The sequence below is a fragment of the Panthera tigris genome, chromosome A1 (genome assembly GCF_018350195.1).
Source record: "Panthera tigris isolate Pti1 chromosome A1, P.tigris_Pti1_mat1.1, whole genome shotgun sequence".
Classification (NCBI taxonomy): Eukaryota; Metazoa; Chordata; class Mammalia; order Carnivora; family Felidae; genus Panthera; species Panthera tigris.
This window is the reverse complement of record NC_056660.1, coordinates 237,410,738-237,517,080: the sequence shown is the minus strand read 5'-3', so window position 1 is coordinate 237,517,080 and position 106,343 is coordinate 237,410,738. Positions and strand designations below refer to the sequence as shown.

Below are 106,343 nucleotides of genomic sequence, written 5' to 3'. Positions count from 1 at the left end.
TCTGAGCCTGGGGGCTGCCACCCTCCAAGGGTCAGAAAGTTCCCCTGGGTCACAAGAAGTGGGAGGGCGACTCGGGACCAGCGCCCGCCTGCAAAGGTGCACCAGAAAACCCGAGTTGCTTTTTATGCTCAGTGCACATTGTCATGGGCAGCATCAGATAATCGGTCTTTTGTCGTCCCCCCCCCCCCCCGCCCCGGGGAGGGCACAGCACACCATCCTTTGATCCCAACGGTGCCGCACACCGCTGGAGCCCGATTGTGGACCCAGCGTCAGCCGGGGACCAGAGCTCAGAACCGTTGCACCTGAGGGCTGAGGTGGTCCTAGGGGGTGGAGGGGGTGGCTCAGCCCCCAGGTGGGGGGAGGGGGGAGGTCTGACCCACAGGAAGAGGGGGAGGTGTGTGAGGGCCAATTCTAAGGTCAGACGGGTGTCCCTGGCCCCAAACAGCCCCCTGCCTGCCATCTACCACGTCAAGGACCCTGGTGAAATGCCCTCTCCCGCGTCAGCGTGAGGGTAACAGTATCAGTCGCCCGAGGAAGGGCAGAGGGACAAGGTGACCTGAGCAAGTCTGGCACCAGACCCTCTCCCCAGGGGCACCGGCCAGCATACTGGCCACCCAGGGCAAGGGGCAGAGGGGGCCAGAAGGGGCAGTGAGGTACTGGGAGGACCCGGACGGTCAGTTTGACCCGGGGCCAGGTCCCTGCCCAGGGTGGCGGGACCTGGGCCCTGCTGGGCAGAATAGCTCCACGCAGGACGGTGCCCACTGGGAGTCTATGTTCCGGCCACACGGCCTCCAAGGCCCCAGTTCCTGTGGGGAAAACCGTGGCGGGGCCTCAGGGTCTCCCCGGGGCGGGGAGTGGACAACAGGCTCTCTCAGAGGCCACACCGCAGGCTGCCTGCCGCTGCTGGGGGGGTGGGGGTGGGGGGCTCTTTCCTCACTCGTGCTGTCCCAGGTCCCCCGGTCTCTACTGACCTCAACTGTCACAGCGATTTCCCTTTTCCCGCAGAACAGAGGGACAGTGCGGCCCCAGAAACAGTTAGCAGCTCTGGCCCCTACTAACCGATGAACAGCAACAGCAGAGTCACTGCTCACAGAGAAAACAAGACCGGGCTCCCGAGGGCTCCCTGGTTAGCAGGGAAACCGTGGGGGAGGGCCCTGCCTGGCCCACAGCAGGAGCCCAAACAATGGCTCCCAGGGCTAAGAGGCTGACGGGGAGGGAGCGGGACCTGAGAACCCGCGGCCACCAGAGTGACAAGTGTCATGGCGACCCCTGATGGAGACACACCCCAGCGCCCACCACGTGTCCTACCGCCAGGGGCTCGGGGGTCTCGGTCTCGGTCTCGAGAGAGGGCATCTGCAACCTGTGTGCACACGGAGTGCCCGCCACTCCCGAGGGCCGCCCGCTCAGGTCTCATCCTAACGTTAAAGGTCCCGAGTCAACAAAGGCCTGGCTGGGAAAGAATCTAAAATCTCCGCTCTCTGCTTGGAGCTGGTCCTCACCGTGAGCGCAGGCCAGGCTCTCCTGTAATATCCTCCCCGCTGGGGGCCCGACCGAGGCCCTTCTGCCCCGAAGCCCACGGACCCCCGTTGACCTGCAGGAAACCTCAGACCGGGCACCTGAGAAGCCACAGGTCGTTGGGACATCAGCCCAGAGGTGGAGGCCACGCAGTCCAGCAGGGCTGGGTGCCCCCAGGAGCGGCCTGAGGCTGGAGGGCAAGGCCTGTCCTCCCCCTCTGCCCCCTCCCCCACCCAGGGCTGTGGGCTGCCAGGAGGGGCCCTGTCCGGACACCCCAACACACCGACTGCCGAGCGGGGACCGCCCGGGGGCTCGCTAGCACTTCCCGATGCCGGCACAGCACCGCCCTCAAAACCCAAGGAAAGTCGCTGGTACGGGCTAGATGATTAAAGGCGAGGGAGTGCGGGGCCCACGGGGAAGAGGACACAAGCCTAGGGACTGACCAGAGGGCCGCGGGGTTCTAGAAACACAGCTCTGACCCAGGCCTCCCTGACCCTGGGCCGTCTTCACTCCGAGGAGGGGCCCAGCATTTCCTTGGCGCTCTCCAGGCGCCCCAACTCGGCCTCCACACTCCAACGTGACTTCCCTGGACGCTCCGCGCTCCGGAGGCAACGAGGTCAGAGGATGCCAGGAGCTATCACCCGTCAATCCCCGCTCCCCCCCCCCCACCCCGCCCCGACAATGGCCCCAGGGACGCACATCGCCCTCCAGGGAGCACGACAGGGCAGAAAGGCGGCATCGGGGCCACAGCCACGGTCCCCAGAGGAGCGCGCGGGGCACGCGCCACACCAGCTCGACCCCAGCGCTGACGCCGCCGCCACCGCGGCTGTCCCCAAGGCCGGCGCTCCGTCAGCGCTCCCGCAGCCCCGGCCGGCGCACAGACGAGGTGGCCGGGCGCCCTCGGTGGGCGTCCCCGCGGGCCGGCACCTACCGTAGCGGCTCGGCTCGCGGCAGTAGCGCAGGATGGGAAGCGCGTCAACCCTCGGCGACTCGGGGGCGGCTGCGGGGTCGAGGTCCGCGGCCCGGCGGGGGCTGGGGAGATGGTTGCCGCCGCCCTCGGGCCTGGGCCCCGCGTCCCCCGCCCTGCTCGCCGCGGGGGTCACCATGAATCGTTGGGACATGGTGGCCCGAGCGCCAGCACCAGCGTCCTGGTCCCCGGGCGCAGCCAAAGCTGAGGGACTCGAGCCCCGCCAGTGCGCCCGCGGGCGGGGCCCGGGTCCGCGGGGAGAGGGCGGGGGCGGGGCGGTGGGGGGGCGGGGCCCGGGTCCGCGCAGGGAGGGCGGGGGCGGGGTGGGGGGCGGGGCCCTGGTCCGCTCAAGGAGGGCGGGGGCGGGGTGGGGGGGCGGGCCCGGGTCCGCGCGGGGAGGGCGGGGGCGGGGTGGAGGGGCGGGCCCGGGTCCGCGCGGGGAGGGCGGGGGCGGGGCGGTGGGGGGGCGGGGCCCGGGTCCGCGGGGAGAGGGCGGGGGCGGGGCCGTGGGGGGGGCGGGGCCCAGGTCCGCGGGGAGAGGGCGGGGGCGGGGCGGTGGGGGGGCGGGGCCCGGGTCCGCGCGGGGAGGGCGGGGGCGGGGCCCGGGTCCGCGGGGAGAGGGCGGGGGCGGGGCCGTGGGGGGGCGGGGCCCGGGTCCGCGGGGAGAGGGCGGGGGCGGGGCGGTGGGGGGGGGCGGGGCCCGGGTCCGCGGGGAGAGGGCGGGGGCGGGGCGGTGGGGGGGCGGGGCCCGGGTCCGCAGGGAGAGGGCGGGGGCGGGGCGGTGGGGGGGGCGGGGCCCGGGTCCGCGCGGAGGGGGGGGGGCCGGGGTCGGGGCAGCGGTGGGGGTGGGGCGGGCTCTAGGGGTAGAGCCCCCCCCTCGGGGACCCGGGAGGCGGCCGGGGCGCGGGAGTAGGGGACCTGGCGGGCAGCGGAGAGGGGTGGCCGCAGGGACAGGGAGGAGCGGGGGCTTCAGGCACGGTCACCGGGGAAAGGGGCACATTGGCTTCGTGAGACACGGAAGTCTTGATCTCCAAGCCAATATGTCCCTTCAGAACAGCAGAGCCTTGGGGGTCTGTCTGCAAGGCCCTGGAGACACCCCTCGCCCAAACCCGGCCGCAGGGGTCAGCGCCAGGGCCTGGGAAACACAGGAGGTCTCCTTCTGGTCTGGGACGGTGACCACCCCCAGAAGCAGACGGGCCGTCGGGGACCGCTCACAATGAGGCCAGGGCCAGAGTTTCCTGGAGTGGGCGAGGGTGGAGGCATCCTGGACTGAGGGTCTCGGGGAGGGACCCCCTGGCCTGGCATGCCCCCATCCCCGCCCCCATCCCCCCGACTCTGACCCTTGGGGTGTTCAGCGCTTGGCTCGGGAGGTCGGTCTCGGTGGGGCAGCTGGCCTCAGCCGAGGACTCCTACCGGGATGGAGCGGAGCTGAGGAGGAGGAGGCGGAGGTGAGGCCTGGGAACAGTGGACAGGAAACGTGGGGAAAACTAGCCCGCGTGTGTCTGAGCGCCTGCAATGCGCCAACCAGCCACAGGTTAATTTTGTGTTAATACTGTTAATTTTGTATTAATACTGTGTTAATACTTCATCTTTCAGGAAAGCACTTTACAATTTTCAATGTCTCTTTTAAAATGTTTATTTATTTCTGAGAGAGCGCGCGCATGAGTTGGGGAGGGGCCAAGAGAGAAGGAGACAGAGGATCCCAAGCAGGGTCTGCACTGAAGACAGGCAGCCGGTCACCGGCTCAGACTCAGGGACCAATGAGATGGTGACCTGAGCCGAAGTTGGATGCTTAGCCAGCTGAGCCACTCAGGTGCCCCTATTCAACGTGTTTTGTACATTTATTTGTTCAACAAATATCCCTGCCACTTTGAAGCACACATTCTGAAAGGGAGGCAGAGATCAGAGCTGGAGATCAGAGATGGAGAAACAAAGGGTCTAGAAAGGTGATATTGTAAATGGGGCATCCAGATGATCTCTGAGCAGCGGCTTAAAGAAGGCCAGTGATCAGCTGCGTGTGATTTCTACTCATTTGCCTCATGGCCCATGGTAGCTGCTCCTGGTCCAGCCATCACATTTGTATTCCAGCAGCAGAGGGAGGAGACAGGAGAAGGGCAGTTAGCCCCCACTCAGAAGAACACAACTCAGAAGTCACACACAGTACCTGTGCTTGACCCAAGAGCCAGAACTTAGTCATATGGCCACATTTGCCCGTGAAGCAGGCTGGGAAATGTCCCTGCTGAGGTCTGGGGGGCTCTGTTAATGAGGAATAATGAAAGGTTAGGTATTAGGGGCACCGTGAGCACAGGAGGAAAGAAAGATCCAAGGTTTTGGATGTTGAGAACTCCTTTCGGCACCCACCCTCTCCTTACTTCCCCCACCACCACTCACGTGGCACAGAGGGGACGGCAGGGGCCTGAGTCCTCACCCTGGAAGGCACACCTGGGCACGCCTGGCCACCCCATCCCATTCCTGGACAACCTCCTTGGGCTCATGTGGGTGCTCTGGAGGCCGTCCAGGCGAGGGGAGGGGTCTCCACAGACCCCGGCTCTCCGGCACAGACGGGGACCGCAGCCCTGCCCCTCCCCCACCCGTTCTCAGCCAATATTTTCTAGGCCCTTTCCGCCCATTCTACTTTGGCCCAAGATGAACATTTGAGTTATTTGGGGGAAGTTTCACCCCAATACATTTATGCTTTGGTTGAAAAGGCACCCGACCTATACAAGTAACTTCGCTGCCCCAGGGCCCCCGAGAGCCAGGGCTGGTATGAGGCCCCGCCTGCCCGTTCCCCCAGCCCGACCCTGGGCCCCACGCTAACCATGAGCACAGACGGGGCCACACGTGGGGCCCAGGGGCCCAGCCACGAAGGCTGGTCGGGCCCAGGCCCAGCAGCCGCGTCCCCGACCCAGCTGAGCCGTGCAGTCCCGGGCCGTGGCTGACGGTCCACGCTGGGCAGGCCGGGCCTGTGCAGCGAGGGGTCTGGGCCACGTGCCACAAGCCACCACAGTGAGAAGGAGCCGCTCCAGGCCTTCCTCTGCACCTTTGTCGCAGGGGCCTGAGCGTGAGCCAAGTGGACAGCCTGATCTGATGCCCGTCCCCCCGCAGCTCAGGCGCCAACCCTTCCCGTCCACCCCCAGCCTGCATCATTTTGAACAGAACCTCAGCCATCAGAGAGCCTCCCCTGTAAATATTCCGCTGGTGAAAATGAACCGAAGCGGAGCCTGGAGACCGGGAGGCGAGGCGGGCAGCCAGCCAGGTCCCAGCATCGGCACAGTCGCTGGCCCGGCCGGGGGAAGGCGTCCACGACGTCTCCTCCAGGAAAGCGGCCGACGGGAGTCCGAGGACATCTGAGCTCCGCTTTTCTCCAGAAAACGGCTCCTCCCACCCACCCCCCCCACAAAATAAAGGTGCTCCCCCTTGTCGGTCAGACTCGCGTCCCATCTCGCTCCAGCTGGCAAGTCCTGAGCCGTAGTTTCCTGCTGTTCCTGGATAAACCCTTCCTCAAACATTCGAGTCCCATTAACCTACGGTGTCCCATTAACCTCCGGGTGCACAGTAGTCATCGGTCACTTCCGTACAGCACCCTGCGCTCGTCTCAAGGACAGTCCCTAATCCCGTCACCTATTTCCACCCCCACCTCCCCCCTGGTGACCAGCCTTCTCTGCAGTTGAAAGTCTGTTTTTGGCTTGTCTCTTTTCCCTTTGTTATTTGTTTGTTTCTTAAGTTCCACATATGAGTGAAATCATATGATATTTGTCTTTCTCTGACTTATCTCGCTCAGCATAATACCCTCCAGCTCCGTCCACGTCGTTGCAAATGGCAAGATTTCATTCCTTTTGATTGCCGAGTAATACCCTTGTATGTATGAAGCACATCTTCTCGATCCATTCATCCGTCGATGGACATTGGGCTCTTTCCATACTTTGGCTACTGTCGATGGTGCTGCTATAAACATTGGGGTCCACGTACCCCTTTGAAGCAGCATTTTTATGTCCTTTGGATAAGTTCCTAGTAGTGCAATTGCTGGGTCATGGGGTAGTTCTATTTTTAACTTTTTGAGGAACCTCCACGCTGTTCTCCAGAGCGGCTGCACCAGTTTGCATTCCCACCAGCAGCGCAGGAGGGCTCCCCTTTCTCCACATCCTCGCCAACATCTGTTGTTTCCTGTGTTAGTAGTGTTAGCCATTCTGACAGGGGTGAGCTGGTATCTCATTGTGGTTTTGATTTGTGTTTCCCTGATGATGAGGGATGTTGAGCATCTTTTCGTGTCTGTCAGCCATCTGGATGTCTTCTTTGGGGAAATGTCTGTTCATGTCTTCTGCCCATTTCGTCCTTTTTTTTTTTTTTTTTACATTTATTTATTTTTGAGACACAGAGAGACAGAGTGAGCAGGGGAGGGGCAGAGAGAGAGGGAGACACAGAATCCGAAGCAGCTCCGGGCCCCGAGCCTTCAGCACAGAGCCCGACGCAGGGCTCAAACCCGCCAACTTCGAGATCATGACCTGAGCCGAAGTCGGATGCTTAACCAACTGAGCCACCCAGGCCATGTTTCTGCCCATATTCTAACTGGATTATTTGGTTTTGGGGGTGTTGAGTTTGAGAAGTTCTTTATAGATTTTGGATACTAACCCTTTATCAGATACGGCATCTGCAAATGTCTTCTCCCGTTCCGTAGGCTGCCTTTGGTTTTGTTGATTGTTTCCTTTGCTGTGCAGAAGCTTTTTATCTTGATGAGGTCCCAGTCGTTCACGTTTGCTTTTGTTTCCCGCGTCCTCTGGAGACGTGTCACGTGTAAGAAGTTGTGCTGCCGAGGTCAGAGAGATTACTTCCTGTTTTCTCCTCTAGGATTTTCATGGTTTCCAGGCTCACATTTAGGTGTTTAATCTGTTTGGAGTTTATTTTTTGTGCATGGCGTGTGGAAGTCGTCCAGGCTCATTCTTCTGCGCGTCGCTGTCCAGTTTTCCCAGCACCTTTCTCGCAGAGAATGTCTTTTCCTCAGTGTATGCTCTCTCCCGCTTTGTCGAAGATTAACTGACCACGTGAGCACGGGTTTCCAAATAAACCCATTTTTGCTGGAAGAATAACTGACTTTTATTTTTCAGGCTCCAAGATTCGTGGCGCAAACCCTGCCCCCAACCCGTGAACCGTTATTCTCAAACAGCCAGCTGGAGGTCGAGCCTCCCGGGCTCGATGATGGAGGGCGACAAGATCCCACTTGGGATCCAGTCTCCGGGGAAAGCAGGGCACCACCTTTGTGTGAAAGGCACCGTCCTCTTGTGAGAGCAGGGAGTCCCCCTCATTCCTGCAGGGGGCGGGAGGGAAGGGACTTGGCGGCCACTCTGGGGAGTTCTCGGAGGCTGTGGGATCCGATGTCCCTCTGCTCCTTCGCTTTTTAAATGCTGCCTGGATTTTGGTTCCACTCCACCCCGGCCGCCCCCCACCCCCACCTTCGCGGCTCCTCTGAGCCCAGGAGCCAGGAGCTGCTCTCTTCCCACGGACCCTCGGACCCTGGGCCAGGCTCACAAAGGAGTGAACATTACATATGACAGATCCAAGTTAGTAACATACCCGTAGTGGCTCCTCAGTTGTAATAAATGTAGCCCATCAACACAGGATGTTCAAAACCAGGGAAGCTGGGCGTCAGGGGAGGCGGGGTATATGGGGGGACTGTTGTATTCTCCAGAATTTTTTTGTAATCCTAAAAGTGCTCCAAAAAAAAGGCTGAGATAAAAAAATGAAATGAATGAGAAAACATACTCTTTAAGACATTGAAGGGGCGCCTGGGTGGCGCAGTCGGTTAAGCGTCCGACTTCAGCTCAGGTCACGATCTCGTGGTCCGCGAGTTCGAGCCCCGCGTCGGGCTCTGGGCTGATGGCTTGGAGCCTGGAGCCTGTTTCCGATTCTGTGTCTCCCTCTCTCTCTGCCCCTCCCCCATTCATGCTCTGTCTCTCTCTGTCCCAAAAATAAATAAAAAACGTTGAAAAAAAAAATTAAAAAAAAAAAAAAAAGACATTGAAATGCGCCAGCCGGGTTATGACCTCCTGGAATATCCATATTTTTTCCCTCCATCCGTTTCTTGGGTTCTGTAGCAAACGTATGACCCGTTGATACCCAGGGGAGGCAGGGACTAGCGGGGACACAAGCCTCAGGGGCCGATGTCCGTGCTGGCCAGTCTCGGAAAAGGCCTTGCCAGCCGGGCCCTCCCAAGGCCCCGCCACGGGCGTCACGGGTGACCCCCACCCGCGTGGGCGGAGAAGTGTGCCCGGGGCCCCGCGCTCCTGTGGCTCTCACCCTGCCACCCCCGTAGGGCACCTGGCCTTCCTGGGCCCAGTCCTGGCTCCCACAGCGGTGCCCACCCACCCTCCCCGAGAGGCACAGGAAGGCTCCCGTGTGCTCTGGGCGGGCCTCCACAAACGGGCTCCTTTCGGGGTGCCCGGAACCGTGTGCTGAAGGGCTCTGGCCGGCGCACATGCTGGGTCCGAGGCGGCCAGCTCGGGCTAACTCCGCCGACATCGCCCACCCTCCTTCCCTCTGTGGCCCCAGGGGCTGGTTTCCATTCTCACCCTGTCACAGACTCACCGGGAGAGTTTGGTCGATGGTTCCGCAGACAGCGCCCCCTGCCCGCCTCTCCCAGGGTCGGGGGCTGCACTGCCCCTGTGGTGCTGGGCCGATGGTGCGTCAGGTGGGACTCGACCTCTTCTGTCACCGCAAGGAGAACACTCCTGGCTGGCCTCTGCCCTCGGAGGAGGAAGAACCCAGAACAGCCCCAGAGCCAGCCTGCAGATTGGGGCAGGCTGGGCAGCCACGGACTGGGCCCCGGCTGGCCAGGCCACGCAGGCCTGAGGGGGTAGTCACAGCGCTGGGCGGCAGCGGCTAAGTGACACCCCAGGAAAATCCTCGCGAAGGCTGGGTTTCCTCCCGTTTGGAAAGAGAATCGGGAGGGCGCCTTCCGCACAGGCCTGGTGCGGAGGTGAAGTGTCTCGGGTCACGGGAACTCATTGCACAGCACCGGTGACCACTGCTCCCGTCACCCACTCTATACGCGGCCGGGACCGGATGAGCCCACGGGCCACTGGCCGTGTCCCGACTCCGTGAGGAGTGCGGTGTGATGTCCTGGCTCGGAGCCTGTGTATGGGGTGGCTGTCACGCGTGCCCTGCTGCGGGAAAGTCCCGATTCCTGCTGCAGCCCGCGGTCACTCGCCATCGGGAGCTCGAGGGACAGATGCAGCGAGCGGGCACTGGGGCAAAGCTGGGGGCGAAGGGCGGGGTGGCCGGTGCTGGGCGTGTGCCGGGGAGGGTTCGCACTCAAGACCCAGGTGGCGGCAGGGGGGGTCTCACCAATAACCCGCCCTCTCCCCGCCCCCCCCCCACTGACTTTGAAGGATGCTTCCTGGCTGAAGGGTCCTCACTATACCAACAATGGGTCTCGTCAGCCATTTGGGGGAGACAGAGCCGAGCCCCATACACACGGGGTCCCCAGGACAACCGACGGGGAGTTGTATTTCTTTTGGTGTCACTTCCCCACTTTTTAACGCCCACCAAGAGGTCTCCTGTGTGCTTGTTTGATGGCTCCCGCCAACCCAGCACACCTTCTTGGACAGAAGCAGGGGAGCGTGGCCCTTGGTTCTCCCAGGAGACACTTCTGTGTTAGTTCCCGCTTTGCTTCTGCATCCGGGATGGCATACAGTGCCTCTAACTTTCCTAAATCAACATGGAATGATGGGTAGATGGATGGCGGATGGATGTGTGATGAAGGGGTATACGGATGGAGGCATGGATGGATGGCGAGCGGGCGGAAGGATGGAGAGATGATGGAGGGAGGGCGGGAGGGCCGACGGATGGATAGGGGAGGGGATAATAGAGGAGGATGGATGGTGGGTGAATGGCTGGCTGGCTGGCTGGCTGGCGGGAGGAATGGAGGGAGGATGAATGGTGGATGGAAGGATAATAGAAGCATGGACAAATGTCTGGAACTTCCTTATAGAAGAGCTGACATTCAGTGAATATTGATTCTCGTTAGGATTTTCTTCTGGAAAGTGTTGGAATGGCTATTGTCCGCCCTCCATCCTCAGGGCTATTTGGCTTAACTTTTGTGTCTCCCTTGAATTGTGTGCTAAGGTAGGTTAAACCCTCAAGGAGTTTAGACAAAGAGAGGGGGAAAAAGAAAGGCAAGGGACCAGGCACATGGGAGGCACATGTGGCAGGATTCTGCTGGGGAAGACGCCAGGACTGCCTCCAGAGATGGTGAGCTGTCTCTAAGGCTGGCTGGGACCATCTGATGGGAATGGATAGAAGCCGAAGCAAGGGGCTGGGGGAGGCCGCACAGGAGCACATGGGAGGGGCAGTTGAGCAGCAGGCAGTGGCCCCGTTGCCCTCCATCCCTGTGGCCATCCCTTCTGGTCATCCTACCCCGCTGGGGGAGCCTGGGTTTGTCCAGATGCCTGCCTCGCTGGATGGACTCCCGCAGGTGCTCGCAGTCTGAGCCTATCTCCGTAGCCCCAACCAGACCCGCCCTCTTGCTTTTGCCGGGTCTTGGTGTGGATGGATGGTAAACGTCTAGACAACGAGCCGTGGGGGTGGATGTGAGGGGCAAGGATGGCAGAAAGAGGACTTTCTTTCTGGGAATGATTTCTGTGGGGCTAGGTGACAATGTTCCGGTTAGAGTGGCAGTCTCCTCTTCCGGCCCAAGGCAGGGGTGTGGAAACCCCTGTGCCTGGGTATGTGGTCCATCTGCTTATACCCTGTGGCTAGCACAGTGGGTGGTAGCCCTGGGCTCTATTTGGGCTCATTCAGCAGCAGTGTCTGGTGCTGTGGGGGTCAAGCTGGGCAGGTCAGCCCAGGTTCTGAAATCAGTGTCGGGGGATCCCAGGATCAAGATGCTCAGACAGCCCCGTGATGGACACCTTGTACCTCTCCTGCCTGGAAGCCCCTGTCCCCACCCTGGCCATGTTGCTCCCAGGTCACTGGGTCGGCACTTGGCCGTGGGCCCCTCTCTATGGTGAGACCTGCCCCACTTGGACGTGTAAACACGGAAACTTGGGCCACCCGACCTGCTGCCTCGCTCAGCATAGTGACCTGATCCCCTTGGGCTCCTTTGGTCCCTCAGTCCCCTGGGAGGTCAGGTTTCCTGGGCTGCACATCTCAGCCTCTCAGACGAGGGGTGCCTGGGGTAACCTTGGCTCTGGGCCTTCCCAAGCTACTTCCCAAGGTTTGGGGCCCCTAGCGTGTCAGAGCCTGCGGCCCTCAAGCTTCAAGGGGCTGCAGACCCCAGTTGGATTTGCCTCCCATCCTAGGTGGCCTGGGTGCTGCCCATGGGTGGGCAGTCTGCATCTCAAAGGCTTCTCACACCACAGATCGTCTGCTCTTTGAGAATGACTAAGACAGGACACATTCAGTACGTGCAATCTACTTCTCATCACCCATCCATCCACCCATCCATTCATTCAACATCCATCCATCCACCCATCCACCCATCCACCCATCCATCCATCCATCTACGCATCCAGGCACCCATCCACCCATCATGATCCATCCACCCCTTGCCATCCATCTATTATCCATCTACCCCCCCTCCCATCTATCATCCAGCATCCAGTCATCCATCCATCCATCCATCCATCTACCCATCCATTATCCATCATCTATCCACCCATCACCCATCCATCCATCATACATCCGTCTGTCATGGTCCATCCATTATCCAACCATCCATCATCCAACTATCCATCCATGCATCCATTCATCTATCATCCTTCCATCCATCATCCATCCATCCATCCATCCATCCTTCCATTCATCCATGCATGCATCCATCATGGTACAGGGAATGAAGAAAATTAGATGCTACGCAGGGCTGGGGACACAAATGGGGCCCCTGTGGCAGTTCTCCTGAGGCAACTCTATCAGGAGGAAAGCAAGGGGAGTCAAGGGTATGTGTGAAGGGCCCAGAGAAGGACAAAGCCGTGGTGAGCAGTACAATGGGGAAGGAGCGTGGGGTCCACCTGCCCATCAGGACAAGATGAGGGGAGGTTCAGAGCAGTTAGGAAGAGACAGAAGTCGTCTGTGCTGAGGCCCCAGGCTACAGGCAGCTTGAAGCAGGGGAAAGATGGGAGACTGGTCCTGCTGTCAGCGGCCTGACCACGTTCTGCCTGTCACACTCCTGAGCTGAAGTGGCCTCTTCCTTCTGTCGTTGAGACATTTTCAACTTGTTCATCTGTCACGTGGGGTCCAGAGAGTGATAATGAAAACAAAGGGCGTGACCTCCTTGATCCAGTGCTTCCTTTTTCCTCCACTCAGGCTGCCCTCCACCTGGGTCGTTCCGTGGCTCCCTATTTCCGAGTCTAACTCCTGTGTGGCTGTCGGGGCTCCCGGGGCTCCTCCTCCCCGCTCTCCATACTCCATCCACCTCACCCTCCCCTCTGTGGATGCCGTGGACGCCAGCCCTGCCCGTGAGGTCCGTCGCCGGCCCCCTGGCTCGCCCCCAGAGATTATTCCTCCCCCAGGGTTGGCTCGTTCCCAGCCTCTCCACGCTCCTCCCTGCCCGGCCACCTCCTGTGGCTCCCGCACCCCCGGGGCGTCCATGTGTTCTGCCGTGTGGTCCAGCCTCCCGTCTCGGCCCAGATGTGCCGGGGACCCGTCCTGCACGGGCCGTCTCGGAGCTCCCCGGCCAGCGCTACGGCCACAGGAAAGGTCGTGCTGTCGACGCTTCCAGGCCTCCATGTGGCAGAAACGGCCAGGATCCAAGGACCCGCGTGCGCGAGACATTTCAGCCCCGGGCGAAGGGTCTTGCCGGTGCACGGGATCCAGAGCCGGGTGTCCCTTCAGCCGCTCTCGGCAGGTCTCAGGAGCCGCGGTGCAGGGTGTGGTCACGGCCCTCACCCTGGAGGCGGCACAAGGCTCAGTGTGTGTCCGGGGCCAGACATTGCCAGCACCAGCCGGCGCCCCGTGGGATCGCAGGCCTGTGAATGGAGTAAATCGGACCTGCCGATTATCTGGCAACGAGAAATCGGTCTCAGCTGTTATTGCTGAAGAGCGTTCTCCCGAATTCATGTGCCGAAGTCCTACCCCCAGCACAGGACAATGTGACTGTTGGGAGATGATGAGGTCTTTGGGCGGGCCTGCTCCGTACAGAAGGGGCCCTCGGGACCAGGAAAACCCAGGGAAGGGCCGGTCGGGGGGCGGGGGCTCGGGGCCCCTGCTGTGCCAGCCTGCTCCAGCAGGGTCTGGAGAGGACCAATTCCACATGCAGACTCTCCCCAGGGGCCTTCTCGAGAGTCGCTGCATTGAGGGGTCCGGCCTCCTGGGGGCTCTGTGGGGTCCTGGCCGCAGGGGCAGTCGGCCACCGTCATTCCTGGGGCCCCGTCACGCCTGGCCCCTGCCCAGCAGGGCTGCTCGCTGGGAGCTCACCCTTCCTCAGACACGCCCCTGCTCCCCGTCTCCACCTCTGCCCTTGTCCGACCCCCCAGCACCAGGCCTTCCCCTGATGGCCCTGCTTGCAGCCTGTGCTCCTCCGCCACCTGGCTCAGGGTCCCCTCTCCAGGCCTCAGCCCTGGTCCCCTGGTTCCCAGGGCACCAGTTGGCCTGGACTTGGCCCCACCAGCCCTGGGGGCGTGCCGGGCCCCGCTCCGGCTGACCTGGGGCTGCGGTGGTCCCCTGGCCTTACCATGTCCACGTTTGTTACGGATCCACACGCGTCCACGGCACCCTGCGGCCGTCCACGGTGTTCTGCCAGCCTGGCGGTCCCCTCCCGTCCTCCCGTCCCGAGGGCCTGGCGCCCTCAATGCTCTCAGACTTCACGGAGGCCTTGGACGCTCTCAGGAGCTCCGTTCACCTTCCATAAGATAGGATGTTCTGGAATGCGAGGGTCGCCCAGAAGGGGCAGTGATACCTGGGAGCAGAAGGCAGAATAGGGGGGTCAGACAGGCGCGGGAAGCCCAGTGCCCTTGTGCACGGCAGGCTGCGGCCGCCAGTGAGGCTTCGGGGAGGCGCTGCTCACCTGCGACGACACCAGCGAGGAGAGGAGCCTGGAGAAGTCGGCTGACACGTCTGCTCAGCTGTGTTCAAACAACGGCGACTTTAAAAACTGAGCTGCGGCGATGCGCCCGTGGTCCCGCGGATCTGCCTCCTGCTTCAACGGTGTTTGGACAGAACAGACCCAGGGACCCGTCTGCCGGCCTCCGACCACCCTCCAACCTGTTTTCCAGTCTCCACCTTCGAGCCGTCTTCCCGGCCACCCCCTGCAACACCCTGTTTTACCAGATTCGTCAGAACTACTCCCCTGAGGTGGAGACCGCGGTCAGCCGCCTGGTCCACGTGCACCTGTGGGCCCCCTGTCTCCCTCTCTCCGGGCCCTCTTCTGTCTCCACCACGACCACGTGGCTCCGGAGGGCGTTGGCATCTCTCGAAGACACAATATCAGCGCGACGGCCGTGCCCTCTTCCAGGATGTGTGGAAAACGTTCCCGGACGAGGGGGACAAACCCCGGGCGCCGGGGAAGCCGCCTGCTTCTGGAGAAGAGCCTGAACCAGGCCCATTGGGCTCTGCGTGCCCTGGTCCTGCCCACACAGCCCCCCGGCTCTGTGACTTCCTGGTGAGCCCTTCCTGGATGAGGAGGAGAACTGTCAAGGAGATGGGCGACCCCCTCACCTGCCCCTGCAGCCCGGCTGCCCCCAGGCTGGGCGAGGCCAGCATCCCTTTGAAGGGCTCACCCTCAAGCACGACTGGGAGCCTCCGAGCCCAGCAGCCTTTGAGGGGCCCCTGTGGTGTCCCCCTGGAGCCGCGACTGGTGCCTGAGCCTCTCCCTGTGGTCACTTGGCAGTTTTCCAAGCTCGCGGGAGCGGGCTCCAGAGCCGTGGACCAAAGGGAAACAATAAAGCTCTTGCAGCAGGAAAAAAAATGGATGATAACCATAAAGAAAAATACAGACTGAGCTGCAAAGCCTTCCGTGTCCAGATCCCTCTGCTGTGATAATCCCCAAGAGCCCTCCCGGTGGCACCCCTCCTCTGGCCCCCGGTCAGCCCGGTTGAGGACATCGCTTTACACGTCGCTCTGGCACTGGGTGACCCAGCTGGGGGCTCAGCGTCAGCCGCTGTGGAGGCGACAGGGTGTGAGGGGGCCTCGGGGAGCTGGCGGGAGGCTGTCCACCGACGGCAGGGCGTCCGGAGACCCCCCTCCCTCGGCTCCAAGTTCAGCTTCACTGGGCCTTCCCCGGGGTCTGCGCCGCTGAGGCGCCCCGACCCGGGCTTCACGCGGCGTAGGCACTGTGGAGGCCCAGGGCCCACGGGTGGTCTTCCAAGGAGGCAGAGGCCGGTCGTGGGCATCAATCAGGGGGGACCTGGGGCAGAGCTGGCTGGGCTGCGGGGCCCCCTGGCCGGTTGCCATAGACGACGGGCTGCAGGTCATGGGTCAGAGGGTCACTCCTCCTGAGGGTCAGTCTCTCACAGGTATATTACCAGGAAGGGCAACATCAGTGGGAAGTGTCCCCCCCCCCGGGACCCCCCCCTCCGCTGTCCCCACAGCAGGTGCTTGAAGCCCCTCTTCCCAGCCCGTTTCAGGGAGCTCTCTGACCCGTCTCGTGCCCACCTCCCTTCCCACGGCCCAGCGGCCCCTTTCTTGCCTCCAGAGGCCACCTGGGCCCCAGTTTGGGGAGGGAATGGCGGAGGCCGCCCTCAGACCCCCACGTGGACAAAGAAAGGCAACCCCTGGTCCAGGAAGCAGGGTCACTCCGAGACGGGGCTCCGCCTGACCTCAGCCTGCAGAACCCGGCGTGAGGGGCTCCCAACCAGCCTCCCCAGGGGCCAGGCCACGTTCTCACAGAATGTGACCCTTTCCCTCATCCTCAGCTACCGTCCTCGAGGCCGAGAAGCTCAAGGGCAGATCACACCTGATGGCCGTGCTCTTCCTGGTGCCCAGTGACGTCACCACCTTGCTCTGTGGTCTGTGAAGTTCGCATCTGTGCGCTGACCGGTAGCGTTCATAACGCCGGGACTTCTCAGTGCTGGTAGATGCGTGCAGCTTTCATCACTGGTCTGCAAACTTCAGTCCCGAGGGGAGTCATGGGGGCCGTGTGTGTGCACGTGCGTGTGTGCACCTGCAGGCGTGCGTGTGTGTGTGTTCACCTGCAGACGTGCGTGCACGCGCGTGCGTGTGACCTCGTTTTCTCTGAGTGTGTGCGCCCTCTGCTGGTTTATGCAGACAGCACATCAGCAAAGCTTCCTGGAGGACAGTGACCGTTCGGCCAGGAGAGGAAGTGCACGTAACCCCCTCTCCTGCTCCCCCCCAAGTGCCTTAGACTCGCCCAAGCTTGTCTCTCTCTCATCAGAGAAGCCCATAGGAGGGGCACAGGGCCAGTGCAGGGCTCCAGGTGTCAGGGACACAGGCTCCTCCGTCTCTCTGACTCACTGCTCCGGTGTCAGCAGCGGGGGCTTCATCCTTATGGCCCAAGACGGCTGCTGAGACTCCAGTCATCCCATGTGCCTTCCAGCCAGCAGAAAGGTGGAAGGGGACAGAGAGGGCCTCCCCTCCCTCTAGGAACGCTCCCGAGGGGTTGCACACCTGCCTTCCGTATACTCTTTCTTGCGGACACCCCTAGCCCCAGGGAAGATGGGATGTTGGCTCTCTATTCGAGGAGGAGGTCCCGCTCAAAGGGTCACTGGTTTCTGGAAAACTTCCCCCCTGAGCCGCCTTTCGTGCCCACCCCTGCCTGGGCCGCGGGGCCACGAGGACACCTCCCTGGGCTCCAGAACAAGCCCCTCTGCAGGGAGCTGTTTGCCAGGATCTGCGCAGTTATTCAGTGTCATCTCTGCTCCGGCCCCCCTGGATCCCGCTCAGCTCTGCGCGCCGGGCACGCACCTGCACGCCCCTTTCTCCCCTGTCTCCTGGGCCTCTGTCCAGAGGGGCTCTGGGGGGCTGCAGGGCTGAAGTGGGGGCTGGGACCCACCCGGCAGGTCTCCTCCATTTGCTTCCTTGCCCTGCTGGGCGCCCGTCCTGCACTGCTGGCCCAGTCCCTGGCACGGGTCCCCGTGCACCCCTGTGTGGACAGATCTGGGGGCGGGGCTGGAGCTGGGCAGCCCGTGAGCCTGTCCCAGACCAAGTCCACAAGAAGCTGTGTCAGTCACGCGTCGGCCGTTCCTGTGCTCATTCGTTCACCCGCCACCCCTCCATCCATCCATGCTCCCACCGCTTCATTCAGGCACCGGATCTGACTCAGGTGCTCTTGGGTCATCTCCGTCCTGGTGAGGAACACGGATGGGACCAGAATGGTTCCCCCCCTCCAGGAGTTGGCAGACAGGCGCGGGGCATGAGCAGCCATGATCCGGGACAAGGTCTTCAACGTCGTCGTGCCTCAGTTTCCTCACCTGGTAAGTGAGAACACCGGCAGCTCCCACCTCCAAGGGCATTGGTGCATGTAAAATGCACAGGGCCGGGGGGTGCACGGTGGGGCTCCACGGGGGCGGGGCACCGAATCCATGAGGACCTGTGTGGAGAGCTCAGAGGGACAGGAGGCCTCCGACAGCCGACTCAGCTCTCCTGGAAGGGGAAGCTGCAGTGGTGGCTTCTCTATCACTCATGCTGTGGCTGGCGGGGCAGGAGCAGAAGGAGGCTGGGAAGGAGGGAGGCTGGGAGAGAGGGAGGTTGGGACCAGGGGAGGCTGGGCTCTCACCGATGCCGTGCCTTCCCCTGGTTGCCCTGCTCGTCCCAACACGACACTCAGATCTGGAAGACTGTCACTGGGGTCCCATCCATGTCTGAGGTGGGGCTGGTGGCACTCTTACTCTCCAGCGTGTCCTTCTGAGTCTGTGAATGTCACCAGGCTGGCTCCCACGCTGCCGCCCGTCAAATGGAGACGCCAGCGTTTACTGTCTAAGCAGAGCGTGAAGTCAGGGACTAAGCACACAGCTTAGAGGGGGCTTTCAAAACACATGGTGGCCTTTAATGGTCCCTGTCACAGAGGAGTCACTTAAACTATCACCGGAGGAGGGGAGCAGGCCCAGAGGGGGGCCCTAGCTTCGCAGGTGGCAGCAGAAGCCCCCCGACCCCACGCCCTCCGTGCCCACCTGCACCCCTGTGGAAAGACGGAAGGCAGTCTGGGCAGCTGCATCGAGTTTCCCGATGGGAGAGAAGAAGCGGGCCTCTCCCCATCCCTCCCAGGGGTCTCCCCGGGGCAGAGATGTGCCATTCCTGGGGTCTGGTCACCCGGGTCACACACTCCTTGTTCTGGGTGTAGCTGGGTTGCGGTGGGGGGTTTCTGCTCCCACGGGGTCTCCTCTACTGCCTCCCCCTCCACGGGACCCCTTCCCCCTCCTTAGGGACCCCTCCCCCTCCCCCCTCCTCAGGGGGCTCTCCCCTTCCTCAGGGGCCCCTTCCCTTCCATGGGATCCTTTCCCCCTCCTTGGGGACCCCTCTTCCTCCTCAAGACCCCCTCCCCCTCCTCGGGACCCTTCCCCCTCCTCAGGGACCCCTCCCCCTCCACAGGACCCCCTCCCCCTCCTCGGGGACCTCTCCCCCTCCTCAGGGGTCCCTCCCCCCTCCTCAGGAGCCCCTCCCCCTCCTCAGGGGTCCCTCCCCCCCCCACGGGACCCTTTCCCTCTCCTCGGGGACCCCTCTTCCTCCTCAAGACCCCCTCTCCCTCCTTGGGACCCCTTCCCCCTCCTCAGGGGCCCCTCCCCCTCCCCTTCCTCTGGGACCCCTCCCCCCTCCACAGAACCCCCTCCCGCTCCTCGGGGACCTCTCCCCCTCCTCAGGGGCCCATCCCCCTCCTCAGGGACCCCTCTCCCTCCACGGGACCCCTTCCCCCTCCACGGGACCCCTCCCCGTCCTCAGGGGCCCCTCCCCCCTCCTCCTCGTCAATACCCCCTACCCCCTCCTCAGGACCCCCTTCCCTGAAGCCCCCTCGGCTGAGCATATCACCCCCTAGTGCACAGGGTCTGGGGAACCTGAAGGGACAGGGCCCCATCCCCTCCTCCAGCAGGAGGGGCTGCCCACAGAGGTGGTCTGGCTGCCTGCTGGAGTATTTCCTAGGACGGCGGTGGCTCAGAGCAGAGAATGTGCCGGGACCCTCCTTTCCCCATTACCGCTCAGCCGGTGGCTTTGCTGGAACCAAGGGCAGCCGACCCTCCCCTGGCGCCCTTGCACCACTGACCTTGACCCCTGGCGCCCTTGACCCCTGCACACTCCCCTGGCTTGCTGCAGGCCGGCGGGGATGGGGGGCGGGTGGGTCCCTGGATGGCCCCGCGGTGATGAGAAAAACAACTCCTTCTGAGCTGCTGCCCGGGCCCGTGACGAGTGGCCACCTGCTGGCATCCGGAGTGTGGACATTCGGACACGACCCGAGCTCGGGAACCCCCTCACCCGTTCTGTCTTGCTCTTCCCAGGGCAGCTTTTAAAGTAAGCACCGAGAGCTGAGCTCTCTCGAGTCAGTGACCTCGGCCAGCACCGCGTAAGCTCCAGGGGCTCGTACCCCGCCGTCCGTCTCCTGCGGGCTGTGAGCCCCCAAGTGTCCCCCGAGTCCCCGGGGCCTGGAGGGAGTACACCCGTCACTCTGTGGGGTGAGTGCCACCCGTCACCACCGCCAGGGGCCCCTCGTCCCCAGGGGCCTCGTGCCCCTCACTCTTCTGCAGTCCACACGCGGGCTCCGCACGCCCTCTGCGGGCCATCCAGTCTTGCGGGCAGAGCCCCGGATGGTCTGAGTCAGGCGTGCGGCTGTCCTGCCGAGCTTGCCAGGCAGGCCAGCCTCGGGCTCGGAGCTGTGCTGATGCGAAGGACACAGGCGGCCCCAAGCTGGCGTGGAGCCGACCCCTGCATGTGACCTGAGCTTTTAAAGTGAGTTTATTTTGAGACACAGAGGGCACGAGCGGGGGGCGGGGGCGGGGGGAGCAGAAGAGAGGGGCAGAGAGAGAGGATCTGTCAGCACAGAGCCTGACTCGGGGCTTGAACTCACAAGCTGAGATCATGACCTAAACCAAAACCAAGAGTCGGGCCCTTCACCGACAGAGCCCCCAGGCGCCCTGGGACGGGAGCTCGTAGACCCGCCCAGCCGGGACATCCCCTGCGGATCACTGAACCCGCACCCAGCACCCAGCACGGTGACCTGTCTCATGTAGACCCACATTCGTTATTTTTGCCTGCACCAGTCGCCAATTCTTTCTTTTTTTAATTTTTAACGTCTATTTTATTTTTGAGAGTGAGGGGCGGGAGGGGCAGAGAGAGGGAGACACAGAATCCGAAGCAGGGTCCAGGCTCCAAGCTGTCAGCACAGAGCCCGACGTGGGGCTCGAACTCACGGACCATGAGATCATGACCTGAGCCGAAGTTGGCCTCTCAACTGGCTGAGCCCCCCGGGCACCCCAATGGCGATTCTTTCCAAAGGACTTCCTTAAGCCTGTGGCTCTGGCCCTTATAAACTCTCTGCCGCAGGGCACTTTCCGTCTCCATCTCCCAAGACCCAAAAAAGCTGTTTCAGTGTTTTACAGTTTCTGCCGGGTTTTCGCTGAAGTTGAAGGTCTGTGGCGGGGTTAGGCCCTGCCCCGCGGCCAAGGTGACCCCGGAGGGATGGGCCTCGAGGGCTGATCCTAGACGGAGTCCCCGGATGGTGACAGGGGGAGGGGAGGACCTGGCTTCTCTCACGTGACGCGATGCCAGCAAGGAGCCTGTAGTTGTCCCTGGAGAGACACTTGGGCTCCTGAGCGTGGAGAGAGAACCAAGGGGCGCTTGGCTGAGAACATTAGGAAGGTGTGTCCCCGGATGCCCCTTGGACTTTAGGGTCTGCCCTGCTCCCCGCCATCACCGACTCTGCCTTTCCCAAACCGCCGCCCAAGCTACTCCTCTCCGTCCCTCTGACCTCTGACCTCTGACCTGTCTGAGTCGGGGTCCCTCCTCCTAAGACTCTGGCCAGGCTCTCTGCCCTATGTGACAACTTTCTCAGCTCCTTACCTGTTCGGAGAGCTGACTCAGGCATTGCCCACCCCACCCTCCGGCCTCCCAGCCAGTGACCTTGCCCTCTGAACCTTGGCCGCCACCAAAGACCACACCCCTGGCCTACCACTCCTCACGCCCACCCCCTGCTCCCGGGGTCCAGTCTGACCCCCAGCCCCAAGTCTGGCCCAGAGTCCAGGGCTGTGCTGCCAGCTGGCCTGCTCAGTGCCCTTGGCCTCTCCCCAGTCGGACCTTGGCCAGCCTGCCTCAGGGCCTGACATCCTGGGCGGGCTCGCCTCCGTCGTCAACCTTCCCCCATTGCCCTCACCTGTCCTCATGCTCTGGAACCTTCTCCCAAGCACCAACCTTAGACACAGCCCGGTGAAAGTGCGAGGGCCTTGGGTGACCCTCCTGTCCCCATCCTCCAAGCTTCCTGAATACCGCTCCAGGCCGGCCCCGCATCTCCCCCAGGGGTGCTCTCTGACCCTCTGTCTCAAAGGAGGGTCCCCAGGAGCTCTGGGAGCTCCTGCTTGATTTACTGCCCCCCTCCTCCGCCCAGCCCTTCAAGGTGCCCACACCTCCAGACCTGCCAGAAGCCTCCAGAAGGCCCATACCCCCAGACCTGCCAGAAGTCTCCAGAAGGCCCATACCCCCAGACCTGCCGGAAGCCTCCAGAAGCCCGGAGTGGCTCTTGACCCTCAGACCCACCCCCTCCGCCCCTCCGCAGCCGCTCCCCTGCCTCTCTCGGCCTCTCCCCTACAGCCTGAGGGGCAGGTGGGCTGAGGACCCAACACCTGCCTGTCGCCTGGCTTGTTCTGGTCTCCTCTCCCCTCGGTCAGGGCAACTCTCCTGAAGGAATTAACTTCTGTCTTCATGAGCTCCTGGGAAAGGTGCGGTTTAACGTGAGGAGGTGACGCTCCATTCGGGGCGCCCTCGCCATCTTACTCTTCACTCACCTTTTAAAGACCCACTCTGGCTTCTAGCCGCGGGCGTCGTGACCCGGTCACTGACCCCCAGCCACCTCCATTCTGCGTCCTCCAGCAGCTGTGGTGGAGTCGCAGGGCACACCTGCCACGCCTGCACTTGTGCTGGGTGGGGGGGTGAGGCTGGGGGGGAGGGTGGCTGCCTCTTCAGGAGGACGCCTGCTGCACCTGTGCTGGGGGGGGTGAGGCTGGGGGGAGGGTGGCTGCCTCTTCAGGAGGACGCCTGCTGCACCTGTGCTGGGGGGGGTGAGGCTGGGGGGGAGGGTGGCTGCCTCTTCAGGAGGACGCCTGCTGCACCTGTGCTGGGGGGGGTGAGGCTGGGGGGAGGGTGGCTGCCTCTTCAAGAGGACACCTGCTGCACCTGTGCTGGGGGGGGTGAGGCTGGGGGGAGGGTGGCTGCCTCTTCAGGAGGACGCCTGCTGCACCTGTGCTGGGGGGGGTGAGGCTGGGGGGAGGGTGGCTGCCTCTTCAGGAGGACGCCTGCACATGTGCTGGAGGGGTGAGGCTGGGGGGGAGGGTGGCTACCTCTTCAGGAGGACGCCTGCACATGTGCTGGGGGGGTGAGGCGGGGGGGGGAGGGTGGCTGCCTCTTCAGGAGGACGCCTGCACCTGTGCTGGAGGGGTGAGGCTGGGGGGGGGAGGGTGGCTGCCTCTTCAGGAGGACGCCTGCTGCACCTGTGCTGGGGGGGGGTGAGGCTGGGGGGGAGGGTGGCTGCCTCTTCAGGAGGACGCCTGCACCTGTGCTGGAGGGGTGAGGCTGGGGGGGAGAGTGGCTGCCTCTTCAGGAGGACGCCTGCTGCACCTGTGCTGGGGGGGGGTGAGGCTGGGGGGAGGGTGGCTGCCTCTTCAGGAGGACGCCTGCTGCACCTGTGCTGGGGGGGGGGGTGAGGCTGGGGGGAGGGTGGCTGCCTCTTCAGGAGGACGCCTGCTGCACCTGTGCTGGGGGGGGTGAGGCTGTGGGGGAGGGTGGCTGCCTCTTCAGGAGGACGCCTGCTGCACCTGTGCTGGGGGGGGGGGGTGAGGCTGTGGGGGAGGGTGGCTGCCTCTTCAGGAGGACACCTGCTGCACCTGTGCTGGGGGGGGGTGAGGCTGGGGGGAGGGTGGCTGCCTCTTCAGGAGGACACCTGCTGCACCTGTGCTGGGGGGGGGGTGAGGCTGGGGGGAAGGTGGCTGCCTCTTCAGGAGGACGCCTGCTGCACCTGTGCTGGGGGGGGTGAGGCTGGGGGGAGGGTGGCTGCCTCTTCAGGAGGACACCTGCTGCACCTGTGCTGGGGGGGGTGAGGCTGGGGGGAGGGTGGCTGCCTCTTCAGGAGGACGCCTGCTGCACCTGTGCTGGGGGGGGGTGAGGCTGGGGGGAGGGTGGCTGCCTCTTCAGGAGGACGCCTGCACATGTGCTGGGGGGGTGAGGCTGGGGGGGAGGGTGGCTGCCTCTTCAGGAGGACGCCTGCACCTGTGCTGGGGGGGGTGAGGCTGGGGGGGGAGGGTGGCTGCCTCTTCAGGAGGACGCCTGCACCTGTGCTGGAGGGGTGAGGCTGGGGGGGGAGGGTGGCTGCCTCTTCAGGAGGACGCCTGCACATGTGCTGGAGGGGTGAGGCTGGGGGGGGAGGGTGGCTGCCTCTTCAGAAGGACGCCTGCACCTGTGCTGGAAGGGTGAGGCTGGGGGGAGGGTGGCTGCCTCTTCAGGAGGACGCCTGCTGCACCTGTGCTGGGGGGGGGGTGAGGCTGGGGGGAGGGTGGCTGCCTCTTCAGGAGGACGCCTGCTGCACCTGTGCTGGGGGGGGGGGTGAGGCTGGGGGGCAGGGCGCTGGGTCTTCAGGAGAACACCTGCTGCACCTGTGCTGGGGGGGGGGGTGAGGCTGGGGGGGGAGGGCAGCTTTGTCTTCAGGAGGACACCTGCCACGCCTGTACCGGGGCAGCTGCATCTTGGGAGATGGGGTCTTCTTAGCCCACTCCCCTTTGCCAATCTCGGGTCCCATCGGTGCCCAAGTGACCCCATCCCCAGTGCTCCCTCCCTGGGCCAGGGCCTCCCCCTGCCCTCTCCATTCATACTTCTCCCCCAGGCAGGACCTTTGAGGGGTCTCCTCACCCCGCCTCCCGGCGTGGAATAATTCTCACTCTGGGTGATGAACCCCCCCTGCGGGCCTGCCCCCTGCTCATCTCTCTGGCCTGTTCTCCAGACCTGACTCCCGTGGTCATCCTTGACTGTGGGGTCCCTGGGGCTCCTCGCGGGCTCCTCTCCACTCCTGCTCACTTCCGGGGACGCAGGCAGTGATCGTGGCCGGTGTCTGCTGTCCCGTCAGGCACACGGGGCGCCGGCACGGAGCGGTGCCCAGGGAGCGCTTGGTCACCCCCGAGGGAGGGCCGCCCCGGGCTGTGGTGTGGAGGGTGTTATGAGCACGGCCATATAGACGCGCCCCCGTTTGCTCAGCTGTGGCCCCTCGTGGAAGGCAGGCGAGTAAGTGCCGTGGGAGCACAGCAAACCCAGACGGGCACCGTGCGAGCATCACTGCTCCGTCCCGCGGCCCGCTGGGCTCCAGGTGCGGTCTGCCGCTTGGTGCCTTGCGCGCGGCCAGCCCTGGTCCCCGGAGAAACGGTGCTGAACGCGCTCCCCACCCCCACCTACATTCCTGAACGTGCACCTGTTCACAGCAAGGCTGCCCCACAGGCTCACTCTGCCTGTCTAAGGTCCACACGAGGAGCCTGAAGCCAAATGTCCTTTTAGCGACCGACGTGCTCACGCGCGGCTGCCCTGCTCCCCGGAAACCAGCTGGCTTGCGCCCTGGTGCCCTGCAGAAGCCTCCGCGGTCAGCTCGAGAGCACAAATGCACTGACGTGTGGGCTCGGGGCACCCCTCCCACAGGCAGGGCCCCTGGACCTACTCTGTGCCATCTGTGTGCACCTAAGGGTCCGCAGTGGGGAGGGAGTCGGGGCAGCCCCAGGGCTGGGTCCCTCAGGCCCTGAGGAGGGATCTGGAACATCACTGAGCGGTGGGAGTGCGGGAAGGCACTGGGGGTGCTCTGGACTGAGCCTGGGTGGGGGGGGGGGGCGGGAGGTTTGGGGAGAAGGGGTCTGAACTGGGAACAGGGATGGTGCCTTGCGGGGTGCTGCGGGGGACCCCCATAAGGCCGCAGGTGCAAAGGTGGGGTTCCTGGACTCCTGCCACAGCTTGGGAACTCTCCCCAGGGACACTGGGTGGGGACTGGGGCACAGTGCCTCTGGAAAAGTACCAGCCCAGAGTCCACTGAGAAGTCATTTTCCCAGGTTGATGGTTAATCGAGTGCGTCCCCTTGAAAACAATTTGACCGGGTTCTGGGAATGCCCGCAGCGGGGAGGACCTAGTAACAGCATGTGGGCAGGACTGCCCTCTGCCCCCACAGGCCCTGGGGCCAGGTGGACAGATGTGAGGACCCCCCTACATGTCAGGGCCCCCTGGAGCCCAGGGCCCACTGTCCTCTGACTTTCTCTGGGCTCCTGCTCTGGGGTCTGGGCTTTTTCACCAACCACCCCACCCCCACCCCCAGCCCTCGATGGGCCCTGGATCCCCCAGGGGGGAAGGGTGCCACCCTGGGGAGAGGCTGGTAGAACCTCGTGGGGGGCTGGGGACAGGCAGGAGTTGCCGTCAGAGGGGCCTGGTGGCAGCAGCAGGGAGGAAAGAAGCCAGGGGTCGGTCTCCGTTCGGCCTCCAGTCTAGGAAGACTTCATGTGCCCAGGACTCCGTTTCCCCCACCCTGCCACCTTCCTGCCGAGGTCTGTGTGAGGGGAGCAGGGGTGTGGCACTGGGGGCACCCATCCCGGCCCCTCCCCATCCTCTCACGTCATCCCACACGGAGGCAAAGTGTCCTCTCTGAGCCTCACTTGAAGTTCCAGAAACTGCTCCAAGGCATGACTGGAACCCCCAGACCTACTGTAACGTCCCTTCTTGAAGTTCGGGCTCGGCCGTCTGTGGCCTCCCCAGTCCTGCTCGCGGATCGCGCCCCGGGCAGACACTGCCTTCCTCGGCGGCGTCCAGTCTTCCGGAAACCAGCTCCCGGGCCCAGTGACCACACAGGGTAGACGTGGGAGCAGGATGGCCGGGCAGCCCCACGTCTGCCCTCTCCACAGCCCCGGTCTCCGCTGCCCGCTGCCTCCTGGCCCCACACACGGGTGCTGCCCCAGACTAACCGACGGTCTGATTTCCCCCTCCCTGGGCCCTGGGCCCTCACACGGCGCTGTCCTGCAGGCCAGGCTCCCTCCCGGGCCCCTCTGGATTCCTGGGCTGCCCTCATCTGGCTGGACCTTCACCTGCATCTGTGTCTCCTGCGGTCCTCAAGCCGAGACTGTCCTCCTCCTGGGCACTGATCCCATCAATAGCTCCAGCTGGGACGCCCTTGGGATTTCTATGTCCACAGGTGGGAACCCCACCCTCCAGCCTCTGGGCGCTTCTCACTGAGGGACAGCGTCTGCCCCAAGAGTCTGGCTCAGGGACGCCAGCCCGTGGAGGTTGCTGATAGCCCAGGGGGGCTTGGGGGCCATCTTGATCGGGAGGTGGGGAGAGAGGTCCGGAGAGGCCCATCCCAGAACCCGATCACACGGGGAGGAGGGACGGAGGCCCAAACACATGAGGGGCCAGACAACTACCCAGAGGCCCTCACTCCAGAAAAAGGGGGCCTTGCAATTTATAACGAACATTTTCAAATAGCTAAAGAAACACACGAAGAAAGAAATAGTATAGCCAGGAATCGGACACACAAACCAATACTGTAAGATACCAACTCCTACTCATTGAATCGGCAAAAATTAAAACGATACCCACTGCTTCCAAGGCGTTGCGTGAAGCGGACGCTCCTGCTTCGAGATCTTTCCAGAAAGCAGTTTTCATAGTCTTCTATGTAGAAAAATGTGTCCCCAAAGTCAAAAGATGGGGAAAAGGGTATGTAAACAAAGATGTTTAGTGCAGCGATATTTGCAATACATAAAACCCAGAACGACATAACTACCCAGCGATAGAGAAACAGGTAACGAAGGATCCCAGCGCAGTCCCCACGCACTGTGGGGTTTTATGGGGCGGGACGAGCACCGTACGGTAAGCACAGACCCCCTTCGTGAGTACGTGTGTCAGAACGTATAGGTGACTGGGGTGCACGCGCACATCTATCAGAGGAAAATGCTGCCGTGGGATTTACCCACACCCCGTGCCGGGTGAGGTAATGAACACCCTTTACTCAGCTCCTTTCTGCATTTGCCAACTACGTTACAAAAATGTGTTACTTTTGTGATCACGAAAGTTATAGAAGTAGAAATGTGCCCAATTACTACTCATTGGACCAAACTACTGCAGACCCTCCATCCAACCCATGTCCGCTTTCCCAGCTGGACAATATGCTGGGAAGGCTGTGCCTGGACCCTGGGCCTCCCGGGGAGGCCCCCCCCCACCGCCCGCACCAGGGCCGCTCTTATCACAGCAAAGGCAGAATCGGGGCATCCCTCCGAGCCTATCTGGGGGGATGTCCTCAAAGACCCAGGTCAGTAACAACCGTTTCTCTTGATAACTCACAGTAAACAAACAGGCAGGGATGGGACTCCAGGTGACTCTGGCCTCCCTCTGGGCCAGGGTGAGTGACAGCTGCACTGCAGGGGGTGGGCAACTGCTCCAGTGAGCACAGCCTGTGGGCACAGAGCCTCCTGCCGATGCGTGCCATCACCTTGGGCACCTGCTGGTGCCGGGCAGCAGGACAGAGGGACACCAACTCTCCGTCTGTCTCCATCTCTCCCCCCTCTGCCTCCTCAGCCCCCTGCCCCTGCAGAGACAGTGCTCCCCCTTCCCCTGGGAAGGCAGAGGCACAGGAAAGACAGATAACAGATCAGAGGCGACTCCGTGGGGGTGAAGATAACCCTTGGAGTCCAGGAATGGGGGGGGCGGGGAGGCGGGGAAGCATCAAACGTCCCATCCCGTGACTTGTGATGACTCAGTAACTCGGCTCAGGCTCCTTCATGAAAACAAACCACCCCGTTTAAGACAAAGGTTAATGACTTTGGTGATCACGGGACAGCCCAGGGCCCGCCCTCACCTGCTGTGGCCGGTCCTCAGCTCCAGGGAACAGCAGAAGCTGGGCATGTGTCATGAGCAACCAATCCCCCCCCCCACACACACATGCCAGGGGCCCCAGGGCTTCAGGGTGACATCCTGTCCTTAACGCCCTGGGGGAGGGACGTCCCAGGGCGGTGCCCTCCCCTTGGCTTCCTGCCCAGCACACAGACGCCTCCACCCATTCTCCATGATTTCAAAGGGGGGTATCCTCCTTCCCCTAAGACTAAGGTGTAAAATATCTAACGCTGAACCTGTGGCCTGTTGAAATAAAACCCGGCACACCAAACCGCAAAGTTGATCAAGGATCAAATCCACTTTGCAACAGCTTCCATAGCTGTCTGGTCCCTGTCAGCCACACGGTTTTTTTGTTTGTTTGTTTGTTTGTTTGTTTAATGTTTATTTATTTTTGAGACAGAGAGAGACAGAGCATGAGTGGGGGAGGGGCAGAGAGAGAGAGGGAGACACAGGATCGGAAGAAGGCTCCAGGCTCCGAGCTGTCGGCACAGAGCCTGACGCGGGGCTGGAACTCACGGACTGTGAGATCGTGACCCGAGCCGAAGTCGGATGCTCGACGGACTGAGCCCCCCAGGTGCCCTCACAGGTTCTTAAGATTTCTGAGTGAAATCTTAAAGATTTCTGAGTGAAAATTTCTATTGTTAGTGACAATGCAGTGAGCAGGCCGGCCCTGGTCCCCTCGTTCGGCACAGCCGGCTGCCTGAGGCTGGGGGGGGGGGGCGGACTCCGATTGTGGATTGACTCACACGGTTCAGGAACAGTTGTAAAAACCACAAACTAACCTGGGCTAAACCGAATCCGGCGACTGAACAATTGTGCGCCAGGGACAGTGGCGTTACTCCAAGAATGCAAGACTGTTTCGCGGGGCAAGGTCAAGGCGTGTAATTGCCACATCGAGAGGATGAAGGGCGGCAAGTTGGTAACCCTCTTGCAAACGTAGGAAGGCATTTCATCGAGTTGACGCCCGTTCACAACCACTGGTAAAGCTGCTGCCGGGAGAAGGAAGGCCAGTGGGTGTTTGTGCAGAAGTCCCCGCCGTCCTTGACGGGCCCAGGGGTGACAGTGGGAGCGTGGCTCGCACCGCGTGTGCCCACGTCGTGCCCGACGAGCTGTCATGAGGCAAGAACAATGAAGGGCAAAAGGATGAAAAACCGTCGCTTCCGTCGGTGTGATTTTGTGTTGAAGTTATCTGTAAAAATCAAAGATCGCCAGTGCTAGAACCGGATTTCCAAGGGAGGGGAGGCCGCCGGGAGGCAAACGCTGAGGAGCCACGCGGTTCACAGCATCGCACACACGCCCCGGACCGGATCTCACGACAGGCCTTCAGGACCTCCACCCCCGAGCCGCGGAACTTCCAGAGGAGGAGGAGGCCTGGATTCCCGGAGGGACCTGCTCCTTTGCGGGAGGAGAACCTGCTGCTCCTTGGGCCCATGGCCTCCATCCGAAGGCCGGCAGGCGCCCAGCGCCGCTGCAAATCCGGCAGGTTCTCCGTGGGGGTGGCTCGCTGTGGACGTGTGAGCCATGTGTGGACGTGTGAGCAGAGCACGTCCGCGAAGGAGAGCAGAGGGGGACACGCTTTTTCAGGCGCACTCGCTATAAGGCCACACAAGTAAGACGTGTGCCCTCGACAAAACGTGCAGAGAAGCTGAGGGAACAGCAGAGACGGGGGAGACGGGAGAGACGTAAGAGACAAGAGACAGGGGAAGGGAGAGACAGGAGACGGGGCAGCACCAGGAGTGTGGGCCCAGCGGCCCTGCGGAAGGTGGGGAGGCCACGTCTAAACAGTCCCGGGGTAAACCCCTCTGGAGAACCCGCTGCCCTGGAAATAATTCGAGGGGGGGCACTTAGTCTCAGGCAAAACCCCACTGCTTCCAGAATAAAGCGTGAGGGCATCTTCACCATTGATCGTGTGGGCAGGGAGCAGGGAGACACCAGGGACAGCGAGGCCAGGCCAGCGGCTGCGTGGGGAGGAAGCTCGCGGCACACATGTTCCGGAATGTCTCAAGCCGCCCTGCAGGTTGACGGGAAGGGGCAGAGCCTCCAGAGACAAGGACACTTGAGCAGGTATCTCCGAGGCAGGGAAGGAAGGGACAGCCCACCAGAGCTGAGCCCCCTGTGCGGTTCTCTTGGGGGGGGGGGCGCTGGGGTTCTGGAATGTTCTATGCCTTTGTCTGGGTGACTGTTACCCGGATATGCCTGCTTTATGGAAGGTCATCAACCCATAGGACAGTAACAAACACACGTACGTACAAATACATTTATTTCGGGGAAAATGGACACTGCGGGGATGAGCCACATTCGGGAAACTTGCTATAATCACGGAAGGTACACCCAACACACTGAGTACTTCTCGTGTTCCACATCAAACGTGGCATCGGAAAGAAAAATTTAATAGAAGGTGAAAAAAATGAAATGAGTGAAACTGTACCTTCAGTTTAAAATTTTTTTAATTTAATAAAAGGAAAATAAAAATCGTGCACAGACAGTATAATCTCAAGCAGTGAGGCAGTGAGGGTGCGTGTGTCACTCACGCACGTGCACACCTATCCAGGTGACCCTCGGCCCTTGTGCACAGACCCTGCAGTAGAGATCCCGCGAGCAACTTTTGGCTTCTGAAAACTTCGCTCCTCGCAGTGTCCTGCTGCCGGGAAGCCTGACCGATGACACAAGCAGCGGATGGACACGTGTCCTGTGATTTACGTGTCCCCTGTCCCCTGTTCGTACAACAGAGCAGACCAGCCGAGTGAGGAGAACACGTTCATCGTCCCGTCCCGCGTCTATCAGGACCCGGAGTGTCCCGGGGCAGCTGGTGGGCCGTGGGGGGTCCTGGGGTCCACGGAACAAGGGGAGGGGACACTTAGCTCATCCGCAGTGGGGGGCTGAAAACGCTCAGGGGCCTTTACCTTCCTTTGTGAAAGAAGTTGTTGGGCAAACGTGGGGAGGGGCTGCGGTCTGAGGTGGGGGGGAGGGGCGCCGGCCCCACGACAAACCGTTTGCTCACAATGCGCCCTCATTTTTGTTGGGCTGCGAGGGAGGTGTCCACCCCGTGCAGCCGAGGGTGGGGCCGTCACTTTTCAGGCCCCGGGACCCGGCACCCGGACAGGGGTCGGGAGGTGGGGATGCTTTAGCGCCTCAGTCTGTTTCCAACCACGACCGTAGTAAAAGCAAAGGCTCATCTAGTCGGTTCCCCTGTTCACCGGAACTGCCTGGCACTTCCTGCCACGAAGACCACTGAGCGTGGCTGCGGGGCTCCCGTGGCCCCCGGGCAAGCGAAGCTGGGGACGGAGGCCCAGGTGCCTGTCCGGCCACCTCCCCGGATGCACCCATCTGGGGACAGCCGCGGGACCCCCTCATCTGGCCAACCGTGAGAGCCCAGGCAGCCTCGGGCCTTCGGGGGAAGAGAGAAGAAAAGCAGTTAGAGAAATAACAGGACGAACCGCGCCTCAGAAGGAAATGATGCCACCAACCAGGGAAGGAAAGCAGAGAGGGGAGCAGAGGGGCGGGCAATGGGCAGCCCTGTGTGCTCACGTCACCACTTGACCATGGGGGACCGTGGCCTGGTGGACGCTGCAGGGAGCCGGGCAGGGGGAGCATCCAGAGCCCCAAGGCCCTGGGGCGGATGTGGGCCCGGTGGGCTGGAGTGGGGGGACGGGGTCGGGGTCAAGGCGGGTCGGGTGGGACTCCTGGCACTGAGACCCTTGGCCTTAGAGTGCAGGAGCTGATTCTAGGGGGCAGGAGGGGGAAAGAGGGGGCAGGAGGGAGTGGGGTGGGGACAGGAGGGGACGGGGGGGCAGGAGTGGCAGGAGGGAGCAGGGGGAGTGGGGGGAGGCAGGGGAGCACGAGGGCCCTCAGCCTCATGGGGGCTGTGGCAGAAGCCCCCCACCTCCTGCTGGGTCTATGTCTGTGCCCCGCATTCCACACCCCAATTCCGGCCCCCCACCTAGGAGGGCAGAGCCCGGAGAGCCCGTGGGTGGCACCCGGGCACCCGGCCTTGGGGGCACTCCACTGCACCCCAGGGCAGGGCAGAAAGTACTGCTTTGCTGTGGGGCCCAAGCAAGCTCTGGGGCCTGGCTGGAGCCCCTGTCCCTGTTGTGGGGACCCTGGTTGCTCAGGCCTAGCTCTCAGGCACCTGGCCTTCTCTCACCCAGGTACACTTCCCAGATATTTTCCCGGAAGATAGCCATGGAGTTGGCTACCGCGATCACGTTTTACAGATGGGGAAGCTGGGGCTCAGAGCCCCGAGATCTGATCTGGGGCTGAGGCTCGGTTGCAGGGGTGGGGGCCTTGGCCGCCACAGGGAAGGCAGTCCGGGTCTGGGTTCCTGTGGAAGCTTCCAGAGAGAGCTGCCCGGAGGAAGCCCCAGGTACACCCCTCAGGGGGGCCTGTGGTGGGGCGGGGACCCTCCCCCACACCAGGGCTCCTGTGGGGAGGGGCCCCCACTCCGGACACACCCAGGACAGAGCCCTGGGCCGCTCCCCACCTCAGCTCAGACTCCTCTCCCCCGCTGGCCCTCAGGGTCCAGGTAGCACCTCCGCCCTGTGTCCAGACCGTCCGCCATCCCCGTCCCCACCCCTTGGACCTGGGCCAGCCTGGGGCACCTCTTTCCTCCCTGTTTCTCTGTTCCTCTGTCTCTGTCTCTCCCTCTGTCTCTGTTCCTGTGTCTCTCCCTCTGTCTCTGTCTCTCCCTCTGTCTCTGTCTCTGTTCCTCTGTCTCTGTCTCTGTTCCTCTGTCTCTGTCTCTCCCTCTGTCTCTCTGTTCCTCTGTCTCTCCCTCTGTCTCTGTCTCTGTTCCTGTGTTTCTCCCTCTGTCTCTCCCTCTGTCTCTGTCTCTCCCTCTGTCTCTCTGTCTCTCCGTCTGTCTCTCTGTCTCTCCCTCTGTCTCTGTCTCTGTTCCTGTGTCTCTCCCTGTGTCTCTCCCTCTGTCTCTGTCTCTCCCTCTGTCTCTGTCTCTCCCTCTGTCTCTGTCTCTGTTCCTGTGTCTCTCCCTCTGTTTCTCCTCTGTCTCTGTCCCTGTGTCTCTGTCTTTCTCTCTGTCTCTGTCTCCCCTTCTGTTCCTCTGTCTCTCCCTCTGTCTCTGTCACTTCCTCTATCTCTGTTCCTGTGTCTCTCCCTCTGTTTCTGTCCCTCTGTCTCTGTCCCTCTGTCCCTGTCTCCATCTCTCCGTCTGTCTCCTCTCCTGTCCCTCTGTCTCTCCCTCTCTGTCTCTGCGGTGGCATCTGTCCGCCTGTCCTGCTCTCGTCTCAGGAACCAGATGCGCCTAAATTCTAACCTGATTCCTCCCTTCCGGCCTCCACCCTTCCCCAGTCCCCCTGTCCTAAGGGCAAAGGTCGGACTCCTGACTCACCCCTCCCGAGTGACCCTCACTCGCCTTCCCTGGATTGTTCCTCGAATGTCAGCATGAACCAGTCAAGTGGGGTGGGGTCGGGGTCAGGCAGCCCCGGGCCGGAAGGGACATTATTGTCCAGTGGAGCGGGTCACTGGGGAGACAGATAAGCAAAGGACTCCCAGCGACAGAGCCCATCCCTCTGGGAAGGACCGGGTGGGAGTGGAGGTCGGTCAACAGGGCCATCAGAGAGGGCTTTGCACCCAGCTGACCCCGCAGGCCAGTGAAGGGAGCTCCCGAGGGAACGGCCCCGAGGGGGCTGGGTGTGGCCTGCTCAGTGACCCAGGAAAAGTGGCAGCGGGCCGGAAGGATTGCCAGGTGCAGATCGCTGGTGGGCACGTCCCCACCCACACTAACTCTGTCCCAAACTCTGCTCTGCCTTCAGGATCGGCTTGGCCGTCATAACCCTCAGGTGGGGTTCTTCCCTTGCTCTCCCAGGCTAGAGGCCAGGCTGGGCTGGAGGGCACCCAGGGCCAGAGGGCACCAGGTGGAGGCTACGACGCTCTCTGCGTGTGCCGCGGGCCCCCCAAGCCTCCCTGCTTGACCGCAGTGGAACCCCGTTTCCCACTGCCGTCCCCCCACCCCTCTCGGGGCCGCCCCATGCCCGGCGCTGGGTAGGAGGACAGAAATCCCGCAGCTGCCCGGAGAGGCTGGGGGACAGCCGGGTGACGACCCGGGGAGCCGAGCGCCCTGGGGGCTGCTGTGGGTCCCAGGGGCCCACCTACAGGCACCCCGCATCTGAAGGGGCTTCGGTACCCAGATGCCAGCGGGGACCCAAAGCTCCCTGGGAAGCTGGTTAGAGCCTGGTGCTCGGGGCCCGGAGGGGTCCAGGCGGCTCCAAACACCGAGTGAGCAGGGCAGTGGGCTGCTCCCAGGGCCCAGGTCCACCTCACGGCCCTGGACGGGGTGGGGCGGGGCAGGGATGGCCCCGCACATAGCCTGCTGGCAGAAGGAGCCGGGGAGAGGGGGGGCCGCCCCACCTCCTTCTGCCGCTGGGGAGTGTGACGGTGAGCCCGAGCCGAGCATCCCAGGGTCTGGAGAGCAGCGGTGTCCTGCAGGGAGGGGGGGAAGGGAGCACCCTGGGGGCGGGAGCCCTGGCGGCTGCGTTTGCTCAGTGGGAGGGGCCGGCCAGCGCCTGTGGGGCAGTCCCGAGGGTCTGCGGCGCCTCCACAGATAAGGCATTAACAGTTGGGGCGGACTCACCTCCAGATCTGCTGACGCCAGGTGCTCGGGGCGAGGTGCCAAAGGTTCCCTATAAAGTGCTGGGGCTCTGGGCCTGCGGCCACTCGCCCTCTGGCTCCCGACCCGCCTGGGCCACCAGGGACCGGCCCTGCGACCACCATGGTGAGGCTCGTGTTGCCCAACCCGGGCCTGGAGGACCGGATCCCGTCCCTGGACCAGCTGGAGAGCATCGAGGCCAAGGAGGCAGGCTCCCGGCCCCAGTGGGACAACAAGGCCCAGTACATGCTCACCTGCGTGGGCTTCTGCGTGGGCCTGGGCAACGTGTGGCGCTTCCCCTACCTGTGCCAGAGCCACGGCGGAGGTGAGCCCCGGGCTGGAAGGGGGTCCGCCTGTGAACGACGGGATGGGGCCCCGGACCGAGGAGCCCATTCGCAGGGAGGGGAAGGAGTCCCCGGGGGCCGTGGTCACACACGCCGTCCCCCTGGAGTGCCACCTGCCTCCCCTGCGGATTCAGCCTCCACGTCCGCAGCGGGGGCAGGGCTGGGCAGGGTTGCAGGGTGGTCCAGGCCCCCACAGCGCTCTGCTCTTGGCTCGTGGGGCCGGCGAGGGATGTCTGCCGCCCGGACCCGCGCGTCCAAGCCTCTGTGTGCGTCCTCGAAGAGCACACCTGACCTGGATGTGAGGGGTCTGAGGGGAACCGGCCACTCCTCTGGATGGAGCCCCCTCTCCGAGAGCGGGAGGGGCAGTGGGGGACAGCCCTTCGCAGGGCCACCACGCGGGCACCGCACTCCTGCCTGGATAGAGGAGGGAGCTGGGCCGGGAGCAGGCGACCCACAGAAGGACTCCCTGACCTCAGGCCAACCCTGCCACCCCCAGAGGCCTTGGAGGGCCTTGCCTGGACCGCAGCGGTCTCCTTCCACAGGCCGAGGCTGCCCCTCTCCCTCTCCCCCGGCCCTGTGACGCTGGCTTTGTGTCCTCACCATGGTCGCTTCGCCCGCCTCCGGTCCCTATGGGCGACAGGGACGGAACCTCCATGAGTCCGCGGCCGCAGCCCTGGGGAACCCTGGGCTGGGGCTGAGCTGTAAACAAGGAGGGGTCTGGGGCAGGGGCAGGTGCTCACTGGGGAGACGGGCTGTGCAGAGCGGGCTGGCTGTCCCGGGGACGGGCGCCCCAGTGATGTGTTTGCGGGGCTGTTTGCTTCTTACTCTGAAGCACCCGCAGGCTCTCACCTGGGCTTTGTGATCTAAAAGCATCCCCGGGAAAGGCAGAAGTGCTCGTTCCTGGGTCAGCCTCAGGGGCCCTGAATTTCCCAGGGTTGAGCTTCCCAAGGTCTGGGAGGGACCTCAGGCCTCCTCAGGTCTCACAGACCCCTGATCCAGCTTCTGACTCTGGAAGCGGAAGCGGCAGCCACAGCAGAGGGGGAGCCAGAGGGAGGAGGGGCCCCAGCAGTGCAGCCTCTGCGGTCGGTCCCAGTCGGTCCCTGAGCCTGCCTCCCAGCTGCCTCTGGGGCCAATGCCCCTTCCTTCTGGGACTTTCCGCTCACGTGCCCCCCAGGGCCACCCTCAGAGAGGGTCCCAGCCTGCTCCTGCTCACTTGTAACTGGGAGCCCAGCACCCCGCAGATTTCCTGCCCCCTGGACAGGGAAGGGGGCTGGCTGCACCCCTGCACTGCGGTCCTGGTGCTGTATTCACCCGCGGGAACCGTGCCCCCAGACCCTGCAGACTGACGGGCTGTCCCCCAGTCAGCCCGGGGAGCAGAGGCCTGCCCTGCGCCCCCACAGCGAGGTTCCACGCTGGCGCCAGGGCTGGGGGTCCGACCTCTGCGCTCCGGGACCCTCCGTGGCTCACGCTCTGTCCCGTCCAGGCCACCCACGCCCACCGGGAGGCCAGCAGCCGAGCCCAGGAGGCGGAGGGCCGCAGGGAGGTGACCGCAGCCGGTGACCCTCCGCGCGACGCCTCCCACGCCTGCGGCCCCAGCTGTAAGGGGTGGGGGGGTGGTGTGACTTGAGGGAGCTGGTTCCGTGAAGACGTAACATGCCTCCAACTACTTCCAGGACTTTTGGGTAATTTGCAAAGTACGACAAATATTCATTTACTTTATTTTTAACTTTATATTTTGGGGGAAAAAAGTCAGAAAAGTAGACAAAACGACATCCCAGACCCTGATTTCGATTCAGTCGACAACGTTCTGCTGTATTCGCGGCGGTGCGCACGCACGCACCCACCCGACACGCCTGCGCGCACACATCACGCACTGACGCACATGCCCACATACCCACGAGCGCACGCACCCACGCTCTCAATGCGTGCACACCGCACGCACCTACACACGCGCGCAGCCCACACCCACGCGTGTGCACACACGCCCCCGCACATCCGCGCAACACCCACACAACACGCGCGCACCCATGCACGCATGCGTGCACAGCCCCCACACACACATTCACACGCCCGTGCACCCACACACGCACGTACGCATGCATGCACACACCCACTCACCCACGCGCGCGTGCACCCACGCGCAGTGCCCCCTCTGGCGCATGGCATTAGGAGACTGTGTGGTCACTCGAAAGGTCCCCAACGCTGGGTCTCTCTGACTGGGGTCCCCGGGGCAGCGCTGTGAAGGGCGCAGGTGCAGGTGGTTCCCGGGTGGGCTGTGTCCTCCTCCTGCACCGCCTCGGGGGTCTGTGTTTGGCTAGTGCTCCTCCCACCTCAGTGGGAGTTGGGCACGGGCTCTGTGCTCCTCTGCAAGTGACAGAGGTCCACGAGCCCCTGAAGGGTAGGTTTATCCCCACATCACATGGTGGGGTGGCACACAGCCACCCCACGCCCTGACCCAGAGCGTGCACGGGGCACGCGCTCTCACAGGGAAGCTTCCTGGGGCAGGAGAGAGCATCGGAGGGGGGTGGGGTGGGAATAGGATGCAAATGGGACTGGGGTGGGACTGGGGTGGGACTGGGGTGGGTATGGGAAGGTGCTGCAGGGTTTGTGGGTCACCCTGACCTAGGAGGAAACCCGTGTGTGGACGTGGGCCTGGGCCGGGGCGCTGGGCAGGGGCACGTGAGCCGAGCCCAGAGCTGGCATCAGGAACTCCTCCAAGGGTCCCTGTCTGTCCCCTCCCCCAGAGTCCCTGCTGCCACTTGTCAGACGCATCTCCGGGTGTACTTCTCTTTAGGAGTTTCCTCCTCTGTGAGCTCAGATAGTATCGCCCTTCTGTGCCTTGGCCATGGTGACCCCGTGCTGTCCTCCCGGGCCTGGAAAGGACCTGGGCACGGGCTCTAAGGTGCAGGCCCCAGGGGCAGGGAGGGCAGAACGGCTCGCCCAAGATGGCCCTCTGGTGTTTGGGTGATTTCTGGAGAGTTCAGTCTGGTCTGGACTGTGGACGGAAGGCGGGAAGGCCCGGGGGTGGGGGTGTGGGGGGCAGCAATCCACATCTCCCTTCAGAATGACAGTGACAGGGATGGAGGGGAGGGACCCTGGGGGTGACAGTGAAAGGGTTGGGGGGGGAGGGACCCTGGGGGAGGCAGGTCCCCCACCCACACATCTGTCGCCATCGCCTACGGGAGCCTGGGGAAATGATGCCAGTTTCCCGGGACCAATTCCGTGATGAGTGCCACCCACATCCCACAAAGCCCCTGGCGGCCTGTTGAGAGTGTGGTTACCCCTCAGGACTAACACAACTGGGCCTCCCGTGGGTCTCCAGACTCCCCGCCCTGTTTCCCGGTTCCTTAGAACGCCAGCCGTGCTTCCGCACCAGCGGGTCTGTCCCCCTTGGGTGCCGTCCACCCCTCCCCCGTGCAGCAGGCTGCCTCTGCGTGTGTGTGCGCGCGTGTCCACCGGTGCGGAAGCCTGGGCAGCACAGGGACGCCCGTCTCCAGGGACCTTTGGAACCACATCCAGGCGCCACGGTGCCTGCTGGCCGCTCTCCCTCCTCTGCCCTTCCCTGCTTCCTCCACCTTTACCCACGGGAAGGAAAGAAGTAGCTGGGTTTAAAAAAAAAAAAGCCACGTATCCCCCAGGGCCTAATCTGTACAGAGCTCTCGGCCTCGCTGGAGAACATTCTCATCCCTGGAAAAGAGCGTGGGGCCGAGGGGGCTGCTCCAGGCTGGACGCTGCCCGGGGCCAGGGTACTGGGTAGGCAGACCCACCTGCCTCGCTGGGATGCGCCCCACAACGTGGGGGCACAGACGGCTCATTTTGGGCATGTGCCTGACCCCTCCTCCCCCCTTCCCCCACTGGCTGTGCCCACCGGGGCGGAGCCTCACACTCAGGGGAGCCGCCCACCTGGAGGAGCTTGTGTGCGGGAGGGCGCCGGGAGAACCGAGGCGGCTTCCTGGAAGAGGGGCTATCCGAATGGGGTTTCCCAGGATGAATAGGAGTTTCCTGATGGGGATGCAGGGACCGGAAGGCTGGTGGGTGAAAGTGGCGTCATGAGAAAAGGGGAGACTGAAGGACATTCTGGAGCCTTGTCCCCAAACGGACTTGTTTTCTTGGTAATTTTGCTCAGAGATTTTTTTTCTTTCTTTTATTTAAAAAAAAATGTTTACTTTTGAGAGAGATAGAGCACGTGAGGTGGCAGGAGGACAGAAACAGAGGGGGGCAGGGTATCCAAAGTGGGCTCTGTGCTGACAGCAGCGAGCCTGACGCAGGGCTCGAACTCACAGTGAGATCGTGGCCTGAGCTGATGTTGGGCCTTTGACCGGCCGAGCTTCCAGGCGTCCCGCTTAGAGATTCAAATCAAGCCCCTAAGAAAACGTTGGAGAGGCAGCTCTTTTCTTTTATCTTAACCCTCACGGACACGGTGACACGGTGACACGGTGAGCAGGTCCTGGTGGGGTGTAGGTGGCCCCTGCCCGTGAGCCTGTGGCCCGGGCTGGGCCCCCAGACCCAAGGGGATCCAGCTGGTGGGTCTTCGTTCCCCGTGCCCGTCCTCGCTCTTTGATTTTCTGTCATTGTCACCTTGAGGGCCACATCCCCAGTCGTGGCCCATGCCCCTTGCTGTCCTGGAATTTTGACCTCGGCATCTGAAGGGGCCTGTCCCTGGAGTCCCGCGTTGGGAGGGAGGCCACTCAGGCAGTCCAGCACGCAGACCGAGGATGGCCCACTGCGGGGTGGGAGCGCCCCTGGGCTCTGCGCGGGGGTGGGGGTGGGGCTGTCCCTCCCGACACAAGGGACCCCGCAGAGGAGAAAGAGGCAGGGAGCGAACCCAGGGCAGAGGGGGTATAGGCTGATGCTGGCAGAGATGGCCCAGGAGAGGGACCGAATGCTCGCCCCTCCCCCGCCCCCCGCCGAACGCACCGGTCAGTCCTGAAGCCATCAGTGTGTCCAGACCCTCGTCGGCAGTCCCTACAGCGCAGCTGCAACCTGGCCCGAAGTTCACGCTCTGGTGACCTCGGCTGTGCTGGTCTCTGCTAGGTCGCGCTGGGCCCGAGGAGGGAGCGGCCCAGGGGCCCCGAGCCCGCCGCCTTCGCTAATTTCCCGTCTCAACCTGCAGCCTGGTCCTGGTGCCCCCAGTCCCGGGGGTCCCTGCATCCCCTCATGTGGTCGCGGCTCCGGGTCAGGGCCTTCCGAGGCCCTCAGTGTTGCCCAGCTAGCCTCCCGAGGCTCAGATCAAGGACCCCGGCGTGCACTCCCCCGGGTCGGTGTCTGAACCCTCCGCTCCCGTGACCTCTCCCCTCTGACCCTCGCACCTGGCTCCCCCCGGCACGCGGACGCCTCCGCTGATTCCGGGGGCTGCCGTCACGGCCCACGGACGCCACCGTCGGGAGGTGGCGCGTGGTGGCTCCCTGCGCGGCGGTGCTCGTGGCCTTGTGGTCGGGAACCTCCCAAGTTTGTGTCTCTGCAGGTGCTTCCTACAAACGCCCGCGTCGCCAGGGGTGGCCCGTCGCCCTCCCGTGAGCCGTCCTCTGACACGCTGCCGCTTCTCCCCACGCAGGGGCCTTCATGATCCCGTTCCTCATCCTGCTGGTCGTGGAGGGCATCCCCCTGCTGCACCTGGAGTTCGCCATCGGGCAGAGGCTGCGGAAGGGGAGCGTGGGCGTCTGGAGCTCCATCCACCCGGCCCTCAAGGGCGTAGGTGCGCCGCCGGGCTCTGCCGGGGTCCCCTATTGGCAGCGGGTGCCCCTCCTTCCTTGCCCGCCTTCACTGCCTGATTTCAGGGAGAGGAGGGGCCCAGCGCTTAGGCCCCGCCCCCGGGCCTTCGCAGACCCCTCCTTACAAGCTCAGGTCAGGGCCTGGGTCACTGCTGGCCGCCGGGGGCCAGCGGGGCAGCGGACACCATCCTGAGGCCCCAGGCGCCCAGCGGGTTGGAGGGTGTAGACGCACGGGGAGAGTAGAGACCCCCGCCCCTGCCGACTCCCTGCCCTGATCAGGGCTCGGGAGTGGCTGGATGGCCCCGAGGTGGGCTGACTGCTGAGGCCACACTCTTGCTCTCCAAGCTTCCTCCGTCCACTCCTTAAGGTCAGCAAGGAGGTTCCTCCCCAGCAGTGACACCTCGGCCGGCACTGACTCCTCGGCTGGCACTGACCCCTCGCCCCAGCACTGACCCCTCAGCCAACAGTGACCCCTCGCCCAGCACTGACCCCTCACCCCAGCACTGACTCCTCACCCAGCAGTGACCCTTCACCCGGCACTAACCCCTCACCCAGCAGTGACCCTCGCCCAGAACTGATCCCTTGCCCGGGGGTGACCCCTCGCCCGGCAGTGACCCCTCACCCGGCACTGACCCCTAGCCCGGCACTGACCCCTCGCCCCAGCACTGACCCCTCAGCCAGCAGTGACCCCTCGCCCAGCACTGACCCCTCACCCCAGCACTGACTCCTCACCCAGCAGTGACCCCTCGCCCGGCACTGACCCCTCGCCCCAGCACTGACCCCTCGCCCCAGCACTGACCCCTCAGCCAGCAGTGACCCCTCGCCCAGCACTGACCCCTCACCCCAGCACTGACTCCTCACCCAGCAGTGACCCCTTGTCCGGCACTGACCCCTCGCCCCAGCACTGACCCCTCACCCACCAGTGACCCCTCACCGGCACTGACCTCTCGCCTGGCCTGACCCCTCACCCCAGCAGTGACACCTCACCCGGCACTGACCCCTTGCCCACCAGTGACCACTTGCCCGGTAGTGACCCCTCGCCTGGCACTGACCCCTCACCCCAGCAGTGATACCTCACCCGGCAGTGACCCCTCGCCCAGCACTGACCTCTCGCCCGGCACTGACCCCTCATCCCAGCACTGACCCCTCGCCCGGCAGTGACCCCTCGCCCCAGCACTGACCCCTCGCCCCAGCACTGACCCCTCAGCCAGCAGTGACCCCTCGCCCAGCACTGACCCCTCACCCCAGCACTGACTCCTCACCCAGCAGTGACCCCTTGTCCGGCACTGACCCCTCGCCCCAGCACTGACCCCTCACCCACCAGTGACCCCTCACCGGCACTGACCTCTCGCCTGGCCTGACCCCTCACCCCAGCAGTGACACCTCACCCGGCACTGACCCCTTGCCCACCAGTGACCACTTGCCCGGTAGTGACCCCTCGCCTGGCACTGACCCCTCACCCCAGCAGTGATACCTCACCCGGCAGTGACCCCTCGCCCAGCACTGACCTCTCGCCCGGCACTGACCCCTCATCCCAGCACTGACCCCTCACCCGGCAGTGACCCCTCGCCCCAGCACTGACCCCTCACCCCAGCACTGACTCCTCACCCAGCAGTGACCCCTCACCCGGCACTAACCCCTCACCCAGCAGAGACCCTCGCCCAGAACTGATCCCTTGCCCGGGGGTGACCCCTAGCCCGACACTGACCCCTCGCCCCAGCACTGACCCCTCAGTCAGCAGTGACCCCTCGCCCAGCACTGACCCTTCACCCGGCAATGACACCTCACCCGGCACTGACCCCTCGCCCACCAGTGACCACTTGCCCGGTAGTGACCCCTCGCCTGACACTGACCCCTCACCCCAGCAGTAACACCTCACCCGGCACTGACCCCTCGCCCACCAGTGACTCCTCACCCGGCACTGATACCTCGCCCGGCTCTCACCCCTCGCCCGGCACTGACCTCTCACCCCAGCGGCGACCCCTTACCCGGAGGTGACCCCTCGCCCGGCACTGACCTCTCGCCCGGCACTGACCCCTCACCCCAGCACTGACCCCTCACCCCAGCACTGACCCCTCACCCGGCAGTGACCCCTCACCCAGCAGTGACCCCTCACCCGGCAGTGACCCCCTCACCCAGCAGTGACCCCTCACCCAGCACTGACCCCTCACCCGGCACTGACCCCTCACCCCAGCACTGACCCCTCACCCGGCACTGACCCCTCACCCCAGCACTGACCCCTCGCCCACCAGTGACCACTTGCCCGGTAGTGACCCCTCGCCTGACACTGACCCCTCACCCCAGCAGTAACACCTCACCCGGCACTGACCCCTCACCCGGCAGTGACCCCTCACCCAGCAGTGACCCCTCACCCGGCAGTGACCCCCTCACCCAGCAGTGACCCCTCACCCAGCACTGACCCCTCACCCGGCACTGACCCCTCGCCCCAGCACTGACCCCTCACCCGGCACTGACCCCTCACCCCAGCACTGACCCCTTGCCCGGCAGTGACCCCTCACCCCAGCACTGACCCCTCACCCGGCAGTGACCCCCTCACCCAGCACTGACCCCTCACCCCAGTACTGACCCCTCGCCTAGCACTGACCCCTTGCCCAGCAGTGACCCCTTGGCCGGCGCTGACCCCTCACCAGGCGCTGACCCCTCAACCCAGCACTCACTCCTCACCCAGCAGTGACCCCTCAACCACCAGTGACCCCTCAGCCGGCACTGACCTCTCGCCCGGCACTGACCCCTCACCCCAGCACTGACCCCTCACCCGGCAGTGACCCCTCACCCAGCAGTGACCGCCTCACCTGGAACTGACCCCTTGCCTGGCACTGACCCCTCGCCCAGCAGTGACCCCTCGCCCACCAGTGACCCCTCACCCGGCACTGACCCCTCGCCCACCAGTGACCCGTCGCCCGGCACTGACCCCTCACCCCAGCAGTGACCCCTCGCCCGGCAGTGACCCTTTGCCTGGCACTGACCCCTCGCCCGGCACTGACCCCTCGCCCGGCACTGACCCCTCTCCCAGCAGTGACCCCCACTCCTGAGCAGTGACGGTCTGGTCCCTCCAGGCATCGCGTCCATGTTCGTGTCCTTCATGGTGGGCCTCTACTACAACACCATCATCGCCTGGGTCATGTGGTACTTCTTCAACTCCTTCCAGGACCCCCTGCCCTGGAGTGAGTGTCCGCTCAACGCCAACAGGACAGGTGAGCCCTGGGCAGGGCCGGGGAGCTGGCGAGCTGCCACTAGCAGGGTGGGGAGGCCGCACCTTTGATCACGCGGGCTGACCGTCCACGGACACTTGCCCTCTGATTTTCCAGATTTTGGATGCCTGGAGCTCAGGTCGGGCAAAACCCAGGGCACACTTAAGGCAACAGGGCATTAAAAGAAGGGCACGTTGCAGGAGAAAAGCCCTTAAAATTGGTGGCTTCCCCGTCAGGAGGGGCGGCGTGGCCCAGGAAGGGGGTGCTGCCCATCCGCCTGGGCCTTGCAGCGAGGACAGCCGTGCGTGGGGTTCTGAGTTGCCGGCGGGGGGGGGGTGTGCGTGGGGTGTCCCGGAAGCCGCTCCCCGACATTGTTGGGACGGCGTCGTGAGCCCTCCCCGGGCCAAGCCTGTGGGGTTCTTGTCTGCCTGCAGCAGGGACAAGAGGGAGAAGGCAGGCAGTCAAGGCCCGGGTGCACACCCCACACATGCACGCGTGTGTGGGTGTGCATATGTGCATGCACACATAGGTCTGTGTGCATGTGCACACATGTATGCATGGGAGGTGTGTTTGCGTGCAGGTACACTCGTGTGCACATATTTGTGTGAATGTGCACCGTGTGTGGGTGCATATGCATATGTGGGTGTGCATGTGCGGGTGTGCGGGTGTATGCGTGCATGTGTAGGCGTGCGTTTGTGGGTACGCGTGTGCATGTGTATGCGTGTATGTGCGGGTGTGGGTGTGCATGCGTGGGTGTGCGGGTGTGGGTGTACATGTGTGGGCATGCGGGTGTGTGGGCGTGCGGGTGTGTGTGCACGGGTGTGCGTGTGCGCATGTATGGGTGTGAGTGCGGGTGTGCATGTGTGGGTGTGCACGGGCACATACAACGTCCCCGCTGTCAATGTCTCAAAAACACGACCTGTGTTTCCCATGGCTCGGGCCCCGGTCCCCGTTCCTCACCTTGGCTCGCACCCCGTGCCCGCTCTGATGTGTGCGAGTGCCCGCCCCCAGGCTACGTGGAGGAGTGCGCGCGCAGCTCCTCCGTGGACTACTTCTGGTACCGGGAGACCCTCAACATCTCCACCTCCATCAGCGACTCCGGCTCCGTGCAGTGGTGGGTCCTGCTCTGCCTGACCTGTGCCTGGAGCGTGCTCTACGTGTGCACCATCCGCGGCATCGAGACCACCGGCAAGGTGCCCGCGGGGCTGGGGGGCGCCCGTGCACCTTCGGCCGCTGTGAGGGTCGTGACCCCTCCCCCCCACCGCTGTCTGGGCAGGGCCTCTGCTGCCCACGTGCTCAGGAAGCCGTGGGACCCACGGTATCCCCAGTCGGGAGGCACCAGATGGTCCCAGTCCCGCAGAACGCTGGGAAGTGGAGGGTCGGGCACACCTCCCTGCCTGGAGTCTGGGGGCCAGGGGCACCCGGGAGGGGGTCCTAACCGGCAGCCCTCTCTTCCCACCCCCCCCCTCACCTGCCCCGCCCACAGGCCGTGTACGTCACCTCGACGCTGCCCTACGTGGTCCTGACCATCTTTCTCATCCGGGGTCTGACACTGAAGGGAGCCACCAATGGTATCGTGTTTCTCTTCACGCCCAACGTGAGTCCCCTGAGGTCCGCCCAGAGGCAGGGGGTGGCCGGGCCGGGGGCGTCAGGGGCCCATCGGCTCAAGTACGGCTGTGTGGACAGAGGGTGGCCGCCACCGGGCCGTGTGTCAGCCAGCACCTTGGGAGTGAGGCTGAGGGGTCTCTGTCCTGCCACAGGTCACGGAGCTGGCCAACCCGGTCACCTGGCTGGACGCGGGGGCTCAGGTCTTCTACTCCTTCTCGCTGGCCTTCGGGGGTCTCATCTCCTTCTCCAGCTACAACTCTGTGCAGTGAGTGCGGGCGGGCCTCCCTACCAAGGGCGGGGGCGGGGGGTACAGGGACCTGGGTCCCAGCAGTGGGGGCGGCCACAGGGTGCATAGAGGCGGGCTGGTGACTCCGGAGGGCTTTCACCAGGGGGGTCCCTCCAGCGAGGCCCGTTTACGACCCAGCCTCCCCTTGGCACCTCGGTCTCCGTGACCCTGAGCCCTGGTGTTCCACCCCCCTCGCCCCCGGGCACCCAGGACCCCCAGGGGCGCCCGTCCCTGCAGCCCAGCCCAGGCCGACACCCACACGGCAGGGGCCCAAACCCCCAGGGTCTCCAGGACCTTCCGGTTGGGACCAGTGGTCCAGCAGAGAGCGAGCCTCGGGAGCAGACGCGGAGGGGGAAGGGCCGTGGTGCTGGGCGGGACAGGACATGCTCCCCCCCCCGCCCCGCCCCGGGGCCGTTCACCCGCTGGGCTCCCACGTTCCCAGGGTCGTGCCAGTGCCGTCTCCAGGCCCCGCAGATGCCGCCCGCCCCAGGGAGCCCCGTGCCCCCTCCCCTGAACCAGCCGCCGCCTCTTGGGCTGTTTCGAGGGCACGGACTCCCGGGAGCCGTCCTCTGCGTCTGGTTTCCGTCACCGCACCATGTCCTTGGGGTCCGGCCCTGCTGCAGCCTGTGTCGGGGCGTGCTTCCTCCCACGACCGAGCCACGCCCGGTGTGTGGACGGGCACGCTGTGTTCACCCAGCCGTCCCGTGGCGGGCCCGATTTTTCCACACCCTCGCCAACACCTTATTATCCCACTTTCTGATGCCGGCCATCAGAAGCATCTGGAAGGAGGGTGTTGGCATCAGCGGGTGGGGGTGGGAGGTCAGGGGCCGTGTTCTGGGCCCTCTGGGCTGCAGGGGGGCTTTGGGCGTCCAGGGGGAGTTGGGGGTCCTGGCCAAGCCCAGCACCTCGAAGCCTCACGACCCAGGGGAGTAGGGATTTGAACCCGGGGTCTCCGGGACTGGCGGCTATGGGGGCGTGGGGAAGTGGCAGAAGGGCAGAGCGGGGTCGGGACGCAGCTGCGCCGTCTTCGCTGAGCGCCCACACGGGCCGGGCGGGCGTCCCCGGCCGTCAGTGACCAGCCAGTGCTCTCACTGCAGCAACAACTGTGAGAGGGACTCGGTGATCGTGTCGGTCATCAACGGCTTCACGTCCGTGTACGCGGCCACCGTGGTCTACTCCATCATCGGCTTCCGTGCCACCGAGCGCTTCGACGACTGCTTCAACACGTAGGTGGCTCGCCCGCCCTGAGGAGCTTGCAAACTGCCTCCAGGGAGCACCCCCTGCCCCCCCCCCCCGGGCCTGCAGCCAGCCTGGCTCTCTTCCAGGAACATCCTGACGCTTATCAACGGCTTCGACCTGCCTGAGGGCAACGTGACGCAGGAGAACTTCGCGGAGGTGCAACAGTGGTTCAATGCCACGGAGCCCGAGGCCTACGCGAAACTGCATTTCCAGACCTGCGACATGAACTCCTTCCTCTCGGAGGTCGGTGCCTTGGGTGGCGCCCCTGCGGTTCGGGCTCTGGGGGCAGGGGGCGGGCGCCTAGCTTCCCCTGCGAGCCCGGTGCCCACGGGCCTGGCCTCCTCCAGTGCCTCACGTCAAACACGTGAAAACACCCCGTGGGCTACTTTTACTATAGTTCCTCCTACAAAAACGCCAGTGTCCTTATAACCGTCTCGCAATCTCGCTCGATTGGCGTATGTCACTCGGGGAGGCTGACACCTTAGTACAGCTGCAGATCTCCTCTGATGTGCCACTGCCTTTGAACTCCAGTCTTATTTTCCCTTTTATTAAAAACATGTTTTTGCCATCTTTTTGGGAGAGCGCAAGGTAGGAAGGGGCAGAGAGAGGGGGACGGAGGATCCAAAGCAAGCTCTGCACGGATAGGCTGTCTGCACAGAGTGTGACATGGGGTTCGAATTCACAAACTGCGAGATCATGGCCCGAGCCGAGGTCGACGCTCAACTGACCGGGCCACCTGGGCGCCCCTCTAAGTCCAATTTTAATGATGAGTAATGTTTCCATATCGTTAAGGTTTATGAGCCCGAATTTATCAGTTTTAATTCTGCAATTTTCTTATTTGGAGCCGCACGGTATTTGGGGCATGCCACATGCCACCAGGGCCCTGGCCGCGAGTTTTCCATCAGCAGTGGGTCCCCGCCGCCCCGTCCCCAGCCCCAGGCCACCAGGCTGCTGCGTCTGCCTCCGGTTTTGCTGCAGTCTGTGCCCCGAGGCTGGCTGGGCTCGCCCGCTCATCCTGAGTTTCCTCGCACGGGCGCACCGCTGCCCTTAGCCCCCACGTCCTCCCGAAGTCCTGGCTCGCCCCGCAGGGCGGAGCTGGTGTGTGGAGGGCAGCGGCACGTTTTCCACAGACTCACGTAGATGCCGTGAAGTTACTTTGGGGTCCCTGACTTCTGAGTGGGTCCCCGGGACCAGAGCCCGTGACCTGCAGGGAACACGGGGGCCCCGGGCTCCCGACTTAGCCTCTCAGCCCCACCAGGAACACCCACTGCCTGGAGGGAGGACCCAAGGCAGAGGTCTCACTGACCCACGTGGGGCCAAAGGCAGGGGCACGGGGTCAGCCGGGGTGCCACGCGGAGCCCTGGCGCTTCTGCGTCCGCAAGCCCGTCGTCGCGCACAGCCTGGCCCACTGTTCGCAGCCCTAGGGCGTCTGTTCGGGACGCGTGCTCAGGCTAGTAAAGTCATCCTGAGCTCTGAGCCCAGCTGTGTGGGGAGCGGCTCAGGAAGCGTCCTGTGGGGTGACACCTGTCAGCGAGCAGACGGTCTGCCGTGCCTGCCACATGTCTGTCTGGGCCGCGTGGGGCCCTGACTGCTGCCAAGCAGTGCCACCCACTTCCTGGTGTTTGAACTCAGTCAGCTTTTAAAAATGCAGTTGGGCCCAAGAGATGAGTTCTGGTGGTTTTCCCGGGTGGCTGAAATCAGCGCTTTCCTTGTGCGGGGGCGGAGGAGGGGTGCTCAGCAGGTGCAGGGATGCAGAAGGACAGGGGCTCTCGGGGGGGGGGGTGGCGCTCAGCAGGTGCAGGGGCCCTCGGGGGGGCTCAGCAGGTGCAGGGATGGGCAAGGACAGGGGCCCTGGGGGGGGGAGGCTCAGCAGGTGCAGGGTCGGGCAAGGACAGGGGCCCTGGGGGGGGGGAGGCTCAGCAGGTGCAGGGTCGGGCAAGGACAGGGGCCCTCGGGAGGGCGCGTGCCTCGCTGATGGAGCTGCCCACCCTGCAGGGCGTGGAGGGCACGGGGCTGGCCTTCATCGTCTTCACGGAGGCCATCACCAAAATGCCTGTGTCCCCGCTGTGGTCCGTCCTCTTCTTCATCATGCTCTTCTGCCTGGGCCTGTCGTCCATGTTTGGCAACATGGAGGGCGTGGTCGTGCCCCTGCAGGACCTCAAGATCATCCCCGAAAAGTGGCCCAAAGAGCTGCTCACAGGTACGTGGGGCCGGGACAGCCTCCAGGCTGCAGCCTCGGCCGGGACGCGGGGCCTGGGTCCGCAGCAGCCGTGTTCTCTGTCCCGAAGGCCTCATCTGCCTGGGGACGTACCTGATCGCGTTCATCTTCACGCTGAACTCGGGCCAGTACTGGCTGTCCCTGCTGGACAGCTACGCCGGTTCCATCCCGCTGCTCATCATCGCCTTCTGCGAGATGTTTGCCGTGGTCTACGTGTACGGTGTGGACAGGTAGGAGGGAGGCAGGAAGTTCCCGCGCTCGGGGCAGGGGAAGACGGGCGTGTGTGACGCGGGGCCGAGCGTGCATGTCCCTGGAGAGCGCGCGGGGCATGGGTCGGCGGGGCCATGGGCAGAGGAGATGGGCCGCCCGGAGCCGTGTGAACTTCCAGCCGTGGGTGCTTCCAGAGCCAGCACGGATGAGCACTGACAGGCCACGCAGTCTTGGGGGTGGGAGAGAGGAATCGGCAACCACCCGGAAACAGACCCCTCCGGTCTGACCACGCGATTGAAAATTCCTAACTGAGGACAGCTGTGCCACACGGAGGCGAAGCACTGTCGTGTCTCACAGGCCGTGAAGCCTGAACTACATGAGACGCGGGCGCAGGTGGACCAGGAGCGGCTGAGTAGCCGCGGGGGTGGGGCTCGAGCAGCGGAAGTGAGAGCTGGACGCGGCCAGGGCAGGGCGCTCGCCGTGGGGAGCAAGGCTTCCCTGTGGGGCCCCAGGGCTGCCGGCCCGGGTGGGGGGGGTGCTGTGTGCTTCATTATGACTAGGGGCGCGTGGCCAGGGGAGCTCCGTGGCGTGGGCGCTCTGGGCCTTTCTAGGGGAGACAGTGCCACGCAGCCAGACGGAGCCCCAGGTGAAGAGAGGTGGTGAGTGGGCCTGTCAGTGGTCTGCACGGCCGGACGCTCAGGGCATCACGCCCCGTTTGGAGGTGAGCCGGGGCCCAGAACGTGGCCGAGGTGCCCTCGCCAGGGGCCGGGCTCACCAGGGCCTCAGAGACCGCCGGCCGGTGTCCAGCACCAGTGCGCACACACGAGCCCTTGGAGGCGCGCCGATGTCGGGATGCGGCCTCTGTACCCGCGAGAGCTTGCCCGCGCCGGGCCATAACACACTTCGAACCAGCCCGGGGGCCACCGAGGAACGCGTGCTGCCCCGCCCGCGCTCACTGCTCTAGCAGACTGGGGGAAGAGAGTTGTGATGCAGGCCCGTGACCGAGTGAATGAGGACACGGCCATCTGTGAGCGCCCTGGGACGGCGCGAAGCCAGACGCTCGTGGGGGTCGCTGCACGACACACGGGGGGACGGGCCCGCACAGAGGAGATGCACCACGGCCTCCCCGGCCCTGCTGGGTCCAGCCTGGGGCTGAGGCCTGGGCAGCGGTACCTTCCCAGAAATGTCCTCTGGATTCTCTTTGTCCTGGGCAGCTCGTGGCCACGCTCCGCGGGCGCCACGCTCATTTCTGCAGAACGCAGGCTCTGGTGCAGAAGGCAGTCCGGCCCAGGGCGGGGGGGTGGGGGCTGTCCAGCTGTGGAGCCGCTGCCCTGCAGGGAGGCTGGGACGGGACGGCCTCCCAGCCTGCCCTTCATCCCCGGAGCTCTAACCCTGCTCAGCGAGCGCCTGCCCGGACCTCCACGTGGCAAGTCTGAGGGCTGGAGCCCTGGGCGGTGGCGCCTTGGGCCTCCAGAGGCTAGTCCCTGAGGTGGCAGGTCTCTGTGCACAGGGACGGCCGGGACTCCGGTCAGAGGAAAGGCCGGGCTGTGGCTGCAGACGGTGACGTCTGTCTGGGCTGGACAGGCCAGCCGCCCTCGGCCTTGAGGGGATCGTAGGCCTGACCATGTCCCGGTGACAGCTTTCTTCCCACCTCCGTGTCCAGGTTCAACAGGGACATAGAGTTCATGATTGGCCACAAGCCCAACATCTTCTGGCAAGTCACGTGGAGGGTGGTCAGTCCACTGCTTATGCTGGTCATTTTCCTGTTCTTCTTTGTGGTCAAGGTCAACGAGGAGCTGATCTACAGCGTCTGGGACCCTGCCTATGTGAGCCGAGGGGCTGCAGCGGAGGGGGCAGTGGGGGTCTTGCTCCCTGTGGGGTCGGGAGCCCAGGTGCCCCTCCCCTCTGCCACGAGGGCCGGGAGGTGACCTACGGGGGGAGGGGCGTGTACCCTGTAGGAGACCTTGTTGGCTGTACATGCGGCTGTCACCCCTGCTCTCTCCCCAGGAGGAGTTTCCTAAATCCCAGAAGGTCACGTACCCAGGCTGGGTGTATGCCGTGGTGGTCATCGTGGCTGGGGTGCCCTGCCTGGCCATCCCCGGCTTCGCCATCTACAAGCTCATCAGGAACCACTGCCAGAGACGGGGGGACCGCCAGGGGCTGGTCAGCAGGGTGTCCACGACCTCCATCAATGGGGACCTGAAGTACTAAACGGCCTGGCCCAGGGCGTGTGGCCGTCAGAGTGAGGGGGGGTGTCCAGGCCACACACTTGAAAGTGTGTGCGTGAGTGTGTGTGTACACGTGTGGGTGTGTATGTGTGCACAGATGAGGGTATGCATGTGCATACTGTGTGTATATGTGTGTGCACGCATAGGCACGCGTGTACATGTGTGTGCATGTGTGCGCACACGTGAGCATATACACAAGTGCACGTATATACATGTGAGCATGGGGGGGTGTATGTGAGCATGTGTGCATGCCTGTGTGTGTATATATGTTGAAATGTGTGTGTGTACACGTGCATGAGTACGTGGTGGGCATGTGTATAATGTATTGTGTGCACGAGTATAAATACGTGCATACGTGTTTGTGTGCACACGCTCCAAGGACAGTCGGAGCTGCGGCGTCCTGGGGAGGCCGCGTCTGCACTGCTCGCCTGCGCCCCTCAGGACCGGCCTCGTTGCCACCCACCTTCACCTTGCTGTCGACCCTTGACCTAGGAGGTACCTGTGAGGTCGGGACACTGGTGCCCCACCTGAGGATGGCCCTTCTCAGGCCCCTTGGCTGTGAGCCTGAGAAGACTCGGCTGGGTCCTTCGGAGGCCTGACCATGCCACTGCCCCCCCCCCCAAGCTCCGAGCTCTGGCAAAGTGCCAGCTCGGTGAATTCCAGTGAGTTCCAAGCCAGTTAATCATTGCTTCTGCCGCCGCAGGGAGATGAGCAGTTAGACGGAGCTCAGCTCGGCCAGGCTGAGGCGGAAACCACCTTTGTGTTTTCCTTAAAAGGAAGTGAACCGCATGAACGCGTAGCCAGGTGTTGGAAAGGCCAGTTATACGGTAACTCGGCCGTGGGCACCACGGTCGAGGACAGTCCACGGTCCCGAGCACGGCAAGGACCGGGAGGCCTAACCGCTTGGTGCCACTGAGTGAAGTCGGGCTCTGGCTCTTCCCTCCCTGTCTCGTGAAGGTTGTTTTCTGGGATTCGACAGTCTCAGTCACGTGGCACTTGGGGTGGTTTTCTTTTTTTTTTTTTTTGAGACAGAGACAGAGCATGAACAGGGGAGGGGCAGAGAGAGGGAGACACAGAATCCGAAGCAGGCTCCAGGCTCTGAGCCATCAGCCCAGAGCCCGACGCGGGGCTCGAACTCGCGGACCGCGAGATCGTGACCTGAGCTGAAGTCGGACACTTAACCAACTGAGCCACCCAGGCGCCCCCTGGGGTGGCTTTCTTAATGGGCTGGTCGCCTCCACCCTCCACAGAAAAAGCCTGGAGACTTAAGTGAAACTGGACTTTCTGAGGATCCCCTGGGCAGGGGTGGGGACCTGGGTCCTGGCGCCGTGTTTCCCTCCCCCCCCCCACCGGGACGTCCCTGTCCCGTCGCCTCCCATCTGGCAGTGACCACGGAGCGGAGCCCCGCAGCCCCCGCTACGAACCTCCAAACATCGGGGCGTGTCCAGTCCCGTGCCGTCACCTGGGGAATCCTCGGGGCAGTGCGGGTGGCTGGCTTGCAGCCCCGCGTGCCGGGCCTTCCCGGGACCCCCGCCCCGCCCCGCTCCGGCCTCCACCCTCCCCTCGGCCTCTCCCCGAAGCCTTCCCACCCCCGCTGTGAGAACACAGTTGCAGTAACCGGTCCGTGCGCTGCCCCCTGGGGCGTGTGGAGAGGATTCTGGGGGTGTGACCCGGGGGGGATCATCCGGTCGTCCCACCCCCGGCCAGTGCCCTGCTCACAGACTCGGTGTCTCTGCAAGTTGTTGGAAACGCGGGTCTCGTGGGCATCACGTGTACCGGTCTAAATAAATCGCCATTTCATATTCTCGGCCTAAACGTCGTCTGGAGGCAGAGGGATGAGCAGACGGTGGAGCCCCAGTCGCTCCGGGCGGCGTGGACTGCGGGTCCGGCCGGGGGGCGCCACGTGGACGCCACGTCCACGTCGCTGTGTCCGCGGAGCCCGGGGCGTGGTGAGAGGCCCTGTGAAGGGCAGGCCGCGGCGCCCTGTGAGGTCAGAGGTCAGGTGGGCTGGGCGGGGGCTACACCCTCCCCTCGCCTTCTCACTCCCCCTCCCACCCAGAAAGGAGCCCCTGGAAGCGTGTCCACCGGGGTCCCCGCCTGTCCCGCAGGCGTCCACGGGGCGTCCGCGGGTCCGGGGCCTCAGCGGGTGGCCCGGGCTGAGTCTGCTGCGTCTGCCCGTCCGCCTCGAGCCCACCGCGCGGGGCCCCCGGCCTGGCTGAGCCCGCCCCTCCCCCGTGCTGTGGGCGTCACACCATCCCACCCGCTGCCTGCGGTGCCGGTGGGCGCTGGGAAGCAACAGAAGCGCCTCCACCCCCGGCCCTGACCCCTGACACTCGCCCCCCTTGGGGAGTCCCTCTGGGACACGGGCGTGCAGGGGTGAGGCGGACCTTCAGCTCGTGTGCCCGTCCCCGGAAGAGGGACGTGTGCCACCGGCCAGGAGTTTACACTCAATCTCCGGAAAATGAACGTGGCTTAGGAGCGGACAGGACACCAGAGGCCACCTGTTCCCTCCCCGGACGTTTGTCCCCCGTCTGCACGAAGACCACGCCCTTCTGCGTGGTGAACGCACTGTCCATGGCCACCGTGAGGAGGACAGTGGCACTGTCCACGGCCACCGTGAGGAGGACAGCCTGGTGGCCGTGCCCCCGATGGGCCGCCTGAGGTCACGGCCGCGTGGCGCAGGCCCGCCCCCAGGTCCCACACGCGGGTGCCGCTCGCATAACCTTCTTGAGATGACGGTGCAGTGCAGAGGAGAGACGGGGCCGGGAAGGACCCTCAGGTGGCGGGCGTGCGCCGAGGTGACCGGCCAGCGTCCCACTGGGACTGGACACGGTGTCCGCCATCGGGGGAAAGCGGGCGAGGGCGCGGGGCCTGGGCTCGGCCACTGCTCATGGCGACGAGTGAGGCTGCAACCGTGTCTCAATCGGTTGACGAGAAGGGCAGTGATTTTCATAAAACAACCCAACGTGCCCCGGTGCTGGGGGCCTGCAGGTCCCTGACAGGGAGCAGGACGCCCCTGCGGGCATGTTCTCGAGGTGGTGGGGCACCGGCCGGGCAGGAGCCGGGGGGCGGGGGGTGGGGGGTGGTGGGCGGAGGCCGTGGGGTCAGGGAGCAACCGCCCGAGTTAGAGCAGGAGCCCGGCCCGGGTTACCAATTAACGGGCTCCGCTGGTTTTCCTTTAAATAACGCGGACGTACGTGGGTTGTGAGGGGGACCGTGAGGGAGCAAGTGGCAGGCATGGCGTGCGCCCTGGGCCCAGACCCACGCGGGGCCGGCGGCGGGCACGAGAGGCCCAGCTGGGACAACAGGCTGCAGTACCTCCTGAGTTGCATCGGCTTCGCCGTGGGCCTGGGCAACATCTGGAGGTTCCCGTACCTGTGCCAGACGTACGGGGGAGGTGAGCCGTGGGCTGGGCCTCCGGGGGGGCATCCCGGCCCTCGAGGTCCAGTCCGAGGGCGTCTCGGCCTTACGGGACTCAGGGGTGCTTTCTGCACACCGCCCTCCCCCGAGTTCCCCTGAGGTTTGCAGGTGCGCGCTGGCCGGGCCGCCTACCGCCCGGCCTTTGCACGGCCAGACCGCCCTCATCTCTTCCCAAGTCCGAGGCGGTGTCAGGCAACCGCCCTGTCGCCCAGGGCCCTCGGGAGCTGACACTGAACGTCGCCCGGGCCAGGCTGGTCCTCTTCTGGGGTCCGACCTTGGGCCCCCTCTGGTTTCAGTGCCAGGTCAACTTGCCCTCAAGCCTCCTTCTGCACCTGTAAGACCCGAGGGCCCCCGACAGTCCCACGGGGCGATCTTCCCGGGTCCCCCAGGCGTCCGGTTGGCAATGTGGGGAGCGTCTCCTTCAGGGGAGATTCGTCGGCCCCCCCAGAAGAAATGGAAATCTGCACGGGTGACCCCACGCCGCCCTTTTCCGATGGGGAGTCGTCCTTCCCGCTTTCAGGGACACACAGTGGCCCCCCTGGCAGCGGTAGGCAGACAGTGGTCAGGCCATGGTGGGGGAATGTGGGTGGGGGTCTCCGGGAGCCGCGTGGCCGGGCCACTGTCTGGCATGGCTTCCCTGTTTATGAGGATACTGCTTCTGGAAAGTTTATTAGTTTTGTTCTGATGACCAGAAGCTGGAAGAGACCTGTGTCCTGGAACCGCTGGCCCACGGGTGTTGGAGCGTCCGTGGGGGCGGGGGCGGGCGGGCGCCTGAGAGTACAGGCTCCTTGGCACGGATCACGCAAAGCCCGGGGCGGAGGACCGGCTCGCTCCCTAGGCCCCCGTGCCGCCCCGTGCGCCGTGTCGAGCCCGCACAGGCGGGAGCCCGTTGGCTCAGCGCTGCGACGTGCCGGGACCGTCCAGGGACGTGCCTTCCGGAACCCTCATCGCCGCAGGCCATGCGCCGGGCTGCCTTCCCCGAGGGCTCGGGGTGTCTGAGTCCCCGGCACCCGGGCTCTAGGGGGTCCTGGTGTCTGAATGCTTCCTTTAGGCCCTATTTCCAGGTGAGAAAGCTCTCGGTGAAATGTCAGGAAGTACGTTTCAAAACTCCTTCTTTTCCCGAACAAGGAACCCTCACGTGTGAGAATGCCCTGTTTTGTCCCACTTTGGCCACTACTGATTATTTCGATAAGAAGATGTGAGTGATAAGCAGATAACAGATCACCTTTTTATTTTGCGCGAACTCACGCTCCTGAGGGTGGAGACTTTCTCTCTCATTAGTGATCGTTCAGGTCTGTAAAGGGCAACAGCGTCACAGAATTGAGCAAAACCCTTGGGGGCACCCCCACGCGATTCTCTCACACCCACCCGGCTTCTTGGTGAGCGGTCAGCGCTTCCCAGCGAAAGGGACGTGGAACCCGCTAGTGGCCTCTTCGCGCACCTGCCGGGGTCTCGGGCTTCAGCCCAGGAACCCTTCTAACCGCGTCTGTCGCAACACAAGCGGGTGGGTCATCTCGTAAGCGGTCCAGGATTTCCGCACTGCCGCGTTCCGGACTTCCGTTTCCGGAGGCCCCATCCAGGCGACAGAACCTTGCCCGGAAAGTCGCACGGAATTGATTACTGCGGTTGGCCGTCCCGTAGGGAGAGTCGCCATGCTCCTCTCTTGCACTGGCTTCTGTATTGGCTGTTGATCTCCCACGTGACCTTTACGGCCGGGTCGTCAACGCGCACGAGACTCTCAGGGCTTCGCAGGCGTCGGGTGGGGTCTGGACTGCGTGGGGAAGGATTTCCCGCTGGCAACACCGCGTCAACCCTCCACACAGACAGCACGTCACTCTCCTGTCTTCTCCTCTGTCCCCTGGCCGTTCTCTCCATCCTGATCTGCTGATTCTCAGCCGCGTGGGGCTCTGAACGCACGCGCCGTCTTTTCCTCCACCTGCTGAGCACGTGGCACGGGTGCACGTCGCCTCCGGCACCCTCGCGTGGTGATGGCACTGGTGATGCACGGGGCTCTCCCAGACGCCCCGCGTGGGCACGCGAAGTGTGGTCTCAGCGGCCCCGGAGACCGGCGGGGACGAGACGAGAAAAGTTCCCGCTTCTCTCGAGCTCGGACGGCGGACGCGTGAGGGTGTTTTTGCCGCACCAACCGGTTCTCCGAGACTCAGCAGAATTTAACCCATTTCCGCCGCATCTCCCTGAACTGAGCACAGACCCCTCAGGTCGAGGGCTCGGCCCACGGCACGGCCCCCAGCTCAGGATCGGACCTCAAGTGGCGGGTCCCCTGCTGACCCACGGCTCTTACCTGACTTTGCTACAAACTCAGGGCTGCGCCCAGCCCCACGTCAGCTTCACAGAACTGAGGAGAGCAGTTCGCTACTGTTACCAGATTTTTATAAGGAACACGGCTCAGGAGCCGCCAGACGGAAGGCGTGCACGGGGCCAGGTGTGGGGGTGACAGAGCTCCGGGCACAGCCCCCTCCCAGCACCGCCCGTGTTCACCGGCCTGGAAGCTCTCCAAACCGCGTGGCTCGGGGTCTCGTGGACATTCCGCTCGGAGGCACAGCCCACCGAATCGCCAGCCTGGAGGTCTGGTGGGGCTCGAGTCCCACTCCTCGAAGCACATGCGTGGGTCCTCCTGGGACCGGCAGCCATCCCCCGACAGGCGCGGTGTTCACCTAAGCCGCGGTCGGCACGCTCTCTGGGTAGGGCTTACTCGCCCCTCACGCACCGAGATGCCCCCTCCTAACCGCACGGTCTCTGTAATCACAGACCTGCTCTGTTTCTTCTCCCCCAAGCACGGCAGACTCAGCTGCACCAGCTTAGCTACGAAGACAAGCTCCCCTCCCCACCCCTCCCTGGCCCTGCTCCTCGTAGGTGCTCCCTGCCTGCCGGACTGACCTCAGCCAGCACCTGAGGCCCCGCCCTTCCCCGCCCCCGGCCCTGCCCCCCCCCCCCAGGTGCTCCCTGCCGGACTGACCTCAGCCAGCCCCTGAGGCTCTGTCCCCTCCCCACCCCCGGCCCTGTCCCCCCCCCCCCGCCCCACCGCGCCCCTAGGTGCTCCCTGCCGGACTGACCTCAGCCAGCCCCTGAGGCCCAGACCCTCCCCGCCCCCGGCCCTGTCCCCCCCCCCCCCCCGCCCCCAGGTGCTCCCTGCCGGACTGACCTCAGCCAGCACCTGAGGCCCTGTCCCCCACCCCCCAGGTTCTCCCTGCCTGACTGACCTCAGCCAGCCCCTGAGGCTCTGTCCCCTCCCCACCCCCAGCCCTGTGCCCCCCCCCGCCCCCACCCAGGTGCTCCCTGCCCGACTGACCTCAGCCAGCACCTGAGGCCCTGTCCCCTCCCTGCCCCTCCCCGGGTGGCCACTGAGGCCGAGTGTCCTCAGAATTGTACTTTCCTGACCCTCCACCTGTTCGCTGCTACATGGACGACCCCAGCAGGCACTGTTTTGCCCCAAACACTGGAGCCCCGTGCAGAAGCTTATGTGGGCTGAGGGCTGTGTAGCCACGTAGCCCCGTCCGGGGCCCCAACTCCGTGTCAAAACGTCTGATGGTGACACAAGAGAGGAGGGGGAGGCCGGCAGACGATGAGGGCAAGCCCGCGGATCATGGGGGAGAGTCAGCCTCAGCCGAGCCAGGCAGACGCGGGGAGCACGGTCGCTGCCCTGCACCCATTTCGGCCAGTGTGGTTCCCTGGCGTTTCTGAGGCCCGTGCATGCAGGGGGGAGGAGTGGCTGTCAGTCCCGGAGCGTCTAAGGGCCAGGGTGTCCACGGACTGCGGTTACCTGGAAGAAAATGCGGCTCCCACCGTAGCGGGACCGGGACTCCCTCCCCCCGGCAGAATGAGAGCATCTCTGAGTCCAGCGGGATTCAGGGAACCGGCATCTCCCCACAGGAGCCCCCCCAGGCGACCAGGTGGGACCCCTCGGGGCTGCGGGCTCCAGGAGAGGCCGGGCGCCTCACTCCTCAACCCCGTGGCTTTTCTGCTCCTTCTACGGCTGGCTCACCGCGTGGAAAGGCGTAGCTCCCCCAGCCACCCCAGGGGGTGCTCTGCGGGGAGCCCGTGTGGGTCCCCTTGGAGGCCTCTGGAGCCCCCGCCCCACACCTCCCGGCACCCGGACAGGGAGCAGGGGCCCCGCTCGGCCCAAGGCGTGGAGAGACAGGTCCCAGCCCGTACTCAGGCGGGACGTCACCGTGCTCCAGCGCTCCCCCAAGAGCACGGAGCAGCCCCACGTCACAGGAGGGCCCGTAACGGGGGTTCGGGGCGTCCCCGTAAGGACAAGACTGCCCTTTGTGGCGGGAAACCCTCCGCCACAGCGTCACACGGCGGGACGTGTCGAGCAGCTTCAAACGGTGGCAGAACCAGGGCCCGACGTGCGGGCCCGGGTCCCCTCTCAGGAGGCCGCGGGCACCTCTCCCCGAGCCCGAGGCCCCACCGGGCAGACAGTGACCCTCTGGCGACCACTGTGTCTTCGCAGGGGCCTTCCTCATCCCCTACTTCGTCGCCCTGGTCCTCGAGGGAATCCCACTCTTCCACATCGAGCTGGCCATCGGCCAGCACCTGCGGACAGGCAGCGTCGGGGTGTGGAAGGCCGTGTCGCCCTACCTGGGCGGAGTGGGTAGGCTGCGCCCACCCCTGCCCCCGTCCCGTAGCGGTTGGGAGGGCGGGAGACCGCGGGTCCCGCGGGAGCCCCGTGTCAGCTCGTCACGCCAGGCCACGCTTGCTGGCTTCGCACCCGCCCCAAAGATGCCCTGACGTGATGGGGACGTGACCGGGCAGGACGCGCACGTGGTGGCGCCCCTGTGAAGCTAGCTCCAGTCACGGTCTGAGGTCGCCCGTCCCAGGAGGCCGTTTTGTTCCCCCAAAGCCCAAGCGGGGACCCGAGTGCGGGGCGCCGTGTGGGGTGAGCCCAGAGAGCGCGAGGAGGAGGCAGGCGGCAGGCTGTCCCCGGTCACGTGGGTGTGTGTCCCACAGGCGCCGAGCCCACACATCCTGGGAGCTCCCGAGTGTCCGGGGAGGCCCTGGGGTGCCTGTGAGGTGGGCGCTGCAGGGGGGGGTGCCGAGCGGCACCCCTGGGTCTGTGACACGACACCCCCTGCCAGGTGGCCACGGTGCCTCCTGAAGGCCTCCCCGGGAGGCCAGCGCGGCCAGAGGCAGGCCAGCGGCGGGGCGGGCAGCGGGAGGCCTTGGGGACGGCAGGGAGCAGGAGCGGGGTGGCCGGGACCCCGGCGAGGCGCTGACTGTCGCCCGTCCGCAGGGCTGGGCTGCCTCACCGTGTCCTTTCTGGTCAGCCTGTACTACAACACCGTCCTGACGTGGGTGCTGTGGTATTTCCTCAACTCCTTCCAGAACCCGCTCCCCTGGGGCTCGTGCCCGCTGGACCTCAACCGCACAGGTAGTGCTGAGGGCTGGGAGGCTCAGTGCCCTGGCTCCCAGGGGCCCCGCACGGGCTCCCCGAAGCGTCACATTTGAAATCCCGTTCTCACCCCACTGACCCCGACCCCTGACGGACCCGGGGCCCCCAGGGACCCCTGTACTCACAGCACAGCTTCGTGCTTGCCCGGCGACGGGAGGGAGAGTGGCTGTCACCTCGGCTCTTGCTGACTTAAGTCCAGACCTGGGCCAAGCGCTCTGTCAGGGGACACTGTCAAAGCTGTCTTCCAGTTTGCTTGCCCAGCTGTGTCAACCCCCCTTCCCTTCCTGCCTCTGCTGATACTAACTTGAGTTCGGCGCGTTCTGAACAAGGCCAGCGTGGGCAGGGGGGGCGGGGGGCAAGTCTGGGCCCTGAGGCTGCCCGGGTCAGCCCTCTAGGCCTCGGCTGGACACCCTGGGCAGCAGAGGGCACGGGTCTCACCTGCCGTGCCTGGTGCTCAGCCAGCAGCCCCAGGACAATTATGTACGAACTGCACTCCCGGGGGGAGGCCCGCAGAGCCCGGATCCAGGCCCGAGCCCCGTGGCCAGCCCTTGACGGGCCCTCCCGGGTTCCAGGGTTCGAGGCAGAGTGCCAGGCCAGCAGCCCCGTGAGCTACTTCTGGTACCGGCGGACGCTGAACGTCACGGCCGACGTCAGCGACAGCGGCTCCATCCAGTGGCGGCTGCTGGCCTGCTTGGCCGCGTCCTGGGCCGTCGTGTACGTGTGTGTCATCAGAGGCATCGAATCCACGGGGAAGGTGAGCCCCTGGGGCGGACCCCACTGCCCAGCTCCCTTCCGTTCAGCGTCTGCTGGGCGGCTCTGCTGGGAGGGTGCAGATGTGAGGACCCTGTGCCGCCCTGTGAACGTGGCAGCTGTTGCCCCTTCTCCTTTTAACCTGTTCGGGTCTCTGCGCGTCAGTCGTGTTTCTTGTCGACACACCCGGTTCGGGTCTTGCTTTTTTTCCTGGGCTGGCCGTCCCTGCCCTTGTTTGGCTGTTCAGACCATCTGCGTTTGGTGCGACTCTGAATCTGGTCTCGGCCCGCCATCCTGCTTCCCGCGGGTCCCCTCCCTTCTCCGTCCCCGCCTCTCCCAGTCCCCGGGTATTTCTGGTGACGCCCGTCCACGTCCTGTGCCAGCTTCTCAGCGGCGACCGTTCAGTCTCGGGGATGGATTCGGGGCTCGGCCTTCGGTCCCTCTGGGAGCGATGCTGCCCACCGAGTGAGGCGGGGCCCTCGCTCCCGCTGCACTGCCTCCTCCGCCTTCCCCCGACTGGCGCACGTTTCACAAACACTGCTGCGAGCAGCGGGTGCGTGGGTGGCACATTTTGTGTTCAACAGCGTACCGTCTTGTGGCGATAGTTACGTGGTTCCTGAGCAGAGAGGACCCGGGGGGCCCCGGGCCCGGGCCCACGAGCCCACCTCGGGCGCGCACCCTCTCTTCTCCGGGGGCGCGGACGGGCCCGGGGCTTCACGCATCCCCCCCTCACCACGCCAGAGACGCGGCTCCCGGCACACAGCTGCGCCCTCTCACACAGATCCCGGCGTGTGCACGTGCCTGCACACTTACTGTCGGGTGTGAGCATTATAGTTGCTCTCACGTGAGCATCTTCATGACTTAGAGGACCGGAATGACTGAATTAGACCAAAGCAACCGTGAGGCCCAACGAGCCAGCCAGAAACTCCAAATGACCCTGCGGCAGACGCCCTAGAGAGGCACCCGGGCGACTCCCCAGTCAGTCTGTGCTCGGGAACTTGGGGGCAGTGGGGAGCGAAGACCGTCCGTCGTCTGCGGATTCCTTCTGTGTGGACCCCTGACCACACCTGACGGGGCCCTGGTCCTAGGCTGGGGAAAGGGGTGCGGGTGGGTGTGTGGTCCCTGCGAAGTGGCCACTTGTGGGCACCGGGGGTGGGGGGGGGAGGAGGGAGGCCCACCTGCCCCGTGGGGACCGTGCCCACCCACAGACACAAGGGCGTATGTGCACCCACGTGTGACCATCCCCGTGAGCCCCCAACCCTCAGAGACTGACTGGGGCCCACACCCCCAGGCCCCGGGCTGCTGGCCGCCTCCCCCCAGTCCGAATCCCGGATGAGAGACGGGAGCCTGGCCACTGAGGCGTTCACGTCACGTCTGCCTCTTAAAGGTTTTGTATCGAACAGATACCATTGCAAAGTCTAACGGTTTTTTTCTCTTAAGGCAATTTATTTCACAGCGCTGTTCCCTTACCTGGTCCTGACAATCTTCCTTATCAGAGGACTCAGCCTGCCCGGGGCGGTCGAAGGGTTAACGTACCTGTTCACGCCAGATGTAAGTTGGTCTGAACTGAAGTCTGGGCTCCTGGAAACACCTGAGTCAGAGCCAGAGCCCAGCCCAGCTCACTCCATCCCCTGGCCATGTGCATGGCCATGAGCCACAGGCCAGGGCACCCGGGGCCGTGTGGGGGTGAGGGCGGGGGGGATGCTATGGGGTCTCAGGGAGGAGGGTAGGGTCAGAGTGCAGGGAGCAGACGGAGGGCTTGGTTCGTGACACGTGGACTTTGGTGCCTGAGGGACGTTGCGGGCGGGGTTCAGAGGAGAAGCCGGCCGGGCCCCGGACGTCCCACCCCTAGTGCCCAGACCCCCCACCTCCAAGGGCTTCTCCCGCTGCGTGCACCCCGCCAGGTGAAGGGCCGCAGCCCGCACCCTCCTGGACCACCCCACGCTCTGTGGGCCCCCGGCGTTCCCTGGGAGTTTCCGGGGGCTGCACAGGGCGTGGGCTCGGCCTGCCCGTCCCGTCCCCCGCAGCAGCAACACCAGGGAGCGCGTGCCCGTGGAGCTGCCGGGCCCTTCAGTCGCTCAGAGCCCCCACGTCTTCGAGGAGCAGAGGAAGCAGGCGTCTTGTCACTGGGACCTCAGCCCTGAGAGGCCTGTCGGCCGCGTTCTCAGAGCCCGTGTGTCCCACGCAGATGGGAGCCGTGGCTTTATTTAACATGTCCCGCTTGGGACCATCCGGGGCTGTGGGCTCCCCGCTCAGTGTGGCCTGTCTGCTGCACGACGGGGCCCCCCTGTCTTTCCAGGTGCGGATTCTCCAGAGCCCCCGCGTGTGGCTGGACGCAGCCACACAGATATTCTTTTCCCTGTCCCTGGCCTTTGGAGGACACATCGCTTTTGCGAGTTACAACCCGCCCAGGTAGGGGCCGGACTCAGGGCGGGTTCCGGGCCTCCTGTCCCCAAGCTCCTGGGAGCAGCACAGAGCGCCCGCGTCGGGACACCCTGCGCAGGGGGAGGGTGAACTGCTGTGAACCTGTGATAAGAAGGGACTCGTGGGGATTCTACCAGTCACTCAGCCATCCCCTGAGGGCTGGGGGTTAGGGCCCCTACGGCAGCTTCTGGCGTGTTCCGGAGGAAGAGTGCCGGATAATCAATCCCAGGAACGAGGCTGACGCCAACGGGACCATGTATGTGTGCCAGGCACAAGGCCAGGAAAGCAGAAATCCAGTGTGTGTCAGCCTCCCTGGTCACTGCTCACTCTCCCACCTCGTGGGGGAGACCCGAGCTGCTCGGTCACTAACGCACCATCCGCCGCGTCGTAAACCAGGCCACCTCCACACGAACATGGTTCTACGCGGTGGTCAGAACCTCTCCCCTCAGAGGCGCAGGGGTGGGGATGCGGGTGGTGGGCCTGGGTGCTTCGCACGACCGCCCCTGACAAGTGACCGCCCAGCCTGCTCCAAGGGGCTCGGGTGCTCTCTCGCACGGAGACCATCTCAGCAAGGCTGCTCCATGGTGCCCTGTGTCATCCTCGGCGACCTGTGCCCAGGCCTTGGGGGCAGGGTGGGGGCTGAGGGCTTTAGCCAATCCACAGCCCTGAGCTGGGGTGGGTGCGTGGCGGGGAGGCTTTTGGGGAGGGGGTTAGCAGGGAGGGGGTCAGCGGGGAGGTGTGGTCAGGGAGGGGTCAGTGGGGAAGGGGTCAGCAGGGAGGGGTCAGCAGGGAGGTGTGGTCAGGGAGGGGTCAGTGGGGAGGGGTCAGTGGGAGGGATTAGCAGGGAGGTGTGGTCAGGGAGGGGTCAGTGAGGAAGGGTCAATGGGAAGGGGGTCAGCAGGGAGGTGTGGTCAGGGAGGGGGTCAGTGGGGAAGGGTCAGTGGGGAGGGTCTCAGCGGGGAGGTGTGGTCGGGGGGGTCAGTGGGAGGGATTAGCAGGGAGGTGTGGTCAGGGAGGGGTCAGTGAGGAAGGGTCAATGGGAGGGGGTCAGCAGGGGGTGTGGTCGGGGAGGGGGTCAGCGGGGAGGGTTCTGAGCCAGTCCGGAGACCGTCGGGACAGCACCGGCACTCAGGGCCACAGGCATACCAGCTCCGTGTGCAGGGCGGGGGCTTGGGTGTGTGTGTGCGTAGTGGCCCGGAGCACAGTGGCACAATGTGCCTGTGTCCGCCAGGAACAACTGTGAGAAGGACGCAGTGATCATCTCCCTGGTCAACAGCCTGACCTCCCTCTACGCGTCCATTGCTATGTTTTCCGTTCTGGGATTCAAGGCGGCCAACGACCATGGGCGTTGCCTGGACAGGTGAGCACGGTGCCCGTGGTGGCTCTGAGGGTGAGTTGTCCGCGGAGCACAGGGCCGCACACAACCACCCTTATATCCCTAGGGAGTGAGGTGGAGCGTCCCCAGAAGCCCGCGTCCACCCGCAGCCTGGAAGGTGACCTGATGCGGACGTGGGGTCTTTGGCAGATGTGGGTTAAGATGAGGTCATGCTGAGTGAGGACCTGACCCAGTGAGCGGGCTCCTCATGAGAGACAGGCAGGGGCATGCGTGTGTGCACACACGTGTGAACACGCACACCGGGCACACGTGTGAACACGCACGCACACGCAGGAGGCCATGTGATGAGAGAGACAGGGGTTGGAGGGACGCCTGGGGCACCAGGGGCTGGAAGAGGCGGGAAGGACCCTCCCCTGGAGCCTCAGGACGTAGCGCAGCCCTGCCCACACCCCTACCTGGGACTTCCGGCCTCAGAGCTGGGGGAGGGTGAATGTTGCTTCGAGGCTGTCTGTGGCCATTTGCCACAACAGCCCAGGCCATGGAGGCGGTCAGGATGGCCTCACGTTTGGAGCTACTGCATCGATGGCCCAGCTGCGCTAAGACGGCTGATTGTAGCTTGCAGACGGCGGTGGCTCGCCCGCCAGAACCCAGAGGGGAGCAGAGGCACACCCTGTACCAGCTGCCAAGCGCCCACAGCGCCCAGAGTGGCCCCATGACCAGGCCCCTGTCCACAGCGCCACCTGTTCTGACCACGCTCGGGCCACGCTGAGGGCGGAGGGGGAGACAGAGCAGCTGCGCCACGGGCAGCCTGAGCTTGGGCACAGCGGGGTGCGTGCACCCTGCGGAATGTTCCAGAGGCTGCAGCGCCCACACGGTGAACAGCGTGACCCCCACTGGGGGACGGGGGGGGGGTCAGTACTTCCAGCTGCTTCCACGGAGCACCATGAACAAGTGTCGGTCCGTGGACACTGCCCAGGGTGGCGGCAGTGACTCCGGCAGGGCTGACGAGGCTCCCCTGTGCGCCCCGGCTCGGCCGCCTGGCACGTGGGACACCAGACAGCACTCGAGCGCCGCACTCGGGGCACATTTTAAATAGCAAATCACCGGCAAAGAGCACAAAAGCGCGATCACGACGGCACTGAGCGGACTGTGAAGGTGTTCGCGGAAGGCAGGGCGTCGGTGCAACTCTGGACCCGGCCACTGCCACCCCCAGAAGCAGCACCGGTCCTAACGTCAGGGTCACGGACGCACACAGCAAGCGGGCAGATCGAAACGCCCGGGGACGCCCACCGGCCTGTGCGTGAGCCGCCAGCCTTGAAGACCGGGAGCGTCTGACGGAGGCAGCAGGCGGCCGGAAAGCAGGGGCCCCGGTTCTTCCTGAAACACTTCCAGGGCGCCGCCCCGGGGCCCAGGTCGAGGAGGCCAGGGTGCTGCCACCACCCCACTGTGGCCCTCGGGGAGCGTCCCCGCAGGCCCGGTCCCTCAGCACCCCCCTGCGAGTGCTGCTGTCCTCCCGGGTGCTTCCGGGGTGCAGGGCGCCCAGCCCAGCGTGCGCCGGCCTGTGTCTCTGCAGAAACATCCTCCGGCTCATCAACGCGTTCGAGCTCCCGGACCAGAGCGTCGACAGGGACGACTATGCTGCCGTCCTCACGCACCTGAACGCCACCCAGCCCGAGAGGGTGGCCCGGCTCGGCCTGGAGACCTGCCGCCTGGAAGACTTTTTGGACAAGGTACCTGAGGGGCCGCAAGCCTTCTCCACGGGCCTGGCCCAGACCGGCCTGCGGGCTGTGGATAAAGGACACTGGGCCGATCCCGTGCCTCGGCCGGGCTTGGCTTCCAGAGCGCCTGTGGCCTCAGATGCAGTGTGTCTGGCGGGGGCAGCAGGCTGGGGTGGGCCGGCCCGGGACACCCGCTGCTGCTGGCGCACAGAGCCCGGGTCACGCGGGTGTGGGGCAGCAGGCTAGGGTGGGCCATCAGAAGGCGGGTTCTCGGGGCAGCTGACGGGCACCTGAGCCCGACGTCCCGGGGCCCGCCGTCACCCGCCGGCTGCGAGGTGTTAAAGGGGAAGAGGTTCTGTCCCCTCAGGGGCACAGCTGTGGCTGGTCCTGCGGCCAGAAAGGGTGGGGCCGCTGCTTTCCCCTTGGGGGGGGTGTCGGTCACCACGGTGTGTCACCTGGGGCTTGCTGGCGCACGTGCATTGCAGAGCGCCTCCGGCACGGGGCTGGCCTTCATCATCTTCACGGAAGCCATCCTCCACATGCCGGGGGCCCCCGGCTGGGCCGTGCTCTTCTTTGGGATGTTGTTCACCTTGGGCCTGTCGTCCATGTTCGGGAACATGGAGAGCATCATTACGCCACTCCTGGATATGGGGGTCACGCACAGATTCGTCCCCAAGGAGGTCCTGACTGGTGAGTGGACAGGCCCATCCCCCGTCCTCCCACCCGCCGTCCCGATACCCTTCGTCCACGAAGGCTCTGGGGCTGTGGCCCGGCCCCGGGGGAAGGCTGGGTCTGGCTCGTCACCCCTCGGGGCCGGTCTCGGTGGCTCTCTCCCTGACCCAACAGCCCACGAGGGCCAGCACAGGAGAGCAGGGGGTCGGGCAGGCGCAGACCGACCCCCCCCACACCGACCGGCCCCAGCACTGCCCACCGACGCCAAGCCGCCATCCCGTGCCCTCCTGTCTCTGGCCGCGGCGCAGGGCGGCGGCGGGAGATGCGGACGAGGAGAGGGGGCGCACGGGCCGGGGCGGGGGCCGCGGAGGCCGGGCGCCGCTCAGACCAGGGGGCCCCGTTCCCCCAGGGCTGGCCTGCCTGGTCTGCTTCCTCTCGGCGATCTGCTTCACGCTGCAGTCGGGAAACTACTGGCTGGAGATTTTCGACAACTATGCTGCGCCTCTGAACCTCATGGTCTTTGCGTTCTTTGAAGTGGTCGGGGTGGCTTACGTTTATGGGGTGCAGCGGTGAGTGAGCCGCCCCTCGGGGCCCCGCCCTCTGCTCCCTGCGCCCCTGAGGGTACAGAGTCCGGGCATCCGGCAGCTGGTCTCCCGGGCAGCACAGGACGGGGCGGGACCGCCTAAGCCTCTCCCCAGAACAAATGGGGCGGCTCCCAGAGCTCCCAAGAAGCGCCCTGGGGACCCTGCTCCCCCTGGCTGCGCGGCCTTCAACCTTCTGCGGGGGGCAGGGCGGTGGTGGTGGCAAGATGGCTGGTCTGCAACCAGGCAGGGCAGGTTGCTAAGGTCCAAGGACAAGCGGACACTGAGGCAGTAGCAGGGCCGCACGGCCCTGCCCCCAACCCAGAGGCCTCTGAGAACGCCCCTCTCGGTCCTGCCCATCCTGCCCGCGTCGGCCCACTGCACACCTGCGCTCACGCCTGTCACACCTGTCCCCACATCCGTGCCCATCTGTCCCACTTGGACTCACACCTGTCCCACTTGTGCTCACACTTGTACCACCTATACTCACACCTGTCAGTCTCACCTGTCACACACCTGCTGCCCCAACCATAGCCCTGCTCAGATGGTCCCAGCAGTTGTGACCTCCGTCCTTGTTCCTCAAGGGGTCCCGGGAGGCCCTGCATGCCAGGGCCTTCATCGCTGCTCTGTGGGGACAGGGGCCAGAGGTCTCGTCCCAAGGAGGGACGCTGGCCACCTAGAGAGGCAGGAGCGGGGCTGGCCCACAATGTGGGGAGACATAGTGAGCCCTGGGTACAACCAGCCGTGGGGTCTCAGGAGACACTGGGGGACCGCCACGCGTCCTGGGTCCTCGACCCCGCAGGCCCTGACGGGCACTAGGTCTGGCGTCTCCTGCCCTCCCACGGCCGAGGCCCGTCGGGGCTCCACTGCCCACACCGTCTCTCGGCAGCTGGAGCCTCCCTCAGGGGGAGCTCCACGGGGCCTGCCCGGGGCAACTTACTAGGGCCCGGGCCGGCCTCCTCCTTGGGGTCGGCAGAGGCTGGGAGGCCCCAGGAGGCCCGCCTGTCCAGCCCTCTCCCCCGGCTGGCCGACCTGATTGCTCGGACCTTTTCCACGCAGGCCTGGGGGGGTGGGGTGAGTCCCCGTCAGGACCCGAGAGTGCTGCCCCAGCTGGCGGCGGCTCAGAAAGTTCAGCGCGGAGGTGGGGGACGGCCCCGTGGGCCACATCTCAGTGGCCCTGTGAGTGAGCCCGAGCCCGGTGTCCCTGTGGCAGGTTCAGCGATGACATAGAGAGCATGACGGGGAGGCGGCCCGGCCTCTACTGGCAGGTGACCTGGAAGGTTGTCAGCCCGCTGCTACTGCTCACGATCTTTGTGGCCTACGTTGCCACCCTGGCCCGGACGCCGCTCAGCTACAAGGCCTGGGACACCCAATACGTACGTCCTCCGGGGGGCCTGGCCTGGCCCTTCCCCGGTGCTGCCCTACGTGGCCCTGTGGGCCGCCTTCGCCGAGACCCTAGGCCGCTGGAACTCCAGCGTCCCACGGGGCGTCAGAGCTGACTCTGGCAGGGGCCGTGGGCCCCGGTCAGTGGTGGGGGGACCAGAGCAACCCTCAGACCCTGGAGCGGCTCACGCAGGGACGTGGCCTTGAGCCACCCCTCGCACACACCTTGGGGCCGGCCCACGGATGCCCACTCCTGGTCCGAGTTGAAGGAAGGCGTGCAGGATGCGTGTCACTGAGCTGCCACCAAGCCGCGTGACAACAGGAGCATAGGTCACTCCCTGGGGCCAGCCCTTGTCCCCCGGGCTGCACTCGGAGCTGTGACGCCCTGACCGGCCACCACCTCTGGCCCCTCAAAACTTCGTCTGTGCTGCGGTGTCTTCTCCCCAGTGTGACATTGCCAGGCACTGCAGAAGGAGCAGTGGCACATTTCTCAAGAATTTTCACGAATTTTGCCCTATCAGATTCACACACTAGTGTCTCACGTTGGCCTCAAAAGAGGTGCCTGAAGTCAGGTGGGCGGTGTTGCCCACCTTACAGAGAAGGGGGCGGGGGGCACAGGGTCCGCCCATGTCCAGCAGGTCAGGCTGGAGCAGCCCCTCAGGCCGGTGGGAGGCTCTCTGCAGGGCACGGTGTCCCGAACCCCAGACCCCCAATCCCCACAAGGCTTCAGGGCCCCATACCGCCCCCCCTCCCCTGGAGAAGAGGCAGGGTGAGGCCGCCCCACACCGCTCAGTCACCGTGGCCGCGTGTCCCTCTAGGTGTGGTTCCCGTCGCGGCAGGAGAAGTCCTACCCGGGCTGGGTGCAGGCCGCCTGTGTCCTCCTGTGCTTCCTGCCTATACTGTGGGTCCCGGCCGTGGCACTGGCCCAGCTGCTCGCTGCACACAGACGGAAGAAGGACACCGGGCGGGACAGGTGCCCGAAGCTGTAGGGTGGAGGGGCCTGCTGAGGGCTGGGCAGGGGGTGGCCGGGAGGGCCGGCCCGTGTGCCACGTGCTCACATTACACCTGCCCCGATCCTGAGGCCTGTGGTTGCTGCTTCCCAACACCGTCGTGCTCCCCAGACCCTGCTCCGGGTACAGCCTGCCTCCATCCCCGTGGTCCACACTGTCCTCCAAATGGGAGAGAGCCTGGTGTCCAGCTCCTGGGGCCCTGCCACCTGGGTGGCCAGACGCTGAGCCCAGCAGGTGCATCCACGGGCAGAAGGACGGGCGGGGGGCGGGGTGCTGTGCAGACATCTCAGGGCCTGTGCAGCCGAGGGCCTGGCACCGTAAGAGTTGAGGGAGCCTGAAGGGTGACCTCCGAGGAAAAGTGGAGGCTGTCCCCATGGTGAGCTTGAAGCGAAGCCTTCGCCCACAGAAGCCCCTTTCCGTGCCTGGAGCACTCGGGTCGTGCGTGGGCAGAGTCTGCTATGACCGACGTGCGGGGAGCCCTTGCAGAGCGATGGCCCAGCCACTCCCATCCCAGGATGGGTCCTCCCTGCGCGAGCACAGGCAAGGGCTGGGGTCCGGCTGGAGCCACAGCCAGCGCCAGCGAGTGCTGGCCGCTCTCCCGACCTTCTTTCTGAGAAACACTACCCTTTGTTCTCTAAACACTTTCTCAGAGACTCGAATATGTGTTAAGAAGGAACAGAAACAGGTTCCTACTGTTTCCAGAGGACAGTGGCACCACTCACTGCACACCACGCCTCCTGCAGCCTCCGTGCAGGGGCGCCTCCTCGTTTCTCGGCTCCAGCATGCTCACCAGCTCCACCGGCCCTCCCATGCACCCCTTCCTCCAACCCCTTCCTTCCATCCATCTATCCATTTCCTCCCTCCCTCCCCCATCTCTGTCCTTCCATTCTTATTTTTTTAATATTCATTTGTTTATTTTTGAGAGAGAGAGTGAGAGCAGGGGAGGGGCAGAGAGGGAGGGAGAGAGAGAATCCCAAGCGGGCTCCTCGCTCAGCATGGAACCCAACACAGAGTTGGAGGAAGGGGTGCACAGGAGGGCACAGGACCCTGGGATTAAGACCTGAGCTGAGATCAAGAATCAGATGTCTAAGCAACTGAGCCACCCGGGTCCTTCCTCCCTCCATTCTTCTATCCATCCAATTCCTCCCTCACTCCCTCCATCCATTTCCTTCCTCTCCTCCTCCTCCCTCTCTCTCTCCTCTGACAACACTGTGAACCAGGCATCAGATCTAAGGAGGTGGGCCCCGACACACAGGCTTGCTGTGTGACTTTGCCACAGGAGACCACGGATGGCCTTCCTGTTGCTGGGCAGGACAAACGCTGTCCGGGGTGCTGAAAAGTCCCGGCCGACAAAGTCTCTTGGACGGTCACAGGGGGCCCTGTCCAGGACGCCTGTCGCGGCTGCTCTTGCCCCCTCCCCCACTCCCAAGTGGAGCTGAGTATTACAAAGGATTTAACTCAAGAGTGCCCCCCCCCGAAATGTGCCCCAAGTCCCACGGGTAGCTCTGCGCCTTGGCCCCCATGCTGCAATCCTGGGCTCGTGGCCCCTTCCTGCCTTGACAAGCCAGTGAGGTCAGCGAATCTTTTCCCCCCGCATTTCTCCATCCTCCTTTCACCCTGTGATCACCCTGGGTGCGCCTGGGTAATTCAGGATGATCTCCCCATCTTGAGGTCAACTGATAAGCTACCTAATCCCACCTGCACACATAATTCCCCTTTGCCATGTCACACAACACCTGCAGGTTCTGGGGTTAGGAAGTAGGTGCTCTTGGGGGGTCACTACTCCACCTCCTACAGAGCCTGGGCAATTCTGAGGGCACCCAGGTTTGGGAAGCCCTTTACTCTACAGTGTCCTCCACAGGAGAGTATCCATGTGGCCAGGTGCCAAGCACGCACCCAGGGGTATGGCAGTTGAGGGAGGGGCAGGAACCGGGGCTCAAGGGGTAAACCACTCAGCGCTTCGGGGGTCCTGGGGACACCACCTATGTCTCCTCTTGAGCTACTCACCTTGAACTCACCTACTGCACACACGTTTGCAGGGTGCATGAGTGAAAGAGCTTCTCTACATGCAGCTTAGATCTAAGGGAGGCCAGAAAACTGAATTCCTTTGCCTTTTACAAATCCTATTTCCACGTTTCACCTGGAGGAGGTCTGGCAGTGCACACGGTGGCTCTCAAAAGAGGAAAACCAGGAAGTTTCAGTGACTGAGCCTGACCAAGCACATGTCTTTTCAAGGGTTTAACACTTCAAAACAGATTCGTGGTCCTGAGCAAAATGCCGACAAAATACCTGTACCAGAAGACTCTGGTGTGTGTAGAGGATGAGTGGGTGCCGTCTTGGGTCTGGTCTGTGATGGAAACGTCAGAACCGGGCCCCTGGCACGTGAGTGGGTGGGGGCCAGCGGCGGGTGCCCAGACGTCCGGTGCGGGGTCCTGGGGGTGTCCCCCGTGTTGGGCAGTCTGTCCTCCCTGTGTTTACAAAGCAAGGGCACCACGGGGCTGGGCGGGGGGGTTGGGTGGGGCTCAGTTCTGCACTGCTCACCTCCGGTGCGCTGACGACCTCCTCCCTGGACTTGGGTCGGCCATAAACGTGTCAGCTCAGTCATCTGGATGCTCAGCCTGGCAGCAGCCATAAAGACAATATCCATAAACCTCAACATGAGACACATTCGCGCCTGGATAACTTGGGCTGCATTAGCACCGACCCCGTCCAAGGTCCAGTTGATGGTATCCCACCACATCTGTCATGTGGCCCCATCAGGGACACCCTGGAAGAAAGCCTTGGGAACTGCTCGTTTACGGGTATTCCCACTGCTGCGGGGGACAGGGCAGAGAGCCAGCTCCCTGGTGGGGCCCTTTCTTCACAGGCTATACCCCATTTGAGCCACCCTCTGTGCAATCCTTCCAGCTTTTTCCATCTGTTCAAGGATGTTTGTCCAGCACCCTGCATAGCCCCACATGCACAGCACAGCCCCCACCTGGTGGTCTGCAAGGGCACGCGAGTGTCTCCAACACGTGGGCTCATCTTTAATGGATGGGAAGCAGGGCACCCTGAGAAAGCCCACAGCCCCAAGGACAGCACATCCTTTCCTGGGGCACCTCCCAGGGGTTGTGAGCCCAGGGTGGCCTATTGGGTGAGGGTCTGACCAGGGAGGCCAAGGGGCCGGGGCGGGGCTCCTGACCCTCTACTTTCTATGAGGCCTCTCCAGGACCTCTGGTCACTTCCCCGATGGCCTCAGCTGCGTCCCCCATGACCTTGCCCTCTACACACCTCCAAACTCCTAACCCTGACCTTGGAGCCACACTGCCTGCTCTGCCCCGGGGGCCACTCACTGCTTAAAAGATGGCCCCATCCACCCTGAAGTGGTTCTCAGCATGGGGTCCCCCATGGGACCAGCCTCATTTAGAACTCCATAAAGGTGCAAATCCCGGGCCTTCCCCAGATTTGCTGAATCAGAAAGTTGGGGTGGGGAATGCCTGTGTGCAGTCACACCCCCAGGACATCTGCCACCTCACCTCCAAGGGTTACCTCTAACTGCTCTGCCTCCCCCGAAAGGTTGTCTGGGGCACCCTGCTGCTGTCCAGCCAGGGAGGCCCGCAGGTGTGTGAGCAGGATCCCCTGTGAAGTTCTCACCCTTGGGGACCCCGCTCAGGCAGCCCAGCCTGCAGAGCCATACGCAGGACACCTGTTCCCAGGCCCCCGTGCTGCTGGCGGACGGTCCGCTCTACACCAGCATGGACAGTCCAGCTAAACAGATGTGACCGTACATGAACTAAGGAGCCCCACGGCAGTCAGGATGTGCAAATGGGAGAGTGACAGAGGGGACAGACGAGGGCAGGAGGACAGGCACATCCACTGGCCCAGGTCCAGAACACAGGGCTGGATGCAGGGCAGTGGGCTACCACCCACCCCCCAAGCCCCCGTATCATGCCCCCGCTGTCCACTCCGAGGAACCCTCCGGAAGGCGCCGATCATGTGGACGCCGAAGCTAGCGGCCAGAGGAGAAATGTGCTTGGAAGTCCCGGTGTCCTGGGCACAGGCCCACCCCCCCTTCCAGGGCCCACGGTGCGGCCAGAGCCGGCTGAAGACGGGGTGCGTGCTGGGCTGGGGCCTTCCCTACCCAGCCGCACCTGCCCCAGGGAGGCGCCCCTTCCCCCTCCCCACTTCCACATCCCTGCCCCAGAAGCCCCCTGGGACCCCTGCCAGGCCAAGGGCCCCGCACATCATGCAGGGGCACAAGTGTAAGTCTCTGTAATTACAGAGAACGGCATGGATACCTCACACAGTGTGTGCTTTAATGCAAACGTGGGAACATTTAAACCTATGAGAACAAGGGCTGAGTGTTCTTCCCGTGGCCCCCAGGAGTCACAGGGGAGGTGGCAGGTGCAGAGGTAGGAGGCCACGCAGAGGAGCACCCCCAGGATAACCTGGGGCCACCGTGTGCTGAGCAAGGGCCAGCAGGGAAGAGTCCGGAAGTGGGGGTGGCCGTGGACAGGGCGTGCCAGACACTCAGGCTCCAGGAGGCCGGCGCATGGTGGGAGGGGCAGGGCAAGGTCACAGGTAGGGGCAGGGATGGGTCTCAAACAGCTGACTGGGCCCTTGGCTTCTGAGGAAGAAAGCTCGATGGGACATGCATCTGGACGCAGGTCAGGGAAGGAGCCCACATCCACCGCCGAGCACCCCACATGCCTCTCTGCGCCCGCACTCCAGACTGGGGCTGCCCCACAGCAGGGGTGCGATGGGGGCGTGACAAAGGTCGGGACGTGCTCTATTCAGACGGCCTGACGCCCCAGCCAGGTTCTCCCACCTGCCCCCTCCTTTGGTCAGCAGCTGAGGGACAGGACCCCAATCACTAGCTGGTGGTGGGTGGGCTCTCTTCCACAAGGACACGGGCACCGGCCTGGCCAGCGGTGCATGGTCAGCTGGCGCCCCCCGCCCGTGACGTGGAGCCACGTGGAGCCCGCCCCGGCCTGCCAGGAGGACGGGCCATCAGTCCAAGATGGTCCTGAAGTCTGCGGGCAGGCCCGGGGAGGCTGCTGCCTCCAGGGCATCCAGGGTGACCCTCGGGAGCTGCCGACGCAGCTGTGCTTTGGCTGTAAGGGACAAGTGAAATCAGACCGGCCTGGAAGAAACGCCTTCCCCAACCCCCGGCCTCGGGACTCCGCTGAAGGCCAGGCAGGCACGGTCTGTGTGCACAGGCCAGGCTCTGGGCACCAGGTGGGGTGGGCAAGAGGGGCGTTTGGGAAAGACGTGTTGCTGGGGGCCCTGTGCCAGTGTCGGGGCGGGGCCTGGGGGACTCCCTTGTGGAGGGAGGGGGGCCTCTCCCCACGGACAGGAGGTGTGGAGAGGTGGGGTGGCCGGTGGGTGCCCAGGTCCTGCGGTGAGAAAGAGCCTGCAACCCGGGACACCTGAACCCCATCACCTGGGCTCCAGACCCAGCCACCACCAGTGAGACGTGGAGGGGCCACGCTGCCCATGCAAGCACATGGGAGGACAGGGCCCTGTGCCTGCCCAGCAGGGCGCCCCAGGGGCTGGCGCTCGCTGTGCCACTCACCCGCCCGGAGCGGTCCCAGAAGACACCTGTAGGTGCCGCTGTGACGAGCCAGCTTGAGCAGGAAGGCGTGCAGGCAGAGCCACCGGGCGGCCTCGGAAGGAAACGGGCCGGAGGCGCCCTTGGCCCCTAGGGACAGCCCTGGGGGGTGGGGGGAGAGACACAGGGACCGCTGAGGCCCTGCCCGCCCTCTTCCCCTCTGATGCTCCCGATGCCAGCTGGGGTCCCTGCCTGCCACCCCGAGCCCAGGAGCAGGGGCAGAGGCCAGGGGTCAAACAGGTGATTTTGTTTCAAGGACGGCCCCAACACAACCACCAGGGACCCTGATGGCTGAAATGCTTCCTTCCACTTTTCTGAAGAAACTTGCACAGAACTGAAACAGCAAGGACCCTGGGGACACGGCTCGGCGTGGGCTGCAGACGGACCAGAACCTTCTGGAGAGGCCACGGGGAGCGGAGACCATCCTTGGGGGTGCCCGGAGGAAGGCCGAGCTGCAGACGGGGAGCCCCAGGCAGAGGCGGGCCAGCGGCCCACGTGGGCGCCCCTCACGTTCCCCTGGGATGGGCAGCCGGTGCGAGGGCCGGCCCCCTGCCGACCCCTGGCCCGCCTTTGCGCAAGTGGCCGGGGAGGGGCGTGAACGCGCCCGGGCCTGACGGAGGTGCCGACCAGGAGGAGGCCAGGAATGACCGTCACACTCCCAGCACACAGGACCGCTGCCCTCGGGCAGAGGGCGGGCGAGAGGCCAGTGCGCCGTCGGCAAAGGCCACCGCATCTGCAGGCGGCACGAGCCGGCCTCCCTAAGTCCCCCCCCCTCCCCGACGACTCCGCTGGCGGCAGGTGCGGCACGGGGGCTCCTGGAGCACACGGCGCCCGGGATCGGAAGCAGGCGGGTGAGCAGCCTGGGCTTTGCCGGCACCCCGAGTGACCCCCCCCGAACCCGCCAGCCGCGCCGGCTCACTGCGCACACCTGTGTTCTTGGCTTTCAGGAGGGAGTAGCAGCGCGACGCGGTGTCCGCGATGACACGGAGGAAAAAGGAGGGGTTCTTCCTCACCGGCTGGTTGAACGGAAACTGGAGCACGCACGCGTGGAACCTGAGTGAGGGACACCGGTCAGCGCGGCGTCCCCTGGCTGGAACGTGCGTGTGCACGCGTGCCCCGCCGGCAGGCACGTGTACGGGCATGTGTGCGCGTGGATGCATGTGCACGCGGCCGACCACACGACAAGGCCTCGCCAGGTGCTCACTGACCACCTGGGCCCCTTCTGCGCGCGCGTCGCCCCCCCAGTAACCTGTCTTCACAGGTGTGGCAACCATGTTGGTGTGCGAAATACTTCCCACCTGCGGGAACCAGAGCTGGGTTTGGAAGGCACAAACGTCCCAGGGTCAGGGGAGGGGAGCACGGTGCCTGGAGCCCTGGGGGAGGGCCCTGGAGGGAGCACAGTCCCTGGAGCCCTGGGGGAGGGTCCTGGGGGGAGCACGGTCCCTAGAGCCCTGGGGGAGTGCGCTGGGGGGAGCACGGTGCCTGAAGCCCTGGGGGAGGGCCCTGGAGGGAGCACGGTCCCTGGAGCCCTGGGGGAGGGTCCTGGGGGGAGCACGGTCCCTAGAGCCCTGGGGGAGTGCGCTGGGGGGAGCACGGTGCCTGAAGCCCTGGGGGAGGGCCCTGGAGGGAGCACGGTCCCTGGAGCCCTGGGGGAGGGTCCTGGGGGGAGCACGGTCCCTGGAGCCCTGGGGGAGTGCGCTGGGGGGAGCACGGTCCCTGGAGCCCTGGGGGAGGGCCCTGGAGGGAGCACGGTCCCTGGAGCCCTGGGGGAGGGTCCTGGGGGGAGCACGGTCCCTGGAGCCCTGGGGGAGTGCGCTGGGGGGAGCACGGTGCCTGAAGCCCTGGGGGAGGGACCTGGGGGGAGTGCGATCCCTGGAGTCCTGGGGGAGAGCCCTAGAGGGGAGCACGGTCCCTGGAGCCCGGGGGGAGGGACCTGGGGGGGAGCACGGTCCCTGGAGCCCGGGGGGAGGGACCTGGGGGGGAGCACGGTGCCTGGAGCCCTGGGGAGGGTCCTGGGGGGAGCACGGTCCCTGGAGCCCTGGGGGAGAGCCCTAGAGGGGAGCACGGTCCCTGGAGCCCGGGGGGAGGGACCTGGGGGGGAGCACGGTCCCTGGAGCCCTGGGGGAGGGTCCTGGGGGGAGCACGGTCCCTGGAGCCCTAAGGGAGTGCGCTGGGGGGAGCACGGTCCCTGGAGCCCTGGGGGAGAGCCCTAGAGGGGAGCACGGTCCCTGGAGCCCGGGGGGAGGGACCTGGGGGGGAGCACGGTCCCTGGAGCCCTGGGGGAGGGTCCTGGGGGGAGCACGGTCCCTGGAGCCCTAAGGGAGTGCGCTGGGGGGAGCACGGTCCCTGGAGCCCTGGGGGAGAGCCCTAGAGGGGAGCACGGTCCCTGGAGCCCGGGGGGAGGGACCTGGGGGGGAGCACGGTCCCTGGAGCCCTGGGGGAGGGTCCTGGGGGGAGCACGGTCCCTGGAGCCCTAAGGGAGTGCGCTGGGGGGAGCACGGTGCCTGGAGCCCTGGGGGAGGGACCTGGGGGGGAGCGCGGTCCCTGGAGCCCTGGGAGAGGGCCCTGGGGGGGGGGGAGCACGTCCCCTGGAGCCCTGGGGGAGAGCCCTAGAGGGGAGCATGGTCCCTGGAGCCCTGGGGGAGGGCGCTGGGGGGGAGGGCGGTCCCTGGAGCCCTGGGGGAGGGCGCTGGGGGGGAGCACGTTCTGCAGGTGGAGAACCCCTCCTGAGTGGACGCTGCTCCCCAGCGCCTCCAGCCCGACGCCCACCCTCAGCTGTGAAAGGAGCTGAGCCCGAGGGTTCCGATCGGACACTGCACGAGAGGGTCCTGCCCCAAGGGCCATGTGGATACACACGGCCTCGCCCACTCATCACCGGCCAGCCTCACATTTCCACATTCCCGCCCCAGAAAGGGTGGTGTTCTTAGGGCCTCCCACCTGCCACAGCCTCTGTATTTGGAAACGGCTGAGGCTTCTGCATGTGGCCAGAGAAGCCAGTAGCTCTGGGTACCCGCCGTCTGGGGCCGCATGCGCCCTCACGAGGAGCACAGAGCTGCCGAGGGTGCCTCGCCTGAACCCAGGATTTGAATATGTTCCCCGGTGGGCAGGTGTCCCTGGGCTCACGAGGAACAGGTCCACAAGTGGGGACACGAGAGCGGGGCCCCTCCTCGAGGTACACATGACCTGGCCACCGGGGCGTGGAGCTGGCCGGGGAACTGGCCTGCCCTTGCAGGAAGGCTGCAAAGCAAGGGTGTGTCCACCTTGGTCTTTAGCTGTGTGTGGCGGGGCCGGGGGGATGGGGGGACCTTCATGCTTATAGCGAGCACGTTGTCAGAGACCTCGAGGCAGCTCGCCCACGAGAGCAGAGGCAGGGGGTTTGGAAGATGCAGGGAAAGGCAGCATTACAACCACAGAGCACAGGACAGGAGCCCTGAGCGAGGCCTTCCCGGGACATGACGGTGGACGAACGCCGGGCAGTCTCCGCCCCCACGGCCGCAAGGGGCACAGGTGCTCTGGGGCCTAGAGGGGGTTTCTGGGAGGAAACCCAGCCACCCAGCCGTGCCTAGTTCCCGTGAGACAGTTGCCTCGTTCCACAACAAATACACAACCAGCTAACGCGGACTCTGGGGGGCTCTACACTGATGCTCGGCCCCTGTCTGGCCCCACGGTGCACACACCCGTCTGTCCTGACTGTGGGTAGAGGCTGCCTGCTCCCCTGAGCTGAAGCAAAGCCCGACTTTGCGACCCTGAGGCCAGGGCCGGTGATGTGACCTGAGGCATCGACATAGCCTGAAGGGGGAAACGTCCCCCCCGCCCCACGACTCAGAAAAGCACAGGCACGGAAGGGATCCACGACTGCCCAGCCACGTCCCCGTTCTCAGCAGGATGACCTGGAAGCTCCCAGGGATGGAGAATGTTCCAGACGCACATGATCAGTGGGGCGAGAATATCCGCTGGGCTCTTCGGGAGCCACGTCCCACCACCCATTTCCGGGGGACATCAGAGAGCTGTGGACCCTCACCTGTACTGGCCTGATCCTGAGACCCGAGGCCCCTGCGAGGTCCTGGGTCAGGACACAGGAGTGGGGACACCCCAGGCCACGCTGGCCACCCCTCACTGCCTGGTGACACAGGCACTTCCCACACTGAGAAGCATCCGTGCACATGCACGAAGCCAAAGCGTGTGCGACTGAAAACTCTGCAGATACTGGGACCCAGAGGGTAGGGCGTGCTCCAGGCCGAGGGAGGCCCAGGGCACAAAGGGTCCTGTGGCATGTGGTGGTGTGGCTGGTGAACCCACCTGTAGGCCTGCAGCAAGAAAATCTTGTAAATGTTTGTATAAACCGTGTGGATGCTGTTTACCTGGGTCACAAAGAAAGAAAAACATTGCAAATGCCTCCGGAACGTCAATTTCTGTCACCAGGTCAAATGGAGGCAGAAGGAAGTGGCCTGGGAGGCCCCGCCCTGCCACGGTGGCAGGGGCTGCTGGAGGGAAGGACAGTCAGGGAGGGACAGGACGTGAGCGCCCAGTGGCTCTAGAGCCTGAGCCCCAAGGCCTCGGACGCCCACCCCTCCGTGGGGAGGGACCCAGGTGCCCAGGACGAGGGGCCCAGGCGGGACTCAGGGCATTCACACCCGTATGTTCACACTCGCACACAAACACTCATGTATTTAACACGCGTAGCTCTCAGCGGGCCGGGCTGAGCTCGGGCACCTGCTGGTGCCCCCGGCCGCGGGCTCACCTGCAGATCCAGAAACACAGCACAGCACTTCAGCCGCATGACCGCAAGCAGCTTGCGACGCATGTTCCTCCCGGGCCTGGTGCCCTGGCTGAAGGTCAGGCTCGAGCGAATGGAGGTCTGGGCGTAACTGCGGCACAGAGGGGAGCCCCTGAGACTCGAGAGCGGGGCCCGAGACTCCGGAGCGGGGGGCCCCCGAGACCCCAGCCCTCCGCACACGCCAGGCGCGCAGTCGGCCCGCCCGCACCCGGCCCCGCCCACGTGTGAAGCCAGGGCGAGTGGCAGCGGGAGACGGCACGAGGACTCAGACGGGGTGGGGCACCCACGCACCACAGGCATCTGGGTCACGGTGCGGGGCATTTACGTGTTTGTTATTGACAAACGGCACACGGCACCAGCAAGATCTGTGCGACTCGACCAACGCATTGACCACACGCAAGCACGCGCCTTCCTGGGAGAGGGTCCAGGCTGGCTGGGGTCTCGTCAGGCTCAGCCGGGCAGCTGGGGCCTTGAGGCCACAGCCTGGTGCCTTCCGACAGCCCCGAGGGCTTCTCGGAGGAGGAGGTCGCCCCACAGACAGCCTGACCCCTCTGACGTGGTCTCAAGGTGGGAAATGTGGAGGACACGGGCAGTGGGAGGAAAGTCACCCACTCGGCAGCAGTGACACCTGTGGGCATTCCAGCCACACCGCCTCCCTGCATCCGGGCCCCCAAAATGAGCCCTTGACCCGCGTGACATGTGTCCTGGGACGTGTTCCTTAGTACCAGCTTGGGACACACTTGTCTCGAGTCCGAGTTCTCATCTTATTAAATGTTATTTGACAGCAATTTTTTAAAAACGTCTATATATTTTCAGAAAGAGAGAGGGGGACAGAATCCCAAGCTGACTCCGTGCCGTCAGCGCAGAGCCTGACTCAGGGCTCGGACCCAGGACCCTGGAATCGTGACCTGAGTTGAAATGAAGAACCAGATGCTTAGTTGACTGAGCCACCGGGTGCCTCTTGACAGCAATTCTAATGGCAGAATAAGGTTTCTTCTTGGTGAGGCATCAACACCTACACGGCCACGATTTAGGTCGTTTCGCTGTTGGCTGTGCTGAGTCACGCGGCCCAAACGGTCAGGTGAGATCTCTGACAACATCCAGGAATTTTTTTCTGGAGGACGGGTTTCTGGATGTGCAGTTACCGGGAAAACGTATGAATGCTTCAAGGACCATAATGTGAACTTACTGCTTTCCAGAAAAGTCGGTCCAGTTTGCCCCACCCTCAGGAATGTGCCCACGAGGCTAGCCACAGCACTGCCGAGGGTCCCGGCCGACCGCACTCAGGACCGCCGCCCTCTGCTCCGTGCCGGGTGGCTACCGTGGCCTCTTGCTGCCGTCTGCTACAAGCCCCCGTGTCCACCCGTGCAGAGCTCGGTGCACGGAAGCGAGAGTGCTGGAGCCGGGCCCGCGTTCGAATCCCGCTCCCCGCGACGCTGGGTGACCGGGGCCGGTCCCTAACCCGCCCCCGAAGGACATGCCCAAGACGCAGCTGTGGGCCCCAGACATCGGGTTCAGCGAGGACACGTGGCTGCGAGGTGGCTTCCCTTCCCTGCTCACAGGTGCTCAGAGCCGCTCCCCGCCTCCCCCTGGCCTGAGGCCCACCCAGGCTGCACGCCCCACCCCCGCCCCCGGCACCAGGTAGGATGGCCTCCACCCACGTGCTGCGCTGGGTCTGCTGTTTTGTCTCCTGGGCGCCAGGTGGCAGGGCTGGGGCCGACTCGCCCAGACATAAAGTCACCCTGGCTCCACCCGCCGCACCAAGGCGAACTCGCCTGTCACCGGGTATGACTGCCCGGAACCCCCCCACCCCCCCACCTCGCCTGATCTGGGGTTCGGGGAAGACTGGGAGGTCTGCGTTGTCACTGTCCTTCCCGAAACGGCGCTCACCCTCCTCCTCGGCCCGTGGAGCCCTTGCTTCGTGCCGTCGCGGGTTCCCAGGCGCCTCTGCCTCCGCGGCTGGGCCTTTGGGGCCGCTTTTGTGAACGGGCACCTGCTGACAGGGCCTGTGGGAGCAGAGCTGCCCGGCGACACCCACCTGCTCTGGGGCATCGTCCTTACCCAGGGACAGTCCCCGGATGGGATGCTGTCCCCAAAATGGCCATAGCTTCTTGGGGAGCAGGAAACTGGCGTGCAGTTTATGACCAAGTGGTGTGGTTGGGGCACAGAGAGCTGGGCAGTGTGATGGGGCCCGGACGGCAAGGGAGGGCCGGAAGCCGGGAACAACCAAAGACAGGGGCGCGGGGGGAGGGGGAGAGGCCAGGGCCCCCCCGGACGGAGCACGGATGAGGGCCGGAGTGAGGGGCGGGGGCAGCAGGGCTGAGGCAGCGGGGAGCGTCTGCACCTGCTTCTCCCCAGAGAGCACCCCTAAAACGGGACCGAGTGTGACCGGGAGTGTTCAAGCCGGGACAGCTGGTCACCAACACAGCAAAGCGGATGGGCCCGCCATCCCCCACTGCCTTGGAATCTGCAATCTGTACTTTTTATTCATAAAAAGGCAGATTCGTGCATCCACATCCATCCTGAGTCTGTCTGTGTCCGCGCCAAGCCTGAGCTCAGCCTGGGAGCTCGCGGGCTCAGGGAAGCTGGCTGTTAGGGGTTCAACTGTGTCCCCAAAATCCATGTGTGGCAGCCCTAACCCACGCGACCCCAGTGTCTTTAAGAAGTGATTAAGGCTAGGGCCATAGGCCCAGATCCAACAGGACCGATGTCCTTAGAGGAAGAAAAAGACACCAGTGACCCTTGAACACGGGGGGCAGGAGGTCCGAGGGGGACCACGGCCGTCTACACACCAGGGAGAGAGACCTCAGGAGAAACCAGCCCACCCGCACCTGGATCCCAGGCTCACGGCCTCCGGGATGTGAGTGCATGAACACCTGGTTTAGCGGCCCTGCCCGTGGTAATTTTCCCGGCAGCCTGAGGTGCCACAGTATTGTGTCCAGAGCAGCCCCCATGCTCCACGGCCCCACTCCCGAGGGGTAAAGGCGACGCAGCGAGGCCACGGTGGCCGTTACGGCGTGTGCCCTGGTCCTAAAGAGACCTGTGCCCAGCAGGTCCCCGCGGAACACACTGGTGACCCCCAAGTCTGCCGCACAAATTCCTGTTGCCAAGAACAAGCCCAGGAAACCGCTCACGTGGCGAGCGCCCACCGCGCCCTCTGAAGCTGGGCACCGCTGGCCTGAGCTCTCGGGGTCACACGGAGGCAGGAACGGGGAGCGCCGACCTGCGTCACACGCACCTGGAGTAGTCGCAGAACACCTCCAGGGTCCGCGTGTCCAGCAGCAAACCGCACCAGGGGAACAGGCAGTGGGCGGGCAGCTGGAGGGGGGCCGCACTGCCAGGGGCGCCGGTGTCCACGGGGAAGTTCACTGCCGTCTTCTGCAAGTTGGCTGTGCAGCCATACTCAGGAATACCGCTGACCAGGGTCCTGGGGCAGAGAGGCCGCATCAGCCACCCGGAGGGGGTCTGCAGGCCCCAGCGAGGTGCCCGAGGAAGCCAGGCAGGGCCCTGCTCTGACTCCAGGGGCCCGTCCCCACAGGCTTCTGGGTGAGCGAGGCCAGCGCCCAGAGCAGGGTGGCTGGGCCGGGGAAGGGCTGAGGCTGAAACCTGGGGGACTAGCAGACACCAGACGACCCTGGCCCCAGGTCCCAGGCCCCAGGTCCCAGGTGGGCTGTCAGCGCGGGACCAGCTGACCATGGGGGAGGCGGGGCCCGGGGGGCAGGCAGAGCTCAGGGGCTGAAACCCTCTTGGGGACAGCCAGCCGCGTCCACATGTACAGCTACAGGTCACAGTGTCACAGTGGCGGCTGACAAGGTCCACAACTGTAATATGCCAGTTTTAAAGGAAGTGACTGTCTGCCATGGGGCGGGCTCTGCATCAGGAAGGGCCTGACACACAGGATGGGTGAACCAAGGAGGGAGCGTCTTCCTGAGACCACAGCCCCAGCCCCTGCCCCGTGGACCTCCGGCCTCCAGGCCCACCCACGCCAGTGCCAGGGCTGAATGAATCCTCAAAAATCTCCCCCTGGACACAGGATATCTGCCCCAAGTGGTCTGCATCCTGGGTGGAACCCCGACATACACTGAGCCACCTGCCTGTAGCGTCATCCCTAGAACTTTCTGTGATGGCAGCAGGACCCCGTGCTGAACCCCCAGGCAGCCACTGGCCACGTGTGGCTAAGGAGCTCTTAGAACGAATTTGTCATTGGGCTGAACTCTGAGGAGTGCACATTTGTGGGAATCCTGCCCCGGGCTGCCGGGAACCCCTGTGGGCAGGCTCGGGGTGCAGGGACGCTGCCCAGATGCCTCTGTCCAACGATAGCAGAGTGACCAGAGCAAACGCCCCTGGGTTTAACGATCTTCTCCTTCTCTGGAAAAGCACACTTGAAAATCAGCCCTGGATTCCTGGGGCCCCTGGAGGGGCAGTGCTGGGGATGCCCTTCCCAAGGCAAGGACCCCAAACTTGAGACTTCACTCTGGAGAAATGAGCCGGCCCCCCACATGTTCACTCTGCAGAAATGAGCCAGCCCCCTACGTGGTCCCAGGCCTCGGAGCACCGTTGAACCCGCTGTCCCTCCCACGTGGCCTGCAGAGAGAAAGATGCCCCAGGAGCCGTATGGGCAGGTGCAGCCCTCACCTCTGTTCCCTCCCTGTGTGGCACAGCCCCCTCGGGGGTGTCCCTGCCCCCTCTGCTGTCTGCCCAGAACAGCACACACCCTGACTTGCAGGGGGCCTCCGGGGACACAGTCCCCGCCCGCCTGGCCACCCAAGCCCGCTCCCCCCCACCCACAGCAGCACGCACGCCTGCCGCCACACCCGAGGCTCCAGCCCCCTCGAGGCTCAGCGAGCGTGGCTGCCGCCTGGCTCTCAGGACAGCCGGGACGCACAGTGCGCCGTTCGCCCGAGGCTGGGGCACTTGGGAGGCACGGCCGCCAGGCGAGAATTACTACTACTCCGCCCGTCAAGTCGGCGAGGGCTCATGAGCCACAGCCGTGCCGTGGGACACGGGCAGCGCCCCTACCTGAGAAAGGCTTGGGCTTGCGCCAGGTGAGGCGTGACCAGCAGGAAGTCGTCCACCAGACGCAGGAGCACCCTACGAGAGGACCGCCCAGCACTGCAGCGGGGGACCCCGTGTCGGGGTTCACCAGGACGGGAACGAAGTAACTCTCTCCAGAGAACCTGACTCAAGGCTCGCACCTCGGGCGGGGCGGGGCGAGGGGGGGGGGAAGGCTGGGCGGCGGCCGGGCTCTGGGGCCAGGGTGCGGCTCCGGTGGGAGCCCGAGCCTTGGCCGCATTCGCAGCCGCTTATGAGCCTGTGTTCACGACCTGCTTGCTGCCCACCACGTGACCCGACACAAAGACGAGAGGGTGGCCCCGTCCGCGTCAAGAGGACCCGAGACACGAGGCGGCTGGAGGCAGGACCACACACACACACACACACACACACACACAAAGGGGACCCGTACCCGTCCTGCTGGATCCCGGAAAACAGCCTGCTCTCCATGTCCCCGTAGCACAGGCTGCAGAGCAGAGTGGACAGGATGGAGCCCTGGGGGATCCCCTGACACTGCACGTAGGACCTGGGGGATGGGACGTGGGTAGCGGCGGGTGGCAGCAGGCCACGGTGGGCCTCCCGTGCATCCCGCGGACATGCAGGCACGCAGACCCGGGGGCGTGTGAACCGAGGTCTGTTCACACGTGCGACGGCCACAAGGGGCTCGACCCTTTTCGTAAAGATCAGAGCAGACAGCAAGTGGGTGTCACGGGTGTGGCCCTGTCCACGGAGAAAGTCCCCTTCTGACCTCGGTGCCACTTACATGCACGAGCAGGTGCACTTCCTTCGTCAAGGCTCACCTTGCTGTGCACTTGTGAGGGTGCTTTTCAGGAAGATGCTGGCTTATCCTCCTCACGTAGTTACGTTTTAATAAGAACTACGGTCATTCATAACATAACAGCCCCTCCCAAAAAGCTTCCCACCCTTAGTGCACAGGGCATGGTCCCACGGAAGGTGCCCACCCTCCAGGCTGACCTCCAACGACCTTGGCTGTGAGCCTGAACGCCCAGGACCTGCTCTCAGCAGACGCACCCTGGGGTCCTCGTACAATTGCTTACCCAGGGAAGCTAAGTCTTGTTTGCACAGACAGAAAAATTATCTACCAGCATTTAAACGCCAAAGGGCTTCTGGAACCCCGGGAGCCTCGCTTCTGCTATGCCGGCCGAGTGGCCACAGCGCCTGTCCGGACCGTGACCCCACCCAGCACAGAGGGTTTCACAGGACGGGAAGGTGCCAAGGACCCGACTTACTTGCCCCCGATCCTGATGACGTGGTTGTGCACCAGGCGCAGGAAGAGGTGGAAAAGGCTGTGGCCGGTCTCGTTCAGAGAGGAGCTCTGGGGGAACAAAGGGAGACACGGGCGGGCGAGGGCGCGTGACGCACACAGGCAGGCGCACCGTGCCGGACGCTGCTCCGGGTGGCCCGTGGCCCCGGCCGGGCTCCAGCCACGAAGGCCCAGACGGCACGCGCCACGGTGTGACCTGCATCACCCGGTGGGGCCCCGGCTGGGGAGAAGGGGTCAGGACGTCAGAGCCTCAGTGGGGGGGGCCAGCTTGTCCCTGATAACTGGTGCTGCGTGGGCTGGTCCGTCACCGAGGGCCCCGCACTCAGGAACAGCCCCTGCTTACACGCAGGAAAAACGGGTTCCCACTAGGTGGTCGATCCCAGGTGGGGCTATAGAGCAAATCCGACTTGTCCCAAGGAAGGGGGCACCTGTTCCTTCAGCCTTGGTCAAAGCTGAGGGGAAGGACGTCTAGCAAACTGGACTGCAGCAGAGAACCTGGCCAGGTGGGAAAGGGAGACAGGCAGCCACAGGCAGCTGCAAGCCTCTGGCAGTGTGGTTCACGAAGAGGCTGCCCTGGGGGCTCCTCCGGCCGGACGGCGGCCTCAGCCACGTCCACGCCCCACGCTGGCAGCGAGCTGCGTGCCTGACCCCCACCTGCTCGATGACCACGGCATCCCTCAGGGAGCTTGTCTCCTGTAGATGCTCCACGAACTGTCTCATGTAAGGCTGGAGGTCCACGAAGGTGGACACCTGCAGGCAAAGAGGAGGGGGCGTGAGACGGGTGCACACCCCCCGGGGCCGGGAGACCTAGTCGCAATGAGGGGCAGGCAGGCGCCGTCTGACAGTGGAGGTTGGGAACGGCCCCGGGAGCGGGTCACGGCCACAGACCGCAGAACAGCCCCTTGGTCACCCCCCCTGACAACTGAGGCCATGCCGAAGGAAGCCGCTGGGGGTCCAGTCTTTGGGGGCAGCCCACCTTCCCGAGACCCCTGTCGTGGCAGGTGGAGCCCGAGCGGATGGCGGTTGGGGTCCGGGGCCACCTAAGCAGCCAGGATGGACGGGGGCAGGTCCAGGGAGGAGGGACTTCAGAGAAATGAGCCAATGCCGTGATTCCCTCCGGAGTCCTACCAACCCTCAGTGCTAGGTGCCCGAGGGGCTTGCCCCGGCTGCACAGGGGCAATGACCACAGCCCGCAGCTGCCACCTGGGGCCTGGAGGGAGGAAGCCAGGTGAGCACAGGGGGCAGTGGTGGGAGGAGGGGGCTCCCCGGTGAGCACAGGGGCCTGGGAAGAAACACCCGCACCACAGACACCCTCGGTGTGGAACGCACACCCCTCTGGGTCTTACGTGTCTTTTGAAGGACTTGCGGACGTGCCCCTGGGCGGTTCTCTGGACCACTGCATACTGGCGCACGCAGTACGTGTTTTCTTGAGGCCTGATCACGTTGGCAATCACCTCCACCAGCTTGTCCTGAGGGAGGGCGTCGTAGGCCCCCGTCACGTCCACCTGCGTGGGAATGGAGGCGTCTGTTTACAGCTGCTCGTGTGCTCACCCGGCCCCCGGGGTTCCCAGGTCCTGCCGTCAGCAGACCCAGGTAAGAGACCCCGACGCCCACCGACAGCCCCACTGCCCCCGCACACACCTGTCCCGTGGCCCCCAGACTCGGCACCCCAGGGGAGGCCTGCGTCCTTCCAGGTTCCCCGAGACGTGACGTGGCTCCGCCGAGGGGCGCCTCACTGGGGCGAACGCAGGGGCCTGAAGGCCAGCCGCTCCCACCCCCTGGCCAGAGCCCACGGTGCAGGGCCAGCTGGTGGGGGGGGCCGCTCCCACGGGCCTCGTGTCCCCGGCCGGCTCTCCCTCTGGTACGGCGGGACCGGAGCCAGGTGCCCACCTTGACAAAGTACAGCTGGGGCGCTGGGTCCTGAGCCCGCACGCGCAGCACGAAGTTACGCCAGGCCCTGTGGATGTCGTCCATGCCCAGCACAGAGGCCCCCAGGAGGCTGGGCCGCCGGGCCCGCTCGTAGTTCAGCACACTGAACAGGTTCTTCACTTGCGAGGTGAGATGCCGGACCTGTGGGGCCAGCCAGGGACACGGGCAGCATCATCAGACAACTCCAGGCGAAAGGGGGCCCGGGTCGGACCTCCCCGCCCCCACCTACCGGGCCCCCAGAGAGGAGGCGGCTCCCTGCCTCTGCACGTCCCCTCACCCACCCAGCGCCCAGAAGGGCCAGGTGGCCGATCCCACCATGCCCCACCCCCAGCCCCTGGGGCCTCCCTGGGACCTGTCCCACGACCCTGGAAACTATGTATACAAACTGCGGCTGGTGACAGGGCTCACCCTTCACCTGCTGAGCCCCCGGCCACAGAGGGGGGGTGGGGGGACACCTTGGGCGTCTCCTAAGACAGGCCTGCCACTGAGCTCCTTCTCCACACCTGGATGGACGGCCCACCCGTGGTGCTCTGCCCTCCGTGGATCTGGCAATGCCACAGGCCCCTCTCTGGGCCTCCTGTCGGCCTCAAAACCAAGCTGGGGTTTAAATGCACTTTGCTTAGAAGTGAAACAATAGCGATGACCTTCTTGTCTCTGCGGAACGTTCTGGCTCCCACCACGTAGTCCATGTTCACGATTGGCCGAAGCCCACTGGGCTTGGGGAGGAAGCGGAGTTTGGATGTCAGCAGAGTGGGTCTGGCTTCCCGGTGTCTCCTGACCTCTGCTTCTGACAGTTCTCGGAGATGCACACTATTGAAGTGTTGTCTGAAACAGAGAACCTCGTGGGATACGGCTCAACAGCCCTGCCAGAGCCCAGGGTGGGCAAGCCTGGCAGAGAGCACCAGTGCTCGCACGTTGGCACAGTCAGGCGCCCAGCAACCCAGGACGCCGTGGCTGTGGCCGTGGCCGGCTGCCTGCTGGAGCGCCCTCCCACCGAGGGTGCCAGGACACCTGCTTCCTTCCAGCGCAGAGCCCCCGGTGGCACAGGCTGGGACCAGGCGGGAATTTTGGGCAAGGGTAGGGGGAGGCGGTGACTGGTGTGGCCCCCACAGGGGAAGAGAATCATCTCTCTGTGGACCTGCCGGCCCGTCACCTGTGACCGTCACCCTTTCCCCCAAAACCACCCACAGGCAGGGGCAGGTGCTCCCTGGGCTGGTGTCCTGCCCAGCCCACCGTGGTAGTCACATGCCCCCCGGGGCAGGGGGATGGTTTCCACAGTCCCCGCAAGAAGCCTCAATGGCTGCTTTGGGTCTGGTACCAGGAAATGTTTAAGTTGTTAAATAGGCCGTGCTGTCTATTAACTCAAACCTACGACAAAGGGCTCCAGGCCCTCTTCCAGACACAGGGGGACACGGGCCCCAGCGCCACATGGCTCAGGGGACTCCGGCCCAGCCTCCTGCGCAGGAGACATCTCGACTCAGGTCGTGGGCTCGACCCACATGCCAGACACGGCTCAGCACCCCTGGTCCCGCCATCAGGCTCCTTGCCAAGGCCCGAGAGGACGCTGGGCACGTCGGCCAGGCTGCAGAGACGCAGGGCCCCGGTTTCCACCAGTCACGCCATCCCCTGACCGGACCCCGTCCAGCCTACGTTCACCGCAGTCCTTCAGTCCTTTACGTAAAACAGCCTCCGGGCAACGGAGACAGACGCAGCAGCCACTTGGAGGCCACTCAAGCGGGAGCTTACTGCGTCCCCAGACACTTCCCCCAGGTATGTTGTCAAATAGGCCAGGTTTTACCAACTTGTGACACAGTCCCATTTATTCTGTGTGAACTAAAACAGAATCTGAGCCGTATGCCAGGGGTGAGCCAACAACCTGTCCGTACGGTTGTTTCCACTTGGCACACACTTCTGCTTTTGAGACCCCAGAGCCCAGCTGGCCCAAACTCTGACTCCACAGGTAAGCGGCGGCGGGAGGGGGCTGGTGCCAGGAGTCTGTGCCCAGCGTGGCTCCCCCAACAAGGGGCCCACAGGGAGCCCGGAGCCCGCTGGGTGGGCAGCACTCGGGACTCTCATCTGCACGGACCGGACAAGACGCGACCGAGTGACGCTGACTAAGACACCTGATTCCTATGGTCTGCAACTGGCTCCAGATGCTCTTCCGGTAGAAGAAGAGCCGGTTCTTCTGAAATGTGGTTTCCGTGACGTAAAAAAAGGACTTGAGTAGCTCAACCACGTAGGTGCCCATCAACCAGCACAGGAGCTTGGCCAGGACCTCCTCTCTGCGGCGGTGTTCGGCAGCTGGGACGCAGCGGGCCCCTGAAACGGGAAAAGGCACAGAACCCGGCCTCAGCCTCGCGCCCGGTGAGCTCCCCTCGCTGGCACTGCCCGTGGCGGCCACCACTGGCTGCTTGAAAGGGGGCGGGGGGCCGGGGACGCAGCCAGAGGAGGGGCGCGCGTCAGTAATGATGCTTCTCGCGATCATGTGCCGAGGGGAGAATGTTCTGGGCACGCTGGGCTTTAAGAAAAGATGTCAGTAGGGGCGCCTGGGTGGCTCAGTCAGTTAAGCGTCTGACTTCCGCTCAGGTCATGATCTCGTGGTCCGTGAGTTCGAGCCCCGCGTCGGGCTCTGGGCTGACAGCTCAGAGCCTGGAGCCTCTTTCAGATTCTGTGTCTCCCTCTCTCTGACCCTCTCTCGTTCATGCTCTGTCTCTCTCTGTCTCAAAAATAAATAAACGTTAAAAAAAAATTTTTTTTAAATAAATAAAAAAAAAAGACGTCAGTAGATTAGCTTCACCTCTCCTTGTTTACTTTGTAACGTGGCTACCAGAAAGCCGAAGTTACCCGTGCCCCCGTTACGTTTCCACCGGCCAGAGATGACGAGGCTCCATCATCAGTCCCGGCTTACAAGCAGGGTGACGGAGAAGCAGAGACGTGCTCTCCACACGGTGATGCACGGACACTAAGGTGCATCACCAGCCGCAGCAGGACCCAGAGATGCCTGCGGTTTCCCAGGCTGAACCTGCGAAGGTTCAGACAAGCAGAGGTGGCCACACAGGAGCTAAGGGCTGCCAGACGCTGTGGGGCCGTGAACACTCACACGGGGCTGGGGACGCACACCGGGGCCCCCTTCCCTCCGTGGGACGCACGCCAGGGGCCCAGGGACATGAACCAGGGCCCCCCACCCTGTGGGACGCACAGCAGGGGACGTGCACCCAGAAACATCACGAGTAGGTCTCACAGGGTGAGAGGCGGTGGCATGTATACGGCTGTGGGCTTCACCACCAATAACTGACACAGAAGAAACCGTAAAGGAGAAGAAAGGGGGTCCAGAAGCTGGTCTGGGACAGAGGACAGAACGGTGAAAGAGGGCAGGGCAGGGGACAAAGCTCGCCCACACTGACCACAGAGCACACAACGACCCCCAGCTTGGGACAGAACTAAGGCAGTGGGGACACCGAGGTGGGAGTTAGGCCCTTGTGCTGCTCAGGGGGAGGGACACCGAGAAGACGCAGAGCACGGGGGCAGAACGGGAAGGAGGACCCGCGTGGGAAAGGCGGCCAGATCGGGAAGAAAGGGGGGGCATCCAGGCTCAACTGTGGTCACGGGAAAGACACGAGAGCCTGCAGGCCAGTGGCAGAGATGACCAGGCTGGACGGCAGGGAGGATGAACAGTCCGGCTCGTGCTGCTGGTCTGAGCCAAACCACGAGGCCGTGGGAGGGCCAGGCACGAGCTGCAACGGATCAGAAGTGTGCACGAGGCAAGCACCCTCCCAGAGAGAGTCAGCGGGCGCCCTGCAGGCACGAACACACACTTCAAGGGAACAGGCACTCGGAGGCGATCGTCAGGGACATCAGGATTCTGAAATGTGCTCCCACCTGATTAAACCTACAAGCCCACCCCCGAGGACGCCCACACCCCCGTCAGCGCCTCCCCTCGGGGAGGGAGACGCCTGGGGCACAAGCACCGCAACCTGCCGCAGGCGACCAGCTGCCCACGGAACACATGTCTGCACACGGAATACACGCCTGCACACGGGACACCTGTCTCCACACACAACACACGTCTGCACACGGAACACACGTCTGCACACACAACACATGCCTGCACACGGAACACGTGTCTGCACAGCTTCAGAGAAATGGGTCTAACACACACACTGCTGCACAGCTCCTGTTGTCAATAAAACCAGTAACAAGCAGCTGAATAACTGGCTGATGGAGAAGATTGAAATGGGAACACGATACGTCACGTGGAAACCTGGGGCGCAGCTAAGGCACAGCCAGGAGGGAATCACAGCCGCTCACCCCTGAGAAGCTAGGAAGGGAGTCCGGGTGGCCCCGGGGGAAGGTGGGATGCGGCCCCCAGAGACCCAGCTGAGCCAGTGAGGCCCTGAGACAGCATTTTCTACTCCAAGGGTCAAAGGGGCCCCGGCGGCGGCGGTGGGGGGGGGGGGCCACACTCCCACCCACAGTTAGGAAAAGCCATCGCGTGGTCACAGAGAAGTCAACAGGACGGGATGACGGGAGCAAAGCACAGCCTACAAGAGCCACGTGAGCCCAGGGTAAGGAGACAAGGGCAGCCGCCAGCCCATGGTAGGTTCCGGGGAACAGGCAGTGAGTGGGAGGTGCTGAGGCACCTCCAGAGTCTCCACCAGGAATCCACCGTGTGACGTCTAGCAACACCCGGAGGCAGACGTGGACAGCCCGGCCGTCTGGCCACCAGGGATGGGGACCAGGTTTCTGACGGGAGTCAATAGGCAGGACAATGGTCAGGGCTGGCTTGACAGAGGCAAGGGAGCCCGGGGCTGCGAACTGAGCACCTGCACAGAGGAAGGGGTGCTCCAGCAGTGGGGAGGGGGGGTGCGGGGGGTGAGAAGACACGACCGCCAGAGCAGAGCTTAGAGACCAAGGCTGTCCCTGCATCGCTTATCCGGCCCGGTGGGCAACTGGTGCGACCACGGCCTTGGGAAGGAGCAGATGGCCAGAGCCACAGCTCGAGGGTGCAGGGACACAGGGAGGTGCAGGGGCTCGGCCCCCCCCCCCCAGGGGAGCACCAGCCCCCTTCCGTGTGCCGTGCACAGAGGCACGGCAGACCTCGTGTGAAGCTGGGACAGAGCCACAGAACTCAACCCTTTCCACAAAGTGAGCCACGGCGCGAGAGCGCAAGCCCTGTGGAGGCTTGTCCGAGGGTGCCGGACCCTTCGAGGCCCATCCGCGTGGCACGGGGCAGGGAGCCGCTGGTTATGGATACATCAGCACGTCAGGCGAGAACGTTCTAGAGATCTGCCGTGTGACAGCACGCTTACGCTTGGCAGTGTCTCCTGTGTAGTTATTTGTCGGGAGAACAGGCCGCTGCTGTGTGTCGTTCTCCCACAGTTTAAAAAAAAACAACTTACAAACCCAACTTATCAGAAGGTCGCCCTGGCTGCCTGCCATCAGCTGGCCCCAGAGCCTCTGGGGAACTGCCCCCCGCAGAGGCCACTGGAAGGGAGGTCTTTGGAGATGCCCAGCCCTCCCCACCACCGGAGCCTGCGACATACAGCCCAGCTGCCAACCTCCGCGGTCTTCTTCGATCTAGACGTCCGGGAGCTCGGGGGAGGCCAAGTGGCAGACACCCGGTCTGTCCTGGCTGGTCCCTGGCACTCCGGGCACCGGTGCGCCGAGGAGGAGGGTGCTGGCCAGCAGGGGGCTGGATGGTGGCTGGACCGGAGAAAACTCAACATCAAACCCAGACAACGAAAGCGGGAGGGAGGCCGCGGGCCCAGCTTCAGAGTCAAGGCCCCGCAGGCAGCCCACTTCCCTGAGGCAGGAGAGCACCCCGCTGCTCCCCGGAGACCCCCTTGTTCCAAAAGATGGGGCTGGGGCCCCATCCTCCTCTGCCAGCCCTGCCGTGGCGTTGGGACCCGCATGCTGGCTGAGCGGATGTGTGTGGAAACCCTGGAGCCTCATCTCCCGCCCCCAGAGGAGCGGGCTCTCATCCCAGCGGCCACTCCTATCCGTGCGGCACCGTTTCAAGGTGCTAAACCTTGAAGTCAAAAAGGACGACGAACAACGTGCAGGTACGCTCGTGAGAGCTTCTGGACACTTCCGTCTGTTGCCATAGCCCTGCCCGCGTGTGTGCCACATCTGATCACTCACTGCTCGTCCCTGGCACCCAGGGCCTGCCTGAATCCGTCAGAACCTCGAAGGTGCATGCAAACAGGCCGGGAGGGGGTCCGAGGTGGAGTCAGGTGGACCGCCCACCTCAGGCAGGAATCCCCTGTGCGGGAAGGCTGGGAGGGGTCCAGCAGGCACCTGCCCGCCCGGGCTCCTCACCTGGGCTCCCGCGCAGCCAGGCACAGTCCTGCACCCGCATCTTCCAGGTCAGCTCCTGCAGCGAGAGCTTAGCGTGCTTCCCCAGGGAGACGAACTTCTTCACGTTCCTCAAGAAGCGGCGCCGGTTGTGCCCGGAGCCCCAGAGTCCAGCGGGCACGAGCCTGCACAGGCAGGCCCGCAGGAAAGCGTACACCTGCCAGGGGCTGCTGTGCTGCCGGAGAAGCCGGAGCAGGCGTCCGGGGGCTCCCGGGGGCCGCCCCAGGGCGCAGCCGCCCGCCCCCCCGCCGGCCCGGGCGCTAGACCCCTCCGCAGGGGCCGGGGCTCGAAGCGGGCAGTGCGTCCTGAGGAGCGCGTCGTAGGGGCACCGGGCGTGGTTGGCAAGCAGCTCTCGGAACAGGGGCCGCATCCGCCAGTAGCGAGCGGGCAGGCGGCGAGTCCTGCGGGCAGCGCCTGGCCGCGGAGACTTCGAGCCCAGAAAGATGGCCTCCAGGAGTGTCCGGGCCCCTGTCAGGCTAGGCTGCAGGGCACTGAGCAGGAAGGAGGGGCGCAGCCGCTCCTTGCCTCCCGGGCAGTAGAGGAAGTGCTTGGTCTCGGGGTGTGATAGGTGTGATAGGGGCAAGCCCTGGGGCCGAGACAGCTGTGCGCCTGCGGAGGTGAGCCGAGTCCCAGGGGGCCCTCCCTCCCCGGAGTTGGCCTCCGCGGCGGCCCTGGCAGATGTCACTGCGCCAGGTTCGGCGCCACTCAGCCCGTGGGCCCTGCCCGGGGGGGCCCGGGAAGAGGGCCTGTGTGGCCCCCGCTCCGGCTCTGGGGTCACGTCGCGCCTGGGCCTCTTGGCTAGAGGCGGGCTGCTCCCGCCGCCGCCCCGACGCCGCCTCGCGCCCGCGTCTCGGGCCTGGCGCGTGGGTCTGAGGTCCATCCGGGTCCCAGGCCGGTGGCCGGAGGAGGCGAGGGGCCGAGTGGCGGCAGGGGCACAGAGGTCGTAGAGCGGCGGCCCGCACACCTGATAGGCGCAACTCGGGGCCACCAGAAGGTAGAGCGCGCAGCGCGTCAGCAGGTGGGCGAGCACATCGTCGCCCACACGGCGCAGCAGCAGCCCCCAGGCGCCGCTGCCGCGCAGGGTCTCGGTTACCGTGTTGGGCAGGTAGCTGCGCACGCTGGTCGTGAAGGCCACTGGCGGCCCGCCGCGGGCCCCGTCCAGCAGGGCGAAGCCGAACGCCAGCACGTTCCTGGCGCCGCGTTCGCAGAGCCTCTGCACCACCCTGGCCACCAGCTCCTTGAGGCAGGACACCTGCGGGGTGGAGGGGTCCTGAGGCGCTGGGGACGGAGGCGCCCCGGGGCCTGAGCGCGCAGCCCTCCCTCTCCCACCCCGGCAGGCCCGAGCGGGGTCCCCGGGGCAGCCCACCTGGCGGAAGGACGGGCCGACGGGGGCCGGCCGCGCGTCCCAGGGCACGCACACCAGGCACTGGGCCACCAGCGCGCGGAAGGCCGCCGGGTCCCCGCGCCGCACGAGCCGCCGGCCTTGGGGCCCCAGGCGCCGCATGAAGGCAGCCAAGGGCAGCACCTCGCGGTAGCGGCCACGCAGCAGGGCGCGCACCGCTCTGCACCTGGGCGCGCGCGGCATGGTCGGGGAGGGGCGGGGTCCGCGGGAGGAAGGGGCGGGCCCGGAGGGGGGGGTGAGGGTGTCGGTGCGAAGAGGCGGGGCTTCGCGGAGGAAGGGGCGGGGCCTGGCCGGGGAGGCGCCTTTCGGGGTGTTCGCACCAAGGTGTGGCGAGCCCCCTGCGTCCCTTGACCGCAGCCTCCCCGCCCAGGGACCACGAGCCCTTCCAGGACGCTGCGGTCCCAGCGAGGGTCGCACAGTGGGCAGCGATGGAGTCAGGGGGGTCACCTGGGGAGTACCCCAGGGGGAGCCCTAACGTGGGGCACCTGGTGCGCGCTCAGCGCCTCCTGAGAGGGGCCTGTGGTTTGTCACTGTCACGTAGGCCGTGGCCCAGGCACTGAGCTGGGGCTCCAGCCGGGGGTGCGAGTGGATGGAAGGAGCAGGGTTGCAAATGTGCGAAGATGCGCAAGGACCAAGGTCGTCAGCGCTGGTCCACGTGGGCCTGGGGCGTGACTGAGGGCGGCGGGCAGTGAGCTGGTGGCGGCAGCACTTAGCTGCCGGCACGGCGGCCTCCTGACCTGGGCTGTGGGCTCTCTTTTTCAGGTTCTTAGGCTTCTGTTGCCCCACCGTAAACAAAAAACCCAAATCAATTCCCTCCTAAACCATGTCCAGACAGGAAGGGGAGAGATGGGAGGCCCTCGACCCCGGCGGCGTCATCTGCAGGCTCCTTTCAGACCCAGAGCCTCCGCCGGCAGGTCACGGACCTGCCTGCAGCCTGCAGCGCCCCTGGAAGAGCCAGAAGCCCCCCGTGCGGCCCAGCTAGAAACTCCCCACGACACTGACCGCCCCCCGCCCAGACCAGGGGGCCAGTTTTGACAATGCTGGTCCTGACACTTGAACAAGGCACTTCGGAGGAGCCCCCCAGACGAGATTTCACCTGAACCCAGGTGCCACCGCGTGTCCAAGTCTGACTCCCTAAGAAGCAGACAAACCTCTGGGTCTCGGGAGGCTGACGGGGACGACGTGCCCGAGCTTGGCAAACACTGGATGGCCAAACAAATGTTAACCTTTAATAACGTAGGAAGCTGGGTCGGGAGATCGCTTTTATTCCTGGCTGTAGCATTTATACAGGCCTCCCCTCTGGGCCCCGAGGGGGCAGAGGGTTTGCATAGTTACTGGGTTCGCTGGGCAGTCCGCCCTTCTGCGGAATAGTCGGATTACGTGCTGCTGTTCTAGAATTCTGCGGAGGGAGCACTGGAATCTCCAAGGTTGTTTGAGAACCGCTCATTTCGGCCGCTGGAGGGTTGGCACTGCTGGGGGAAATTTGTTCTTTTCCAAAAACGAAGTTACTCTGGTTCGTCTGGAGAGACTTCAGAAAACATATTTTAAAAGGAAAAAGGAGGCTAGGAGAAAGTGAGGCAGAAAACTACCGGTGTGATCAATACCGTGTTGACGGTGAGGAAACGCCCCCCGGCTTGAATGGAAATCACTCCTCTCCAGGATACTCCCCCTGGCCGTACGTGTGTGGTTAACCCGTCTTGAGAAGCGGGTGGTCTTAAGTCACTGCGCCGTAAACACGAACAGTGTTCCAAGGAGAAAGTTGTGCTGTTGGCTTAAGATAAAGTACGACGGTCTCGTGCGGGGCCTTCTGGGAGGCAGCCTGTGGGCTTCACGGCTCCCCCCTCCAGGTTTCTAAACAGAGTGGCGTCTGTGCCAGGAGCCCAGAATGCCGCCGTGCTGTCCGTTCGGTGCACGAGTTGCAGGGCCCCCCAGCCCGTGCACGGGGGGCGCAGCACGTGCGAGAGAGGCTGACGTCGGGAGACGGCTGACAACGTGTGCAGGGAGCTGGGGGAGGAGCTGCAGGGTGTCCATAGGCCGTCTGTCCCCGGTCTACGAGGGATTCCAGAAAGTGACGAGGGTGGTCTGAGCAAAGGGAGGAAAACGCCGTTCTGTAAGCGCCAGCCCTGCTGGCCTGACCTGAGCCCTGGGGGGGAGGGGGGAGGGTCAGTCCTCGGTTCCCCAGCAGGCAGCAAGTTGCTCCGCATGCTCGTGGGCTGCCACGGGGCCGCGGGCCTGGGGGGCTGGCGTGGGCAGGCCGCCCCGGCAGGGGAGCCGGCTCTGGGCGGCAGTGCGGGGAGGGGCTTGCAGGGGGACGGGGGGGGGGGGGGGCTTCTGGGGGGCATGCTGGCCAGGCGCCCTCCCCCACCGGGTGCCCTCCCCCTTACCTCCCAGGCAAATACGCATCAACTCCCGACAGGTGTCAGCCCGTTAGGCCACGGCCAACACGAACACAGCGCAAGGCGGCGTCTTCGTGGAGGCTGTCCCTGAAGGCACCACAAGAGAGAAACGGGGTCCGAGAGAGAGACGGGCCGGTGCGATCCAAGCCCTGCTGGTCCCTGCTCCCGGGAAGGGCCTTCCGTGCCGCGCCCTCCCAGCTGCTGTGATGCCAGCCTCTGCCTCAGCCTGCGTGCCCCCGACTCTGACCCTCCTGGAGAATGCCAGCTGTGAGTCCCTGGTGCCAGGCAAGGCCACATCCCCAGGGTCCGGGACAAGACGTGGCATCCTCGGCCCACCGTGGCCTCGACGCTCAGCATGACAGAGAACACAGCTGTTAAAAGGCTGTGGCTCCGGGTGCTGGTGCCCCGACGGATGATCTCCCGGACCCGGCTGACCCTCGGCCAGAGCCAGCACGCCGAGCCTGGGGCGGCACGTGCACAGAGCTCTCCTCTCTCCGCCCTGTGGGCGTGACCAGCGCTGCTGTCACCATGCAGACGGGTGCCACCAGCTCCATGGGCACCGCGCTGCTTCCCCCCGCCCTCCGGCACCCGAGCCCCAACCGCCGGCCGGCTCTGCAGCCAAACTGTCGTTTTGAGGATTAGATGTAAATGGAGACTGACTTTCTACTCAGCGCCATTCTTGTGGGGGCAGCGCGGTCCTGTGCCGGGGACGCACGTTAACGTGACCGCGTGCCTCTGGAAGGACATCTGGGACCCTCTGCCTCAGAGCTGTTGCGGATAGAGCTGCTGTCCGTGTTCGCAGACGGGGTTTTGTGCCTGATCACGTAGCTCGTCGTCTTCCTGGATGAAGGTCCGGGAGGGCCGTGTCGGGTCCCACCGTCCACTGTGTTTGCAGGGCTGAGTGTTCCCAGCGGCACCGGCCCCCAGAGGGCTCCGCTGCTGTGGCTTCTCGCCAGCACTCGCTGCCCTCACCGTTTCTTCTGGGGGCCTCTCCGAGGTGGTGTGGACTGTCCGCAGGCCGCCAGGGAGGCACGGGGGCGCCTGGGCGTGGGCAGCTGCGACTCCGGGACCCCACGGGCAGGGAACGCGGCTCAGGGAGCACAAGGGAGGAGTCACGGGAGGAGCACTGTCCAAACCACACGGGCTGAAGGGAGGGGCGCAGAGGGCAGGGCTGGGGACCTGGGGCTCGGGGCTGTTTTCTGGAAGCAACGTGGGCGGTGTAGCGGGACCTTCGTGTGGCACCCCAGGGACCCAAAGCCGCCACATGTCCCCACTGGGAGGAGGGTTCTTTTGTCTGAGGCAAACCGCCCTCGGAGACTGCCACTGTCTTCCCACTAATCTAACACAGGCTCGCTGTGGGGGTTCTCACCCGGGCCGGCCGTGTGTGCGATGACGTCTCTGAATAAACAACGCGGGAACAGCACACTGAAGCCAATGGCAGATGGGTCACACGTCACACTGGTGTCCCAGGCAAGGGGGAGAGGGAAGGAATAGTGTCCGACTCACTTGGGGTGCACCTTTCTACGAGCGGGTTCTCAGAGGTGTCGACCGAGCCAGCGGGAGTGGGCGCCGTGTCGGCGGGAAGGGGACCCCTTCTGGGCTGCCGCAGGGCTTCACCGCGGTGGCAGCCACCTGGCCGCGGCCGAGCTGTTTAGACCGGCGGAGCCCGGCCTTGCCAGATCCGGGAGCCCCCCTAAGTACCCCCCCATCAGGGCCGCTCTTCTGTGCGCTCCCATCTCTGTGTCCCCACCCACAGCTGCACCCCAGTGCTTCTCAGCAACAGGTGTCTGAGACAACACCCCCGTCAGCCTCCCCAGAGTAAAGAGATTCACCCTGACATCAAGACAACTTAAGTCACAGACAAGCGGGTTTGAAATCGTAACAAACCAACACGTAACGGGGACGGAGCAGAGGACATGGGTCGCGTGCCCGGCAGCGTGGAGCACCCGCGTGGGCAGCAGCGGCCGCCCGGCCAGCCCTGCCGGTTTCCAGTCGCCCAGGTGGCGGGTGGCCCCCGGAACCTCGGTGTCTGTCCGTCTCCCAGCTTCTCTGGATCCAGGGAGCCCCTGGTTCCAGCTGCTACTCTTACCCCAACCTGGGGCTGAGAGCAGCCCCCCTTTTATTTTCCGTGCCCAGTTCTGCGGGACAGGTCCCTGTGAGCAGAGTAAAAAGGTGTCTGCTTGGCGCCCGCGTCGCCCAGGCCACGCCCAGGGGGTTGCTGTCCTTACTGGTGAGCAGGAGCCGCAGAGGGACGACGGGCCTTGTTGGCAGCTTTCCGCACGTTCGCTGCTGTCTCTAGCAGCCTGGGAAGTGGGAGCATCGTCCTTTCCTACAGGTTCAGGGGCGGCGGCTTCCCCAAATCCCCCATCACTCGGGGCGGAGCCAGACACAGACCCAGCTTCTGCAAGTGCAGGGCCCGTGTCCGCAGCGCGCGCGGCTGGTGCGGGGCAGCGAGCTGGGGCGGGGGCCTCGGGAAACGCGGCCCCTGGGGCCGGGAGGCCGGGTGGCAGCTCCCCGGGAGAAGGGCCGTGCTTCCCGTCCCCTTAGCGGAAGACGCCGCTCGCCCCCTCCCCTGGCTGCTCTGCCACGTTAATCCACCCTGACCTACTTCCCCCGCTTTGTGTACTCTCTCTCCCGCCCTCAACCGCCCGACGAAAACCAATAAAAAGCACTTAGGGCTAAAATCCCTCCGAGTGCAGGTATCTGGTTCTCGTATCTTGGCAAACAGCTCGGTTCCTGTTGTGTGCCCAGCTCTGGATTTCCGCACTCTTAAAACTTATTTGTCGAAATTTAAGAAAATGGTAAGATAAAATTACCCACTTGGAGGCTGGAAGGTGGAATTTACTTACAGAATCATGTCCTTAATCTCTCATTTTGCGAACAGCACGCGCCCCCCGCCCCCGCCGGCCGCATCCCGGCTCCCTGGCGGGCAAAGCCCAGCGACAAGGCTGACTTCCTGGACACTGAGGAAGGGGCAAACCAGTGACTGGCCGCTGGTCGCCGTCGGCACGAGGTGGGGAACGACAGGGAGCAGGGAAGGAGGTGACGGCAGCAGACCCGGGCGTCTGCCTGTTCCCCGAGAACTCCCGTGGTCACAAGGGGCACGGCTCTGCCGCCGTGAAGGATAACGATCAGAGCCACTGGTCCAGACGTCCTCGACTCCCCGGCTTCACCTCCTACTTGGTCGGCTGCAACAGGCTTCCTATCTCGCTCACCAACCACCCCCCCACCGCCCCCCGAGCCCCGCGGCATCCAGAACGACTTCGAAGAGCAGATAAGAACACGGCACGTCTGGTTGTCCTTGTTAACATCTGCTTATGGCTCCAGGAATAGAGTCTACACTTTTTACTGTAATCTTCAGAAATCTACCTTATCTGGTCTCTCCACCTGTGTGACTCAAGGCCCCGGGAAGACCCACACATCACATGTCCACAGAGACCCTGGCTCCCAGCAGATGTGGACGGCCACGCTCCAGCTCCTCCTGGAAGGAGTCTTCAACATTTTGGGTTTCAGGATTCCTGCCGTCAGCCACATGTGAACACACGATCAAAACCCTCCAAGCGCACGACAAAGCATGACTGAGGGTGAGCAGGGTCAAACAACAAAGCAGCAGAACCAGATACGCAAATTCTGCAGCTGTTGGGAAGGGTCCATATTGTAGCGGGACTTGTTTTCTTGTATGGCGTGAGTACAGGGCCAGCCCCTGAAATCAGACCAGGAGGCTTGAAGGGAGTCAAATAGAACGTCTGGAATTATATGCGTTAGCAAATAATACAAGATTAAATAGGGAGACTCAGGTACCAAAGGAGAGAGACTTAGCAACGTGGGAAACAGGACTGAAAGACGCACAGAGAGCAGGAGGCCGGACACAGGAAACAACCGATTAAGAGGTCAGAACAGACCACAGTCCTGGAAGGAGAGAACAGGAAGAGGGGAGAGGCGCTCTCGGGGAGACAGTGGCTGGGATTTCTCTATTGTTGAAGGAAGACATGAATACTCTGCCAGGATGGACAGAGGAACACGGCGTGACTGCAGGCTGAGGAGGACCCACCGACAGTGTGGGGGTGGGCACCCGGGAAACACGTGGCCTTTAAAGATGAGGGGCATTAGGACATTTTCATCTGAACCAACCTTGAAGGATTTTGCCAGCAGCCAACTTTCTGAAGAATGGACTTCGAGAGGGAGGCCCTTGATGATGGAAGGCAATGTGAGCAGGGATGCGGACGCACGAGTGTGACGCGGGACGGGAGTGGTGGCGGGTGCAGTGGTTGGTTGGAGTCACGTGTTCGGCAGGCACCGTCCATAGTTTTCTTTTCCGGCAACGTCTTTGACACGAGGGTGCGGCCAGGTGGGAGGCGCTCCATTCTCTTCAGTTTTCTGGAAGACTCTGTGTGGCGTTATTATTTCTTCCCGCAGCGTTCAGTGGAATCCACCCACGAAGCCATCTTGTCCTTCCGTCGTGGGAAGATTTTCACTACAAATTCAACGTTTTAAATAAATGGAGGGCTACCCAGGTTACCTGTTCTTCCTGCACGAACTTTGGTGGTTTGTGTGTCTCCAGGGGTCTGTGCATCTGTCCGGATCGTTGGCCATATTGGAATAAAGTTGTCCATACTGTTACTGTTCTGTAAACACGTGTGGCCTCTGTAGTGAGGCCGTCTCCCTCACACGTGATATCAGAATGCGTGGTTTCCTTTCTCCTGCTTGGCCTGGCTACAGGTTTCTTAGCTGTATCATCTTCTCCAAGAACAAGGCTTGAGTTTGTTAACTTTTGGAATTACTTTTTCTGTTTCATGGCTGTTTATTATATTTTTTTACTTACTTTGGGTTTAATTTGCTTTTTTGGTGTCTTTAAAAATTTTTTTTAATGTTTATTTTTGAGAAGGAGAGAGACAGAGCATGAGCAGGGGAGGGGCAGAGAGAGGGGGAGACACAGAACCCAAAGCAGGCTCCAGGCTCCGAGCTGTCAGCACAGAGCCCGATGCAGGGCTCAAACTCATGAACTGTGAGATCACGAGCTGAGCCGAAGTTGGGCGCTCAACCGAGCCACCCAGGCACCCCATACTTTCTTAGTTTCTCAAGGTGGAAGTTGAGAACACTGAAACCTTTTCTCTGTTCTAGGTTTTTAGCACAAGGTGTGTCCCTTTACAGGCAGCTTCAGCTGGACTTTGGCCTCACTATCAAAATATAACAACCTTTACCTTCAGTCAGTTCAAAATACCTTCCAATTTCCCTTTTGAGTTCTTCCTTGATCCACGGGTTATCTCAGAGTGTGATATTTAATTTCCAAATATCTGGAGGTTTCCCAGAGGTCTGTTTCTGGCCTCTAACATAACAGAATGTGTCTGAGTGGAACCATTTACACTTCTTTGGGCTTGTTTCGTGGCTCAGAACAGTCTTTCTTGGTAACTGTCCTGTGTGCTCCTGAGGAGAGTGTGTGTTCTGGTGCAGGGTGGTGCGTCTCTGTGGGTCACGCAGGTCGACTGCTCTGTGTTCTCGCGTATCTGCTGTGTGCCTGCTGCATCGGCCCATCGATCACCGAGAGACACTGAAGTCGCCCGCGTCTCCCTGCAGTTCTGACATCTGTTGCTTCATGTATTTTGAAGCTCTGTTATCGGGCACATAAACGTTCAGGATTATCTTGTCCTCTTGATGAACTTATTATACCTTTATTTTGATGCAAAGACTTTATTTCCTGGTAACATTCTTCCTCTAAAATCTACTTTCCTGATGTTAATCCAGTCACCCCAGCTTCCCTTCTGTGAGTGTTAACATCGTGGGTCTTCTCTCAGTGTTCTATTTTGAACCCGTCTGTGTCCTTGTATTTCCAAGGGGTGGCTTGCTTATATGCAGCACACAACTGGGCCTTACTTCTTCATGTAGTCTGGCAGTCTCTGCCTTTTAACTGGGGTGTTTGCACCATTTACATTTATTGTGAGCATTGCTGTGACAGGTTGAAATCTGCACTGCTGTTGGCTTTTCTGTTTGTCCCGTCTGTTCTTTGTTCCTCTGTTCGTATTTTTGTGCCTTCTCTTGCATCGAGTACTTTTCAATGATGATTTTGTCTCCTTTTTTGGCTTAATAGCAGTAACTGTATATTTGAGAGGCTGCTGTCGGGTTTATAGAACGTGTTTAACTTCTCTTCATCTACCCGAGAACATATCAGTCCTCACATCCAGCGTGAGACCTCACAAGTGTCTGTGCACAGCCCTCCTTGCACCTGTGCGACTGTGCAGACATGTTACTTCCACGTGTGAGGAACTCCACAGAACATTGTCTGTATGTCAGCTTCAAGTGGCCTGTTATCATTTAAAACAACTTAAGCAGTAAGAAAACAAGTGCCTATATTTGCCCAATAGTTACTATTTCTCAGGTCAGAGTTCCATCTGCTGCTGGAAGGACTCCTCTGAGCACTTAAAAAAATTTGTTTAATGTTTACTTATTTTTGAGAGAGACAGAGCAAGAGCAGGGGAGGGGCAGAGAGAGAGAGGGAGACACAGAATCCGAAGCACGCTCCAGGCTCTGAGCTGTCAGCACAGAGCCCGACGCGGGGCTCGAACCCACAAACTGCGAGATCATGACCTGAGCCAAAGTCAGACGCTTAACCGACTGAGCCACCCAGGCCCCCTGAACACTTCTTATAGAACAGATTTGCTGTTCCAGCTTCTGTCTGTAAAAGTCCTTAATTTTTAAATATATTTTTAAATACATATATTTTTATATTTACTTATATTG

General features: G+C 63.9%; 3 protein-coding genes and 1 long non-coding RNA gene across 4 annotated transcripts; 2 read left to right on the top strand and 2 right to left on the bottom strand.

Moving 5' to 3' along the window:
- Positions 1 to 27,115: 27,115 nt before the first annotated feature.
- On the bottom strand, positions 27,116 to 30,582 carry LOC122231967. Its single transcript, XR_006209282.1, has 4 exons — positions 30,359 to 30,582; positions 29,242 to 29,648; positions 27,911 to 28,020; positions 27,116 to 27,241 (listed from the first exon to the last, which is right to left on the bottom strand). It is a non-coding gene; the product is annotated as an uncharacterized LOC122231967 (long non-coding RNA).
- A 4,548-nt stretch (positions 30,583 to 35,130) lies between these two features.
- SLC6A19 (solute carrier family 6 member 19) lies at positions 35,131 to 52,164 on the top strand. The gene is made up of 12 exons (XM_042998084.1): positions 35,131 to 35,385; positions 40,959 to 41,099; positions 44,193 to 44,330; positions 45,339 to 45,520; positions 45,814 to 45,924; positions 46,088 to 46,200; positions 47,319 to 47,447; positions 47,547 to 47,703; positions 49,456 to 49,660; positions 49,749 to 49,908; positions 51,552 to 51,714; positions 51,896 to 52,164. The coding sequence occupies exons 1-12, from the start codon at positions 35,184 to 35,186 to the stop codon at positions 52,097 to 52,099; spliced, it is 1,905 nt and encodes a 634-aa protein (XP_042854018.1). The 5' UTR covers positions 35,131 to 35,183; the 3' UTR covers positions 52,100 to 52,164.
- A 3,189-nt stretch (positions 52,165 to 55,353) lies between these two features.
- Positions 55,354 to 70,988, top strand: SLC6A18 (solute carrier family 6 member 18). Its single transcript, XM_042960887.1, has 12 exons — positions 55,354 to 55,513; positions 60,011 to 60,151; positions 60,791 to 60,928; positions 61,522 to 61,703; positions 63,140 to 63,250; positions 63,999 to 64,111; positions 65,355 to 65,483; positions 67,033 to 67,189; positions 67,663 to 67,867; positions 68,259 to 68,418; positions 69,644 to 69,806; positions 70,632 to 70,988. Exons 1-12 carry the CDS (start codon positions 55,354 to 55,356, stop codon positions 70,800 to 70,802), a joined length of 1,830 nt encoding a protein of 609 aa, XP_042816821.1. The 3' UTR covers positions 70,803 to 70,988.
- Positions 70,989 to 75,104: 4,116 nt separating this feature from the next.
- On the bottom strand, positions 75,105 to 97,395 carry TERT (telomerase reverse transcriptase). The gene is made up of 15 exons (XM_042957167.1): positions 95,775 to 97,395; positions 91,580 to 91,775; positions 90,101 to 90,281; positions 89,418 to 89,597; positions 88,874 to 89,032; positions 88,182 to 88,277; positions 87,493 to 87,578; positions 86,655 to 86,768; positions 86,210 to 86,281; positions 84,429 to 84,617; positions 81,155 to 81,281; positions 80,713 to 80,774; positions 77,342 to 77,466; positions 76,378 to 76,515; positions 75,105 to 75,916 (listed from the first exon to the last, which is right to left on the bottom strand). Exons 1-15 carry the CDS (start codon positions 97,393 to 97,395, stop codon positions 75,813 to 75,815), a joined length of 3,450 nt encoding a protein of 1,149 aa, XP_042813101.1. The 3' UTR covers positions 75,105 to 75,812.
- Between the last annotated feature and the right edge of the window lie 8,948 nt (positions 97,396 to 106,343).

Excerpts from the sequence above, each read along its gene's own strand:
- SLC6A19 (XM_042998084.1), top strand. The coding sequence starts at position 35,184 with ATGGTGAGGCTCGTGTTGCCCAACCCGGGCCTGGAGGACCGGATCCCG. Across the intron at positions 45,521-45,813 it reads GCATCGAGACCACCGGCAAG|GCCGTGTACGTCACCTCGAC; the intron begins GTGCCCGCGGGG and ends CCCCGCCCACAG. Across the intron at positions 47,704-49,455 it reads TGAACTCCTTCCTCTCGGAG|GGCGTGGAGGGCACGGGGCT; the intron begins GTCGGTGCCTTG and ends CCCACCCTGCAG.
- SLC6A18 (XM_042960887.1), top strand. The coding sequence starts at position 55,354 with ATGGCGTGCGCCCTGGGCCCAGACCCACGCGGGGCCGGCGGCGGGCAC. Across the intron at positions 67,190-67,662 it reads TGGAAGACTTTTTGGACAAG|AGCGCCTCCGGCACGGGGCT; the intron begins GTACCTGAGGGG and ends CGTGCATTGCAG. Across the intron at positions 68,419-69,643 it reads TACGTTTATGGGGTGCAGCG|GTTCAGCGATGACATAGAGA; the intron begins GTGAGTGAGCCG and ends TCCCTGTGGCAG.
- TERT (XM_042957167.1), bottom strand. The coding sequence starts at position 97,395 with ATGCCGCGCGCGCCCAGGTGCAGAGCGGTGCGCGCCCTGCTGCGTGGC. Across the intron at positions 89,033-89,417 it reads CCCAGCTGTACTTTGTCAAG|GTGGACGTGACGGGGGCCTA; the intron begins GTGGGCACCTGG and ends ATTCCCACGCAG. Across the intron at positions 76,516-77,341 it reads CCTGAAAGCCAAGAACACAG|GGCTGTCCCTAGGGGCCAAG; the intron begins GTGTGCGCAGTG and ends CCCACCCCCCAG.